General features: G+C 34.8%; 3 protein-coding genes across 4 annotated transcripts; 1 reads left to right on the forward strand and 2 right to left on the reverse strand.

Moving 5' to 3' along the window:
* The first annotated feature begins 4446 nt into the window (after positions 1 to 4446).
* Positions 4447 to 106406, forward strand: LOC128547967 (probable methyltransferase-like protein 24). Of its 2 annotated transcripts, XM_053521997.1 has the most exons (6): positions 4451 to 4718; positions 38473 to 38594; positions 70140 to 70262; positions 101804 to 101878; positions 102677 to 102815; positions 104909 to 106406. In XM_053521997.1, the coding sequence occupies exons 1-6, from the start codon at positions 4626 to 4628 to the stop codon at positions 105245 to 105247; spliced, it is 891 nt and encodes a 296-aa protein (XP_053377972.1). In that variant the 5' UTR covers positions 4451 to 4625; the 3' UTR covers positions 105248 to 106406. The 2 variants fall into 2 exon arrangements, with proteins under 2 accessions (XP_053377976.1, XP_053377972.1); XM_053522001.1 differs by lacking the exon at positions 101804 to 101878 and having other exon boundaries at positions 4447 to 4718.
* Positions 18735 to 21423, reverse strand: LOC123524909 (uncharacterized). Its single transcript, XM_045303525.2, has 3 exons — positions 21269 to 21423; positions 20889 to 21014; positions 18735 to 19683 (listed from the first exon to the last, which is right to left on the reverse strand). Exons 1-3 carry the CDS (start codon positions 21333 to 21335, stop codon positions 19349 to 19351), a joined length of 528 nt encoding a protein of 175 aa, XP_045159460.2. The 5' UTR covers positions 21336 to 21423; the 3' UTR covers positions 18735 to 19348.
* Positions 106407 to 106474: 68 nt separating the features above from the next.
* On the reverse strand, positions 106475 to 107199 carry LOC128551913 (uncharacterized). Its single transcript, XM_053532898.1, has 3 exons — positions 107117 to 107199; positions 106791 to 106861; positions 106475 to 106554 (listed from the first exon to the last, which is right to left on the reverse strand). Exons 1-3 carry the CDS (start codon positions 107197 to 107199, stop codon positions 106475 to 106477), a joined length of 234 nt encoding a protein of 77 aa, XP_053388873.1.
* Positions 107200 to 144179: the final 36980 nt, after the last annotated feature.

Genomic DNA, 144179 nt, shown 5'->3' on the forward strand with positions numbered 1-144179 from the left:
ACTTTTGAAACCTTTTGCGTACAAAATACCATGTTGTGATCACCGAAACTGGTTTCTATGACTCCAGATTGAGAAATATTTTTCGGGTCGGACACTAATATTAATGACTTAGAGACATTATTGCATACTTATAAAATAAAGATAGATCCAAGCCTTAAAGCTACTATTTCTGAATCAAAATCATATAATTATTTTAGACAATATCAACTTTGGCAAATATGTAAAACCCCAATTTAAAAAACAATTTCTTTCAGTACAATATAGATGTTGTGTGCAAATGGGCCAAATTCTGATTACTTTCTTTATGTTGGATCTTCTGACATCTTTTGATTTTCTTAATGCATTATTTGGTCTGCACTTTATAAAATAACATGTTTGTGCAAATGCAGCATAAGTTGCATAAATATTTATAAATTAATCCAAAACCTTTTACAAGTGATGAAAAAATAAGGACTCTGTTGAATGTGTAATATGCGTTATAGGTGATTTGAAGAGATAAACAACGATTGACGTGCGGACCGGTAAGAGAACATTATGACGTCAATTATGACGTCAAATTGCCACATGACGTCCGATGTATTACTCCTTACGTAATGAAGACCAGCATAATATTAAATTAAGAGACGAAACTTTTTTTTTCGGTGTTCATGCGAAATGAACGGCGGAATAGGATCGGCAAATCCATAATCCATGAATTGCGCTAGCGATTCATGTTTAATTTGCCGATCCTATTCTGTCGTTCATTTCGCATGAACACCGAAAAAAATAGTTTCATATCTTATATTTACATCATATTTCCTTTCCATTTGTAAACAAGATAGTATCATAAATGGCACGTATTTTGTGGCACTCAACATTAAAGTCAGCTTCCAGGCCATTCTGTTCACCATATGGAACAACTGCGATGTCATCTAAGGAACGTTCTCCATGACTATGCGCGGACGTCGTCAAAACAGCGGTCAGTTATCACTAAGCAGCAATGACGTAAATTTCGCTTCTTACCGTTTGCTGTTCATACGAAATGAACGTCATGACTTTCAATGGAAAAGAATAGGGCGAATGTAAATATTAAAATATATCAATGAGCATGTTAGAATAAAAACATGGTTTCTTAAATTCAATATCATTATGATCTTCCGCTTAGCTCTGTAGGGAGAGCGCAGAACAACGGATCGCAGGTTCGTGCGTTCGATGCCAAAACAGCTCGTTTAAAAGGGTCAACCGTGTTGTTGCGCTTATAAAATAGACTGGCCCGGTTTATAGGTTGATCAAGGATACGGATACGCATTGTACTTTACCATCGAACTATTTCTATAAAATTGCTTCTTCTGCTTCCGTTTGGATCCGTCCATGTTCACAAATACGTTTGTTTATTTTATTGACTGTACACTCAAGGTTAGATAAAACTTGTTACGGCCTAGAATGTTTCTACATGATGGTATCAACACATAGACATGTAGCGACATAAAATTTAGTCATAAATAAAGACTTATTTAAAGATTAAATGTATACTTCAGAATGAAGGACATGAAAACGGCGTTTAAATTGTCCGAGTGCTCTTTCTATTGTGAAACGTGTTCTTATGTCACTCTGCTGGTAACGTACTTTGCCTTCCGTGTCTGCCACAAGAAATGGGGTCACTAAAAAGGTCTGCTTGCATATCTGTATTCATTGAAAAAAATGCATAACTATAGCATGAAAATTGTGTTGTGTTAGGCATGTGGAGATTCCATTTTTTTCTATTTTAGAACTATCACTTGTGTGATAGCTGGTGACACTGATAAAGAGAAGATCTTAAGAATGCATATTGATACTGCTACATGGCTTAATTCATATTAATGTAAACCTTTGAACAAAAAGTCATATGGTTTACCCAGAAACACAAACGCTTTGAATAGATTTAGTCAAATATAAAGAATTTTAGTGAATTAGAATTGTGCGCTTTCAAACTTTCATATTTCACTTAAAAAAATTAAAACGGAAACTCACATATCACAACTGTCCTGATTAATGTACACACACACACACTGAGTTGGTTTTTCAATGTGCAGAAAAATTCGCCATAATTTGCATGTACCTACAGAAACTATTCCGCAAGACGTAGTACCGTTTCCAGACGTGTTCTGTTTAAAAAGGAGTGCGAAGGCCTACCCTTTGGTGCCATACATGGTCAACAGTTTATCGTTATAACTTCAAAAACAAGAATTAGGTCTCAAGATAATAGTCAATGTCATCCAAAAAGCTAAAAAGGGGTCATAACTAACGTAAAATTGTAGTATCTAGATGGGTGTCAATCAGGTCTTACTAGGACACAAGCGTAAAATTCTGACAAAGTTTTGAGGTGATCCTAAATTTGGTTTCTAATTAGTACCGATAACAATTTTCTTTTCTATTTACTATAAAGTGTAAAAAAACAGCAAAGGACTGTATTTGGTATGTAACATTACCTTTTGGAATTCTACCAAGATTGTTCAAATCATGGTCACAGTAAATAATTCACTCTGCCATGGGGTCATCTAGCTTCACGTAGGTTAATAAAGAGAAATCTAAAAAATGTTCTTGTCTGAAACCACAAAGGCCGGAGCTTTGGATTGTATGTGGAACTGGCTGATGGAGATCTACTTAACACACCAAATAAACGCCCTGTACCTTGTGTTTTCTGCGTTTTTTTATGTTTGTCCTCATGTGGAAACAAGTGACCTCTTGGCTTGTGTTATTTTTGATACCAGGTCAATTTTTGAATAATAGATTAGTAGACCACTAGGCAATATTACCTGCCCAAGATCTAGGCTCTGCGCTATGTGGTTTTAGAGAAGGAGTATTGCTAACTTTTCATACAGAAACCTCAGTGATCACTGGGACATGATCATCTTTGACACTTTTTACCTTTTAAGTGGACAGATCAGTGGACGGACCGAACTACATTTGCAAACCAATATACCTCACCTTCTTCGATTTAGGGTAAAACGTCGTCTCATAGTGGTGAATTAATACTCAAAATACTGTTTCTATTTTCGACCTTTGACCAGGACCAGGTTGTTGCGATCTTCACGAGATTTAATTCAAATATTGATCACTATACGGCGGGTATACATGCGTGTCGTTTATCTAAATCTCTTCAGTAACTGCAGAGTTATTGTCTTTTATATGTTTTAAAATTCATTAATTCCCACTAAACAATGTCATCTAATGATGGATATTCATGAAACGTACATTTCACGACATAGAAGAGTTTTTCTTTGATTCTTGAAAATAATAGTTTTGTGCATAACATGTGTGTATCTGCAAATACAATATCATTCAAAATGCCTCCCTCATTCACAAAACAACGTCTTTGGCGCGGATATAAATTCACTGAATTGCTTGTTAGGCCACCATTTTAAGCGGGGTATAGATTTGCATTTTTGTGTCCGTCCGTCTGTCAGCAAAGAACTTTTTTTATACATATTACCGAAAGTTTGTGGTCTAACATCTTTACACTGTATTACAAATGTTCATCAACATAACAAGTCGTGCATCTGAGACAAGGTAGTCAGGTTGTGCTAGTGTGATAGCTAAGTGTATCGTCCGTGGTCGTCGTCCGACGTAAATAGTTTTCGCTTTGAACACTCCGGAGATAACAATTATGGCCCAATCTTTTGCGACTTGGTTAGAATCATTGTCCTAACAAAATGTTGGACACATTCCTGATAACTTATTTCTACATTTATAAAGAGAAATGTTCTGACTGATATTCATGCATAAAATATGACATCTGGAGTGTTAGGAATGTTCTTTTCTATGATTCATTTACTGTCATAAAGATCACACAGTTTCAAGCTTTGAATTGATTGTGGCAAATATTATGATTGTGCTTCATATAAATCAGATCAACAATTTAGTCTCTATGGTGTTTACAAGGCTTTTCTATTATTTTACTCAAGGAGCTAGAGTTTTACCCTGTTTCAAAGTCAACCTACATTTAATATAGACATTATTCTGAAATATAATACACAACATTATATGTTTCATTACGATAAGACTAGAATTGCAACCACTAGAGAGTTAACAGTAAAATTGAGAACGACGAACGACGACGGACGAAGACGGACAACAAACACAGAGCTACAACAATAGCTCACTTTGTGCTCATATGTGCTAAACTCTTGGGTGTGCAAATCTTAATGTTTAATACTTTCCCAACACAATTTCTTGACGGTCGTTCAATACTTTTAGCGATATGTGTAATACGGACAGACGGACGAAAGAACAAACGACGCCAAATCTACATCCCCACCGGGTAGTGTTGGCATAATAAGCCACGCATATCACCGTTTACACATTTTTCATATCACACATAATATGATAAAGAACTGTTGAGATGGTCCCCGTGAAAATCGATCGTCATAGGTGTTCACACTCCACTTCGTCTTAATTCGGAAATGTCTCAATATGCAGAACTGGCCGATATAAGCCTAGAGGTTTGTATATTGGGTTTAAAATTTACTCCTATCTGCTGACATGATATTAGACTGTGGCTAAGTAATATTTACCTGAAACAGTGAACTACATGACACGTTAAAATGCGCATGTGAAAGCTAATTATCTTTAGTTCAGAATAACAAAAGTTGGATATTTATTAAATCATGCATTTCATACACCGTGTTTTGCTGTATATTGCAATTCTTATAGTAATACATTTTACATATAAGATAAGCTATGAAGTTGGGATTTCTAAGGTAAGAACTGTACACCACTATAAACTTTTAAATTCTTATAATATTTCTATGATTTCTTGCTTGTACCGTTACCGTATTTAGATTAGTGTATATAGTTGTGTGATTATAATTTGGAAGGCCAAGGACAATAATGAATTAGTTATTGCGTGCGAGATGTTTGATTTTAAGATTGATAGTTAGTTATGTAAATACTGTAAAAATGAGGTCAGAATATCTAGTAAATTTTTTGTTATGTTTCCGACAAGCCCGCCAATTTTTTTATGGTCATTCACCCATCCGACAAACATCAATTTCCTTTTTACAGCATCGACAGTATACATTAGACTTATCGCATTTTCCTTCACACAGGGATACCTTTTAGGCCATTCCCGATTATAAATACACTTTCCAGTCCTAATTAATTAATTGCAAATCTTAATCTAATCGTAAAAAAACACAATTTATGCAGAAAAGTCTTCATAAATGTTCACTTCAGCAAGGGCGGTAACGCTTATAATACAGTACGAACTCCGCACTAAGCAATTTTCGCATCGTCGAACTTTCGTACCAAGCGCTTTTTCCATGTATAATTATTTAAAAATCAGACATGTGGTTCATGAGAATAAGACTTCAAAGTTTTCTATATAGACATCTTGGGAAAACTTGCTCCACCCTTGGATGACCATATTGGTATTTTGACTACTTTGATAAATCAGCATCTCTTGGTGTGCAAGATTTAAAACAGCAGAAATTAATGACCACTACCTACCTTTCGTGTTAGACCACTCTGCGCCTTTACAACCATTACGTTTCCTTCTTTTCGGCTTTTTCATTTCAGAATCTGAAGATAAATTTTCAGTTTGTCCATTTATATTATAATCTAGGGCATTCTAGGCTGATGGACAAGTTCTATTTAAAGCTTCTGAACTACAGATTTAATATGATTTGCTTACATGTGAACTTACACGATTGAATCATAAAAATCACGATTAAAAATGGCCATTTTACGAATATCCCGATCGAGATTAAAAAATCATGATTTGGACAATTTCACCCTCCGAGGCGATTATATGACAACAGATATTTTGGATTTCATACAACACGTGATCTGTTTTATAACTCCGCCCCTAACATGCTTTAATCCAATCAAAAACAGATGCAGATCCCGTGATATCTCGCATGACGGTATTTTAACTTGTCAGTGCAAATGGCTGCCAAAACACACATACTGCAGAAGTAAACCTACCAATTGTATAAGTATATCAAGTCCATCCAACAAAAATAGAATTTTAAATCCTGAGTAAAAACACTTTTTTGGGTTATTTTCTCTCTTTAAGGTTCACATGTATGGCTTGCCAAATATACTATAACGTTATATGTTGATCTAATTCTTTTGATTATGGGACATTTGAAAATTTTAAACAAGATTAGGTTTTCTATGATTTACAATGTTAAACAGAAGTCCTTACATTTCCGGCAGTAACATATAGGAACAGGTATAAAATATTCTCATGAATTCCTGCAAAGACAAGGTTGCAGCCAAGGGCTCTCGGTAGGATCTGAAAAACTGGAAACAATTTGTTTCGTAAAAATCAAGGTATCTCATAAGGAAGTGGCCAGGGGACCGGTAACCCGACCTATAGAATCGGAGTCTGGAGATACGGTAACCGGACCTATTTGCAGCCATGTCTGTAGGTCCGGTAATCGATATAACAATATGGTATTTGCGGAAATGATGTTATAAATATTGATCTTGTATATATTGTGAATCAAATATCCAGAAAATTTATAGTTATACATACAAAATTATCGTAAATAAGCTAATGTTAGCTTTGAGGTTTTCTGTACATTGCAGAAGGAAGAAAACAGAAGAAATCCGAAATAATTAAGCAATAACAGATAAAACCCGTTAATTTCTAACATAAAAAATCTAACAATTTTAACGAATTATTCAATTTGAACCAAAAAGCATCGGTGTATATCGATACTGGTTGGCGAGATAACACCGACACACAGATAACCCAGACACTTCGTAATTGAATCAACGGAAGATGCTCTTTTTTTCCAAAATAATTTCACCATCGTTGAGAAGCATTCAAACTCTACCACTACTGAAAATCTGGTAAAAAATTGGTAAATATTTGGTATATTTACGATGACTCTGATGTTTTGTTTACGAAAATCGCTGTCAAAATGCACGGGGGATTCCGCTTCCGGCGCGCATGCGCAGATGCTGTCTTGTGAGGGACCCGACAGGTTTCTAAAAAGGATGCGTTTCCCAGCTGGCAAGCAGGCATCAAGCATTGAGTGATAAGACAAAAGAGCAATTATAATTTAAGTGATACCCATCAAATCTAATTAGCGATTTACTGTTGTTTTCCTATCTAATACAGTTATGCAACCGATTGTTAAGCCTTACAATATCTACGCTGACATAACGAGGTAACAAATGAAATTAAATGGCACAATTTTTCATGAATCCATTTTATACAACAAAATAATAAAATATTACAACTCAAGGTATACTTTATGATTTCAACATTTATGGTGAAAAAAATTAAGTGCCGATCATTTTATCTACTCCCACGATTATAACGATATAAAAAGACAAATTTTAGGCTCCCCTTTCTTGGCCTCTTAGTAGAACGTGTGCTTTTTCTAAATATAACTTAAGATAGGTATTGCAAAGGTTCTGTTGATGCCTGGGGAAATTGCAAGCATTTCAATGTTGCATTTGATGCCTGACCCAATAAGGTCAGAGAGGGTAAGTGTGTACTGAATATGTGTTTATTAGTCACTTCCAACAGCATTTTAAGGTTAGCTCGTTAGTGACACGATTGAGTGTCCGAATGTCACCTGGAAGATCGGGGTTAAGATCCCGTCCGAACACGAAAGATGTTTCCACTTATCATGTCGGATGCTGTTCATACTTATTAATCCTTTTATATTCCTTCTTAAATATATGCGAAACTTCCATATTTGGTTCGAATTTGAAGTGGTACGAATCTTCTTCGGAACGGAACATCCATATACAGTTAATGCAATAATTGTATGCATTCACCTTCAAATTATTTTGCAGTTATTGAAAACTAAAGAATGATTTTTAACTTTAAGCATTACGCGTGAATTGTGCACACAAACACAAGCAAGCGAGGGCGCGCGCACACGAGAACGTAGTCATGAGGACCTGAATTTGCATAAATTACACAAAATCGACACCAAATATGTAGACGAGGACGTAATTTGCATGCACACTTCCAACCCGAGAACGGTATGAGGACGCATGCGTATCAACATTTAAGCACCTCGATAGCCTAGTGGTAGATCGTCCGCTTTGAGTGCGGGAGGTCATGGGTTCGATCCCCGGCCGCGTCATACCAAAGACGTAAAAAATGGTACCAGTACCTCCCTTGATTGGCGCTCAGCAATAAAAGGGAAACTGGCCTCTTCTCTCATACCCTCATGGCGATGGATTCCATCAGGAATGAGGTGTCGAGAGTGATTCATATAAGTTGTAAAACTTCCTTCACAATCGACCTAAAATAAATTCTGTATAAACTAAAATTTAAGCACAACGCATAAATATTTTATAGGATTTGACTTCAATTTCTAAACAAAATTTCAATATATCACAATCTCTACCATAAATTGGTATTAGTAACAGGTGTCAAATGGTCGATTAGATATATGTATATATATATATATATATATATATTTATATATATATATAAGCGTCCAACAACAGTTCACAGTTCCATTAAGTAAACATGGATAAATGGTTTGGCGACTCAGTGAAATTCGCCATTTCTTGTTATATTTAAACAGAAATTCTTTGAAACCCGTTAATAAGATAACAACATGCTCAGCATCTTTAATTTCTAGTGACACTTCCAACCCGAGAATGGTATGAGGACGCATGCGTATCAAAATTTAAGCACAACGCATACATATTTTATAGGATTTGACTTCAATTTCTAAACAAAATTTCAATATATCACAATCTCTACCATAAATTGGTATTTGTAACAGGTGTCAAATGATCGATTAGATAGATAGATATATCCTCGAGATCCAGTTAACTTTCAGAGAGAGAAAATATAGCTTCTCTGGTCCCAATCAGTTAAAAAGACTAAAAAATGTCACTACTGATTTGTGAGACATGAAAACAGAGATTTGAGTATATATATGCAAATGTTGAACAAGTACGAATGTGTAGTACGATTCGGGCTCGTATATAAAGCAGCATCGAAACTAATCTTATTGGGTTAGTGGACTTGCTGTGGCGTGTGCGTGTTCGTTTGTACTGCTAGGCGCTTTGCCGTAATTGGTCTGGTATATTGTGGTGGTGATTTAGTTCGTATAAATTCTCTCTACTATATAATAATTTATAATGAGAACTTGTACCCTAGCAGATCTCACGTATGGGAAAGTCAACTGTTCTGAATATAATTATATCCCTTAATGCAAACTATCTCTATATATTCAATGTATCCTCGAGATCCAGTTAACTTTCAGAGAGAGAAAATATAGCTTCTCTGGTCCCAATCAGTTAAAAAGACTAAAAAGTGTCACTACTGATTTGTGAGACATGACAACAGAGATTTGAGTATATATATGCAAATGTTGAACCAGTACGAATGTGTAGTACAATTCGGGCTCGTATATAAAACAGCATCGAAACTAATCTTATTGGGTTAGTGGACTTGCTGTGGCATGTGCGTGTTCGTTTGTACTGCTAGGCGCTTTGCCGTAATTGGTCTGGTATATTGTGGTGGTGATTTAGTTCGTATAAATTCTCTCTACTATATATATATGTAAAAATGGATAAATGGTTTGGTGACTCTGTGAATTTCGCCATTTCTTGTTATATTTAAACAGAATTCTTTGAAACCAGTTAATAAGATAACATGCTCAGCATCTTTAATTCCTAGTGACTGCGTACAAGTGTATGTCTGTTTTCCCACGACTTCGCCAAGTAAAATACGAACTGTTCTTCAAAATCGACATGACTGTCTACCTTTGCGCAGGTTTGTATATCAACAGTTGTGAGGACTTTGACAGTTGGTACCTTTCTTAGGACTATAAGAAATAAAGGGTATACAGGGTCCACCATTTTAGTAGAAACACGGGACCTTGTAAAAGGAACCAAGGCATACTTGTTTTTTCTTTACACTCTCCTTAATTCACCGTAAAACGCTTCGAGGACATTTAATGTATTTGCATCATTCTGAGAACGTAGTCATGAGGACCTGAATTTGCATAAATTACACAAAGTCAACACCAAATATATAGACGAGGACGTAATTTGCATACACACTTCCAATACGAGAACGGTATGAGGACCGATGCGTATCAAAATTTAATCACAACGCATAAATATTTTGTACAATTTGACTTCAATTTCTAAACAAAATTTCAATATATCACAATCTCTACCATAAATTGGCATTTGTAACAGGTGAAAAATGGTCGATTAGATATATATATATATATATAAGCGTCCAACAACAGTTCACAGTTCCATTAAGTAAAAATGGATAGATGGTTTGGCGACTCAGTGAATTTCGCCATTTCTTGTTATATTTAAACAGAAATTCTCTAAAACCCGTTAATAAGATAACATGCTCAGCATCTTTAATTCCTAGTGACTGCGTTCAAGTGTATGTCTGTTTTCTCACGACTTCGCCAAGTAAAATACGAACTGTTCTTCAAAATCGACATGACTGTCTACCTCTGCGCATTTCTGTCTCTTTAGACGATGAAAATAATGTACCTAAGCCCGATGCTTCTGCTTTTTCAAGTTAATCAGAATAGAAATTCAGCGAGATTGAGCGGCCCGCTGTTAAAAACGAAAATTATTGTAAGATAAAAAAATCTCAACCTTCCTAGTAATCATACAAATCGTCCCGTAACCAAATCAGTTACCTGCATAATATAATGAATTGTTTACTGCCATCCCACATCCATAAACCGGTTTTCAGCGGATCAATTGATCTAAATTGAAGCAGGCACCTACATGTATACGCCATAAAAAGCATTATGTGTAATTTTCATAAAATTTTACGATATTAAACTGCATGCGACAAAAATCTGATGAATTTTACAATTTGTTTTCAAAGAAGAGTACGAGAATTTAACTATGCTATTGTAGTGTTGCCCCATAATATGAATAAAGAAAGATAAAAAAGCCACATGGGTGGACATTTTGTCAAATTCGTGAAAATAGTCTGTAACATTGTTGCCAGTTGCACCTCATTTTTACTGGTTTCACCGTTATATATCATGATGTACCTATAACAACAACCTGTTTACAAATATTGCAAAATTATTTGGTTTGGTTTAGCTGGAGATTAACGCCCCTTTTAACAGTCAGAGTCATATGAGGCGAGCAGTTTACCTAACCATCGTTTCTGGGAAGGACCAGTACTAGACTCCCATCGTCCGTAATTAACTACCAACTTTCTCATATAAAGAGACATGGTTGGTAGCGGGGGCTCGAACCCGCGACCCTCTATCAGTGAGAGGTTACAGTGATTTGAAGTCAGCGACATTAACCACTCGACCACGGAGGCGGGTCATTGCAAAATTAAGTGGCTTAGTAATCGATTCTTAAAAAGCCTCTCCGAGTCTACACAGTTAATGCGATCAACGTTTTAACGTGGACTCGAAAAACAGCTGGGTCCTCACAGCCCTAGTATGTTAAGAAAATTTAGGCCTCACAACGTCACATATACACACTCATTGCACGCTTAGTGCGAATATTCTTGAGAGCGCGCCTTTTTGGGGGTTCCATAAACTACAATTCCTCGGATTGCATATGAGGAGAAATAATTTGAAAACTTGCGAACCGATAGGCCCTGATAATATGTTACACAGTCAAAAGTCCGGAATATGGATTCTTTGCAGTAGCAATCTACCTGGGTCAAACTAAGTGGGATCTGTCTAATTCAAACAGCTTATACTGGAGAAATTATTCCGATTAGAGAGATGGGTTTCTATTGTGCCCTTATTGTATTGTAGGTCCCGACTGAAACGTTCATGTAAACCAGAATTCAAGATTAGAGAAGTTCGGATTACTTGCAACCAGGTTCCGTTAGTAAAGCGACGAGTTTTTTTAAACTGTGTCAATACCTCCCAGCTAGCATTACATATGGGACCCATATTTTTTCTTGGCAATCATTAGGCGTTCGGCTTGACCTAGGTATCACTTATTTGCAGCAAAGGTTTATGTTCAAAGGACAACAGTAAGAACAAACCCAAATGATTTTCAGTTTATGCATGCGAAAAGTTTTGCAACTGGACTGCATGTAAAATTCTAGCAGCATTCGACTTGCATTATCATATTTGATGCAGTCTGCTGGAGTGTCCACAGTCCTCGTAACCATGTGGATTGTCGAGATAATTCTAATTTCATAACTCTTAAATACGGAAGTGAAGTACTAACATGCCAAACACTGAACAAGAAGGTCATGATGGCCCTATATCGCTCACTTGATATCATTGCACTGAAGAGGAAAAATGGACCAAAAGTTCAAAATCAAGGTCAGTCTTAAGAATTTTGGAAATTAGTGGGCTATGAACAAAATGGTCATGATGGCCCTATATCGTTCACCTGGGTTCATCATGGATCTATATTGCAAAAAAATCATATACAAGTCTATCTGAAACTTGCGACTCCCCACCCCCCTCAGTTGGGGCCTCCTTTCATCCCAGGGCATACTTTGAACAATCTTGGTAGAGGACCAGTGGACAGTGCTGCATACCAAATATCAAAGGCCTAGGCTTTGTGGTTTCAGATAAGAAGATTTTATAAAGATTTTTTTCCTATATAAGTCTATGTGAAACTTGTGACTTCAAGGTTGGGGCCTCATTTTAACCCAAAGGCATAATTTGAACACGCTTAGTAGAAGACTACTAGGCAATGCTACATACTAAATATAAAAAGCCTTGGCATAGTGGTTTCGGAGAAGAAGATTTTTACTGTTTTTTCCTATATAAGGCTATGTAAAGCTTGTGACTCCCGGGGCGTGGCCATTTTTGACCCCCAGGGACATAATTTGAACAATCTTGGTAGAGGACATAGAGGCAATGCTGCATACTAAATATCAAAGGCCTAGGCCTTGTGGTTTCAGAGAAGATTTATAAAGATTTTTCCTATATGTCTATGTAAAACTTGTGACCCCCAGGGCGGGGCCAGTTTTGACCACAGGAGCATAATTTGAATAATCTTGGTAGAGAACCACTAGGCAATGCTGCATATCAAATGTCAAAAGCCTAGGCCTTGTGGTTTTAGAGAAGAAGATTTTTAAAGTTTCTTCCTATATAAGTCAATGTAAAATTTGTGACCCCCGGGGCGGGGCCATTTTTGACCCCAAGGACATAATTTGAACAAACTTGGTAGAGGACCACTAGACAATGCTACATACCAAATATCAAAGGCCTAGGCCTTGTGGTTTCAGAGGAGGATTTTTAAAGTTTTTCCTATATAAGTCTATGTAAAATTTGTGACCCCACGGGCGGGGCCATTTTTGATCCCAGGGACATAATTTGAATAATCTTGGTAGAGGACTACTAGGCAATGCTTCATACCAAATATCAAAGGCCTAGGCCGTATGGCTTCAGAGAAGATTTTTTAAGTTTTTCCTCTTGATTGCCATGGCAACCAGAGTTCCTCATGGAATTCCGTTATTTGAACAACTTTGGTAGAGGTCCACCCAAGGATCTTTTCTGTGAAGTTTCTTTAAATTTGGCCCAGTTGTTTAGGAGGAGATGTCGTTTAAAGAACGACGGACATTGACCGATACAACCTTGAGCCTTCGGCTTAAGTGAACTAAAAACTGCACAGTTTCTGTTTTCCCTATATATGCCTATGTATTTTCAAGTAAACCCTGGGGCTGGGTCAGTTTTCACCAGGGAGCCATAATTTCAATAATCTTTGAACTGCTCTATTAGACAATGTTACATGCCAAACATCTAACACTAGGCCTGATCGTTTCTAAGATTTTTTAAAGCTTTTCCTATTGGAACCTATGTAAATTCAAGTAACTCCTGCGGCATGGTCTGTTGGCCCAAGTGGCATGACTTGGGACAATATTGGTAGAGGTTCACTAAGTAACACTACATGCCAAGTATCTAAATTCTAGGCCTTGTGGCTTCTGAGAAGATTTTAATTTTACCCTTTAGAAACCTATGTGAAATAAAGGGACCCCGTGGCAGGGCCAATTTTGGGCCAGGGTCATTTTTTGAACAACCTTGGTACACTTGTCAAATATATAAGCTCTGGGTCTTGTGGTTTTAGAGACTTTTGAAGATATTTCTTTGTTGCCATGAAATGGAACGGAATTGTTTGAACAAACTTGGTAGAGTTCCATGCAAGAAACATCCCTGCCAAGTTTCATAACAACTAGCTAAGGTGGTTTCGAGATGCTGTTTAAACAAGAGCTGTCCTTAAGACAGTGCGCTCGACTTTTCTCAGTGCTTGACTCTGAATTAGAGCTTTGCCAGTAAAAAAAACCAAGTTAAAAAGGGACATAACTCTGTCAAAATTCAAACAAGAGTTATGAGAATTGTGTCTCCTGGTGTAGACTTTGATAGTAAATAACTATTTTGAGTTTCAAGTCAAAAGCTTTAAAAGTAACAGAGATATTTGACTTAACCAAAAATTCTAAGTTAAAAAGGGGCATAATTCTGTCAAAATTCAAATCAGAGTTATGGGAAGTGTGTTTCCTGGTGAGGACTTTGATAGTAAGTAACTATTTTGAGTTTCAAGTCAAAAGCTTTAATGGTAACAGAGATATTTGACTTTATCAAAAATTTTAACAAAAAATTCTAAGTTAAAAAGGGCATAATTCTGTCAAAATTCAAATCAGAGTTATGGGGATTGTTTCTCCTGGTGTAGACTTTGGTGGTAAATTAGTATTTCAAGTTTCAAGTCAATAGCTTTGACAGTAACAGAGATATTTGACTTTATCAAAAACTTTAACCAAAAATTCTATGTTAAAAAGGGGCATAATTCTGTCAAAATTCAAATCAGAGTTATGGAAATTGTTTCTCCTGGTGTAGACTTTGATAGTAAATAAATAATGACTTTATCAAAAACTTTAACCAACGGCGACGCCGACGCCGGGGCGAGCACAATAGCTCTACTTTTTCTTCGAAAAGTCGAGCTAAAAATGTTGATTTTATTTTGCACAATCACTGCAAGTAATTCATACCCTGCAAATGCACCTTGACTCAATGAACGAAATAAGATTATGAAAAAGAACATTGTCAGAAGAGTAATGCCTGTGACTCAATGAATAAAGTCAGATTTAAATTAAAGTGATTTCAACATCAGCATGTTTCTCCCAACAATCAAAGATACAACTACATCGATCTGGTAAGTAATTTAAATGTCTCGAGTAAAGATCAAGGCCATAACATGAAAAGTGTTTCATATTATGTGTATAAACTCCCCCAAACTCATCTGGTGTGGGTATAATTACAAACTACTATATTTTCAGTGTTTCAAGTTTTAATTACAGCAAGATTTACAGATGTGAGCCATGCCACTAGAAAACGTACATTGTGCATTTGCGACCAGCATGAATTCAGATGAGCCTGCGCATCCGCGCAGTCTCATCAGGATCCATACTTTTCTCTGTCAAACCAGAAGCTTGAAGCGAACAGTATGGATCCTGATGAGACCGCGTGTAAGCGCAGACTAATCTTGATTCATGCTGGTCGCAAACGCACAATGTACATGTTCTCGTGGCGCGGCTCATGTTTTTCTTCTGGCCACCATTTGTACCATTGGATAGTGCAGCAGTGGTTCTGTGCTGTAATGTATTGCTTTGTACAGAATTGTCCCTGCCCTAGTACTAAAATAGTGAAGTACTGTATTAACCACTAAGAAACAAGAATGTCACAAAATACGCCCATCAGAGTGCCAATCAAAGACATGTAGACATTGATGGTAAGATAATATTTAAAGTTTAAAGTGAAATAAAAATAATTTAGACACAATGAGGACTAATATGAAAACCTTAATCAAATTTTCTAAGTTAAACTTTGGCAAAATTCTGTCAAAATTCAAATCAGAGTTATGGGAATTGTTTCATCCAACACAGATGTTGATAATAAGTACATTTTGTTTTAAGTTTCACATGAATACCTTTGATAGTTTTCAAAATATATGGGTTAACCAAAATTTAAAAATTAAAAAGGAGCTAATTGAGCATAATTATGTTACAAGAGGGCCATGCTAGCCCTATATCGCTCATCTGAGTATCACTCCAACTTTGCACAATTTACAGAAATAAATCGTACATGGGAACTAGCTCCCTACTTTCCTGTCGCTCAAATAAATTCATGATACAAGATATTCTCTGCATTTCTATTAACAAAAGGGCCAGGATAGCCCTTTATCTCTCACCTGAGACCACATTGCCACAAATGCACATACCCAGTTTTGAGCATGACCTAGATTTAATCATGACAAACATTTTCATAAAGATCAAGTCGAATGTATGACCACCAGAGTGTAAACATGGATTTCCTATGATATACCCTGGTGACATAGTTTTTGACCCAAAATGACCCAGTTTCAAACTTGACCGAAATTTCATAAAGAAAAACATTCCAAGTTTCATAAAGATTGATTCAAAAATTGGACCTCTAGAGTTTGAACAAGGTTTTTCTATGATTTGCCCTGGTGACCTATTTTCAAACTTGACTGAGATTTTATCAATGCAAATATTCTGACCAAGTTTCATAAAGATTAAGTACAAAATGTGACCTCTAGTCGGTTAACAAGGTTTTTCGATGATTTGCCCTGGTGACTTAATTTTTGACCCCACATGACCCATTATCGAACTTGACCTAGATTTTATCAAGGCAAACATTCTGACCAAGTTTCATAAAGACTGAATCAAAAATGTGACCTCTTGATTGTTAACAAGCTAAGTGTGAACAGACGACAGACAAACATACAAAGGACGATCACAACAGCTCACCTTGAGCACTTCATGCCCAGGTGGGCTAAAAACTCAAATCAGAGTTATGGGGATTGTGTCATCTGATGCAGATGTTGATACTAAGTACCTATTTTAAGTTTCAGGTCGATATTTGTGGTAGTTTTCAAAATATGTAGGGTGGTACAAAAACCATAACCAGACGCCGCCCACAGTTGTTCACAGAATATGCCCTGCCCTGTCTTTGAAAAGCATAAAAAACAAGCTGTTTTTAAGACTTTTTAGTTTAATATCATTGTCCATGAATACATTTCTACTTGATTGACAGTCATTGCAAGGTTGCATCAGAGCAAGTTTGGTATAAATCTGCCATTATAGTTTTGAAGAAGAAAATACTTAGAAAGAAAAGAGCCGTGCCACGAGGAAACGTACAAATTGCATTTGCAACCAGCATGGATCCAGACAGTCTCATCAGGATCAATACTGCTCGCTATCAGACACTATGAATATTGCAGAGACTTTAAGCGAACAGTACGGATCATGATGTGACTGCGCTGTTGCGCAGGTTCTTCTGGATCCATGCTGGTCGCAAAAACGCACTATGTACGTTTTCTCGTGGGGCGACTCAAATGATGATTCCCGTCACTCCAGACTCCATTTGTACTAATACCTCTTAAAAATATACAGCTTGGAGGACCTAAAACGCTTCAGTCACAAAAGCTGATGCTAAAACTTGACAACAGTCTGACATGGACAAAATGCTGCAGAAACTACATGTATTTGTAGAGAACCACTTGGCAATGCTACATACCAAATATCAATGGCCTAGGCCTTGTGGTTTCAGACCAGAAGATTTTTAAAGTTTTTTCCTATATAAGTCTAAATAAAACTTTGGACCCCCCGGGCGGGGCCAGTGTTCACCCCAGAGGCATAATTTGAACAAACTCGGTAGAGGACCACTAGGCAATGCTACATACCAAATATCAAAGGCCTAGGTATTGTGGTTTCAGACAAGAAGATTTTTAAAGTTTTTTCCTATATAAGTCTATGTAAAACTTGTGACCCCCTGGGCGGAGCCTCTTTTCACCGCAGGGGCATAATTTGAAAAATCTTGGTAGAGGACCACTAGGCAATGCTACATACTAAATATCAATGGCCTAGGCCTTGTGGTTTCAGACAAGAATATTTAAAAGTTCTGTTAAAAAATCTATTTTTAGCTCCTGTGACCTAGTTGTGCAATGGACCGGAACCATTTGAACAACCTTGAAAGAGGACCACCCAAGGATCATTTCTGTGACGTTTGGTCAAAATCCAATCAGTGGTTTAGGAGGAGATATCGTTTGAATAAATTGTTGACTGACTGACGGACGCACGGACGGACGACGGACATTGACCGATCACAATAGCTCACCATGAGCACTTTGTGCTCAGGTGAGCTAAAAATGAAAAGGCCATAGTGTGACCTTGATTTGTGAATACTAAGTGCATGCAGGATTTCAGGAACAGTGATGCTTTGCAGAAAGTTCTGTAGTCATGCTTAGCAGAAAATTCTGTGTAAGGGGCCCTGTCCTGAAATTCCAAATGCCCTTGATGTTCTAAACAAGCCATCACCCAATTTTTCTCATCAATCACTTAATCACTACTGTAAAGCTTCAGCATGTGCATTTTTGTGTCTACATGCACACGGACAAACATTTGTTTCCTGTCACATTTGGTTAGGATAGAAGCCTACTGTCATGGGCTGCATTCCTGTGAAGTTTTGTTGAAATCTAGTAAGAGGTCTGGAAAATGTAGCAGACAGATAATTTATGAAACGATTAGGGCCTAAACTCTGTAAACTGTTTAAAAAACTGAATGTGTCAACAATATGCACATCTTAGCTTCATATGGATGATTCCTGCAACATTTCTTAGAAATCTGACAAGTGGTTCAGGAGACGTATCTGATATATGAATAACTAACAGACCACCTGATGACAGGCTGATTCAGCAATAAAACAACTAGGGATGGATGTTTATCTGTTTAACCGATGCCAGTCAGTTTCAATCACACACCATTATGAAATTTGACTGTTAACCAGTAGTAATATTGTTAAGTAGTAATTCAACCTTTTTATGCAATTTAATAATGTTCAACAGATTTCACCGACAGCAATTTATCTATATATAAAAAAAAAAAGCAAAATATTGTCACAACAATATACACAGATATATTACGAGACTGTGTCTCCCCACATCTGTGAAAGTAAGTAATATTGTTGTAATGAACGAAATTTGTATATTTTTGGTCTCTAAAAGACCTGATAATCAACACCTGACTGGTTCCAGTTGGTTCTGGTCCATTGTTAAACAGTGTTTTGATAACCATCCCACACTAGAAACAATACAAAGGCTCCTCTATAATCACCAAACATTCTGTGGGTACATAAGGATGACAGGTCATTCTAGTTGATAAATGACAGTCATGTGTGATTTACTTCCTACCAGGAAATTAATATTTGTTATTAAAATCAGCATAAAAAATGAAAAATATTATACATGCATATAATTACTAAAGTTTGACATTAGGTACTCAAATACTGCACTTTTATCCTTACAATAGCAAAATCAGACAAATTCACAATTTTTTCATGGTTCCAACACAAAAAGCACAGTATTGTCTCCATAAAATTATCAAAATGTCTCTTTAAGCCACTGAAATTCACGTGCTAAATATGTTTTTAATGGCATTCCTACTCAACGAAATTTTTGTGTTCTTTATGAAGAATTTAATGTGGTCCCATGGTCTGTTACACAGAACTGGCTCTTTCCTTATGGCAGTTTCAATTTCATGCTTGCCAGGAAGCTTATCTAAAGCGAAATATTTGCCAAGTTGGCGCCTGACAGCTTCTTTCTCTGCACCTGACCAAGGTTTTCTGTTTGCTGACTTCTTGCTTGTACGGCCTACTTTTACTCTGGTCACCTTACTGCCTTGTTTACTTCTTTCTCTTCTCATATTCTGAACTGTGTTGCCGGTTGATGTTTGACCCTCCATACCTGGTGACACAAAGAACATATGTATCTATACAAACCAAGTCTTTGTGAGGACCTGATTGTTTCTTCATCATTTCTTTAAGAAAATTGTCTAACTGTAGTTTAGTTACAAATTTATTTTTGTTCGACCACCAAGGAAGCTTCTATAGTTCTAACTGTAGCATAAACATGTAACAAAGACTAAGTTTGCTCTGTCCTACAGGAAGGTCCAGAATTAAGAAAGTATATTTCTGGTGATACAAAATATCTACACACACAAAGTCTTTGTGAGGACCTGATTATATTTGTTTATTTCTTCTTTAAAACAAAAGCACTGCCAATGGTGCAAATGCTCAGCTGCGAAGGCCTTGAAACATTACTTGCTGTATGCTAATATGAAGCAAATCCATCAGCACATGAAAAACATTCACAAATTAAAGTAATGTTAAAATATGAAATTTTTCAAAGTTTTAAGTGTAAAGGTCAAGGTCATTGGAAGGTCAAGGTAACCTATCTATAAGTGAGTGTGAAGGTCTTGTCACAAGGACTGTTCTGTGTGAGTATGACGTATATCCATCAAGTTACACAAAGTAATGTTAAAATATGACCTTTTTAAAAATTTAAGTCTAAAGGTCAAGGTCATTTGAAAGTCAAGGTCACCTATTAATATCTCAGTGTAAAGATCTTATCACCAGAGTTCTTGTATGTGAATATGAAGCAAATCCATCAAGAAATGAACAAGTTACACAAAGTAATGTTAAAATACGACTTTTTTAAGGTTTTCAGTCTAAAGGTCAAGGTCATTTGAAGGTCAAGGTCACCTATTAATATCTCAATGTGAAGGTCTTGTCACCACAGTTGTTGTGTGTGAATATGCAGTAAATCCATCAAGAAATGAACAAGTTACACAAAGTAATGTTAAAATATGACTTTTTTGAGGTTTTAAGTGTTAAGGTCATTTGAAGGTCAGGGTCATCTATTAATAGGTCAGTATGAAGGTATTCTCATAAGGTTTGTTGTGTGTAATTATGAACCAAATCCATGAAGTAATAATAATTTCGTACTCAAGCAGACGCAGACAACACCTATGACAGTACCTCGACTTTTTCCTTGAAAATGTGAAGTTTTACAAAATATCTAAACACACCAAATATTTGTGAGGACCTGACTTCTTAAGCTCAAAATACATGTATCTATTGTATGTATTTTAACAATTTGTATCTCCTTACCTCCTTTTTTACTTTGTTCTGTTTCTAGTATGTTCTCAGCTGTGGCAACTGCATGGCTTTCACCACCAACATCCGTTTCAGAATCTTTTGTTGCTGTCTCTGTTTCTTCATCCTCCTCTAGAGGTTCTTAAAAAAATGTAACAAATTTAAATATTTCTAGGTGCACATATAACTTTCATAAAAACAGTACTTTTCAAACTCTACAATTTCTGGTTGTTATTGGACTAGCTAGTCCATCAGATCATGATCACATGAATGGGATAGTCTTATTAAGACACACTGTAACTGAACTAAAAATTTATGAGAAATACAAGCACTTTTCTAGTTGTTTTTAAATTCAGGAAGTTATGAAGGATAGACATCATTTTTAAGGACATTACCTTCCTGATCTAACTGTATGTCATCAAGACTTTTCCCTTTGAACAGGTGTATGTTACCCCGCTCCATCTCCAGAAGGATCTTGCTGATTTTAGCAACCTAAAATATATTTTCTAAGTACTGACTTTAAGTAGTAATTTTCCCGACAGTGCTAATATTGTGGTTATCTTTTCTTTTTGAAACAAGAATACTTTACAGTATTTTACAGCATGATGTAAAATGGTACAGCACTGTATAAACGGAATATTATAACAGTGTATGGTGACCATGTGCGGGCTTGAACCTTTTGGAGTTGGCGTTGTAGCACTGGATCACACCAGAGGCATTGTAGCACTTCATGCAGAGTTTTCTTATAGACTATATTACAGTCAATGAATAATGGGGAATAACTCTGCAAAGACTTAAGCATGTTAAGTGAACAGTTAAAAAACAAGATATCTAACATGACTTTTTCATACTGTTGAAAACATAAATCCATATCATCATTAGTTGCCGAGACAACTGAAGACAAATAAATTTTCAAATGAATCCTTTCAGTAGTTACTGAGATATATCCATCTGAAGTAATAATGCACATACATTTGTATTTTGTCTATGTTCAAAGGCAGGTAATTCAGGAAAGCAGTAACTGACCTGGGCAAACTGTATGTCAAAACTTCATAACAGTGGAAGTAGTTTGCGCCACACGATTATTTAATAGTGTAAAAATCAGTAAAGGGCTATAACAGTGCAAAGACTTAAGTGACCGAGAAAAAAATAGGTCACATATATCTACACTTCATAGTGATCATGTGCATGAAGTTTCATTGCAATGCCTTCAAAAGAGTGGAAGAAGTTCGTGCCACAAGAAAATGCAGACAGACCAACCGACCTACCAACCCACTAACCAACCAACTGACTGTGACTCCAACATTGTATATATTCCCCAAACTTCATTTGCATAGGTATAAAAACTGGATTTATTTGTTTGTGTTCGGTTTTCAACCGTCTCACAGCCATATTTCAGTCATAAACAGACAGGCAGTTTACCTTTTTTTGTGGTGTAACATTGTAACTGACAGTCAGAGTCATGTATAGGCTCCTTGGTTTCTTACAAGTACATGCCAACTCCCTGAACAAGAGCTGTCCGTAAGACAGCGCGCACGACTTTTCTCAGTGCTTGACTCTGAATAAGAGCGTTGCCAGTAAAAACATTCTAATTTAAAAAGGGACATAACTCTGTCAAAATTCAAATCAGAGTTATGGGAACTGTGTCTCCTGGTGTAGACTTTGATAGTAAATGATTATTTTGAGTTTCAAGTCAAAAGCTTTAATAGTAACAGAGATATTTGACTTTGAACAAAAAATTCTAAGTTAAAAAGGGGCATATTTCTGTCAAAATTCAAAAAGAGTCATGCATATTGTTTCTCCTGGTGTAGACGTTGATGGTAAGTAAGTATTTTAAGTTTCAAGTCAAAAGCTGTGATAGTAACAGAGATATTTGACTTCATCAAAAACTTTAACCAAAAATTCTAAGTTAAAAAGGGGCGTAATTCTGTCAAAATTCAAACCAGAGTTATGGGAATTGTATCTCTTGGTGCAGACTTTGATTGTCTATAACTATTTTGAGTTTACAGTCAAAAGCTTTAATAGTAACAGAGATATTTGACTTTATCAAAAATTTTAAAAACAATTCTAAGTTAAAAAGGAGCATAATTCTGTCAACATTCAAATCAGAGTTATGGACATTGTTGCTTCTGGTGTAGACTTTAATGGTAAATAAGTATTTTAAGTTTCAAGTCAAAAGCTTTGATAGTAACAGAGATATTTGACTTCATCTAAAACTTTAACCAAATATTCTAAGTTAAAAAGGGGCATAATTCTGTCAAAATTCAATCAGAGATACGGGGATTGTTTCTCCTGGTGTAGACTTTGATAGTAAATAACTATTTTAAGTTTCAAGTCAATAGCTTTGATAGTAACAGAGATATTTGACTTTATCAAAAACTTAAACCAACGCCGACGCCGGGGTGAGTGCAATAGCTCTACTTTTTCTTCGAAATGTCGAGCTAAAAATGGCAGGAAGTTGTCGCTACCAGGACTTAAATCCATGACCCTCCGCACCTGAATCTACCAAGCTAGCCAGGCATCTATGAGCAGTTTACCTTGATTTTCATAAATAATATGCAACAGAAACTATTAAAACCTCCTTCAATTAACAAATATTCGTAATTACCTGAAGATTGTCTTCTGGTAGTCTGTCAAACTCTTTATGAACTTTAATGTTATGTCCGAGAAAGCCCGCTAATGTATCTAATTCATTTTCCTTCAGATTAATCATCTGTGAAATTACTGTAATAATAATATAAAACAAAGACAAATCAGAAGTTTGCTCTGTCCTACAGGAAGGTTCGGAATAAAAAAAAAAGTACATTTTACAGTCTAACATAAAACAAAGACAAATCGGAAGTTTGTTTTGACCTACAGGAAGGTTCTAAATAATGAAAGCATAGTTTCTGGTGATACAAAGTATCTACACACACCAAGTTTTTGTGAGGACCTGGTTACGTATTATAATAAGCACAAAAAATCTAAAATTAATACATGTATTAAATTGTATGTATCTTATTACTGCTTTGTTTACTTTGTTCTGTTTCTTGAAAAGTAAATATCTTTTTTATTTGTACTTTTGGTGGCAACTGATTCAATATATCAATCACGTATGGTTTTTGAAGTTATTTAAATACCATCAGTTGTAGGGTATGCCCCTTTAAGCACAAAAAGCTAATATAAATACATGTATTAAACATTATGTATCTTATTACTGCTTTGTTTGCTTTGTTCTGTTTCTTGAATAGTGTCCTCAGCAGTGTTGTTGACACTGATTTCACCATCAGGATCCATTTCTTCAGTTACTTCTACCTTATCGTCCTCTACAGGTTTTTCCTGACCTGCAAGAAGGTTCGGAATAAAAAAGTATATTTTCTGGTGGTCTTACATATAACAAAGACAAATCAGAAGTTTGTTCTGTCCTACAGGAAGGTTCGGAATAAAAAAAAGTACATTTTCTGGTGATACAAAATATCTACACACACCAAGTCTTTGTTTATTTGTTTGGTGTTTAAAGGCGGCCTGTTACCCAACGCGTCTCCTGGGTTTCTTACCAGTACACGCCAACTCCTTGCTAGTAACACGCAACTATCCCACTTGAAACAGTAGTGGGTTGCAAAAACTCCTTAGGGAGTTTTAACAACCAAGGCTCGAACCTCGGAACCTAAGCCCATGGCTCTACCAATTGATCTACGTCTCATGAAGTCTTTGTGAGGACCTGACTATTTTTTGATTATTTATCTCTTCTTTAAGAAAACAATCTTACTTATAACAAAGACAAATCAGAAGTTTGCTTTGACCTACAGGAAGATTCTGAATAATGAAAGCATAGTTTCTGGTATCTACACACACCAAGTCTTTGTGAGGACCTGGTTACTTAAGCACAAAAAATCTAATATAAATACATGTATTAAATTGTATGTTTCTTATTACTGCTTTGTTTACTTTGTTCTGTTTCTTGAATAGTGTCCTCAGCTGTGTTGTTGACACTGCTTTCACCACCGGCATCTATTTCTGTTGTTTTTCATCCTTCTCCACAGGGTCTTGTAAAGAAATGCAAAGAATTTTAGTGTATATCTCATTTAAGGTGACATCACACAGCTGTAATTTTATGGACAATGAACAACAGACACAATAAGAAAGTCCTTGTTTCTTAAAAAAAAAATTCAGTAGTGATACAAAGGCATTACTCATGATAATATATGGAAAATCCTCAGGTATGTCCATTGACGCTATTGTTCATCAGTGCTCATGAAATTTCAGCTATGTGGCAAAGCCTTAAGAAGGTGGTTTAATTACGCATAATAACACTCTTTACTGCAAGAAACAATCATTGTAGCCACTTGCATTAATCCTTTAGTTACAACCAAAATATATTTTCTGTGGCTGACAATAGTCTCAAATGTAGAATGCAAAATGTTTCTGTGACATCTCCTGCTTCTTTCAGAGTTTTATTTATTTAAGTGTGTCTCACTCAACCAGTTTCAGCGGCTGATTCAGAGAATGTTTAGCCAAACTTGTTAAAAATATACTAACACCACTGGAACATTAACACCTCCAGACACTTTTTTCATTTTTTTGATACAGTACGTTTTCGAGTCAAAAATGGCAAATTTGTAATTCTCCCCATGGATCTTAATGCAAAAGACATTACGTCGCTTTTCCAAACTGCAGTACCCACAATGACGTTCATGGGGGACGGACGTCAATAGCATCACTGTAAACGACAGCGATTTTTCCATAGAGAAATAAAATTGTACCGGTATAAGAAAACTAGCCAAATGTTGAAAAAAGCTTAAAATTCCAGAGGGTCACTTTTTTATAGATTATCAAACCACTTTTATTTTACCAATAAAGCCAATCATTTCGTCAGTTCAGTTAAAGGTTGATGTAAACCTCTTAGATGAGAGAAACTATAGTCTAGTATTAACTTAGTCCTTCACTATGTAACATCCTACATGTATAACACCCATCTACCATTTGCGTAAATGTGACACTTGTAACAAATCTACTTAACATGTTGTACACATGCCAACTAAAACCATAGAATATCTGTTACAGATTACTGATGAAAGGAGAGATGCCATCCCCATTAGCCATGAAATACACAAGGGATATTACCATGACTTCATCATAGTACAAGTCCACAAATTGTTACCAGGTCCTCAATATGTTTTGCATCTTAAAGATATGTTTGATTGAAGATTCAGATATGCTACATATGACCAAAAGTGATTCATCCCTCTGCACTCTCATAATTTCAGCCAAAAATAAGTTCACAACAGACTAAGAGTCAACCTTCAAATACAACTACCACACTCGCGTATTTTGATGTTCTTTATTCATATAATTCAAATCCTTAATTACTTTATTCTGGTAAACTGAAATTCTTTTGTCTTCCAAGTATGTCTGATTAAATATAACCGTGAGTCAATTTCATTCCCTCCATTAAGTTCCTTTACTTAACTGTTCAATGCTAGTAAAAATCTACATTGTGAAAGAATCTGTACAAAAGTAATTGATTTAATTAACATGATCTACTACAGTCAATAAATTAACTAAATTTAAGCTTTTGCTGATGAACATCAGTTATGATTCCAAGACATTTTTCTTGTTTTTTAAAGTGGGATAGTTGGAATTAGGCCATGTCACAGTTTTTGATGAAACTTTGAGAACTTAAAATGTTCATAATTTCAAAGTCCAAGAGCAGTGAAAGCACCAAAAATAAATGTGCAATTCACTCAGCTGGACTAGATCCAAATTCATTTATCATGATTTGAACTGTAACAAGTGAACATATTTATGGTTTATTATTCAATGAAGAAATTATTTATATCTATGTAATTGCAATATATAAATGTAAACTATTGAACTATGTTCAACATATATGTATATTAACAAATGTACTCACTTATATTTTATTTTTTAAAATATAAAATACCTCCCTTTATTAGTGACCAACTTAAAAAGGGAGGTAATTTAGTGATTCAAATAGCTGTAGAAGTAATATTTTCTACTGTAATCTAGCAAACTAAAATAACTTTGTCATTTTTATATTATATTTACTTTAAAAAGGTAACAAATACAGAAAAATGATAATTAAACTGATTCAAAAGTAACTGTCCCCCTATCATATAGGTATTTCATTAACCGGTAAGTTACTATTGCCATAGCAGGCTTCTGAAAATACAGACAAAATAAGTTGTATGTGAAAATAAATCGAATTGCAGGAATACAGAAGTGATTTAAAATTACCTATAGTAAGAGGTCATGTCATCTACTTTTCCGGTCCCTCTTATATATAGCTAAAACAAGGTAATGTCTGAACTACTTTGAAAAAGTTCAAACAAAACAGAAACAGCTTTTGAACTGTAACTAGTGAACAATCTACTTTGCAATTTCTGGCATTTCAAAGTCAGAACTCCAGACTAGGATTAGAACAAGTCACTGAAGTATTGCAAGTATTACAGAAGTACCTGATTTACTGATTTAGGGACAGGAGTGTTTTAACAAATATAATTTTACTATTTTTGTTGCAATAGCACTCAAAATATTTGTCCATTTGAAAAAGACTTATTCCATGATGTAAAAGGTCCTTATTTTCCTCCATTCACAAGCCAAGTTGGAAATTTCTTGAGTGGTACTCCCAGAAATTTGGAAATATATTGTGTTATCACCAGATCCGAATAAGTTTACTATTTCTGTTGCCACTGCAAAGGAGGTTCCACGATGATTTGTCTAATGCTCAAGTGAGCTAACAAACAGAACTTCAACAACATACCTGGACATGTATAAACATGTTTTCTAGGAGCATTTCTCTACAATAAAGCATAGTATACAAACTTGTGAGATAGGGTTTCAAGCAGTAACCGTTGTCCTTCTTTTGTTGTGTAAGCTAAACACAAATGTATACAGCAGAGTATAGTTACTTGCAGGAAGGTCAGTAGAAGTGCTCTGGCATAGCAAAATCACTTGTCAACCCTTCTCTTTTTAAATGTTTCAAGTACACAGGTCTCAACCATAAAACAAATTCTTTCATAATCTTAATGCATTTTAAAATACCACCAAAATATTCTGTAAATGTTTGCATACAGTATTCTCACTGTCTATTATAGTTTGTTCAGAATGACGACCTTGAGGATATTTTTCAAACATGTTTTTATTATCGTCTGAATTAAGACACCAGGTATAGAGCAAACATCGACATCTTAAGCGATCATTCGCGTTCAGATATTGTCTACTATTACAACAAATAACACAACATTTCACTGGTTGCCTCAGTATATGCACAGGTGTCCATGTATAAAGTTTGTCCAATGAACTACGTTGTAACAACCAATGTGATTTTCATTAAGGAAGGACCACAGTCCAGTTATCGACACCCTGTAATACCTATTACCACGAAAATTCAGCAAACTATACCAGTAATTTGCTCCACAGTTACTAGCCACATACCAACTGACAAATTATTGTTGAGGAAAATATCTGCAAACTGCAATGTCACAACTCTCCCATTTCAGCCAAGGCCTGTGTATCTGGCACTTGGCATGTTAACAATTACCATTATTTTTAACTTCTCCTTAGCAGGCATGCTTTCATTTTGTGCATGCGTACCCAAAGTATTGTTCACTGCTGGGCTTTTCCTGTCTTTTTCAGTAACGTAATATTTAGGTAACTTTGAATTAGTTTAATTAGTTTAAACTTATTTATTTAACATCTCTTGTAGAGCCAAGTTCTTGTAACTTATATTAACTACTCTTGATGACCGCTTCCTGGAGTTCTGATCAGTACTTGCACCAAAAGATGGGCTTGTGGAGGTCACAGTCAAATTCCGCTGATTCGAACCCACAAACTCTGGATGATGAGTCCGACCTTGACCTCATCTGAAAGGGCTTGACCCAAGATACCTAAACAGACAGACAGGCAGACAGACAGAGGGGATGCATAAAATCTACATGTGCTAAAATCACAGACATTCAACTCATGTTTTCTAGCACCAAGTTAATTAGCAACTGGTTAATAGTACGTTCAAAAGTAGTTCATTCTGTTTAAAAATGAACTGTTACATACCCTTTGCCAGAAGGCGGTTGCAATCTGACTAAAGTACATATCCTATTATCCTACGCATAGGATCTGACAACGAGCTATTGATAGCCTCGTTCTGACGACCCTTCCGCTAGCTAATCAAAAGCTAACTTACAACATTCTGCAAGCTTTAAAAAGCCTTGGTTTTTGATATCTACAATTTTTATGTCGAAAGATGTCAGATAGCCGGTTAGCTCAGTCGGTAGGGCACTTGCTCTGTAAGCGAGAGGCCCCGGGTTCGAGCCCTGGATTGACTGCAAAGTTTTCTTACTCTGACATTCGAACAAGTTGTCCTATTGGTTCAAATAAAAATAGATTTGCGAAAATAAAAATAGCAATATTGGAAATCCAAAATATACAGAAGACGACTTTGAATGGGTCGTTCTCAGATCTTCGTTTAGAAGATCAAGTACTTTAGTCAGATTGAAGGCTGTTGTGTCTTTATAGTCATACCGAAGTTCATCACCCTTGTACACGTCTTTTAGTGCATAAATTGCTAATTTTGATCCTGTAAGACTGAGTTTGACTTTGCAGTTAGGCCTTCGATGATCGTCATTTATCATCCGGCCATAACCAGATGAGTGTGTTGCATCAATGCTGAAAACACAGGCTTCATATTTAGCAACAAAGAAAATTGCATGACATCATCTGGTATTCATCCCAGAATTTTTCTGTGAAATCTTAGTGTGTGACTGTAGAGACACTGAATAAACACAAAATAACTAGCCAAATTTAAACCTCTGAACTACCCTTATTTTTAAATTGTCTGTTTGGATGGCAGCCTCAACTGCAAGAAACATCAAATGGTAAAGTGTTGGTAAATTTCTCTAGTCTTGTGACACCTGCACTCTAAAATTACAATATGTGCACATCAATTAAGATATGAAATCATGTGCAGTTAAAATGGAGAACTGTACACAGTCTATACAATACACTGTAAAGGGAAGGAAATAAACACAAGAAATATTAAATGGGGCATCAATCTGCCGAGGTTCCAAATGGAGTTGTAGAAGTTGATTTTCCTTATGTAGATGGAGAAGATTTTTCATTGTCACTGCCTTCAATAGTGATTGATATACTGGATTTTAACAAAACCTAAAATAAAAGAAAATTCTGTAACAATCATTTTCATGTTTGTAAACAATGCTAGGATGCTAGCTGTTCTTCAGAAGTTGTTTAACCACTTGCGTTGATGGCCAGACAGCCAGTGGGCAATCACAACACGTCATCCTAGTGCAAAAACATAATAACTGCCTATATAAACAATATACAGTTATCACATTTTGCCACTGAGGTTTTAGTTCATCATTAATGCTGAATAATAGAATATACAAATGATACCTTTGAAACAGATTAGGTTAATGTCAATTTACTTACCAGAACTGTTTTCCTTCATGATGGAAGAAAAAAAGAAAGCTTCCTCTTTTCAATAGTGTCCAAGGCAAACACACCGGAACCTACACAGATGATAGAACTGAATTATATAAATTTAAAGGTGTCCTATCTGACATGTGAAGGACATAATCTGCTGTAACATGGATGGTTTTAGCATAGCGTGGCTCATTTTCCAGGCAAATAATCAACAGACTGAAAGCAACCTTCTGAGCAGGCCGTTATAAAGGTCATACAATAATCAGCTGTAGCACAGTTTTTTTCCACTCAGGTTGTTTGGGGTTTAACGCCGTATTAACAGTCAGAGTCATTTAACGGCAGCCTGATACCTATCGTGTCTCCTGGGTCTTTTTACCAGTACACGCCAACTCCTTGCATGCTAGTAACAGTCAACTACCCCACTTGAAAAAGTGGTGGGTGGCGAAAAACGCCACAGGGAGTTGTCGCCACCCGTGCTCAAACCCGCGACCCTCAAAACGTGGGTCCATGGCTAGTCGGGAAGCTTTTTTCACACAGCATGGCTCAGTTTCTGTACAGATCATCTACAATTTGCAGGATTAAAGATATGTCAACATCTAAACTCCAATATCATTTTGAATCATCATCATCATTTTCAGCCAAATGTGTCAAAAATATGCTTGTCATTGAGTGCAAATCAAAAACAATGAAGACATTGATAGTAAGAAATTTATTTTAAGTTTTAAGTGAATATCTCTAAGTAATAATTATAATAAAATTAAACTCAAGTGTAGACTGGTGCAAAAAAAAAATAACTGGAACTTACTTTGGATAGACTAAAAGACATGTGGACCAGCACAGAACCCTTCACAAAAATATTTAAGTAAAATATATGCATAATTAGAACCGTTAAAATTCAAATCACTTGTTACGGCGATTGTTTTATCTGATGTGAATACTGATGCTAAATAACTACAGTAAGATTATTAGTATTTCCAAATCACTCACCTATGTAACTGTCAATAAACTTCTCTTCTAGAATTCCTTTTTCTTCTGCCGACACACAATCAGCGTTCTCCTTCCCTTTTCTTGCTCTCATCTTCACGTTTAAAATACTGCAAAAATAAAATCATGTTTACATGCAAACACCAATCAGTGATATAAATCAAGTAGATGCATCTGTGAAACACACATGACACAGACAAGATGCTTTCAAGTCTAAGGCCATAAAACTCTGCAATGCCTAGCATTTGGTCATCAGTCCAAATTTCATATCTGCATCTCTGTTTTAAATTTATATTTTTAGAGACAGTGGTTTTGAAATGACCTTGACCAGAAACATCACCTCATTGCACTCAAGCTTTTACGTAGTCAGCTCATTTGTATCTCTTACCATTTTAAAGTGCTTTTTTCAGTGACAGTGACCTTGACCAGAAACTTACTAACTTTATAGTCATCAGCCTTAATTTCAGATCTGTACCTCTTTTTAAAGTTCTAGTTTTAGTAATATTGACCTTGACCAGATACATTGCTCTAAAAACAATATTGGTCATGTACTATTGTAGTCAATTTTTGAAGACCAATTATCCAACAAGTGGGCCATGATGGCCCTATATCGTTCACCTGAGTTCATCCTGGATCTATATTGCAAAATAAATCCTATATAAGTCTATCTGAAAATTGTAACCCCCACCCAGTTGGGGCCTTCTTTCATCCCAGGGGCATAATTAGAACAATCTTGGTAGAGGACCAGTAGGCAGTGCAAATATCAAAGGCCTAGGCCTTGTGGTTACAGATAAGAAGATTTTATACAGTTTTTTTTCTATATAAGTCTATGTGAAACTTGTGATCCCCTGGTTGTGGCCTCTTTTCACCCCAAGGGCATAATATGAACACTCTTAGTAGAAGACTACAAGGCAATGCTACATACCAAATATAAAAGGTCTTGAAATTGTGGTTTCAGAGAAGAAGATTTTGTAAGTTTTTTTCCTATATAAGGCTATGTAAAGCTTGTGTACCCCGGGGCGGGGCCATTTTTTACCCCGAGGGACATAATTTGAACAATCTTGGTAGAGGACCACTAGGCAATGCTGCATACCAAATATTACAGGCCTAGGCCTTGTGGTTTCAGAGAAAACGATTTTAAAGATTTTTTCCTATGCAAGTCTATGAAAACTTGTGAATCCCGGTAACCCAGGGGCAAAATTTGAACATTCTTGGTAGAGGATCACTAGGCAATGCTGCATACCAAATATCAAAGGTCTAGGCCTTGTGGTTTCAGAGAAGAAGATTTTGTATTTTTTTTTCCTATATAAGGCTATGTAAAGCTTGTGTACCCCGGGGCGGGGCCATTTCTTTATCCCGAGAGACATAATTTGAACAATCTTGGTAGAGGACCACTAGGCAATGCTGCATACCAAATATCACAGCCTAGGCCTTGTGGTTTCAGAGAAAACGATTTTAAAGTTTTTTTCCTATGCAAGTCTATGAAAACTTGTGAACCCCGGTAACCCAGGGGCATAATTTGAACACTCTTGGTAGAGGATCACTAGGCAATGCTGCATACCAAATATCAAAGGCCTAGGCCTTGTAGTTTAAGAGAAGAAGATTTTTAAAATTTCTTCCTATATAAGTCTATGTAAAATTTATGACCCCCGGGGCCGTTCCATTTTTTTTACCCCAAGGACATAGTTTCAGAGAAGATTTTTAAAGATTTTTTCCTATATAAGCCTATGTAAAACTTGTGACCCCCGGGGGGTGGCCAGTTTTGACCCCAGGGGCTTCATGTGAACAATTTTGGTAGAGAACCACCAGTCAATGCTGCATACCAAATGTCAAAGGCCTAGACCTTGTAGTTTAAGAGAAGAAGATTTTTAAAATTTCTTCCTATATAAGTCTATGTAAAATTTATGACCCCCGGGGCCGTTCCATTTTTTTTACCCCAAGGACATAGTTTGAGCAAACTTGGTAGAGGCCCACTAGGCAATGCTACATACCAATTATCAATGGCCTAGTCGTTGTGGTTTCAGAGGAGAAGATTTTTAAAGTTTGTTCCTATATAAGTCCATGTAAAAGTTGTGACCCCCCGGGCGGGGCCATTTTTGATCCCAGGGACATAGTTTGAACAATCTTGGTAAATACAACTAGGCAATGCTTCATACCAAATATCAAAGGACTAGGCTTGTGGCTTCAGAGAAGTTTTTTTTTTATTTTTCCTTTTGGTTGCCAGCAGTTGCCATGGCAACCAGAGTTCCGCATGGAATTCCATTATTTGAATAACTTTGGTAGAGGTCCCCCCCAGGATCATTTCTGTGAAGTTTCTTTAAATTTGGCCCAGTGGTTTAGGAGGAGTTGTCGTTTAAAGAAATTGTTGACGAACGGATGCACGGACGGACGACGGACATTGACCGATCACAATAGTTCACCTTGAGCCTTCGGCTCAGGTGAACTAAAAATTAATTAGACTGTTGGTCATACATTGTATGGATCAGCAATTATTGAGCAGAAACATTTTTAGAAGTTTAGGTCACTGTGACCCTGACATTTGACCACTGACCTTTACTTTCGTTTTTTAATCAAGCCTGTTCAATATTTGGCCACCTCCGAAATTTTGTCTATCCGGATATTGGTACAGTTTTTAAGAATCACGGACATCTGTGGTCGAAATTTTGGTTGTATATTTTGTAAAATAATTTAAGAAAATGTCGTAAATTTAATAAATTTCTTATCTTCACATGATTTAAATGTGTAAATTCAGTTTAAATAAGAATCTGTGTTTTTATTTTTAATACCGACCAATAAAAGCCTGTTGAACAAGCAGGAGATTATGGGCATCTACTGAACCTGACACATTCATACCACTAAATCAATCCCGAAAAAAGAGCCGGACAATTTGGGCCGACGTTTCTGAGGTCTCCGTCGGACCTTACGAAAATTCATTGGCAATGTCCGACTGTCTGACATATTTCGCCATACCTGCAACATTGGCTATTATTTTGTCTTGGCCAGTGTGAGCCCTGCATGCCATTGCTCTATGTGTATATACATGTAGATCTGACAGGCAAAGATTCATGATTGGAGACAGGAATATGACACAGGGTAGTCCGGTTCTGATACCCTAGCTCTTGTTGAATAGACACCCTGGTAACAAGCTTAGTGTAAAGCACTGATACACTGTAAGGAAGCCATATTTCTTGGAAAGTAGAGCGATTTCAGGTGTTTTGGCCATCTAAACATGCATATACATCAATGTTTTGCATCATCAAAAATAGAATAAGCACACACAAAATGATGATGCCATGGTCGACCGATGACACTGACTGAAGACACCTGAAACTGGTCTACTAAGCCTTTAGATGGGTGGGAGACACTTAAAGCATCTCAGAAATTTCCAGTTCCCAGACCAAGATTTGTGACGACATATCGTACAAAAGATTTCGTTCAACGTTTACCGTCTGCATGTATACATAATATGGTGGAAATATTTGACATTATCACATATCGTGACTGTAAAACAAATCGGGCCTTAAATATTGCCAAATCATGTGTAGTGTTATAGTCCACTGGATATTTTCTGACAAGCACCCGATTTTTGTTGGGTATATAGAAGTTATACTTACATTTTAAATATTTGCTTGTTCCTCAATACTCTTTCCGCAGCAGTAGGTAAATGACCGGGCTACCAGATTAAAATAATAAATTTGCAGATTTCTGAAACCCTGTAAATGTACTTATGTCCAATGATTGAATATACACATAAATATATAAGTGCACTCTATATCCGCATGTCACACAATGTAAGTTTGTAAATAAAATCCTCATGATTCCATAATCATTTCTAAAACATCCTGAAATTGTTCTGTGGTTGTTTTTAGGCACTCAACACAAACGTATCTCCATGAATATGCGGCATCTGTTCTATCGTCCAAGTACACATGAACATGACGCGTTGTTTTACAACAAAATAAACAAACAATGTTAATTGCGCGTGGATTATTCATTGTTCTGGTGATCCAATTTCATGTATTTCATACCAGTGTAACAGGAGAAAACTCCGAGCTGGAATTGAACTCGGAGCCTTGAGATCTCCAAGTGGACACTCTACCACGTCGCCATAAAAGCTAGCTGATAGGCAAGGGAGTAGAAGTGCCGTGTTATACCTCTACTACACCAGTCAAGTCAGATACGGTAGAAATAACAGTAATCTGCTCCGTGTACAAATATGTCCCTAACGATATGGTACAATGTACCGCACTGGTCACACAAATATGTTCTGTTGGTATTAAATTGATAAAACACGTCAAAGTTTACACAGCCTCTGCATGTATATACCCAACAAAAATCGGGTGCTTACATGTCAGAAAATATCCAATGGACTATAACATGATGTCTAGACATGATTTGGCAATATTTAAGGCCTGATATTTTTTAACAGCCCCCAACCCCCACCACCCCCTCCCACCCACCCTCACCGCCCCCACCGGACCAAGCACCGCGCCAAATACCTGTGGATGAGACCTGACTTTACAGGAGAAACGTCAAAATATAAAATGGGTTAAGTCAGGTCTTATTTATGGGACTACCTCTGATATATCAATCTTTTCAAAGTGAAAGTAATATATATGCCGTAAAAATAACAGATGACGTCATAGCATGCACAGTGGGTAAGAAATAAACACTGACGAAAACAGGACGGTGACGAATTCGGGACGAACAACGATATCATATATGGTGAAGTTTATGTTTACTTACACAAATGTAATAGGCAGGACCACCTGAAAGTCCTTCGGGCCACCATGGAAAGAAAGTTAGTGTCGAGCCCTGGTAATTTGAATGTTCTGCATAAATCTCATACGTTTTTCGTCATTCGACACAGAAAGTTAAAAAAGCTGGGCCAGGCGTCTAAAGTGGGGTCCATACACCCATACACAAAGTGTATGCAAACAGCCACTTACAGTTTTATAGAAGTATTTTTGATGAAAAACTTGTTTATCTTGTAACATTAGAACACAAATGATCCACGACTCCGCCCTTTTGAATGATACAAGATACCCATTGTCATATATATGAATACAGGTCAGGTGTTCTTTTTTTCTTCTGTCCTCATAAAAGAACCTAACATTTCTAAATCTTGTTGAGATAACACAAATATTGACGGACCTTTCGAATAACACTCACTGGACGCCATTGTCTAACGAGATTTTAAGTACATTACGCATACCATTATTCAAACATAATTTAAACTTATAGAGCACGTGTCTGCTGAAATTTGTGAATAACCCAGTTTGTGTACAGTATCTGAGGGTGACAAGTTCGTACCGGTCGGAAAAAAATGCGTTTAGATCTAAGATTAGTAGTCATAAAAAACATGTAACAATAAATGTGCAAACATTCGAGAACTTCAGAAACACAAGCTTATCTTACCAATTTTCAGAGGACATCTACCACCATTTTGGTTCTAAGTTTAGACTCTAGTAAATTACGGTATCCGGTCTAATACCGGAATTGTGTTAAACAGTGTCTCTATGTTTGGTTATGGACTAACTTGAGGTAAAATGATATAATTGGCCAATAAAGTAGTACCTACCTCTAATTTTGAAACTATTTATTTGCATATATCCGGTGCGTCCACAGCTGATAGACTGACCGGCGAAACTGTAGTCCATTTTTTAACACCTTACCATTCGGATTACTCCGGGCATATACACCTGGTAGCTGTCTTGCAACGAAAAAATGCGAGAATTCCGACTGGCTAGAATTTGCATATTCATTAGCTTATGCACACAAGATTTTAGGGGCAAATAATAACCGATAATAAAAATGTGTAACATCTGTGTCTTAACAGACTTGATATTGCCTCTTTATGAGGACTTAAGTTTTTTTGCATTATCAAGAAGAGGTCCTCAAGAAGACTCCATACCGTAAAAAATAACTAGAGGACCCGTGTGTAAGTCCTCGAAGCAGAGGAGGGTTCTCGCACCGTTGGTGTGTGTACAATAATCAAGCCTCACAACGTCTGCTATACAAACGCACGCACACGCACACGCACACCCCCCCCCCCCCCCCCCCCACACACAAAACACAGATCTAACAGACAAAGACAGACATAATGTCAAGAATGTAAACCAACACAGTGGAACATCGCCCTAAATACACACATGTATACACAGACGAAAAAGCAGTATAAAACCATAAAGTTGTGCACCGCTCAGGTACGACCGGAGGCCAAAAAAATATGGCGAGCACAATAACGCACTCAAATAATGTTAATATACATAAGTTAACGTTAGTTGACAAATATTTTCATTGTGTCGAAAGTTTTATCTCATGTTCTTTTTTTCAAGACATAGACCATTTATGACCTTATTTAATAAAAACGAAATCATGTCGAGATCGATATTTTTAAACAATTAAAAATTATCAAGAGATTAACTAATCTGTGCTTACATAGACTGTTTAAATATAACCTCTAAAACATGTTTCAATGGCAATTGATTTAGTCACACTCCAACCGCAATGACAGCACAATTTTGTGAAAATTAGCTCATTCTGAATTACCACCTTGTTTAGAATTAATCACATGGATAATCGAAAGGTGCTTGGGCGAACGAATGTATTTCTAGTTTGTTTACGTGCTTTCCCCGAACTATCGATAATTTGTAATTGTGTTTTCCAAATGATTACTAAAATACTTCTTTGACTAATCTTGTTATTAATTTCGGATAGACATATTTCAAAACCTCACTGGGTGTAATCAAATGTCGTTTTTCAAACATACTGATAGCTATTCATTATTGTAACTCAAAATTTATTTCACACTGTTATCATCCCTCTGATAGGTTGGATAGCCTGCATGTTTAATGTCAATCTCTGACAACTGCGTCACGAAGTAGACTCTTTGGATCTTCGGTTAGAGCATTTGGACTTGCACCTGAACGACCTGGGTTTGAATCCCGCAATATTTTGGATTTTTCGTCATACAGATGCTATGCTCTTTGATTTATTACGGTTAGATACACATTGAATATGTAAGTTCAAAAATGTTATTTGCAGGTAGTATTTCTACAGAATATATTTTTCTGATATTAAACTGATACTGTCACACATTTATTCATAGGTTGATGACATTTTGAAATCTAAGAAGAAAAATCGATATACTAACTTTATTCTAATCTATTTTCAGAGTTGTAACATATCACAAAGGGAATTCAATCTGTATAAAATAAGACAAAACATGTACCTTTTACCTCCAGACTATGAGATTGACAAAATGGACAACAACATGCTGTATGAAATATATTGGAAGTAAGTTTAGAAATAAAGTTTTTAGCTAGTATAACAAAAGCAAGTAAACGGTCAGAATGTCTGCCGGCTATGATTATTACGAGAATAATTCATGTATATATTTCATATTAAATCACAATCAGAAACACGTAAACAATAACAGTTTGTTTATTGGTTGGTTTGTTATTTAAGAAATACAGTTTTGAAAAGGCACACCAAGGCATAACGTGATATAACTCCCGTTTAAAGCTGATTTTAAGTTAAAAGTTATTTAAGGACGTAACAATGTTAGACATTCTTTACTGCGTAAATTTCTATTTAGAGACGTATTTTTACGTTTGCGTATTCGTTTGTAAATGACACAAAATCCGTCAACCTTCAATCATATCAGCAGAATCCCATAGTCAAAGTTGTTTGTAGGTTTTATGTATATTTTCACTGTAAAAATTATATACTGAATCATTGCGACCTTCTATTTTCAACGAAATCAAATATACGCTACACATATTCTTTCCACAAATATACTACTGTTGCACCGACTTTCGGAGATCTTTATCATATGTCGGCAGCGTTTATGATAAACAAAATACCATCATATATCGGCAGCGTTTATTATGAACAAAATACTGAAGTAGTTGATAGCTATACCCGATCAGCATTTTTAAGCTGTGTGGACTGAAGTATATAAGGTTTCTGGTGTATTTGCAAAAGGAAACAACTCAAATGGGCAGAACAAGGACTAGACCCCAATCCTCTTGGTAGCAAAGCAAATGCTGTACATATATAAACAGAGTCTAATGTTTCAACAGTAAAATAGGAAACCAACACTGGAATGTTTTACACTTATACACAGATAAATGCGGTCACCAATTGGCCTACAACTGAGACCATTGTTTAAGGAAACAGAAGCAACTGGGACACTTTCATTCTTTTAAACCAATTGGCTAAGAATAATATGTTTCACCGTATATACTGATTTGTTGTCAACTACCTTTAAACAAAAAATCCATCAAGCGGGGCAATATACGCCCGAAGAGTTACATAAGAAGATGGGAGCAAACTTTAAAGAACTTGACTGCTTAACCCCAAAAGACAAAGGGAAAAAATTCCAAAAAAAATCTAAGTCCACGAAAAAAGTCCTTACCAGGTACACCATGTTGTGCCAAAGAAAAGTGTTCTCGTTTTTCCCCTACAGCCAATAATAAGAAAGTTTCAAAATAAGCTATTTATAGTAAGTAAAAGGGACGTAATTCAAAAAAATATTGTAAGTGAACAAAAAGAGATCTACTAAACACATGCAACTGAGACAATTAATTGTTGATAAAGATATTTTCAAAGTTTATATCAAATCAAATCATAAATGAAGCGGTCATAATTCTGGAACCCATGATGGGATCTGGCCATTTTTTGAAAGGAACCAAGATATTATGCCAATATAAGTTGTGTGCAAGTTTGATTAGCGTTGATTGAAAAATGTGGTTTCTATCGTGATCATTAGCCAAAAATAGCAACTTTTGGCCCTTTTAAGTATTAACTTGCTAGTAACTTGGGGTTAATTTGAACATTATAACATTCAAATCTTGAACTATCATTTTATCAATAAAAACGTGTTTCCTCACTGTGAAATTCTAAAACAAGTATGTTTTCTGATATAAGCAACCGTATCTAAGGCTTCAGACATTGATCCATTAACAACAGAATATGCTGTCATGTAACTTTCTTAGCAAACAGCCAACACACGGTTCCCTATACATATTGGGAAAAGGGACGAAAGTTTTTTTTTACCTCAATCAAACAGTTTCAGAGAAAATGTCATTTGAAGTAAAGTGTGGCAGACAGACGATGAGTGAACACCATAACTCACATGCAAGCATTTTGTGATCGGGTGAGCTACATGTAAAAGTCTTAACTGATGTCCCATGGTATGCATTGCAAATGAATTACAGACCATTTTTTTGGACAAATGATCAACTATATAAATTAGAAATATTTGTTTTCTTTCATTTATCGTAGAAATGATTTGTCATTACCATACAATTCTTATGCTTATAAATTTTCAAAAGTTGTTAATAATCAGATGCTTTCAAAGACATAGCGTTAATGTCAAAATATTTTGTCTTGATCATATAAGTTAGACAGACTGCCTTGTTTATCTCACCTTCAGTAGGTAGCTAACTTTTTATCAACACAAACAATGATGGTTTTGTCTATCTTAACCGAGACCTCAGTTCCTTCAATACTGGTACAAGTAGCTGCCTCATTTCATCTACAAAGAAGACTCAGTCCTTTAATCAAAGTATTGAACGTTCTAGAAAACCTAGTCTGTTAAAAGAACACTTGGAAACAAATATTTATCTAGAGCTTTCACTGAAGCTGATAAATACCCCACTTCACCGTCTTGATAAACTCTGAAATATGATCCTAAAAATAAAGAAAACAAGAGAGTCATAATGGCCCTATATCGCTCACCAGAGCACCATTGCTGATCAAGTTTTGACATAAATAACATAGGCATACACACTAAATGTAATAAGGACAAAAATATTCTCTAGTAACAACATTCAAAACTAATCTCATTAGATGCTGCTGAAGTATATTCATTTACATAAAATAAAGGAAGGTAATTTGTCATATATATAGTCAAAAGTTTTTTACCCTGGTTGTCCAAGGGCATCTTATAGCATAAATGACATTTCAAATCTGTATCTTCATTGGTTACTGAGATACATCTATTCTAATTTGAAACAAGCAACTTCAATGAATTGGTATACCCCGCCGAAAGGGTTTGTGGTGAGGAATGGCAAAAAAATATACCCGGCAAAAAGTTAAGGGTGTTACTAAGAAGCAAATAATATCATTAGTCAAAATCATTTTAACAGAAAATGAATGCTTTTTTGTGGGTGTTGGGGGGGGGGGGGGGGGGGAATGCGGGGGTGACCGGGTGAGAGTACAAAACTTCACATGTTAATTATAAATATTGATGGAAAAATAGAAATGAAAAAAATGTTAGGGAAGGGGGTGAATGATCGGGGTGGTGGGCATGACTGAGTGGAGATAGAGGTGGGGAAAAGATACAACTTTGCATGTTGATTCATAGAAAGTTTGAAAAAAAAGGAATGATTTTTTTAGTTGGGGGGGGGGGGATTGGGAGGGGGAGGGGGTGTGACCAAGGCAAGGTAGTGACCAGGTGCAGGTACACAACTTCACATGTTTATAATAAATGTTCATGGAAAAGAATGAAAGAAGTTGTATGAAATTCTACCTATTGGTTGGTTTGTTATGTACAAATCTGTGGATTTTTAAACAATTGAAGGGCAATAACTCTAAGGGAAATTGAATCCAAAAAAAAAGATGACGGGCATCATCGCAGTATGCTGGTTCATGTTTATTTCAAGTTTTATGAAATTCTACCTGACAGTTACTGAGAAATGGCTGCAGAGGGACTCTTTTGGGCATTTTTCATTAAATCAAGTGCAATAACTCTGAGGGAAACTGACCAATCCAAAAAAAAAACATTCTGACGGGCATCATCGCAGTATGTTGGTTCATCTTTATTTCTAATTTCATAAAATTCTACCTGCTAGTTACTGAGAAATGGCTGCGGACGGACACTTTTGGGCATTTTTTAGTAAATAAAGGGCAATAACTCTAAATGAAACTGAACAATCCAAAAAAAATTTTGTCGGGCATCATCGTAGTATGTTGGTTTATGTTTATTTCAAGTTTCATGAAATTCTACTTGCTAGTTACTGAGAAATGGTTGCGGACGGAAGGACGCACGTCCGCACGGACGGGCTGGGGACGGACATCGCCATTTTAATACCCCGCTCCCGATTTCATCAGCGGGTGATAATAAAGGGAGGTAATTTGACATAAAATTAGTCCGCATTTTCTCAGTGCAACTTATGACCACAATGGAATTTCAAATGAGTCCTCTAAATACTTACTGAGATAAATCCATTTTTATTAAAATCAGGGGAGGTATTCATGCATTGGTATATGCATATATATGAGTACAAGCCTTTACAACAATATTTTAGAAAAGTATTCATATCGATAAACGTTCAATCAAGAGTTATCTAACATTTATAACCTTTGAAGAAAAAAATAACGACTTCAATCCAATCTCGGAAGCTGCTAGGTATATTCATTTACATACGAAATAAAGGGAGGTAATTTGTCATAAATTCAGTAATTTTGTATCTTAATTGATTTTCCAAGTCAATTTGATATCATAAATAAAATTTCAGATCAGTATCTTCATTAGTTACGAAAATATACCCATTTGTCTTTGAAATAAAGCGAGGTAATTTGACATAAAATCAGTCCCTGATTGTCTCAGTCTAACTAATGACAATAATGAAATTGCAAGTTTGTATCAAATAAAACCTTAAATGAAGTCTCTATACGGCTGCAAAAGCCGTAAGGGCCATAACTCTGGAACACATGATAGGATCTGGCCAGTTTTCTAAAGAAAACTAGATATTATGCAAATACAAGTTGTGTGCAAGTTTGATTAAAGTTGATTGCAAAATGTTGTTTCTACCGTGTTCACAAACCAAACATAGCAAAATTTGGCCCTTTAATGACGGGATCTGGCAAGTTTTCGAAAGGAACAGAGATATTTAGCCAATACAAGTTGTGTGCAATTTTGATTAAGGTTGATTGCAAAATGTTGTATCTATCATGTTCACAAACCTCGACTATTTCGATGCTGGATAATAAAACTGGGCTCATTTGATGAAGCTAAAGCTGTCACTGGAGTATTTAATTACTTCAATGTGGATTAAGATATTGGATAATAGCTTGAGTCTGTGTCAAATGTATTAAGTAATATGTGGGAAAAGGTCAAGTGTATCAAAACATTAAATAAGAATAATTCTAAGCAAAAAGAGGACATGATTTAAGAAATATTGATGGAAAAGTGCTGCACCTTGTGCCATGTGATAAGGTTGTTGATGTGGAACAACTACTTCAAGTTTGGATCAAATCCATTTTGTAATAACTGAGATATAGTGAAAATGCATCCAAATTAACTTTTTAATTCTAAGTAAAGTGCCAGAGTTATGGACCTTGTGGCATATAATGTGGGTGATTAAGTGAAACATCTATTTTACATTTGAATCAAATCCATTCAGTAACAACTGGGATAGAGTGAAATTGCATCAAAACTTTAACCTGAAATTATAAGTAATAAGAGCTCGTCGAACATGAAATACCCTTGATGCATTAAGTAATTGCACAAGGAACAAAAATTATATGCTCCTTGAAAACAAAAGTTCTACTGTTCTGGTTCAATGTGACCTTGACCTTTGACCTATTGACGTCAAAATCAACAGGAGTCATCTGCTGGTCGTGACCAACCTCCCTATTAAATTTCGTGATCATAGGCCAAAGCCTAACAGTTCCAGGTCAATGTGACCTTGACCTTTGGTCTACTGACCTTTTAACCTACAAGGGTTATTTACTGGTCATGACCAACCTTCCTATCAAGTTTCATGATTCTAGACCCAAGCGTTCTCAAGTAATTGTCTGGCAACTGTTTAAATGTTCCAGGTCACTGTAACATTGACCTTTGACCTACTGAACTCAAAATCAATAGAGGTCATCTGCTGGTCATGATAAGCCTCTGTATCATCTTTCATGAACTTAGGCCTAGTCGTTCTCAGGTTATCGTCCATAAACCGTTTAAATGTTCCTGGCCAATATGACCTTGAACTTTTACCTAATGGCCTCAAAATCAAAAGGAGTAATTTGCTGATCATGACCAATCAATTGTCCTGATCATAGACCCAAGATTTCTTGAATAATCGTCCGAAAATCGTTTAACGGTTTTTGGTCACTGTTATCTTGTCCTTTGACCTGCTGATTTCAAAATCAAAAGGGATCCTCTGCTGGGAAGACCAATCTCCCCATTAACGTTCACAATCCTAGGCCCAAGCGTTCTTAAGTTATCATCGGGAAACTGGTTAAATGTTCCAGATCACTGTGGCCTTGATCTTTGACATACTGACTTCAAAATTGATAGGGGTAATCTGCTGGTTATGACCAACTTCCCTATCAACTTTCATGATACTAGGTGCAAGCATTCTTTAGATATCATCCGGAAACCGTTTAACTGTTCAGAGTCACTGAGACCTTTGCCTTTGACATACAGTGATACAAATCTCAAAATCAATAATGGCCATATCCTGGTGTTGACAAACCTTCCTCTTAACATTCATGATCCTAGGCCCAGACGTTCTTGAGTTAACGCCCAGAAACCGTTTTAATATTCCTGGTCAATGTGACAATGATCTTTGACATACTGATCTCAAAATCACTAAGGGTCATCTGCTGGTAAAGACCAACATGCCTAATAACTTTCACGACCCTAGGCCCAAGCAACCTATAGTTATCATCGGGAAACTGTTACACTGTTCAGGGTCACTGTGACCTTGATCGTTGACATACTGACTTCGAAAAGAATAGGGTCATCTGCTGATGAACACCAACCTCAATTTCAACTTTCATGATCCTAGGCCCAAGCTTTCTTGCGTTATCATCCGGAAACCGTTTTAATGTTCTGGGTCACTGTGACCTTGACCTTTGACATACAGATCTCAAAATCAATAGGTGTCATCTGCTGATGATGGCCAACCATTCTATTAACTTTCATGATCCTTAGCCTAAGCATTTTTGAGTTATCATCCGGAAACGGATTGGTCTACATACCAACCGACCGACGGACCGAGAAACTGACCGACATCTGCAAAACAATATACCCCTCTTTCTTTTGTCAAAAAAAAAGAAGCGATAATTGATGAAATACTGGTGCAAGAGTTATTGCCCTTGTGTCATATGATGTTAGTGATGATGTTGAACAACTATTTTAAGTTTGAAACAAATCCATTTAGTAACAACTGAGATAGAGTGAAAGAGCATCAAAACTTTACCCTGAAATTATAAGTACCTCCGCCACACATATACACACACACACACACACACATACATGTAAACGCAACCAATCGGGGATTTAAGTTATAAACCTACCAACTGGGAACTTCTTTATTTCTGCAGCTACAGTCATCATATTTCTATCAACTCTTATTCTTATCATTTTTAAATTATCCGAGGCTTTAGATTAAAGCTATCTTCAACTGTTGAGCAATGAGTTTTTTTTTTCACAAACGGGGAATTAGTGTAAAGACTAAATGCGGTACAAGTGTATAACTAAACGGGTGCGTGTGTATAGCTGAAACAAAGAACTAGCTATTAAAATGGTGTATGCGGAAGCACCTGTTACATACCCTATATATGAGAAAAGAAAATCGAGGGATTCAATTTGATTTGATCCCATGCCCCTTAATCAGTGAGATATTACAGTGATTTTAAGTCATTTAAGTCAGCGACTCAAACCACCCGAACACAACGGCGGTCAGTCAATAGAGGAAAATCTATATTCTATTTGTAAGTACATGTAGTACTTCAATCCTTCGACATTCAATCAACAATGTCAGATGTTTACTTAAGAAATAATAAGTTCCCAAACGTGGTTTATCGTAGAATAACCCGAGTTTTGAGTTAGGCTTGTTTAAACCGTATTAACAGATCCTTGTGACCTTTTCTTTGATGTGTGGTAGATAATATCAATCAGATAATGTACTAGTGTTATGATTTATGTAGTCTCTAAATTTGACAAATACTTCATAAATAAAACTGTGTTAAAATATCTCGGCTTTGCAGTATTTATTACTGTTGACATACATAATTGCATTACTAGTATGACAGCTGATAATATAAACATCGTAGAAGGTAATGAACATAAAAAATGCAGCCGTTTTGCAAATGCAGGACAGTAATTTGAGAGGTATTAGTATCTACTTTACTTTTGGGAGACTAAAATCTCTGTATTTTATTGCTAAACTGTTGGAGTGAAATTAGAGGTATGCAATTTATTTCTTTCCCTTAACCAAAAGGAAGCCTTGAGAGACATGCAAACTTTGGCCTTTTAAGTACATATGTCGGCTGAAGATGAATAAACCCGAGACCCTAAATTAAACGTTATTAAAATGCAACATATGCACCGTAAAAATTAACTTTGTACTCGAAGTAACCGCTATTTGGCGGAGACAAATATAAGTTAGTGCGAATATTTACAAAATACATGAATAAAACATAGCTGAAAAAAATATAATTATTGCATTTCAAAACAACTAAGGTACTGGCTTTGTGAATGAACAAGTATTGTTCAATCAGTAGTGTTATATGGCCAAATAAAAAGAACTGATTTGGCCGACAACCTTTTTTCGCTAGAAATTTAGTGTAAAGTTTATTTTATATCGAAAAATCTTAGAATACTGCTGTACCTATACAGGAAATAATTAAGATTATTCAATAGCTTTTATTGATATGATAAATACCACTCAATTGTTTTATATATATAATTGAAGGTTTGAAATGTTGAAGAATTTAAAAAGAATTTGATTAAGTATGAAACATAATCCCCAAACAGTGCACAGGAACCGTGTGAATCCCGCCGAAATACCAGTGACTGTTCGGGTGCCCATACCTGCACCCTATAAATAATACTTAGCAAGTTCATTAAAAATAAGTATTCATGCCGAATCGAAGTTGCAAGTCGTAAATTTCAGTTTACCGGTAATAGGCCTTTTGTATACCGAATGAATTACCATCACTAAATTTAAAATGAAGAAATAAAAAATAATAATTTAGAAGAATTAACGAAATGTAATAAATAAAGATATATATGATATCAAGAATTTAGAAGAGTTAACGAAATGCAAATAAAGTGGAAAAAGTATATTAATTCGAACACAATTTGTTCAATACGTTCATATTGCTTTTCTTTGAGCGGGTACTAACGATCTTTTTAACAACTATAGACTTTGAAATATAGCTGTAGTGGTGTCATCTGTTAACATATTGCATTAACCGTTGTGAATTCTTTATAGATCTAATACTGACAGATATTTCCGGAAAAAGCAATTCATATATAAGCACCGCTTGAACTTGAAAGTTTGTAAAATGAATATATATTGATAGATCATAAATAAACTGTATATTTTGAGTGATACCCCTGAATATTATAATATTTTCAATTCAATATTTCTATTATCAAATATTTTATAAACATGACAATAACAGCAAAATGGTGAAACGATAAGCCGGACAAGATATTCGGAAACAAAGATATATAATATCGTCTTGTGAAGGTGAAAACATATATAATTGGTAATTAAATAATGATCAACATTATTATTTCACCCATGAGCTTAAAATGACGGAAACATGTGTTAAATCAGTGATAATGATTTAAACCTTGGTGTGTATGTACTACGAGTTGTATACAGGTTAACTGGGGAACTGCAGAACATTGCGAAGGATACACACTCTTGTAAAATTCTAATTGTGTGTGAGATATGTGTATGACTAGAACCTGCAAACCGGAGAATAATTTTTTATCGCTCAGAATAGGCTCAAATTTCGAGAGATGACTAATTTCAAGGTAAGGATTAACGTGGCATTGTTAGATTGAACTGGGGAATTCCCCGGTTAGTGGCGTATCCCCGATTTGTTGGTGTGTATTCATACGGAATTACCCAGTTGGCTATTTTCACACACACACACACGCACACACGCACGCACACACACACACACGCACACACACACACACATACTTGTAAATGCTACCAATCGGGGATGTAAGTTATAAACTTACCAACTGGGAACTTCTTTATTACTGTAGCTACAGTTATCATATTTCTATCAACTCTTATACTTATCATCTTAAAATTATCCGAGGCTTTAGATTAAAGCGATGTTCAGTTGTTAAGCAATAAGATTTTTCACATTCAAAACGGGGAATTTTTGTGTTTAAAAAAACTGAGGTGAATGTGTAACAAACCGGGTGTTTGTGTATAGACGAAATGCGGAATTGTGTGCTTCAAGAAAACGGGGAATTAGTGTAAAGACTAAATGAGGTACAAGTGTATAACTAAATGGGTGCGTGTGTATAGTTGAAACGAGGAACTAGCTATTCAAATGGTGAATGCGGAAGCTCCTGTTACATACCCTATATATGAGAAAAGAAAATCGAGGGATTTAATTTGATTTGATGGGTTTTACGCCATTTTTAAACAGTATTTCAGTTATGTCAGGCCGGCAGTTTATCCAAAAGTCGTTCATGGAAAAATAAAATACTAGTACTCAATTTGTCAGTAAACAGGAATCGAACTCCATTAATTAGTGAAAGATTGGACTGATTTTAAGTCAGCAAAACTAACTACCTGAACACAAATGCGGTAAGTCAATAGAGGAAGTTCTATATTCTGTATGAAAGAACATGTAGTACGTTAATATTCGACATTTAATCAATAGTTGTCTATATCAAATGTTAACATTAAAATAACTGTTTATGAAAAGACACAGAACAATCGAATAACAAACCATACACATGATACATAATAAAGCACAAAACAGTATCTGGTTGTATCAATTTTATGTTTAAATCACTTTTCATTGCCTGCAGCAACTGTTGAACTTCGATATTAAGTAATATTGTATATTTTAGTTCCTTCTTTATGTTTTAGCCCGCCCGCTTAGCTCAGCAGTAGGGGAAGCGTTGGTCTACGGATCATCGCGCGGTCGCGAGTTCGATCCCCGGGCGGGGCGTATGTTCTCCGTGACGATTTGATAAATGTGTCTGAAATCATTCTTGGAAGTTGGCAGTCACTTTCGGAGAACAGGTGTGTACTAGTAGAGAATCCAGGAACACTGGTTAGGTTAATTGCCCGCCGTTACATGACTGAAATACTGTTGAAAAACGGCGTTAAACCCAAAACAAACAAACAAATTCTTCATGTTTTAACTAAATATTTTCATTATGCATTAACAAATCTGTGCTAAGCAGACAATTTATTTTTGCTTTAGTTCTACTCGTTCCAAAGACAGAATTAACAGGCAAAACTTATTAGTGGTGCCTATAAAACATTCGGATTAAGGAAATAATGCCAAAAAAAAAAAAAAAAAAAAAAAAAAAAAAGACTAACAAAAAAACAGACAACTTACTGGGATTATCTCCCAATCAGGGCAATACAATGTACTTCAGTTGTTGTGTTCCGACATTTGAAATGTGTATTATTATATTTACATTGTATACATTATCATATTTCAAACTCTAGTACCATTTGCTATTTTATCATGATGAGTTTCAAAAAGATAAGGTACTATAAACTGGTAAAATGACGTTCCCAGAGTAGGATATGAACCCATGACTCTCGCTGATAGTGAAGGCAAATATGTGTTAAAGTTAAGACGAAAACAATAGAAGTAAGTAGGTAATTAATTTGAATAAGATGGAACTGAGACAAACGCATAACCTGGCGTCCCACAAGGCTCTATACTTGGTCCTCTACTCTTCCTTATTTACATAAACGATATCGTTACAGAAATCAAATATAACATTAGACTTTTTTGCAGACGACACTAGTTTATATCTAATAGTGGATACTCCAAATTCTACTGCAGTTACCTTGAACAATGACCTCGAAAAAAATAACACATGGGCAAAAACTTGGCCGGTAGACTTCAACCCAAATAAAACGGAATCCCTTTTAGTTTCAAGAAAGAAAATTAAACCGATCCATCCCCAGTTAAAAATGAACTCAGTCCCTATTCAAAACGTACTTGAACATAAACATCTAGGTGTCATTTTTGATAACGAAGGTAAATGGCATTCTCATGTTTCTTCTATGATATCTAAATCTTGGAAACGTATAGGAATGTTACGGGGTTTGAAATACCTACTTAAAAGATCTTGTCTTGAACGACTATATTTTTCATTCATTCGACCTTTATTGGAATATAGCGATACTGTCTGGGATAATTACACTGCTGAAGAAAAAAGCAAATTGAAGCAATACAAATCGAAGCCGCGAGAATCACTACCGGCGCTACAAAATTATGCAGTATCAATAACCTCTTAAACGAGTTAAAATGGGAACCATTATCTTCTAGAAGGAAAAAACATAAGCTAATTACCTTTTATAAGATGATTAATCATCTTACTCCAAATTATCTGTCAGACTTGATTCCGACGAACTCACAAACTCGTTTCGCTTTAAGGAACGTTCCTTTAATACACACGCGCACGCAACTTTATAGAGAATCATTCCTTCCTAACTGTATGTATGCATGTATATACTCATTGTAATCGAAATAAATACTGTTTAAACCAAAAACATAACCCTTAATCAGGAAGAATGACAGTGACAAAGCATTTATTTTTATTTGCGTTTTTCTCTCCGATAATAGGCTAACGAAAACTTGATTTTCTAAGAAAAAAAACATTCGCGCTTATTTGCAAAGTAAAATTTCAGGTTCAATATGTGGACACAGGAGATAAAAATCGGGGAATCGTTCATTCAGACTCCGCAATGATACGGATTCTCTGCATTTTGCATAAAAAATTGTTATTTCCTGCGAAGCGACGAAAATCATGATCGATCCCTATACGACAACATGCGATATACCGAATGAGATATATACTATCGAATTAAAAAAGATGTACTTCCAGCACGTGCACTGAGCGTTTGACTTCGGATTTTTTGGAAGAATACGCTTTTTCCTTGTGCCTTATAAGCGTCCACATAACTTGTCCGAACCGCAATATCTTGCGCATCGGTACAAGCAAGCAAACTCGATGCATTGGTATCCCCCACAGAAAGGGTCTGTAGTGAGGAATGGCAAAAAAATACATGTGGCAAAAAGTTAAGAATGTTACAAAGAAGCAAATAATTTCATTTGTCAAAATCAAATTAACAGAAAATAAATGCTTTTTTTTTTTGGGGGGGGGGGGGGGGGGATATGAGGGGTAAGTGTACAAAATTTTACATCTTGATTATAAATATTGATAGAAAATTAAAAATTAAAAAAAAAATGTAGGGGGTGGGGAATGCATGATCGGGGTATTGAGCATGACTTGGTGGAGGAGTGAGGTGAGAGAATGGTACAAGTTTGCATGCTGGTTTGCAAGGTGGCGACCAGGTATGGGTACACAACTTCACATGTTTATAATAAATGTTCATGGAAAAGAATGAAAGAAGTTTAATGAAATTCTTCCAATTGGTTGGTTTGTTATGTACATGTCTGTGGATTTTTAAACAATTAAAGGGCAATAGCTCTATGGAAAATTGACCAATAGAAAAAGAAAATGACGGGCATTATCAAAGTATGTTGGTTCATACTTATTTCAAGTTTCATAAAATTCTATAAACTTGTTACTGAGAAATGGCTGCAGACGTGTATTTTTCATTAAATCAAGGGCAATAACTCTAAAGGGAAATTGACCAATCCAAAAAAACAACAAAAAAATCTTGACGGGCATCATTGCAGTATGTTGGCTCATGTTTATTTCAAGTTTGATGAAATTCTACCTGCTAGTTACTGAGAAATGGCTGCGGACGAACATTTTTGGGCATTTTTCATTAAATCAAGGGCAATAACTCTAAGGGAAATTGACCAATCAAAAAAACAACTTGAAGGGCAACATCGCAATATCTTGGTTCATGTCTATTTCAGGTTTGAAGAAATTCTACCTGCTAGTTACTGAGAAATGGCTGCGGGCAGACATTTTTCATTAAATCAAGGGCAATAACTCTAAGGGAAATTGACCAATCAAAAAAAAAACATGACGGGCATCATCGCTGTATGTTGGTTCATGTATATTTTAAGTTTCATGAAATTCTACTAGGTAGTTAGTGAGAAATGGCTGCGGACGGACGGACGGACGGACGTACGCACGGACTGACGGACAGACAACGCCATTTCAATATCCCCCTCCCGATTTCATCGGCGGGGGATAATATGGGCAGTGTTGTTTTTATTCCTAAATCTACCTTTAAATTGATAGGGAATCGATCCTGCGCGAAGCGACGAAAATCGCGATCGATCCCTCTACGGTAACATGCGATAATGTGGCCTTCGGTCCGTGCCGTCATTAGACAGTTCTTTTCAAATGTTTAGTTTAATCAGTTTTTTCATATATTATTGTATACGTATACATATTCTATTCACATACATACAGCAAGCATACATAAATACATCAATGTAAATATACAAAATGGTTAGGCAAAAATTAATAACAACATTATCGGGCACCCTCAAATGTTTTGAAATGTTATTTGATGAGTTGAAGTAGGATCGATTTTCGATTGAGGCAGTGCCTTATTTCATTTTATTATCAAAGACTTAAATAAAGTTAACAGCATGACCAGTCAAATTTATTTTGTTACCAATATATTTTCGTATAAAAATTATTTTTTTTATCTTTTTTAGAAAACCAGGCTTCACTAATACGTTTACTTTACATAGTTAATCTTCCAGAATTTGCGAGGGTCGTCTGTTCGAATCCCGCACTCATAAAGTCTTTTTCCAAATTTTGTGACGACTTTTCCTTTTAAAACTGAACAGTATTTAATTGCAAACAATACTATCTAGAGGTTCGATCACGAAAATGAATATATAGTAAAACATTTCAAAGATAGGAGATTGAAAATTGAAGCAACAGCTGAATTCACCGCAATACAAAGTATATTAGTACTATTTCAAAACAAATAACATGTAGAAACGGAATGTTCGTATAAAAATCATTCTGATCAAGAAACAGTAATTTTAAAAAATTAAATCAGCCACAAGTACTTTAAATTCATGTGATATTGTTGTTTTAATCAAAACTTTTATAGCGTAAGAATTTTTATGATTATGATATATTTGTGTTTTCCTCAATGCCATTAATACCAGAAAAGCATATGTATGCCACTGTCAAAACTAAAGATAAATGTACTTGCACACATAATAAATACTGCGTTAGTGTGTCATCGAATAGGAAAATGTCTTATTTTGTGTTGGTCAGTTAAACAACGAATAATGTCGTTATGTATTTAAAAGCTTTATATTCAATAAAATCCTTCACAAGAACGGCAATAAAATTTCTCTGTTTTCAAGTTTTAATTAACGATTAGTATATGAATAATAAGTTATGAAGTTATCGGAATTAATACAATGCATTACATATTGTATTTTCAGACACCTTGGGAACTCATCTGTAGATAACTGTTATTATTTGTACAAGTTTTAAAATAGTGTGCTTCAGGTTGCAGATACAGGGAACAATTTTTCTACACGATATATCCGCCCGTTATGTGAACATCTGATTTTATTAAGTTCATTGTTTTGCTGTGATTCCCATGTGTTTAGTTGATGTCTCGAGTTTCCAATATTTTGACAAATGTTATTAAACCCGTGCAGCTCAGCATTATCATTTTATCAGAACCATCGTAAACTACAGTTATTTCGGACATGTACAAAACACTCTATAGCCTATGCTTTGTTGAAACAATTTTGTATTATGAATTTCTTTACCTTAACAAAACACTGCGGATAAAGAGCATGAAAATCCCGTGTTAAGATAAGTGCACGATTTAGCTTTGATCTAGGCTTTAGAATTTCCACGTATTTAAACAGTTTTAACAACGTACTGGAGTCAGATCCTTGTGACCTTTTCTTTGATGTGTAGTAGATAAAATCAACTAGATAATGTACTAATGTCGAGATTAATGTGGTCTAGAAATTTGACAAATACTTACAGTAATAAATAAAATTGTTTTAAAATATCTCGGCTTTGTAGTATTTACTACTCTTCACCATACGTAGATAATTGCATTACAAGTAGACAACTGATTATGATTTCTCTGTTTTCAAGTTGCAGATAATGATTAGTACAGGTATGATAAGTTATAAAGATATCGGAATTCATACAATGCATTGAATATTTTATTTTCTGACGAAAATAATAATTCTGACGAAACTAAACACATGGGAATCACAGCATTTTCATCGTAGGAGGTATAATGACATAATAATTGCAGCCGTTTTTCGGCGCGCCGTATTAAGCACGATTGTATGACCTCGTATGACCTTATGCCGCCTGAATAATGTACCAGTCGGATTGCTTGGTAAGGTATTCTAGGTATTTTCAGCCATAACGAGAGATTTTGTAAGAGTGGCGCTGACTGGAGGAAAGTCTGAAAATGCTTCACTCTGAGTCATATGTGTGACTCTGAGTGAAATGACAACGCGTTCGTCATCTATAAACTCTGTAAGTACAGCACCATCTGGTTGTCTGCGTTACACTTGAACAGGTGTGCGTAACCAAATATTCATCCGCTCATCCAGGGAATCATGTCGCTAAATTCCAACCACCTTGTGTTGTCATTGTGGACATTTCTTATTTTCGTCTTGCATAGAAGGAAAATATAATGGTCTACATTATCGTAAAATGGTTAAATAGATAAATCTAGCGAAAATCTCAAAGTCAGCAGTAAATTGTTGGTAATATATCACGGTACTATGTTTTTTTTTCTTGAGACGGATTGAACAGCAGGTGATGGATCCTTTTCTGTAGTTTTGTTTTTACAAAAAGGTTATTTGTTTTATGCAGTCTTTAACTCTTACCCTGCATTACAGCAACAATTTCTAACCAGTGCAAATCATGACTAACCTGCAACAACATGTTAGACTCTAAATTTTAAATTAGTCTTTCCGGTGAAAACAGTACTGTACATATTTTGAATGATAGACAAATTTGATAATAAGTTGAAGTAGGGTAAGGGTTCATGTTGCTTCCAACAATTCCAGAAATAAAGTATAGAACGTATTTCAATATTGTTTGCTTTCTGTTTCCATCTTTTAAGCACCAAAGGCTCAAAGATATATATATCTTGTGATCGTTTGGTGTCCGTCGTGTGTCCCTTCACATTTTCTAAACACAGTCTTCTTCAGAACTGCTGTCCTTATTTATACAAAACTTCACAGAGGCTCCTTTCAACATTGCCAAACGATATAAAATACAAGTTTCAGCCCATATATAACTTGTGCTTCAGTTACATTGCGCCGACCATCTTTTTAAAGATATTTCTTGTTCAAATGCAGCACAGTAATTTGAGAGATATTAGTATCTTCTTGTTTTTTTTTCTTTTGGGAGACCAAAATAATACCCAAACACGTCGTGGACGAATGTAACCCTGAAACTGGCAGTGTTAGGGGGTGAAGTTACTTTCAATTATTTCTGTGTTTCTTAAATGAAATGCCTTTGTATCTGCACGCTTAACAGTATAAAACGCAGACTTTAACGTACATTGCATTTTATAACATAATTGTAATGTAGTGGTGTCATCTATTAACATATCGCACTGACTGTTGTGAACAGCTTGAATAACTTCTTTATAGATCTTATACTGACAGATATTTCCGGCACAATCAATGCATATATATAAGTAGCGTGAAGTTGAAAGTTTGTAAATTATATACATTGATGGACCAAAAATAAACTGTATATTTTAAGTGATGCTCCTGAATATTACAATATTCTCAATTTAGTATTTTATTATCAAATCATTTTATTAAGGTAGTTCTGCACGTTTGGATCGAAATTTTTTCTACAATGTAGAATTTGAATAAACTCTGATTTTTCAAAATTTCAGAATATACCTAAAAAATTCAGCAAATAAAAAAGATAGGGTCGTGTGCTTGATTTTTTGCTACACTGATTTGAAAAATTTGGTCCTCACGCAATATTTCATAATGGGAGTCTATGGGAAAATCATTACTTTCGTAATATTTTCGCGAACAGAATTTTTTCTACAATGTAGATTTTAATGAAACTTCTCACAGCTGTAAATAAACACATGGCCTATAATTTGGTGAAATAAAATGTATAGGTCCGTGCGCTTATTTCTGAGATATTTGACCATGATTAAAGTGAACCGGACATTTCACGCTAATTTTAAGACATTATTTTGATTATTTTAACGCGTCATATGTTTTAATATCATATTTTGACTTTAGAAATATAGCAACAGTGCCATTGTAATAAATTTACTCACAGATTTCAATTAATTCATAAAATGATGGTCATTTCCGTACGCCGAATCCAGGCCTTATTCTACGTTTTCCGGATAAATGACGTTACGCCATCACTTCCGGTTTATCAAACGTGCAGAACTACCTTAACATAGCAATAAAAGCGAAATGTTGAATCAATAAGCAGGACAAGATATCCGGAAACATCGATATATAACATCGTCTCGTGAATGTGAAAACATCTTAAATTAGTAATTAATTAATGATTAAGATTTTAATTTCACCAATGAGCTTAAAATGTCGAAAACATAGTTAGATCAGTGATAATGATTTAAACCTTGGTGTGTATGTACTACGAGTTGTAAAGGTAGCAGGGTACACTTCGAATTTTGGTCCACGTCAATATTTGTTATAATTAGAACTTTGTGATTTTGGATGTCTGTAAATTAAGGTGAGAGATAATGATTGTCAATTCTTTAGAAAATTTATACAGCCGACACACGTAAAATTCTGATGTCAGTTGTAAAACTAACTGCTGGTAGCTTTGTATGAATCAATGAGGCACCTTTTCGCGGAAAATTCAAATCACGGAAGGGTTCTGTGCTTGTTGATTGATACTCAGGAATATTTTCGCTATTTTGTGAAAAAAGGAGCTGGATGGGTCCCCATTCCGTTTATATCCTGAAGTTCAGTAAGGACTATTAAATTGAGAAATGCAATAAAATTGGGCATTGTTCTTGCAGTGGGATCATTGCAGGCTGTTCAGAAAGTGCAAAATTGATGATTTTGGCATGCTATTTTTCATGGATGGTGTAAAACTTTCGTTTTGATAACTTTCTTTATTCTTGTATGAGAATCCTGATCTTGTCATTAATTAAAAGCACAAAACATGCACGCAATTTATAAAATTGCCATCCTGATTCTGCTCATAAGGGAAGTGCAATATTGCGATTCGCTACATATAAGATATAAGACTGTCCGTGCCCAAAATTTTCGAATCTAAGTGTACCCTGCTACCTTAATACAGGTTAATCGGGGAACTGCAGTAAATGGCGAAGGATACGCACTCTGGTAAATTTCTAACTGTGTGTGAGATATGTGTATGACTAAAACCTACCTACCGGGGAATAAATTTCTATCGCTCAGAATGGGCTCAAATTTCGAGAGATGACTAATTTCAAGGTCAGGATTAACGTGGTATTGTTATATTGAACTGGGGAATTCCCCGGGTTATGGCGTATCCCCGGTACGTTGGTGTGTATTCACGTTTACATCTCCCCCCCCCCCTCCTACACACACACACACACACACACACACACACACACTCATAGAAGGTACGAAACGGGGAATCTGGAATAAAACCCACATATGGGCCTACCTTGCCCAATTATTCATAGGCCAGTTCCAAAAGTCTGATCTTAAAACCAAATCGGCGACAGATTAGTATAAAAAACATGTTACAGTAATCTTAATCGCCACAATGACGAGGCTGGCGGCCTGTGAATGTATGTTTCCAAGCAAGCACTTGATACGGTCAATTTGAGGAGTGGTCAAATATAAGAATGTGACATCCCCCCGTTTGGTACATGGGATTCAGAACCTATTTAGGCTGTATTCAGGATGCAATAGCGTCGAACGAGATACACAATAAAAACATTTTTGGTGTTCAGTACGTAAGATTTCCAAAATAAATCGTTTTCTTTAACATCCATTTACGTTTTCTTTAATCAAATTTAACGATTACAATGCCGAGAAACAGGCTTCAAGGGCAATTTTATATGTATCAAGCGTAAATTGTTGATGTACGGACCTATACGAACTTTTGATAGTGTTCAATAGTGTTTTGATGTATATCCATTATGCAATTTTACCTAGTAAACGAAAAGAAGCAATTTTTCATTTGATTTCTTTTTGTGTTACTTAAACGATAAGATTTAGCAAAAGACACCTAAATCATTAGCGTTTATGCGGTTCAACATATGTTCTGTTTAAGCCTGAGCAAAAAGCAGGCTGTGCTTGACCTTTTTGCATAATAGAATATTTAGCTCGCATATAAGAATAACCAACCTCGTAACGTCGGCCGGGCAATACGAAACATATATAGACAATGGGTTTGATGGTAAAGCATGCCATTTTTAGTTTAGTTTAGCTCTATCGTTAGAACGCGAGACTGGTTATCTCTGGTTGTCGGGTCCGTTTCCCGGGCTGGCCATTAAAATTTCTAAAAAACAGTCCTTCGGATGAGATTTAAACTTAGGTCCACGTGTATTGGTGCTTTACACCTGGTACGTAAAAAAGCAATAGAATCTTTTCTTTTCTTGAATTGAGATGCTCTGGTATCATTGCACTATCCCACACAAATAAAACTACTAATCTCTTAGCGTTGGCCATATGGGCAACCGCTACCAACGATAAAAAACAAACAAAACAAAACAAAAATACCATTAAAATATAACATCTGTCTTATGGTATGCTTTGTTGTTACGAATAATCAAACACTTATTGCGTGTTTCTAGCCCAAACATACGGACTATTTGGCAGGCAGTATCTTTGATCTGCATGTCAAGCTCGGACAATTAACGTATTATAGCAACATATAAACTATACGGAAATTCAAGAATTACGGCTGTTTGTTTCACACGGTCTTTTTTTTATTTCTTGAATAACACATACATGGCTAAAATTTATGTAAAAAGAATCATAAAATTGTGCCAAGTTTCATGTTTCTGTCGACTAATACCAATTTTGTAAGGTGTCTAAACAAAAGGCCAGGGACGTGTTGGCGACCCTAATTAGGGTTAACCTGGACGCTTCGAACTTCACACTGGTCGTAGCCTATTGCATTAGAAAGACACGTGAAGTCTCATTGCAATATCATCAGTAGTTGGTAACGTAACCGCAAGTGTGAAGCCAACAACGGACATTGATCACTATGTGCCTGCCATGATACAAAGTCAGCACAAAAACCACCCCTGTGAACTTAATTCCACCATTAAATTAACTTAAGGTAGTTATGTACGTTTGATATACCGGAAGTGCTGGCGTAACGTCATTTATCCGGAAAACATAAAATAAATACTGGATTCGGCGTACGGAAATGAAAATCAGTTTATGGGTTCAAGGCAACATGTAAATAAATTTATTAAATTGTAACAGTCTCTGTCTTTCTAAAGTTAAAATATGATATTTAAACATCTGACACGTTAAATAATTCAAAATAATATCTTTAAATTAGATTCAAATAGGCGGTTCACTTTAATCAACCAAACATCTCAGAAATAAGCACACGGACCTATACATTTTGTTTCACTGTATTATAGGCCATATGCATATCTACGACTGTGTGAAGTTTCACAAAAATCTACATTGCAGAAAAGTTTTTAATCGCAAAATTTTATGAAAATTGCTATTTTCCCATAGACTCCCATCACGAGGTCCATTTTTTTTTCACATCAATCTAGCAAAAAATGAAACACACGACCCTATCCTTTTCCTTTACTGTATTTTCTAGGTATATTCTGAAGTTTTGAAAAATCAAAGTTAATCAAATTCTACATTGTAGAAAAAAATTCGATTCAAACGTGCAGACCTTAAGGGCCTTATTATACATCTACACTATGTCACCGGAATATATTGAGGTATTGATAGCAGAGCATTGACAGTTACCATTTACAATTGGATACAGGAATATCAATGTACTAGCTTCCTGGTAATCATAATATATTCATTTCTCTTCTTTTTTCACTGCTTAGAAAAGCAATAAGGCAAATAAGGTCCCAAATATGTTTGGCTAGGTAGGGTTAGAAAACAGATTTTTTTTTTGCCAAATAATACAAGACGAAAAAAGTGATTCGAAATTTCAAGATTTTATTTACAACATATCAAGGGCATAGCAGAAAACATACGTTTGTATGAACAGATGAAATGTATTTATGAGCCGGGTCAAGGGAAAATGGACTTTCGAAATTCTTCAAGGCTTTATGAACAGTTTGGGCCTAGATCAGTCTGGGCATCCGTGCAATCTGATCAGGGCCCGCACTCTATGTCAAAGAAGTCTTATCCTATCTGAAGATGCAATCTTTTAGGCCTATTCAGATGCATAAATGCACAAGACAGCCTAAACAGACAGTCTAGATATAAACTTTCCGGAAATTTACGAGGATACCAGAAGGCACATTCTGCCATAACGTGGCCCATATATCTGTGGCATAAATTAAAATAACTGTAAACATTTATACATATTATTAATTCAGAACACATAATACTTCCAATGAAACTGTAGAACCCTAAGCTTTGCCCCCCCCCCACCACCCCCATTTTAACCCTTTTCCCGCTAAATGTGAACCAAGAACTGGTCAATATGTGATTTTGGAACGGTCCACTGGACCTTATGGGGAAGGCAAGATGAAAATGTAAAGGACATCGGACATTATGCTATGGATTTTGCCCAAATTTCAATGCCATTTCATGACTTCAATAGCTGATAATTTTATATAATGGCTCCAATTACGCATACATTAGTTATATACCTATCAAACTGTCATTAATAATAATAATAATTCATACTCGTTGTCTTGAAATTTGAGCAGTTTTGTGACCGAGGGTCATATTTTTTGAAAAATGTAAAATGTGTATCTTTGGTGAAATAAGCATATGCATTTAAGGTATGTCTATTATAAAGTGTTTTAGAACAAATATAAATTTTTACTATGCAAATTATCAGTTTTATTAACAGTTTTAAAAATAACTGAAAAGCAAAAAATAAAAGTGGAACAAAATTTTTGGCAACACAACTGTACTTCAGTTCTTTTCACCCGAGTGCTCATGATAACTAATGCATTGATCATAGCCTACTGTTTGTTTTCTATAATCTATTGCTATACTGTATATTGACACATGCAGTACACATGTACAATACTGACCGGGCATTATAGGCAGGGTTATATATTGCATACATGAAGTGTTTTACACACATTGACGTAGCTGGCCTTTTTCAGTTATAGAACTTCACTAACTAGTATCAACATTAATGTCGATATTCCTTTGGGGTCGTTACTAGTATTTCTGTCGGCTTCGGAATAAGTTTCAGTTCAGACGTGTGTGTGAATTGGTGTTAATTCTAGAGGTGTCAGTGTTAGTTCTGGAGGCGTCAGTGTTAGTTCTTGGGGCGTCAGTGTTAGTTCTGAAGGCGTCAGTGTTAGTTAGAGGATGCTGGATACAGTGCTTCTTTGGTTCGAATTAAAGCCAAAGTTCTTAACATGCAGTCTAGGTGTGCCATAATTGTATAGATCTCTTTTCATGCACTTGTACACGTTCAAAAGTGCTTTACAGAATACATTGCAAAACTACAAACAAATACTTATACAAACATAATGCATTCCACATTAACAAAAATCATGAATGAAAACAAGTATAATTTAAAAAACAAGATAAAAAACATAAATGTATCGGTCAGTTAACAAAGTACTGTACAAAGAAGTGGGTTTTGAGCAGGCTTTTGAAAGCAGCTAGCGTGTCAGCTTCCCTGATCTTGACAGGAAGGGAGTTGCAAAGCTTTGGAGCAGTGCACGAAAAGCTGCGATTGCCATACATCATGGTTTTAGATTTTGGCATAACCAGTGACAGCGTGTCTTGTGATCTTAGGGTCCTGACCGGTTTATACACTTCTAGCATATCCCTAATATAGGCAGGGGACTGATTGTGTAAAGCCTTAAAGGTGTGGGTCAGAACCTTGTACTGCAACCTGTATTTCACTGGCAACCAGTGAAGCTCCTTCAGAACCGGTGTTATATGATTGCGACGGGGCGTCTTAGTGATTACGCGAGCTGCAGTGTTCTGGACATGTTGCAACTTGTTACGTGTGCTGTTTGGTATACCACTTAACAAGGCATTACAGTAGTCTAACCGTGAAGTAACCAGGCTGTTTATAAGGGTTTTTATGGCATCACTGGTAAGATACCGTCTGATTTGGCCTATTCTGCGAAGTTGTGCATATCCAGCCCGGCACACCGAGTTGACTTGTTGTTCTATATCCATACCGCTGTCAAATACTGCTCCAAGATTCCTAACACATTTCGTGGATTTTATCACAGAATCACCGACCTTCACAGAAACGTCATCAATATACTTGGAGTTACGCTTTGATGTCAATAGCATTACCTCAGTTTTATCAGCATTGAGCTTCAGCATGTTGGAATCCATCCACGAGACAATTTCAGCCAGACAGCTCTCAATGCGGCACAAAGCTTCATTTCTGGCCACAGCCTCTATCGGCTTAAAAGATAGGTATAATTGAGAGTCATCAGCGTAGAAATGATGAAGAAGTCCATGACGTCTGCATATGGCACCCACGGGTTTAGTGTACATGATATAGTTCTTTGGACCAAGCACTGATCCCTGGGGCACACTGTATTTCATCAACGTAGGCGTCGACAACTCACCATCAACGCATACAGTTTGATAGCGGTCATTAAGATATGATGACATCCATGCAAGTGCTTTGTCTGTGACTCCAAAATGATGTTCGAGCCGGTGTAACATTGTTTGGTGATCAATCGTGTCGAAAGCCGCAGAAAGATCGAGTAGCACGAGGACTGTTACAGAATTTTGATCGAGAGATGTGAGGATGTCATTCTGTACCTTTATCAAAGCCGACTCAGTTGAATGAAACTTTCTGTAAGCAGACTGCAGTCCCTCATGTAGCTCATTTTCACCCAAGTGCCGCTCAAGACGCGCATCTACTACCTTTTCTAAGATTTTTGAAATGAAAGGGAGGTTAGATACAGGCCTGTAGTTTTTGAGAATGTTTGGTTCAAGACCTGGATTCTTAAGCAGGGGTCTTATCCTAGCACTTTCAAACTCTTTTGGTACATACCCTAATTCCATTGATGTATTTATGATGTTTGTTATCAGCGGCAAGAGCTCATCGAGACATTTCTTCAGAAGCCATGTTGGTAAAGGGTCACGTTCGCAGGATTTGTTTGGAGATATTTGTATAATTGTTCTACCTCTTCTATCGTTGTAGGAGCCAAACCAATAAGACAGTTTGCTACTTCTTGGTGTTCTGAACAATGCAAGTCTACTGAATCACGATCGGTTTGGCTATGCGAAATAATATCATTCCGAATGTTCTCAATTTTCTCGATGAAAAAGTCACTAAACTTCTGCGCAAGTTCCTTTGATGATGTGTTAGAGGGACGGGAAGCATCTTGGCTGTCTCCTAGTAGATTTTTGGTTATCTTGGCCAAACCTTTTTGGTCAGTGCCACACGACTTCACCTTATCAGAGAAGTAGTCGGCTCGGGCCTGAATTAGGTGTTTATTCATGGTAGCACATTGGTCCCTATAAAGTTGATGGTCGATTGTTAGTTTGGATTTACGCCACTTCCGCTCAAGCTTGCGTTTTAAGTGTATAGCCTGATGAAGTTCGTCTGTAAACCACGGACAGCTAGGTCGAAGATCGATAGTTTTTGTGCGTAAAGGAGCGTGTTTATCTATCAGTAAGGATAATCCTTTTGAATATGCATTTACTAGCTGATCCACGTCTGCGTCTTCTGGAAACGTATTTAGTGCAAGGGACGCCGAGATGTCTTGTTTGAAAGAACTTACGTCAATAGAGCGTAATTTCCGAAAAGAAACTTGCTTCCGTATCGTAGCTGGTTTTGCGGCACAGGCGTTGAAGTGAATTGCAAGGTGATCCTGTGACATATTACCAGTATTGTCACAATGACCTGGATCGATGACGTTAACACATGATATTATTTTGCTGTCGTTCCTGGTTATTACAACATCTAATGTATGACCGCGGGCACGGGTTGGTCCGTTCACATGTTGATGCATACCACATGACTGAAGAACACTTTTAAATCTGACAGCATCTCGGTCTGATGGAATATCAAGATGGAAATTCATGTCTCCCACAATGATGATGTCTTTATCAGCTGTAGCATACCTGCCTAGGAAAGTAGGCCATTCTTCCTCTAGAAACACACTAGTCTTTAAACCGTTTTGTTTTGTTGGTGGTAATCTATATATCACTGCCACTCGTGCAGAAAATCCATTGAAGCTCAAATTACAATCCATGTATTCAAATTGTTTAAAATCTTTGTCACGACTAGATGCAACAACACGAAGAGTAAATGCAGATTTATGTATGAGAGCCACACCCCTTCCACGGCTGCCGCTGCACCCTGCCACACTTTTAATTGAATATCCATTCGCTACAAGTTCGCCAATACACGTTTTATCCATGGTAGTTCCGAGCCAAGTCTCAGTGAGTGCTACCAAATCAAAATCATTTGAAACTATGTGATCACACAGAGAAACTGTCTTATTTTTGACAGATCTTGGGTTGAAACTGCATACACGAATTTTCTTCTCACTTCTTCCTGTTGTAATGGATTCACATCTAATTTTGGTAACATTTTTGGAATTAATTGATGTTTAGGTTGAAGACACATACATCTTGTTATATATGTCTAAGAAACTTGCTTGGTTCATGTCGCGACTTGTGACAGACGCTGATGCCTCAATCCTCATGACACTGTTGACGGACTTCGACTGTCAAGAGGCCGTAGACCTGATTAACAAAAATCATAAGATAAACATACCAGGATCGGTCTGCTTTCAAGCTTGAAGTTCTTTGTCCCCTTTCTATTTATTATTGTGTTTTCTATGCTTGAAATATTTACAAAAACGAATAAGGCTCTAAATATGTAAGATTTAGGAAACACATGCAATAAGTGTCAAAATATCTTACGTAAAATTCATTTGCTGACACCCTGCATGTATTTTTTTTCAATTTTTAACATTTTCCCCCCTGTGTCCAAGTACCATTTTTGCAACATACGTACATGATGATCATTAACAAAGGCATTCAAACTTTTGTAATACATGTTATAATTGTTTATTTCGTAAAAGTAATTAATTTTATGCAATAGTTAATTTTCGAGGGAAGGGCCGTTTACTAATGTTGGCAGAACTTGTGGTCCGACCCTATTGCTAAAATTCAATCGATTGTTAATATCCATATGTTGATGTAATGATATAAATACATGTATTATAAGCAATAAAATATGTTTAAACTAACTAATTAACAAAGGCATGTGAAATATTTTGTTGCGTCACTGGGGGGAAATATGTTTAAAACATAAAAATGATTATTGTTCATATTTCAATAGAAATGAAAATGAGAAATGTCTACAAAATCATCTTTTTTGTTAACAAACTTGTAAAATTCACTCGAATATATCAAGAAATGGTCTTTAAGTATCTTTATTATGCTATTTCAGAAGTCTAGCCCTAGGTCAGTTTTTACTTAATTTGATAGGCAATCTAAATAGGAAAATATCCGAGGTCCTTTGAACAGCCAACAGTGTAGAGTATGGTCAGTCTGCACAGATGTCACCGTTAGCATGTTTAGAGTTGTGAAAATGTATGGCATAAGTTGAAATATCAACACAGTATGCATTTAATACATTTCATATTTTTCTCATCCCAAAATTTCTAGCAGTAATGCACAGATAAAACGCTATGTTTACCTTTCCCTCAAACGGCATTTTTGAAGCACACGACATTTAGAAATATCTAGATAAATGTCTTTACTACTAATAGAAATGTAAACCCTATAGTTGGAAAGTACTAGTATTGAAAACATGGTGGCAAAGTTAAGAAATTGCTTTATTTGCTACAATGTGTTCAAACGTCGTCTGCTGCAGCAGACATAATGCAGCAGACGTAAAACATGTTTGTATGAAATATGGGTTAAATCTGTTGAATTAACGTTAATGCTGCATTTGGTTAAAAGCTATAATTATTTACACCTTCACTCTTATAGAAATTGAACACATTTCAATGTGTAAAAAAGCTTAACCTTTTGGAGAAGATGACTGAAGAAAACCTGTTGCTAAAGTGATGGTACTTGTCCGACACATGTGCTGTATAGTGACACGTGAGTGTGTGAAGTTTCATTGCAGTAGTTTTTGTAAAAATTGAAAAAAAGAGAAAAATTGCCAATGTGCCGAAAAAGGTTAACCTTTTGTCTAAGTTCATTAAGGGAAGATAACTGACTATTGCATTAGTTATGGTACTTGTCAGGCACATGAGTCTTATACTGATAAGTACCTGTGTGAAGCTTCATTGCAGTAGCTTTAGTAGAAATTGAAAAAAATCTAACTACCCGAAAAAATGTTAACTGGACGGACGGACAGTATGATTACTAGATGCCGGGGCCATAAACATTCGCATATTGTCACTTTTTATTGTAGTGTATGTACTAACAAGGCATCTATGTTATATAACAGGTAAAAATTTTATAACATAATTATCAAGAACTATACATATTTTTAATGGATTTGGTTTGGTTTGTATGAGGTTTAACACCTGTTTTCAACAGTATTACAGTTATGTTCTGGCGGGCAGTTAACCTAAACAGTGTTCCTGGAAACCATACCAGTACTAACCCTGATCTCCGCAAGTAACTGCCAACTTCTCAACATAAATCATACAACACAGCGGTGGAAGACGATTGTTATGAGTTATAGGATAAAATGTCTTAAATCATGATAACAGAAACTAAAATTAGAACACATAATTGATCATGAGGCAGTTACTAACTTTAGAATAATGAGTCACATGAGATGTTCGCTACTTTACAAATTTCACTGGCTACTTTAAATTTCAAATCTTTCAAAATGTGGCATCTAATTGGTTTACTATCTTTTTCTAAGATTTGACAGTGTGACCTGGTTTTTGATCCCAATGACTCAGTTTTGAAGTTGACCTATCATTTGATGATGACAAACATTCTAACTAAGTTTCATGAAGATTGGGCCATATTTGTTTCTTGAGAAACAATGCTTTTCATAGATTTTGTCCGTTTAATCATCAATAACCTATAGTGTCAGCTTTAGTGACAAAAAGTAAAAACAAAACAACAAGAAATATCTCAGTGAAAAAAAAAAAAGAAAAAAAGGTGAATGATTTTTGACATTCAGTCTATATAGAGTGAGGTAATATCATAGGATTTTCTATGTTTCAAACACTAAAATTCATCTGCTTGTTTGCATTTATTCTCATTGATTTTTTTTTCTCTCACATGACGTTTAGATAAACACTTTCATCTGTTCAAATCAAATAAATTGCCATATGACTTTGAAATAATAATTATTGTAGTAAAATGATTCATCAAAAAAGTTACATCAAACGAACAGAGAAGCGCAAACAAACCATAACCATATGCTGCACCATAACCATTTTCGAAATTTATATATTTACGATGGCCTGCCCATGTATGCATCCGAATTAGGATCAGAAAATTGCATCTTTAGGTAGGATAAGCCTGTTTTAATAAAACAACGAACAGTGTTGGTCCTGATCAGACTGCGCGGACGGTGCATGCGGTTTTTGGTCTGCACAGATGGCAAAGCTTTGAAGATTTCTATAGGTTCATTTTACCATGGTGTAGCTCATAAAATAAAGTCCAGTACTTTAGGAATGCACAATAACTGCATTACCTGGGAGTGTGGACTCCGCTACAATATCTTCTGTATCAGTGATTGAGATTGAAGAATTGACTAGCGAGTTGGATACTTCATCCTTATCATCTTCGTCGGTTTCCCCATCAATACTCAGGTCAGAATCTAAAGAATAATAAATAAATGAACAGTTTTTTTTGTCTACTATTCTGAGAATAGAGCTATGCCCTGTAACACCTAACTTTCCTGTTGCTAAGCATAACTTCAAAAATTTGCAAACAGTTCAGGCCTTGTTGTCTCAGAACAAGTGTGCCTGCTGATCATGCCCTAGGCTGTTTACAAATACTTTGAAATTTCACCCTGACATTTCTTTTCTTTTCATAAACAGACTTGTCTATTTTTATGAGTACATTATGTACAAGAGGGCCATAATGGCCCTATATTGCTCAACTATGTAGACTTGTTTGCTTGAACAAATTTCTTAGCTAAAGCTTTAAAAACAAGAAAATTAAAGGAATGAGACAAGGTAAAGGTTATGCAAGATTACTTTTGAAATTTGTCAAAAAAAAAGAAATATTACAGGTGAATCAAATCCTTTTGCTGTAGCTTCAAAAACAAGAAAGTTGGTCAATAGGTCACATTGATGATCACTGAAAGTCTGTTTAAAGATCGGCATGCAAAAATATAAATGTCATCCAAATTCCCAAAGCTGTAGCTTAAAAAACACAAGAAAGTAGGCCAGTAAGTCACAATCAAGGCCACTGAAAATCATTTTCATCATTTTGTAAACGTTTGTTTTTACTTGTGTGTTGTTATTATGCGCGACAATGCTTACTCTGCTATGGTTTGTGGCCTGGTAACATGTGTGTTTTTAGAGTAGTTTCCTTCCTTAAACACCTCCATGGTTCCTTTATCATATCCCCGTTTTTATAATTTTGCATACAACAAATGCGTACTGTCATATACATATCATTTACCCTTCTTAATATTACTCTAAGTACCCATTTGTTACTGTAAAGCCTCACTAGTTTTCGGACATCATTTGTGTCAGTAAGTAATTATTGTGCATGGTATTCTAGACGGTTGTATCAAATTTTGTTTACATTTTTTAAGGTATGGATTATTCCCGATATTTCTTGACTCTTTTTGTTACGTCTTTTTGATACCTGAAAGTGCTGGTGCTTTGCATAATGCTATAAATAGGAAGCTGTCTGAGGACAGGACAAGACCAAAGTTAAGGTCTTATTGAAATACTTTCTTGTACTTATTGATAACAAAAATGCACATTTACACATAATGAAATTGATGGACATACATTTACATTGTGGAAGAAAATAATGTTCCTTAGATATACAGAATTCTGTTTGGACTTTGTTTGAAATGTTTGGAATTAATAGGTACTTGGATTTAGGTTCGACCCGGAATGGATTAAGATTTTTCTTACATAATAGAATCAGAATTAAAAACAAGTTAATTATTTCACGTTTTTTGAATTTTTAATTTTCTAAATAAATGTATCATGTTAATAATTGCTGGTTTGTTTTTCTATTAGTATTTTAAGCAACAATCAATTGTTACTATTACATGTAAACGTAAGTATATGTGTGGTTTGAATTTTGAAGAAATATGATCGTTATATTTTTTTTCACTACAGTTTCTTCATGTGTGAGTCCTATTCCGCTTTGTATAGCCCTGGCTTTGTTTGATGAACTTTGTGCTTCCTGAAGTTTATCTTTGCCTTTCAATGTTTAAACCAGAAAAATAGTGATGAAAATGATCAACTAACTAAACTATTTATTAAACCTGGGGCCGTATTCATAAAGTATCTTAAGTATAAGTTTTGACTTAAGTTTAAGATTTTACTTAAGTTTGTGGTGATTTCAACTTAAGTCTAAGTAAAAACTGAAGTTCTAGTCATAAAACAGCTAAAACTTAAGATACGTAAGAAATGACTTAAGTCAGAAAATAAAATAGCGTGGTGAGTACGATTAAAGTGTTTCGTCCACAATAAAACAACAAGAATTACTTATTAAGTTGTTATATGAATAACAAATATACTTAAGTAAAATAAATTTCTAACCTAAGTAATACTTAAGTAAATAATCAGTTCCTTATACTTATACTTAAGATGCTTTATGAATACGGCCCCTGGCATGTATATATTTTTGCAGGTATATGAACACAATACAAATAGTTTGTAACATGCAACTGAGACTTGGCCCCTTTCAACGCTCAAGTGGATACCAATCATGCATAGATGAGCTCCCGAAACAATGCCTTATTTACTCTTTTGGGTAAGTATGAGTTTATAGTGTCAATATTAGATCTAAAGTAATATTTTTTAAACCTGAATATCTAACCCGCATCATCTATGTTATAAGTCAAAATATAGCATTATAGCAATTAACTTCATCGAATATTGTTTAACACATTATATAATCTGTGACAAAGTGTAATCCTGTGATTTTTTTTTCCTATAATTTGAAAAGTTATGTTTTTATGAAAGCTTATATGATACTGTTTAAGAATTCTATTGGTAACATTTTTTCGGCAATCATTGTGGCAGCCATCTTGAATTTCAAAAAGGCGGCTATATTTTAGTTACACCTATTTTTCTAAGTAATCAATTAAAATTTATATTTCTAAATAGTAAAGGATTGTATTTATAAGGTTTCTTGAAAGTTTTAATCAAGTATTGATTTTATATACATGAAAAACATAATTTTCAAATGGTAAAAGGTGGTCATTCTTTAAAAGAAATAGTATATTTATTCAAATACATACTTAATACATTCATCTTAAACAGAGTATCAATTATTTAAAGAAATTTTATCTATAAATCTTGACTGACAGAATGTAGAAAAAAGTCCCTGCTACAATGAATACCTATTATAGTGTAAGAAAACACAAATATGGATAGTGATGCTGAAATAAGAGTTCTTTACAGATTTTCTTTTCATTTAAACATCATCATTGTAACTAGAACACTCTTTACATGTAAGAGTACAGCTTTTCCAAAATCTAATGCAGAAAGCCTGCTACAAATAAAACATGACAGTGTAATAAACTCGGATACTCTTGTAGATGGCAACATGAATTAGCAATAGCTGTTTTGATTTATTTTTTAAGTATAATAGTAAGATATGACGTTGATAAACTTTCTGCAGCTTTACACAAACAAGCATTGTTAATCAATAGACACATTTCAGCTTATGAATTTATTGGTGTAAATTGTGTGCATCTAAATTTGGATATATATAAGCAAATCTGTATGAAATATGACGAATTCCATCCCAACCCTTTCCCTCACACACTCGCTGTATTTGATAACTTTTTCATTCTAACTGTAACTATTATAGTCCCAGACAACTTTATTGTTTGTTGTGCTATGAAAAGTATCACTGACAGGCAAACTGTGAATGAATACATGCAGTATAACTACAAAATGAAATATTTTTCACACACAGAAACATTTGATAGGTGTTCTTTCGGGATCTGATGAGTTCAGTCTTATTTAATTCAATATCTTCAGCCAACTGAGTATTAACAGTTGCAAAAAGGGAGCTTTAGTATTACAATAACCCAATGAATTAGTGCTTAACAAGGCCTAATTGTAACATTTTTTAAGAAAAAATGCATAATTAAATACAGGTAAACATTTGTTCAACAAAGCAAGCTTAATGGCTTGCCAACCGTAGATACCGCAATAACATTGTTAGACCTTAGTAAGCTTTTTGTGGAATTAATCTTCAAATCTGCTTACTATATTGTTTTTATCAGTTTGGTTTAACTATTTCTTGAAATGTTGACTAAATGTTGACTATCTGATGAGACTAGAGTTGAATATACAAAAGAAAATGCCACATAGCAAAACTGAAGTGCCTATACTTCCTTGACCTCTTGTGGTATCAAGAAATGGTAAGCAACCACATGTCAAAGGTGTCTTTAGTATTGTATGAAATTCCTGTGATAAGGAAACAAATTACTAGACATGCTGATATGTATAAATATTGTCTTTTCTAGTTAAAAATGACTCTGGCTGAGCATCACCGAGTTTTATATTGGTACTTTACTTTATTCTCCCAAATTCAACGCCTTTGGTCCTCTTTTGTGATCATATTTCATTCATCTTGGTCCAGTTAATGTTGAACTTTTTCTACATTTTAAAAGGATGTTATTGACATACAAATTGAAAAACCCAGTTATATGTAAATAATTTACTACATGTATTAAAAACTGGAAAACATTAATGCAAGAAAAGCAAGGGAAATACCTTTCTACTTAATATGTGGACCTTATTTTTAAAAAAATCATAATTCACTCATTAAAAAACACATCGAATTGCACTGACATTTAAATGTTCTATTCATTAAGGTTTTATTTTTGACAATCTAACTGGTCAACTAGTACAGTTAGTAAGGTACCTCTGTAGCCAAGTGGTGAAGGATGTCGGTATCAAATCACTAGATCATAGTCTCTGAGGCTTCGGCTGTTTTGTATATCATGTGAGTCATCCAGCCTGCTTGCGGAAGGACAGCGGTTTAACCAGGTGCCCACATATGCCCGAAATAATGCACAGAAATGCACATGAGCCTTCCTCAACAATTACAAATAGAAAGTTGCCATTTATTCTGCACGGTGTCAATGTGATGTTGTACTTTAAACATATATAATTATGTACAACATAGGAGTGTCTTCAAGAAATGGACCATGGAGTTTTGTTTTATTTTAAGGTTTATGTCCCACCAAACAATTTAGGAATATGGCAATTTTTCAGCTCTCAATCGTATAGGAAGGCACAGACGCACGCTATTATAGACATGAGCAGATGCCCGGGTAGAACCAATAATCTTTGGTAAATAGCTGCATTGCTAACTTAATTGAAATAATTTTACGTCACTTGAAGGATTTCAACCCCACATAAGTACTGGAAAAGTGATTTGAAAGTCAATGTCCAGCTTTGAATGGCAAAGGAAGACCTTTTAACCACTCAGTTATGCATTGCTCTGAGACAGTCGCCATTTAGTAAAAGTATAACACCACAAAATGAATATTTGATAATAATAACAACAATTTATTTTAAAATTACTTCCCAGTATTTCCTTTTTATTTCATTCAAGCTAAAAGTTTTATAAAAAGCATTATATGTCATAACTGCAGCTCCAAAATGGATAAAAACTGGTAAGTGTGAATGTTCATTCTAATATATCTGGATATAGTTCTCATATTGTGTGATTCTCCCTTTTTATTAAAGCTAAAAGATGAATAATGATAATAACCACAAAGTTTACATTTGCTTATTTAATGTAATAAATGCAATCGTTTTGCCGATAATTGAAAAATTTCAATAATATAGGATGCCAAGAAGCAAATACACAATTTTGCTTTTTACCTCCCTTTAATTTGTCTTTATCATGTTATCGCTATGCTTTAAATTGTAAAGATTGGTTGATTCAGACATTTTATATAAAGAAATGTATTTTTGTGCATGTCATATCTGTATTTTGAACTCCACTTTAAAAACTCAAGACAGAAATAAATGTTCCGTTTAAACTTGTTTAATACACTCTAGCATTTATTTAACATACAAAGTACATAAGTACATTTAAGAGAAATTAAATTGGTATGAAAATGAAAAATAGCGTAATCTTGATTTCAAAATGACCGCCAAAATAATGATGATAAAACATGTTACCAATGGATTTTGAGAGGTTGGGTGCTTCAACTTTCAAAAAAACACATCTTCGTAAAATATAGCAAAAAAAAAATCACAAACTCTTATTTTCGAACAATTCGGCACAGACTAATAGACCAGGTTCATTGAGAAATCTTCATTAAATAGATACAAATATCATTTTCTATTGACCTAAAGGTGTTTATCAAGAATGCGTAACTACACATTTAAATATTCTTTATCAACTGGTATATTATTAAAACAAAATTGTGAAGTAAAATAAAAAAAAATGACTTAAACTAACTGCCGAAAAAAGTGAATTTGCCGAGAGGCGCTAAGAAGTCATAAACCCTTTACAAAAAGAAAATGTAAACAATTCAAACACAGCTGAATTTTATCAACAAACCTGATAAGCAGAAGGTTTCATGTATCAAAGGAATTTACACCTAGAGTATATTGTAAAGTTTTGCCAGAAACGTAATTTTGAATTTTTAAACTTAATAGAATATCATAATCATTTTTGAAGTTAATTTCTTATGTTATATAAAAAATCAAATTTTAAATCAAGATGTAAAGAATTAAACTGCAGACATACAGTGATAGATTATCTCATTTTCAATACACTTGCTGACTTCTGTGTATTGTTGTACCTCCAAGACAGAAAACTGTGAGCAATAACTGTGTGCAAAGGAATTTAGAGAACGGCTAACCGTGGGGATACCAGAATTTAGAAAACACAAAACTTCAAAGTAAAATGCCGCAGTCATGCAATAAGATTGGATTATCGTATCTTTAAAACTTCATGTTGATGTGCCGCACATGTATGTTAATCGAGGGTCCGTGCTTCAATTTAGCAATTATAATGAGAGCTTAGTCTATTGTCTTCGGTCAAATCAATTCAAATCAAGTTATTTGTTGTCGGAGAAATTCAACAAGTTAACATAAGCTATGTATAGCTTTTTACGACATAGAATAGATTCGGTGACGGTAATCAATACGAAATATCTCCTTACATATTTGGAAATGTGCAATTAATATGTTGTTTTTATGGTTACTTGAATATGATTTTAGTTGAGATGATTTAGAAAATTTAATTGAGTTTCGGTCATGTGATATATAGTGCATTGCAAGATGTATTTTCGCACTTGATTTGTTGTACGATTTTGACGCTATATTTGATACATATTTCATCATTTTAAAGTAAAATCATTATATATAGGATATATGCCAGCAGGATCTTTAAATTTGCGATAAAAAATACAAAGAATAACTTTATTTATTTTTAGTTTCAATGCCGTTTTGAGCAGTATTTTAGTTATATAACGGCAGTTAACCTAACTAGTGTTCCTGTATTGTTTACATGAACAAACCAGTTTTCAGTATGTAAATGACAACTTTCACACATGAAAGGTGGAGGGCACCTATTTTAGACACAACGTTAAATGGTCAGGGATAACATACACATCGCACAAGGATCAAACATGACCCTCAGACCCGTAGATCGTCGCTATTTCTATTGAGCTAAGTAGATGGCCCAAGATTAATAAATAATAAAAAATAACACATCAATCAGTGCTCTGGTGGGAAGTTTAATAAATTATCTCGATAAAAGAACATGACCATCAGTTATATAGAATATTCTTTTATTCATATACATTAATCCTTAAAATCGGGTCTTACAGCTTGTTATTGACATTGCTTCTATATATTCCCACTTCACACGCTCAACGGTTTTGTATTATGTATTGATATTAAATTTCCCCTCGGAATCTCAGAATCTAGTATCGATTTTTATTTTATTACTTCATGTGAATCAAATATCAAAATCTTAATCCTGAACTAATGTCTTCCTTCAGCACAAATGAGCAAAATTAATTAGTATTCTCTCTTAAATGCTACGGTATATATTTTCTGCCTGCAGAAATTTTGTGTATGTGCATAGTTTTACGTAATTTACATGAGCATTCATGTGAAATTTGCCGCAACGTTAATTTAATTTAATTTATCTTATTGTTATGATGTTAAGTCATTGCATTTTTTCAAAAGTAACTACCTGAAGACATGTTGAAAATGGAAAACGCTTGCAGTGAAAAATTAAAATCAGAAAAAGAAATCAGAAATATGCTGTTAGTTCCTGGCAGTTGATCTATGGAACTATACAAATATTGCTTATATATATATACATATACAAAACTACGAAGGAGTGTTCTTTATACGAATTTTCTTTTTCTCTGTTTTTCATGTCTTTCATTTTGAGTTTTTTCTTTAGTGTAATATATATAGTATTTATTCGTTATTTCTGTATATTTGTTTCTTCGTGCCTGTCTGTCCCAATTATTTCTAACTGTATACAGTATAGCTGTTTCAAAGCAGATAGATGAATCGGATGTTAAAATGCGACCCACCTCCATCTGCTTACATTTGTTGCAACTAAGGCGGACGCCGACGCCGACACCATGGCGAGTGCAATAGCTCTACATTTTTATTGAAAAGTCGAGCTAAAAACTGTTGTAGCAGCACTGAGTAAGCATATCAGCATTCAATATGACTGAAAACTTTGAAGGTTTTACTTTTCGTGGTTTTGCTACGCTGCTTTACTTTTCCAGTTGTAACAAACTTTCCTACACCATTTATAACGTAACATGAATTTCCTAATACATACATCAAAAATATTTTCTTCTTGGAAAAAGTTGAAATCATATTCATATTGTGTTTCCCTTAAGCAACCTAATTGATTAAACAGGTTTAATTTTAACTATGATTGAAAAGTTTCTCTACATGACATATTAAGTTTCAGTTTGATATGATTTTCTAAAGTGGCCAAATTCAATTATATTGGTCAGTTTTCAAGCCATTTGTTTTCGTATTACTTGGCAGTAATAATACATTTTACCATGCCATTCACAGGGACCACCGCAGTCTAATTGACATGACTCTGCATAGGAACTGTAGACAGGAAAACAATTTTGTGATTTGTTGCAGAGATTAATCTGCCCTTTGACATAAGTAAAGAAGTGGAGGTATTATGAATGAAAATGTATTTAATTCATTCACATATATTATTTGAAGGTATCTTGGGTATCTTGAGAATTTTTTTTTTTCAATTTACAATCTCTTTCCTTTTTTTTTTTTCTTATCAAGGATTCAATTCCTTCAAAAATAAAAATTGAATTGCCAGTTAAATTGCAATTTATTTATACTTACTAGGATATGTAACATTTAGTGGAAATTGATTTCTCTCTCTATTTTACTCACCAAAACATAAAAGCAAAGCACTGCTTATTGAACAATTCGGGCAGTCGGCAAAAAGTTACATTACATCATGAACACGTTTGCAATGATCGTAATGAGGTGGTGATTACTAGCGGGTATGAAATCTATCCGGTTCCGAATCGCATTTGTCCAGTCATTAGAGACAGAGGCAATAGATATTGTTTTTTCTCTCAGAAAGTTGTATCAGAAAAGATTGATTTTATGACCAGGTGCTTTACATTTAACGACTGATGCCAGTCTAGTGTCAACCATATGATATTTCCTACGGCCAGCTTCTCCCAAGAAAAGTATCATTATCAATATCTTACTTGCTCAACTCATTATGCATTGAATCATTTTATTGCATTTAGAAACAACATGTATACATGTTACATCAACATGTGGAATTTTCCTTGCCGCTACTCTGAAAAGAGAAACTCATTTTTTTTCATGTTCTTTTCCAAAGATTTCCAGAACATCTATAAATACTTCTAAAATGGACTTCCCCTTGTTTAAAAGAAAGGAACCAGTTAACTTATCTAACAGTCTTCACGTGCACTAAATCAATACAATTAAGTGTCGCATTTCTCCATTTCACTAATATTTTCAAGTACTTCTCCATATTCATTTAAAATCGTTTCTTGATTTGAAAGTGACAGACTTGTTAAAAGTTTTGTTTTCTTTGGAATGCGATTCGTTTAAATTATTGTGATAGTGAACAAATTATTACTTCTTAAGTGACAGTAATATAGGAGAAGTATTTGTACTTGTTAAAAATTGACTTCTTGGGATAATTGTGTTCATTTTAATCAATCCATTCGGAGAAAAAGGCTTGGCAAGATAGTTTTCTTTTCACAACTGTTAAGAGTTTCGCTTGAGACTTCCCAACTAATAAACAGTGCCTGCATGGTACTTATGTAAATTATATAAAAGTTTCATAATGTGATTATATAATTATATATCATCTTATCATCGATCACAAACAAGCTTCTCTTCATTAAAAAACATTATGACATTAAATTCAAAAAGTTAAATGACAATCCCTGTAATAATACTTCGCCTGTAATAAATAAAACTACTTCCTTGTAGTCAGAGACGTTCTAACGCTAACCATCCACCACTACTGCCTAGCGCTATCACTGATGCGAAAGCGTTACCACTTTTAAAAATGCCGGTTTATTTCTCTGACGGAAGATTTTATTAATACTAATGTATGCCCGTGTGAGTATCATAAATATTTAGTCCACTTACTTGCGCGATAATATTCATATAGTGTGTCTATACATCGAAATTTAGTTAGAATACATACAGATGTCAACATTTACAAACTTCGGAATCAGGAATCAGGAGAAAAGCTCTTGACACTACAGTTTACATAATATCTTAACGAAATTTCAGTCAACATATAGCAAAATTGTTTAACGCGGAACTACATTCGGTGATTTTTGAAATAAGTTATAAAATATAAATTTTACTCACTTGTTTATATTCCGAAACCGGCGATAGCTGCGCCACAAAAATGTCGATAGATCTTTTCTTTATCACCACCTTTTGGTGGTGGCGTAAAAGGTGGTGGCGTTAGAGTTTAATAGACGCGTGCTTGTACATTATATAACTTTGAGACAAACATGTCTGACACATATATTATTTTGACTAAGACTGACTACACAGAAACCTCGCATCTGTAGCAACGTTTGCAGTGAGATAAGAGATCAGTGATCAAAACAAAAACACAGTTTATCAAGAGAAATTGATATTTTACGACGAATGATTTGAATAATGTAATGTCAGAAGCGAAAATGAATAATAAGCAAAAAACAAAAATAGAAGTCCTTAAGATTCATGTCATAAATCAGGGAAAACTCCAATATCGCATGTAAAAATAATTATTGTCTACATTTGTCTACTGTGGTTCTCCGATAAACGTCACTAAAGGCATTACGCTACAGTATCTATACGTGATACTCTGTTGAAATGTAACGACTTTTTATTGTTTGCAGTATCATAAATTTTGTTGGTTCTTTGAGCGTATGTAAAAGGTTGGCTTAGACAGCTACGCCAAACAAGCGTCTTGATACGGTGTTTGTCACTTCAAGGGTCCTCATATACACAATATTTATTCACAACCGCTTACAATATGTGTTGCAATTATAGGATAGGTCTATAGGGTAGTAAGCATTTTTTTTTAAAAAAGATTGCCAGCCTCAATGTTCTTAATTGACATATACGATAAAAACTAAACTGAGAAAAGGTCATTTATCTTCTAAGACAGACATTTTGTCTATGGAATGTCTTACAAACCGACTGCTAAAATATGGGTATGAACAAATGTCTTAATAAAGTTTGTTTACATTTCTATAAATGCTACCAAAACAGAACCTAGCTTTCATGATATACGAAAATACCACTTTAGCTCATTTTTTTTCTTTCCGTCGATAGCATGAACTATCTATTTAGTACTATTGTACCTTACTTCATATACACTCGTCGAAATCATGAAAGAGGCCAAACCCTACACAGACTCAAGACTTGGGACGTTTATCACACGAGCAAATATGGCACATTTGAAGCAAACTGACATACGGGTCTCAATGTATCTGTAGTGTAAATGCAGGTATTGCATCATCTTTTTGTAAATTTTTGAGAGTAATTTATGTTTTTATCCCCAAAAGCACTATAACGGGCCTTACATTGTCAAATTTCAATATAGTCATAGTACACGCATATGCCGTGAGGCCCATGAAATTAAATATTTGGCGTGACATAACCCTACAAATAGATTGGACTAGATATGCCTAGTGCACACCACTTTCGACATTAGACGAATGTACGTCAAATTGATTTTGCTTGGTGGAAAATTTATGCTCGATCGAGGTAAAAAGTTTATTTGTTAGATTGTTGTATAATTTTTGAATTACTATTTTTATTTAGTAAATTTTTGTTCATTCTACAGAATTTTGTAGCAGATTTACTTGAAGATAAGTTAGTTTCGGTATATCAGGCTAATTTATTAAATTTTGCAGACTTTTGTAAATTACATGTATTTCGAAAGAGGAATCTAAAATGTTTTGTTTATATAAGCTGTAAGATTTGTACTGAAATTTGTGTAACATGTGCCAGTCTATAGCACATCTAAACAGTGTCCGTTTTGTTGAATGGAAATTGGTATTGTATTCATGCTAGCTTTTTAACAATGTTTATTTAGCATTGCATTGTGTTAATTTGTAATTGTTAATAATAACTGCAGTTCATCATTTCCCTGTCTATAATTTTTCATCATCAACTTTTCATATCTTTTTCATCCTTAAAGTTTAGGCTTTTAAGTACTTACTTTTAGAAATAGTGGAAGTAATAAGTGAAATATTTTAATCACGTGACGTATGAACTTAGTAGCACATATATTTTGTATAAGTAGCACGTATTATTTATGGGAGCCTATGGAGGTATGGTGTACACAAAGGAGCAGTTTTATGCCCTGACTTGTGTTTTGCTATGGTGCTTACCATATGTATTATATTTTAGCTCCTTCCACCAGACGACTTTTACCTGGTGATGATGTCACGACCCGGAAGTACAATACCCGAGGTTTATTTGTCTTCACTCGCCTGGGTGTGATTTTCCCAGCGCAGAGCTTTCGTCCCATGGTTGTGCCGTAAACCACAAAAGACGATGACTTTTGTGATCCACTGAAGTCAGCTCAGGGATGCAATCACCTACCATCATAGGCAGCCAAGACGGAGTCAACGTAGTCACGGTTTAGAGGGACTTGACTTGAAGATATGTTGTTTATTGTTAACGAAAACATCTGTGGTAGGACTTTATATTTGTTAGAAAGAGATACTGAGCTCAGGTTTTTTTCTTTCTTTCTTACAATACGATTTATTTTCACTTTTTATTTATCCATTGAAAATCATCATTTTCTGTAAATAAATTTGTAAATATTGTAATGAGTGTTGATTTGTTCTGATAGTTATTGTCCCCGGTACGTCCATCCTGTCACAGTGAGACCTTTTTCTGCAACACAAGGCAACAGGCAGTACAAAAAAAGACATTTCGGAGTCATCAAATATTGTTATTGATCATAAAATAGATTGACCAATATAACAATACTGTTATCAGATTTGCAACGTATCACTGGGCATTGACGATCTACTGTTTACACGAAATGTCACGAAAATGTTTATCAAGAAAAATCCCAAGTGCCTGTAGTGGGATTCAAACCAGATTCGTTCCGGTGCTAGTCCAATGCTCTTACCACAGAGCCGAATGGTCGACACACCTACGCTGTAAAATATAATTCTTAAAAGGTCTTAAGATTTCTCTGAAAGTCTAAACGGGCATACTTTTCTGTCTAAGTGTAGAATACTTCATAAAACGGGATATTTTATCAGAATAATGATAATGATAATGATATTATTACAAAAAAAGTACAAATACCACATATTCCTCCAAATAAAAAACAAGCAAAATAAACTATCGTACAAATTTATTTTACTGTAAATTCCGACTTCGTTTACACTGCATTGTCTTAAATTTCCCCTAACCTCCTCTTCAAGTGAAGATTATGTGCATTAAAATTTTACAAAGAGCCGTTTGTATTTAAGAGAAAAATAAGTTATTCACAGGAAAGGTTGCAACAACACGATTTTCATTGAAGCGTACTCTAATTTTGTAAGCCATTTTCCAATTTCTTAACGATTATTTTTCGGTCACACTTGTAACAACATACAGAAAATCGTCTTCGATATGAGATTAAAGAATCTCTAAACAGGTTCGATAGGTAGTAAAGGACAGCGGAGAGTCAGTATAAAAGGTCATTGGCAATTGACGTAGACAGGTCGTGACCTGAAATTTCAAAGGTGTTCTCGGATCATGCAAAAAATCTAGGACCAAAACGTAAACACTATTCCTCTGGAGGTATACGATGATGATGGTAACATTATTTCGAATGAACATTTGATATTTGAGAAATGGGCGGACGGATTTAAAACCTTGTACAGTGTAGCAGGAAGCGAAAGGAATTTTGATTTAAATGATCTTGTTGAAAAATTTAAGTCTCTTAACAAGGGGATACATATAAATGACACTCAGACATGTTGCTTGTTATATGCTGACGACATTTTATTATTGTCGGAAAATGAAAATGATATGCAAATTATACTTGTTTTTCTGTATGACTGGTGTTGTAAATGGCGTCTTAAAGTTAATTATGCTAAATCAATTGTGATGCATTTTAGAAAAAAAGGTAAGCCACGCAGTGCGTACGAATTCCATATGTGTAATCTAACTAAAGAATATACGGATGTTTATAGATATATTGGGGGTACATTTACATGAATACTTGGATTTTTCGCATACTGCTGATACTTTAGCTCAAGCTGGCAGTAGACCTTTGGGTGGAGTTATTTCAAATATCCAGATTCATAAAGACGTAGGTTACAAAACTTTCAGTAGCGATCACAGTGGTATTCGTCGGAAGAGTATTCCTATTCTGCACAATGCACACTTCCGCTTAGTTTTAACGGGTATTTTTCAAGAGAAAACTCATTACAAAGGTAAGATTTTACATTCTCCTGGTAGATAAATATGTTTTCTGCATGAATGAATAAAAAATAACAATTCGAAAATGCTTTCTGTTTGTGAAATATGCGTTAGTTTCATCAAAGTATTTTCAACTTCTGGTATCGAGAAGCCATTTTGATCTATTACGTCATCTCCCAAAATCGCGTCTCACTAGGAGGCATCTCATAAGGGTCAAAGTGCAATACTGGTTAAACTGTCTTAAGGCTGTGTGTTTTTCCCAACTTGGTTTTCAGTCCATGTTATCGAGTGTTTCCCCGTCGTATTCGCTTGAAATCATTTGTTTTGACATTTAGGACTAATTTACATCACGTTCCCTTCATATGTCGTCCAGTTTACAATAATTTTCATTTGGTCTTTTCTGAAGCCAGACGACATATTGATTTTCCGACGCAGTTGATCGCATACATTCGCATCACCCAATAGAAAAGTCACTGTGGCCTTTTTCCGATAACGGAAGTTTAAGAGCGGAACCGGAAGTTACGGACATACTCAGAATGAATTATCAGTAAACCTTGTTGTAAATTGTTGTCAGACATAAAATAACTGTCAATGCTCATACTTTAGCACACAAGTAGGTAAACAATAATTGAATGAATGACATAAATATTAACTATGTCAATGGTTTAGCGTATGATTATTTTATATGAATGTAGTATCCTATTATGATGGTGTTGGATATCACATGACTTTTTAATATTCTACTTTCGGTTTGCAAATTTATTGTTGACCTAGACACAAAGTAAACGAATTAAGAGATAAACTATATAATCCAGTAGATATGAGGGTGTTTCCTTAATTAAATTAGAACTAATATAATATTTTATTCTTTCAATATTGCATGAAAATGAAATAGATAGATCTACCAGATTTTTTCTAAGGTGTGAGCAGAAGGTAAATTTTTATTTACCATTGCTTTGTGACACAATAAACATTAGCTCTGTAGAGTCTTTGATCGACCATATTCACAGAACAGTAAAAACCAGTTATACCTTAGTTACCCCCAGCAATTTGATGGAACCCAATTTACAGCTTGGTTGACTGATGCAATCATGATCAAGTGCCTTGCCCAAAGGGAAAAGCGAAGAATCCAACCTGGGGTATTCCCCTCCAAAGAAAAGCATCTTAGCCCTTTCGACCAATGCTTTCACACAAGGATATGTGCTATGAATTTTTAAATATGTGACTGCAACAATTTGCTATGATAATCTGGTTGTATTTTCCCAACAACTGAAATATTATTTTGCATATAATTTGTTCAATGAATTGAGCTTGCTGAATTATTAGGATCTAATTTTTTCACTTCTAATCACTTATGAATAAAAAGCTAAAATATGTGTAAAGTTACTCTACATGTAGCCGGTATATTTGTCTGATTACTAGATTGTACAATTTTAAGTAAACATAATAAAATAAAAAAAAATACAATGCAATTAAACCCTTAGCCCGTGTAGTCTGGTCATGTTAATGCTACTGTCCAAATTGAAAGATGGACAAGTTCATTATAGCAATTTAACAGGGTAGGGTATACTCTATAGTCCTCTGATGCACAGTTTGGGAATTTTTCGGAATGTTTCAGATGTTTAACAGACAAAATAAGTACTATCATTTACGGCTTTACAATATGATTGTTTGATTACATAGAAATGATATTCAAATATTAAAACGTTGACTATTATTTTTGTATTAGGTTAAATCCTTGAACTTAGTTGTTCTGATGCTTTCACTACTACCTCCATGGATCATTTATTTAATCAACATATATACTTATTTCACATATTATTTACAATTCTTGAAATTTATATTTATTTCAATTTTGCTTTTTATTTGACTGTCATTTATTTATCATTAATGTTTATTTTCTTTTTTTTTAAATAACATTTCAGTTACCAATTTCAGTTATCAGTGGATTTGATTGTGCCTTGATTTTAAAATTGATCAAAGTAAATTTATTTTGATTTTTGGAATTTTCAGATCATGGCCTGTTTAACAAATGAAGACATTTGCAAAAAGGTTCTCGAAATTGGTGTGTCTAAGACTGTGCAGTATTTAAAAAATCATACCAGAGCAAAGTAACTGAAAGTACACTTAGGCAAAACATTGACAGGTTATTTAAGAAAAACAATAACCTTAAAAAATCAAGACACAGAGTGAAAGGAGAGCAGAATCTGGAGCTTTTCTTGAAGAAACCGTATGAGTTTCCTGTTCAAGAATCTACATGTGAGCCTCAATCTGTGGAACAAAGGAATGGAAAGCTAACATCCAGGCTTGATCCATTTGACATCAACAATGATAATTCAAAGCTGATAGCTATGTCTTATAAAGAAGTTGCAGACAAGTATGTTCTCGGTTGTGGAATATAATTAGAGTACCGTACACTTTTGTGTATAATCTTTTAGCTGGACTTTTCAAAGAAAAGTCTAGCTTTTTTACTGACCCTGGCGTCTGTGTAGACGTCACTCTTTGGACCAAGGCTTGATTAAACTTTTGCATGCAAGTACATAATGGCTATCATTTAAAGGCATATAGCTTTGAAACTTTTTTTTCTATGTTAATAACCAACCACAATGGGTCAAGTCCCATAACTCTGACATGTATTTATCCAAATTATTTCCCCCTTTGGACTTAGAGTATCCTGGTTAAAGTTTTACATGCAAGTTACTATACTCAAGACATGCAGATATTGAATTGAAACTTTACATTGTGTCTTTGGGTTCATTAAAGTAGAGCCCTAACTCTGGCATGTATTTTTGCCAAATTATGCTCCCTTTTGGACTTGGGAAATCCTGATTAAATCTAAGTTTTGCATTCAAGTACATATAGCTGTTTCTTAAAGGCATATAGCTTTGCAACTTATTATTCGCTCACCTGAGCCAAAGGCTCAAGGTGAGCTTTTGTGACTGCTCGATGTCCGTCGTGCGTTGTGCATCGTGTGTTGTATATCAACAATTCTAAAAAAGCTTCAATACCAATAGACAGATTTACACAAAACTTCACAGGAAAGATCCATGGGTAGCCCCCTTTCAAAATTGTCCGAATAATTGAAATCCATGCAGAACACTGGTTGCCATGGCAAGCGAAATGAAAAACTTTTAAAAATGATTTTGTCCAAAACCACAGGTTCTAGTGCTTTGCTATTTGGTATGGTTTATGTAGACTTACATAGGGAAAACTTTCAATATCTTCATGTACAAAACCACAGGACCTAGGACTTTGATATTTGGCATGTAGCACTGTCTTGTGTTCCTCTACCAAGATTCTCTACTAACATTATCACCCTAGGGTCAAATATGGACTGCCCTGATGGTCACATGATTTATATAGACTTATTTAGGAAAAACTTTGAAAATCTTCTTCTCTTAAACCACAGGTCCTAGAACTTTTATATTTTGTGTGTGGTCCTTTACCAACGTTATTCAGATTATGTCCCTGAGTTGAAAGGAGGCCTCACCCAGGGGGGTCCAAACTTTTAAATAGACTTATGTAGAAATAAACTTTAAAAATCCTCTTGCCTGAATCTGCAAGGCTAGGCTTTTGATATTTGGTATGTTGCATTGCCTAATGGTCAAGTACTACAGTTGTTCAAATTATGCACCTGGGGTTAAAAGAGGCCCTGCCCTGGAGGTCCTAAGTTTTACATAGACTTATTATTATCTAGGAAATATCTTCTTGTCTATGTCTAGGTATTTAATATTTTGTAGGTATCATTGCCTAGTTGAATTCTAACAAGATTGTTTGAATAATGCCTCAGGGGTAAGGAGGCCCCACCCCAGGGTGTCACTTGTTATATGAGTTATATAGAAAAAAAAATACTTGGCACAATTGTTCACCATCATAAAACGAAGTGATATGCGCAAGAACTAGGTCCCTAGGTCTAAGGTCAAGGTCACACTTAGTGGTCAAATGATACAAGTGTTAAATATTTGTCCGTAGCATTTCTTCTTCATGCATGGAGGGATTTTGACTTGACACAAATGTTTACCACCATGAGACATAGTGTCATGCACAAGAATCAGATCCCTAGGTCTAAGGTCAAGGTCACACTTATAGGCCAAATGTCAGGTACAAGAATGACTTTGTCTGGAACATATCTTCTTCACGCATGGAGGACCATCATGAGACGGATTGTCATGCGCAAGAAACAGGTCCCTAGATCTAAGGTCAAGGTCACACTTAGAGGTCAAAAGTCAGATACAAGAATGACTTTGTCTGGAGCATTTCTTCTTCATGCATGGAGCGTTTTGATGTAACTTGGTACAATTGTTCACCACCATGAGACAGAGTGTCATGCGCAGGTCCCTTCTTTAGAATTACTTCCCTTTGTTGTAACTTTTTCATTACTAGTCGTAGGGAAAGGCCACTTTTTTGTAGTACAACATGCATGTTACATCCAATTTTGAGGAGTGTTTTGACCTATCTCCACTTGGTAACGTTTTTTTTGTGCGGACGTAGATTTTTTTAGATTTTTTTTTGTGGGGTGGGGGATTTTATTTAAGGTTAACTTCCCTTAGTTGTTACTATATATAACTTATATTATAACTTTTATATAGTTGACCATAGGGAAATACCAATACCACTATTCTGTGGTACAACATAGATGTTACTTTCAAATTTTAGGTGTATTTTAAGGTATTTCTGCCTTGTAAGGAGTATTTTATTGACTTTGTCCACAAAAAAAAAATCCCAAAAGATTACAATAATTACTACACAACCACAAAATTAAAATTCCACTGCAAAATACAGGTGCTAGTGTAGAGAAATTTGCTAGAACGGGTGTATATTGTGACATTCTGACACTCATGTTTAAAATACAGCCTTGAAATTTGGATGACATGTACAATTTTGCACTCCAGTCTTAAAACTGACTTTCAGTGACCATGAATGTGACCTATATACCTACTTACTTATATTTAAGCATCAATTTGACATTTGAAACGTGTAGCTCATATAACCCAGGTGAGCGATTCAGGGTCATCATGTCCCTCTTTTTTTTTTCTACGTCAAATACCAACCTAATCGGGTTAAGTCCCAATCTGACATGTAGGCAAGTTGGTCAAATTATGTCCCCTTTCAAACTTAAAACATCTAGTGTTTTATACAATTTACCTGGTAAAAATGCACAGCATGATTTGGTAAAGACAGGTAATTTGACTGCAGGTATGTTACCTTTGAATAGATGTTCGTGACACTTAACACAAATTTAGATAAAATTCTGCTTAATCTGGGTTTTACATAAATTTAGTGTATCTTTAATTTTAGATAATTTCTTACACAGTAGATTTCAGTGAAGTCCTCAGTATTTGATTTTAAGCTTGACTGTACAAAGTAAATTGGGAGCTATCCTACTCAACCCCGCGTCGGCGTCCTTCCGCGTTCCCGCCTTGCTTACTTTTTTTACACATTCTCTTTTTTTTTCGCCTGATCTCTTACTTGATGGATTTGTTTCAAACTTAAAATAATTATTCCACATCATCACCCACATCATATGGAACAAGGGCCATAACTACCAGACCAATATTTCATAAATTATCCCCCTTTTTACTTAGAACGTCAGGTTAAAGTTTTGATGCACTTTCACTCTATCTTAATTATTACTACATTTGATTAAACCTGAAAGTAATTGTTCCACTACATCTCCCACATCATATGACACAAGGTCCATAACTCTGGTACCAATATTTTATGAATTATCCCCTCCCCCTTTAACTTAGAATTTCAGGTTAAAGTTTTGATGCACTTTCACACTATCTCAGTTATTACTAAATGGATTTGATTCAAACTTATAATAGTTGTACACATTATCACACACAGCCATAACTCTTGCAATATTTGATGAATTTTGTCCCCTATTTACTTAGAATTTAAGGTTAAAGTTTTGGTGCACTTTATATTTTCACCCTATCTCTGCTATCACTAAATGGATTTGATTCAAACTTAAAATTGTTGTTCCAACTTATCACCAACATCATATGACACAAGGTCCATAACTTTGGCACCATTTTGTCATGAATTATGCCCCCGTTTAATTAGAATTGAAGGTTACTTTTGATGCATTTTCACTATATCTTAGTAAATACTAAATGGATATGATTCAAACTAGAGTAGTTGTTCCACATCATCACCCACATCATATGACACAAGATATATAACTCTTGCACCAATATTTTATGAAATAAGCCCCCTTTTGCTTAGAATTATACTTATTTAGTGGTTTGATACATTTGATTTCTCTTATAACTTAATATTTTTGACATTGACTCAAGCTGTTGTGCAATATCTTCATCCATCATTGGAGCCATTAAACACTCCATTGACAGCTGCACCTTCCTCAGATGTGCCATGTTTCACTATCGAGCATCGAAATAGTCGAACGCTCTGTCTCCTGTGGCAGCCCTTGTTTTAATACTTGTAGCCTAATGGAAGAATTGAATGTAAGGGAGGAAAATGAAACGAAAAGATTACAGTTAAATGACGCTATACAGGAAAAAATGTACTGAACACAAGCCTTAACAAAAACTAGTAAAAATTTGAAATTTCAAAAAAAAGAACTCAAAAGAACCTCTAGTCGTGAGAGTTACCGGCGCGAGAAGTGCCGTAAAATTGAAGAAAATGAAAATGAATTAAAATATACTGAAGATGACATTGATAGATTGCTTGGGGAAATTGCAGAACTAAAAACTCCAAACAATGCAAATAAGGACATGGTTAACTCTTTAAAAGCACAAATTGAATCTTTAAAACTTAAAAATGAAAGTCTTTCAACAGTTCAGCAAGGTATTTTTATAACGATGTTACTAGATGTTATTTACCAGAAATACATCTGTGCGTTTACAGTCTATTAAACAGTCACGTCTCGACTGAAATGTTAGCAAAGTCAGTGATAGTGTTCTTAAACTTGTAAATATAACACCTAATAAACTTCCTAGTCCTAGCACAATAAATAATTGGAATATTGAAAGGAGAATACTGGTCAAGAAACACTTATCAAGTGAATATGTGTCTGAACAAGAGAACATAACGTTACATACAGATGACGCATCTAAATATGGCAACAAGTGGGATGCTTTTGCATTTAGAGATAATGAAGGAAACTATCGGGTATTGGATCTACATGACATGGCTACAATATCAAGTTTGGATACTTTAGATACATTTAAGGTAATATTAAGTGATTTAGACTTAGCCAGTGAGAGTGAAAGTAAGGGTGGAAAATAATCCTAAGTAATATAAAAAAAAAACACCATGAGTGATCATGCTGCTACAGAGACTAAATTCAATGAGCTGTTAGAAGTATACAGGAAAGAAGTTCTTTCAAATGTTTTAGAAAATTATAATACACTAAATGAGGAATCTAGGGAGGCTGTAGACAGAATTAACAACTTCTTTTGCGGTCTCCACTCTATTGTTATTATGGCTGAAAATGGTCAGAAAACTTTGAATGAAGCTGAAATTGCAAATTTTGATAATAAAGTACCTATAGAAAACAAGCATTTTGTTAAAGCTGGCCAATCTGGAACTCTACGATTAATTTTGAGCTCATGCAAGTGTTTTGCTAGAAGAGGAGATGAAATGAATGGTTGCCATGGAAATTTTAAAACATATGTAAAATCATTTCTGCAAGAAAATACCATGCACTGTTTACCCCACCAACCACTTAGAGGAAACCGTTTCAATATTCTTTTTACTAATGCAGGACATGTTTATTTCCTCAAAGACCAAATGAAAAGTACTTTAGAGAAGACACACACAAAAAAAAACGAATGCTCTTCTATCTTCTGTTTTATTTGATTCTTTTTAACCGGCTGCAAAGCACTTGGACGTGTGTCAAAGATTATCACTACACCATTGTGGCATATAATTGAGTCGAAAAATATAACTATTTCAGACATGAATAAGAGATACTTTACATTAAAATCATTTTTAGAAGATTCAAGGCTGAACCTTGATGACTTCATTAAAGGTAAACTAAAACTTTTAAAGGATGTAGATGTCAAATAGGATAAGATCTATGAGTGTCTGGTGGAGGATAGCGATATTGATGGCTATGTCCAAACTATTCTGTTAGTAGTTCTACCAGCATTAACCAAACTTGTATTGGAACAGTTCAAATATCATTTGCCTGGAGGAAACCATGAATTTATGAATGGAAATGAAACACTCAGTGTTGACACACATAATACATTTCCAGATAGAATTTTCTCATATTTAGATCATATTTTAGCATCAAAGCCCTTATATCAAAACTCTGGCTATTGAATCTCATATTACATTTTCATGAAATAAAACAGAGGCATGGTTGAATGAACAGGATGATATAAAGGACCTAATCATAGAAAGTAGGAAAGAGGTAAAAAAAGAAAGAAAAAGATTTAAGGAAAGAGAAATGATATTAGAAGACAAAAGAATTGAAAAACAGATGGAAGATTTTAGAAAGAAAGAGGAACTAGAAAGGAAAAGGATAGAGAAATTGGAGAAAGCAACATCAGACATGACATTATATGGGCTATGGCAGTGTGAAGATACAGTTAATAGAGAAATTGATAAGATTAAAAGTAAAAAGATAAGGAGGAGGCCCTTAAAGTGCAATTAAGATTCCGGAAAGAAGTTTTTAAACAAATGACAGATTCAAATGCATATGCTTTTAGTAAGGTTGTAAATGGTAGAAGAGTACAACTTACAGTATCAGAACTGAAAGCAATTTTTTTGACATTAGGCAATAAAGCACATGACATCCCGTCCCTGGATAAAAACACCTTTTAGTTGGGAAAAACATTATGCATACGATTTTAGTTGAGCAAAACCAAGCAGCAGAAGAGAAATGGTTTAAAGGATATGTTATTTCACAGGTAGAAAATAAAATATTAGAAAATAAAATGGTTAAATGTTTTTATTTCATTCTTCTATGTTCTCCTTAAACAAAAAAATAAACCTTTGGTTTCTATCCTTTGACTTTATCAGGTGCCAGGCTTCTCTACGTGGTTTAACGTCAAATATGAGGATGAAGAAGGCATATATACGTGCAAACTTGCAGAAGAATATATGGATGGAGATGTGCAAATAATACAAGAAAATAAGTAAGTAATTTTGCAGTAGCATATAACCTGTATCATTGTAAGTGTTTTAGCTCACCTGAGCACAAAGTACTCATTGTGAGCTGTTTTGATTTCACTGCTTCCAGTTTGTGTGCATGCGAATGTAAATGCACCAGAATGTTAATCTTGATGATCGTTAGGTCAATAGGTCAGGTGAGCGATACAGGGCCTTCATGGCCCTTTTGTTAATATTTGGCTTTGACTATGTACTGTAATGATTCAAATTAGTGCTCTTGGTTTAAAACTGACCATGCCCCTATGTGTTACATGTACTTACTATAGGTTATTTAATTATGAGAAATATCTCACTTAACAGTTAACACTTTTTTACACTATATAAGGGAGGCGTGGTCTAGTGTTAAAGATGTTGACCGCTAAATCAGGGGGTCATAGGTTTGAATCTCACTGGGGTCATGACCACGCATTCTCATATGACACTGGAAATGGTTTTCCAGTAAGCGTACTCGAGAGTTGTTCAAATAAGCATGGAGCTTCAGTACAATCAGGCAGAAATGAATTAGCATAAACCAATTGACATTACAGAATTGAATGTCGCATGTGTCTTGTTAATTTTTCCTTGCACTTTTTTATCATTTCAACCTGTGTTAAGCAGCCAGAGCCAGACAAAGGAGCAGCATAATCTGGCTGCTTAAGAGAGGTTGAAATTAAAACAGAAACTCAGTTATGGAAGTTAGCTGACTGGCTGCTTAAGGCAAGTGGCTATTTAATAGAAGTGACCGTTGATGCAGGTTCAACTGTACGTCTTTTATCACTGTGAAATAATTCCTGCTTAATTTGATCTTTCTTTACATATTTCAGGCAGTGATGTTTGCTACCTGTTTAGATGACAAGGGAAATAGATATGACCAGTTAAGTCCAAGGTTTTCTTATGTCCAAGATGTCAAAGACAGGAGAGACGCACTACGATTGAACTGTTCATCTGTTATTCTATCTTGGGTACATGTATATGAACTCGTCATAGTTTTCAACCAAATCAAATGAAATTCGGTAAAAATCACCAACACTTAAAGGGAATGTACATACTTTCTTGACTTACATGTCCAATGCACTTTTTAGTGATATTATATGGATAATGTGTGTTGTTTTTCTTTTAGCTCGACTATACGAAGTATGAAGAGCTGTCCTACTCGACACGGCGTCAGTGTCCTTTTGCATCCTCACTTTGGTTAAAGTCTTGATACACTTTAACTTTATTGTTGTAATTACTTGATAGATTTCTTTCCGGCTCAAGGTCAAGGTCACAACTGAGGGTCAAAGGTTTGAGCATTCAATTGTTTGTCTGCTTAATATCTCGTAATCCTCTTGAAGGATTCATATGAAACTCTGGTCAAATGATCACCTCATCAAGGCGATGTGCAGAACTCATAAGTCTGCCATGCCGGCTCAAGGTCAAGGACACAACGCAAGGTCAAATGTTTTAGCCATCCATTCCGTGTCCGCACTATACCTCCTAAACCCCTTGAAGGATTTTCATCAAACTTGGGTCAAATTATCACCTCATCCAAACGATGTTCAGAACTTATAAGTCAGCCATGCTGGCTCAAGGTCAAGGTCACAACTTAGGATCAAATGTTTGAGCCTTCCATTTTGTGTCCACTCTGTATCTTCTAAACCCCTTGAAGGATTTTCATCAAACTTTGGTCAATTGATCACCTCATCAAGAACTCATGAGTTAGCTGTATCACCTCAATGTCAAGGTCACAGCTCAAGGTCAAAGGTTTGAGCTCTGTATCTCCTAAACCCCTTGAAGGATATCCATGAAACTGCGGTCAAATGATCACCTCATCAATACCTTGTTCAGAATTTATAATTCAGCCATGTCAGTTCAAGGTCAAGGTCACAGCTAAAGGTCAAAGGCTTACCCTTTCACTATCCATAACATAACAGTGGCGAGGGATTTACCTGTCTTTCAGATTGCCTTGTTTTATGAATTATGCCCCCTTCTTACTTACATTTAAGCTTATTTATTTTTGCATTTCCACTGTATCTCTGTTATAACTGAGAGGATTTAATTCAAACTTTAAACAGTTATACATTTTCATCACTCACATCATATTACACAAGGGCTACATACTGGACCCCATTGGTTATAAGCTTTCAGGGTTAATAGGTTATCCATGCAAACATAGATCACATTTATTGTCGAGCCTGCTAACGGTGTGCTTGACTTAGTCGTCACTTTTGATGGGTTGGTGTATGTGCGCACGTCTGTCCGTCCAGCCTTGCGTGTGTCCGTTCCATTTTGTCCAGACCTTAACTTTGGACAAACATGGACCAGTCTATATATGGAATGAATGTATACCTCAATGAGGAGTGTCATGCGCAAACCTCGTGTTCCTATCTCAAAGGTCAAGGTAACAGTTGGATGTCAAAGGTCAAATAGAAGTTTGTCTGGACTATGACTTTGACATGCGTGGACCAATCTTGTTTATATTTTGCATGAATATTTACTTGCCATGAGGAGTGTCATGTGCAAACCCCATGTTCCTATCTCAAAGGTCAAGGTCACAGTTAGAGGTTAAAGGTCAAATTGAAGATTGTTCGGAGGATTTCTTCTACATGCATGGTGGGATTTTGATGTAACTTAACATGAATGTTTACAGTTGTGTGACAGAGTGTTATGCACAAGAACCAGGTCACTAGATCTATGGTTAAGGTCACACTTAACAGGCCAAAGGTCAGATACTCTACCTGGTAAGGAGTTTTGTGTAGATTTTTATAGATTTGTTTTTAAATTGGTAAAAAAAATTCACATGAAAATTCAGGTGCTAGTGTAAAATAGTTCTGACACCATCAAATAGTAAAATAAATGTTAACGTTACATTTTAGGTAGCTGGCGGGCTCGACATTCTGACCATTGGCATGCAGAATATTTATGAATATATTTCTAGTATTACTAAGATTTTTTAACTCAATACAAAAATATGTTCTTAAACTATTTATTGTAGTTATATAGTCAATATTTTAATCCTAAATGATCTCAATTATTGAAGATACTTTCAACTTTGGTCAATAAACTATCTTATTAGTAATAAATACGTGATGTTTTGACAAGACAGTAAAACATTCTTAACATTTTACAGAACAAACGATATTCTTTCCGAGATATGCAAAAAAACAACAGCATTTCATGTATGATTCGAAAAGTATATTGCACACCATTGGATAGTTATACATGCATTATTTTACAACAGAATTGTTCACTATGAGTATTTCTTCTACTTTTTCAATGTAAATGATACTGAAAATTCTGCCTTTAACCAAACTGCCAGCAGTTAGTAACATAGATTAAAATGTCAGAAAAAAAATCAAATTATTCAAGGGGAGATAACTCATGTTTTTGTAGATGTATTTAAAAGGAGTAACATCATTGTGTTTGTATTCAAAATATCTTTCCAATGATATATAACACAATGTTTGGAAATATTTTAATTTTTGGCCTGTGATTGCTACTTACAGCATACTATTTTACACAGGTGCTATGCCTGAATTAGACTACTGTTCTTCAGTTTGGGGGTTTAAGAGTTTTTAGACATGGTTCAGAATAGAGCGGTTCGTTATTTAATGGGCGTTCAGAAATTCACACCAATTTTAGCCATGACTGGTAGTATGGGACGGATTATCTAAAGACACAGACGTTGGGTCAATATGGTCCAATTTTGGAATAGACTGATAAACATGGAAAGTACTAGGCTTACTCGTAATGTTCTTGAACATGATTGTCAGTCTAGAGGAAATACTTGGTGTTCAGAAATCAAACATGTCTTAGATGTGGCAAATTGTTTAGACCATTATATAAATCAAACCACAGTGGATCGATCTTAAAGAATTAGAAGACTGTCTTTTGGAAAGTTTTAAGTCTGAATGGTCTGAAAAGATACGAACTGTTTCAAAACTGAGAACTTGTGTACAGTTTCAATCTGAGGAGGTTACTGAAAAGTATCTTCAGAGTAACATATCGAAAGTTGAAAGGTCACATTTAGCTCAATTTCGTTGTGGAATTTTACACTTGAAAGTTGAAACTGGTAGATATATTGGTCGTTATCCTTACGATAGAATGTTTTACTGAGCTGTCCTACTTATACAGATATCAGAGTAAATATGATGAACAGAGCATTAGAAAGTTATAACATGTTCCTAACACTATCTTGTGAATACAGGTTGAAATATTTGATAAATACTCATTGTGTTCTTTTTGCTAAATTTATTGTAAATGGAATGTGTAGACGAAAATCTCTCTTGTTTAACTAATATTGCAAACTTGAATGCTCGCAAGTGATATTTCGCGTTACACTAGTTATGGAATTTACATAGAGTAAACTTTCAATCACAGTTAATCACGCTTAAGTATACTTTGTCGAGCATTCATTAGTCGGCAGCATTATTAGTTTTATGTGAAAAAAACATCTACATGTATTTGCTACATTTTTTGCAAAAAAATGTGTTCAGAATATATTTTTTGTCACGCATAAGTTTAATTGTATGAATATTACGATGATCAGTTGTATAATAAGTAAAATATTTAAAGTGACTTATAGGGCCAACGTGGCCGGGTGTAGTAAAATGTTTTTTATTGATTTTGTACTTTGTACATATGTTATACACAATGTCATTATAATAAAATTTACTTACTTACTTGTATACTCGAATGCATGTTCCACACCAAAAAAAGCGTAATGAACAAATGCTACTTTTTATAAAACATTTTACATCTTCATTCTCTTCTCCATAGATTTTTTTTTTTATTTTCGGAAAATGTTTCTGAAATATTTTTTAATAAAATAAGATAACAAAATTCCTTGAATACCGAGTTCATATTTACGCTACGGTGCTATGAATATATGGAAAGTTAAACACAGTTAAAACGTTACGTCTTTTCCTCCGTTTTTCAAGCTGAATCTGAAGTATCACTTTTAAACGCCTCGATAACCTAGTGGTAGAGCGTCCGCTTCGAGTGCGGGAGGTCGTGAGTTCGATCCCGGCCTCGATATACCAAATGATGAAAAAATGGAATCAGTAGCTCCATTGCTTGACGCCCAGCATTAAAAGACAAACTGGATTCTCTACCCAATTCCATCAGAAATGAGGTGCGAAAGTGATGAATTTAAATTGTAGAACTTGGTCCACAATTGACCTAAACCAAATAATGTATAAGCTATAAATTAGATTCACTTTAAAGTTTAATTGCAACCTTTATAAATAATTATTTAATGACTTATTATTGAATATTTCGTATTTAATATTTGGTTTAAGCCTATTTAAACTGTTTCATAAATAGTTGAATACAATTTTCCACGGAATCAGGAGATTTTATTTCGAGTCCGACTTGCTAGCGCGCTCCGTGAAGTGTGAAAACAATCTATCTCTTAAGGAGAGCACCAGCTGGTTAGAAGTTATAAAGACAGACAGCCGTAAGATAGTTGGAAAATTGTTGAGAAACGGTGTTATAAATGCAATAATTTATTTACATCATATCCGTAAACTTGAAACATTTTGTGTTAATTCCATGTAGATTTTAAGCAACTTGAAAGTACAAAAAAGGTTGGAATAAATATTTTGTTTTGGTCTTTAAGCCCGTTTCTGTCAAAATTTTATTTTCTCACGAACATTTAACTTTTTTTCCGCAGAACTTTACAACCCCCCATGAGAATAATTAACAACGGATAGAATGATCGTACTGGACATCAAACATATCGCTTAGTTGACGGGCGAACGCTCAAATCAGTGTGTCTTTCGGTTCGACATGACTGGTGGGGGATTTTTTTCACTGGATGAATTAGACTAGAGACTATTTTTTAAGGGTCCGTTGTATTAGAAGATTAAAAACTGAAATCGTTTTTAAATCCTGACTGCACATATTTGTTAACAGTGCTTTAAAATATTCATTTAAAAGTTGAAAGTTAACATTGTGGGAATTGCTGGATATTCCGATGTTAAACTAACTTGTAGCCCGACCCAATCGTTTTTAATGTGTTGCAAGTTACAAAGATATGCTTGTGTTATTACATATTTGAAACAAATAGCAATCAAATACAATTAGAAAAATAATGAATATAGCAGTTAATTGTTGAAACGCGAAAGTTAATTGCCATCACAACCTTTCCGTTAATTCATATAAGATATACCTTTTGCCCTTTTTTTGTTCTTGACAGTGCTGATTAAAAAAACAACAACAAAAGTTTTTAGTCATGCTTTGGGGTACCCGGGCTCTGAATATTTGCTTAAAAATCTGAGGTCGGCACCAATTTTTCAAGCCAGGTTGAAAGTGGCAGCGGCTGTATCCAGGCAAATTTTCAAAATACACATGATAAAAACAGTGAAATGTTTTATCTGAATGTAAGATATAAATACGGTCAAATGCCGACAAACTCTTAGCCATATTTTTACTCTACCCTTAAAAAATATTGTGTTTTGGTGCTTCAAGGCCCCCATTTCTAACTTTAATGAAAAGCAATATATCAGGAAATACATTTAAAGCAGGCAGTAGTTATATCATTTGCTTTTATGACACAGAGCGATCTGACTAGAGCGGCAGAGCTGAGCAAGTCCCAGTAATAGAAAGAGAGAAATTGTTTAGAAACAGATATTTCTGGCTTACTGAACTTAGCTTTTTTAATCATTAATGTGCTTAGTGTACAACATCAATACACACGTAGCACTATTTCATTAGACGAATCAATGCACATCTCATATCTAGGTGGTCTACTCTAAAGAGCATCTCATAAATGTCCAGTACTTGACTGGTATTTGAACCCCTGAATTCTGAATTGAAAGTCAAGCGTGTCACAAATATACCAACTTTCGTTGCATTTATTTCACCAACATATTCATTACAAAACAGGAGTATAATATGATTAACGGACATTTCATGTAAGTTTCAAAATGACAAACCAATTTCATTAAATGTTTCCATTTTAATTCTCAATCCATGAATGTGTTTTTAATCAAATATATTTCCTTTTGTTTTTAGAAGTATTTTGTTTGAGTAATTAAGAAATCAAATATGAGTCCAATGCAGGATGTACAATTTTGACATTTAGAGATTTAGAGATCGTGCATTGTACCTTAGTCCTCAAAGTACTCTACAAGTTTATCTAGGTTCTTTCTATCATTTGTATTTAACAGACTCGTGAACATCATGAACATGAACTTTGACCTTAACCTTGAAACCAGCTATCTAAAACTTGCACTCTGCACTTGTCTCAATGTGGTGAAAATTCTTTTTTAGTTTCAAGGTAAAACCGTACAAAATCCTTCCAAAGTGATGCTTAGTCGAAATGTCAAATTTGAAAGCTACATCAATTACTCTTGGTTACTCACAGACAATGTTGAAGGGCGAACAGATGGACGGATAATAACATTCGAGTATAGGTTCCGTTTCTTTTTCAAAACTGGCGTATAAATATAAACAGATCAATATAAGGATGTACGAGCGAATTTTTTCTAACGTTAAGAATTTTTTCATACCTTGTGAGCTTGAAGAACATTAGTTTCTATGACAAACAAGAGCAGAAAAAAACATAGGTCACCGAACTTGTTTTAATTTTATAGGGTATTTTCTTCACCCTCTGTTTACGCATTTCTGAAATTTTGTAAAATTGAAAAAAATATTGGTACTTTTTAAAACATATAATATCCTACTTAGTCTTATGGGGATATCAGGTCTTACAGGTTAATATGAATATATGGTGATGTCAGTATTATATAAGCATAAATGTCACTAACAAATCTCTTTAATTTTCACATGTTGACATAATTACCCCACCCACTTTATTTTCAATGGAAAAAAACGTATTTAGATCTACAAAAAAAATTCTGACATTAAGATTTTTAAAATATTTTGCAGCATTAATGACACACAAAAATGCTTCAAAATAGAAAGAAAAAAAGTTGGGGGTCACCGTGCATCTAAGAGATTTATGAAGAAAAATCTGTTAAAAGGTGGTGAATTTTGATATTTTTTGTTCTTTTTGTTTAAATTTATATTTTCTAGATAATATAAAGTGTTACCTTGAAAACTTTTATTTTATTTATAGCTCTTAACATTATATGTATCAGTCAGAAAAATATCGAAACCAAACCTGATCTACTTTAATAGGTATTTGAAATTACCTACCCCTACCCCATTGTAAATCTTACGTCAATTTTAGGCAAATGCCGGCTAAAAATAAGAGTAAAAAAATTTTTTTGCAAAAGCATAATATATTTGGTTAAATGGTACATTATTAGCCATATTTTAATTATCTAGCATTAATTTTTGGCAAAACGTTTGTTAGAAAGCAATATTTGAAGAAACATTTTTCAAAATGGCGGATATCCTGAAAAAAACGCTCGTACATCCTTAAGGTATAAATAAATTATATATAGTATGTATATTTAATGACTTTTGCCCTATATAAAAGAAATTAATATAGGGAGATATTGTTAAAATGTGTGGTAAAAGTTATGTCCTTGTACGCTGCACTTCATCTCAATGTCCTCTGTCATTGTATACTATCGACGTGATTCCCTACCTAGATTGTAGTGTAATGCCTCTGACAGTAAAATTTACCAAAGGGACATAACTCAAAAAGTACAGTAGAGTTATGGTTCGTTCGCTTCGCACATCAGTATTACGTGAAACTTATCATAAGTGCCATTTTGGTTTTAAATTTCAAGCATGAGCTCGAATCGACACGAATATGGACAGATATCAGATAAAGGAAGATGAATAAAAAAATAAGTAGGATAGACTTATGTCATGTTGTTGAGCTGTCCGTAAGACAGCACGCTCGACTTTTCTCAGTATTTGATTCTGAATTCGATATTTGCATGTATAAACGTTATAAGACATTAACAAAACATATTAAAAGGGGCATAACTGTATCAAAATTCAAATCGGAGTCATTGGAACTGTTTCTCCTGGTGTAGTATAAAGTACTATTTAAAGTTTCAAATTTAAAATGTTCATAGTATAAGAGAAAAGAAAATTAACTTTATCAAAAAATTTAACAAAAAAATGTCGAAGTTAAAATGGAAATAACTTTATCCAAAAAAAAAAAAAGAAAAAATGAAAAGTCGAAGTTAAAAATGGGAATAACTGAGTCAAATTTCAAATAAGAGTTATGGAGATTGTTTCTCTTTGTATAAACTTTGACAGTGAATAACTATTTTAGGTTTCAAGTGAAAATCTATCACAGTGAAAAGCTAACACAGTAACAGAGATATGTAACTTTAAATAAATATATAAACAGAAAAGTCGGAGTTAAAAAGGGGCACAGACAAAATAAATGTTCCTTATTTAAATCAAACTTTTTTATGGAAATAAGGAATACGTTATCGTCTTTTTAATTTTTAAATATGATACCTAGAAAAATGACATACAACAGCTGCAGACTGGTGTCATCAAAACTTTTTACATGTCTGCTTTCCGAGGCGACAGTTGTTTACTGATCTTCAATATGAGGAATTAAAACTGTACGAAAAGTCTAGAGAAATGAATATAATATTTGTGTTGCTTTCACTAGTATCAGTGAGAATCACATTACATTTAGTATAATATATATATCCTTTTTAAATATTTCTAATTGCCAATCTTTATATTTGATTGAAAAACTTACAGGAGACCTCTAGGTAGAACAACCAAACAACAAAAGTGTAGTGTATACAACATCAAACAAGAAAATGCGGCTTGTACCAAAATATTTTGGCAATGGGAGGTTTAGAAGTAGCAGATAAAATCCTAAATTACAGTATAAAGTTATGTATGTGTACAAATCAATAAACATCCCGTAAAGTGCTCGTTTCGTACAGAAATAACATTTTCATGCTCGATATTTTCGTCACCATAAACTGACACTGTACCTTCAATAACTTTTTAACAAACACAGATAGACATGTAAGACAAAAACCGAGTAAAGATAAATTATATGGCCAATGACTGGGCGATATCGTTTGAAAATTTGTATTTAATAAACACACTCATTACTGCAAAATGTGTCCTCCGTTAGGTCAAAAAGTTAACAAATAACGCCATTTTGAACTGCAAACAGCATTTTTCTCGCTTAAAAAGCAGCAAAATGCAAAATAAGTCCCCCCGCCGATAACTTTGATGGCCTCGTCAAACATAATGTTTGGCGTTCCGCTAGATTGCGCTATATTACGCCTTCTTGAACTAAAATAGGTATTTACGCCTAAAATTTAATGCCTGGTGTTTAACACTTGTTTATATTTACAGGTCATCCTTTAATTTTGATTTTGAAAGCAGTGCATGGAAATACTTAGGCTGTGAAATACACACATTTGATCCAAGGTAATTGTATGTAATGTACATGTATCCCCAATAGCAAAATATAAACTTAACATTTCTGTATGCAGTAAACTAATCATGAATATGGTGTTTAATGTATTAGACACCAAAGGAATTACCTACAGTTTAAAACGAATAACTCTTCATTCAGTTTATAAGCTAATAGAAAAGATACATATTTTCGTAGTTGCGCAGTCCATAAATTACCGTAACGAGATAATCGTCTATAAACGATTTTGTATGAAAGTTTAAAAAAATATAGTTTAAAGTTATACGGATATTATTGCAATTGAAGTTCAAATAACGTATATATGCTGTCAATGTTGGCTTGTTGTACGATAATGATTTGAAATTTCAGCTAATATATTAGAATTACAATTTTTACATGTGTCAGGCAACTATCATTGGATTTCTTTGATATTTTGATTATATGTATTGCATGATGGTAATGCATTTTACATTTTAGTGCTGTCACACGAACATTTTTTTTTGAAATCGATACGTAAATAAAACATACTCGTTCCAATACCAGGTACATAATAATTTCTTACTCAACAATAATTACGAAATGGAGGTAACAGAAATGGCACTGATTACAAGATTAATAATTAATTGTTTGGATGGGTTTTCAGGAAATATTCGAAATTGTGCTTTAAGCGACAATTTCCAATTGTAAAATGATGTTTCATCTTTTTTAACCAACCAGACATAGAAGACGTGTTTTACATGACATATTCAGTTTCTGAATGAAGAAAGAGAATGAAGATCAAGTAAACAATATTAGTATTTCCATATTTTCAGTAAGCCCATTCAAAACAGATGGATTCCAAAGTACACAGCATTTCATCTTATCGGACTTTCAAACAGAAATGAAATAAACAACAATGGCTGGACAATGAAAACACTAACTGCAATTAAAGATCAGTTATCGCAAGAAAATGTAAGATTATGTTGCCACATACTTTCCATTGAAAGTATACAAGTTGAGAAAATAAACTGGTATCATTATTTAATGTTTCTTTTCACAAATTTATCAGATTAAATCAAACTATATCGACCAAGGGCTAATTATTCACAGGGCCTTAAAACGATTATCTTTACAGGTAAATGCCAAAGTCGCCTATATATATAAAGGGCGAACAATTTCCTGAGGACAGAATTTCTTTAAACTTTGTGTACTGACTGAGAATCAAGTTTAAGTAGGAAAATTGTATTAAAAATCATAGGTACCCAGGCTTGATCTTGAAATATCTGCCCTTTAAAATCAGAAAATGCTAAAAAATCTAATTTTCAAGGGCGAATAATTCAAGATCAAGGAAAGAGATTTGTGCATTTTAATTTTTATTTCTGTTTCAGATTTGATTTGCAGTAAGGAATACAAAGTTAAAAGAAATTAGGTCCATGAGAAAAATCAGGCCTTTGCGGTATCATTTTTTCATGTTCATAGTTAAGGACATTTGCAACAAGCACATTCTTTCCTACTGATATATTTTTTCTTTATACTGACAGAAAATCAAATAAAAAACAGAAATATGAAATCTAACAAACCATTGGAACCCAGCCTTGGTCGTGAATTATCTGCCCGCGAAAGTCAGAAAATACTAAAAAAAAAATCAATATTCAAGGGCAGATAATACAAGGTCAAGCCTGGGTGCCTCTGATTTTGAACACATAATTCCGTTTTAAACTTGGTTTTCAGTCGGTACACAAAGTTTGAGAAAACTCTACCAGTAGTGAAAATTTTGTCCTATATACATAGAGGCAACTTTGGCATTTACCCTTAAAACTTTAAAACATCCTATGGTATATTTGAATTATATAGATCATTGTGCTTTGATTTAATGTAGATGCCAGATCTGGAAGTGGTCAACATTTTAGAGGTGCAATACTCATTCTTCAAATTTTAAATATTTATTGAAGAATAGTATAGGGAAAAATATCTTGTAAAATGCTGATCTTCAATATACATTAATATCGATCTGATATTAACAAACATGTTGATTAGCCACTCAATTATTCCCTTCCCCTCCCCTCATCTAATTAGAACTGTAAAGTATTGGCAATCTATGTGTATCAATTTTCTTATTATCTTACACTTTCAGCAATACTGAAATTGTGTTGCTTAATCATTATCATTTTTTTATTATATTTTTATTATTATCAAGATCGTCATCCGGATGTCTCTATTTCTAACGAATACTTTCTTCTTGAATTTCAAGACACATACACTCTATCCTGTTTTCAAATATTTATATGTCACATATACAAAAGCATCCATACACAGTAAGTCTTGTTTTTCAGCACGACTTTTCGAAAGAAAATAGAGCTATTGCACTTGCCCTGGTGTCGGCGTCAGCGTCAGCGTCGCTTGTGGTTAAAGATTTTGATAAAGTCAAATAGCTCTGTTACTATAAAAGCTAATGACTTAAAACTTAAAATAGTTATCTAATATCAAAGTCTACACCTGGGGAAACAATCCCCCTAATTTTGATTTGAAATATTGATAGAGTCATGCCCCTTTATAACTCAGATTTTTTTGGCTTAAGTTTTAGATAAAAGTCAAATACCTCTGTTCCTGTCAAAGCTTTTGACTTGATACTTAAAGAAGACATTAACTATCAAAATCTACAACAGGAGAAACAATTCCAATAACTCTGATTTGAATTTAACAGAGTTATTTCCCTTTTAAACTTTGAGCTGTTTGTTAAAGTTGTTGATAAAGTTTTTACAGGCACGGTCCTTATTCTGAGTCAAGCACTGAGAAAAGTCGAGAGCGCTGTCTTACGGACAGGTCTTGTTACACTTGCATCGCCTCGTCGGAAGTCAGATTTACAAGAACAATTTAGCGCTTCAGGTGCAGGCAGCTGCGTCATTGTAATTTAACCATATGCCCTTCTTCGTCATAGGTCTGGTGATGGCAGGTTTGAAAATGGATTTATTTTCCCCCAATATTAATTGTAGTGCTTTTAATAGTAATTTTGGATGATTCCATCAAAATTTGAGGCTTCTGTATCTGAATTACTTTTCTTTCAGAAAACTGTAGATATCTTAAAACTTGATATAGAAGGTTATGAATGGAAAGTTCTTCCGGAATTGTTCCTGTCAAAACAGCTGAAATACGTGAGACAAATTTTGATCGAGATTCATTTTGGTTATATATTTTATCAGAAAGGAAAAAACAGAACTTTTTCAGAAACAGAACTATTTGGAGATGTATCAATGCAATACCAATTAAAAGTCCTTCGGCAATTATTTCGGGAAGGTTTTCGTATATTCTCTCATGAGCCACATGTGCCTTCATATATAAATATTAAAAATCAAAATATATGGAGTTTAAATGTCATATCTTTTTTAAATATTAACTTAATTTGAATGTAATAGTATTCAAATTAGTTCTATGATTAGTTATATAAAAATCTACTAATGACATGAATAATGCTTACTTTATTAAGCATGTCGCAGTATGTAACAAAATAGTTTCAGAAAAGGCTTACAATAATATGTTGTAGAGTAAAATAACCGTATAGATAAATATCTTTAATATATTGGTTGTTTTATGTCATTTTCCTCTTTTATGTTCAGTCTTGTGTTCCGAACTTTTGTTAAATTATATATATTATATATATATATATACCATATTGGACGAGCAGTTAGTCGAGTATATTCTCTCATGAGCCACATGTGTATATATATATATATATATATATATATCCGCCTCTTACTAATATTTATGCAAGAGTCTTATTTTAATCAAACCACAAAATAATTATTCAGAAATCAATGTCTTCAAAAAAACTCATTTTTGATATTAAGCAAAATAATGTCACATATATTATTTTTAACATGACTTTTTTTTATTATTTTATATCTATCTTATTTTAGATTAAAAATAATTCACTGCATATTGTACTTCCGACTTTTCTGTATTTTCCCAGCTTGGTATGAGTGCAAATATATATTGTACAGTTAGTTAGTTCTAGAATAACGTTTTTATTCTTTATTTATTTTAATTCATTAAGAAAATACGTGATTCATTAAATGTTGTATTTTCTGTTTTCGCCAGGAACATTCCTGCATCTGATGATTTTTTATCGTATTTTTTAGGCTTTTGATCATTTATAAATGTGTTTATATCCAAATGGGACATCATTGCCATGATTTGTACTTTTGTTTTCATGTTTACAAACAAACTACAAAAAAATCCTGATTTCAAGACGCATAATCAAACTCTGTAAATAAAGCGCCTACTTTATCTGATTCGGAATATTTTCTCGCGTTTTGTGCTTTATCGTATATTTAACACGGGACTGTTTAACCGTCAAAGTACGGAAAAAAATCAATCTATATTGTAAACACGTTCGTCCTATACTTTTAAATATTTTACGGTCACCTGTTGCAAATACATGTTCACAATTGGATAAATAAAATAGTTATAGAATAACTGAATATATTACATATACATTCAGGTGTTTATAATATCGAATGCAAGGAGCGTATGCTTATTTTTGAAAAAATAAAAAATGTTGGCCATTTCTGGGACATCCTCCGTAGGATATATAAATATATATATATATCATGAAAAAACTTCGTCATTTTCTATTACAATCCTCGTACGATATATGTCTGCATACATATTTCAACGCCATGTATTCTCCAAACAGAAGAAGGCTGTATTATATGTACCAAGGTTACTCTCCAAACAGAAGAATGTTGTATAATGAGTACCATATAAACTAAAAAAAGAAGAATGCTGCATTGTGTGTACAATGTACTTTTCAAACAGAAAAATACGGTATTATGTGTATCATGTAATCTCCAAACAGAAGAATGTTGTATTATGTGCACCAAGAGCTCTCCAAACAGAAGAATGCTGTATTATCTGTACCATATACCAAACAGAAAAATAAATTATTATGTGTACCATGTCCTCTCCAAAGAGAGGAATGCTGTATTATGTGTACCATGTACCCTCCAAACAGAGAAATACTGTATTATGTGCACCATGTACTCTCCAAACAGAAGAATGATGTATTATGTGTACCATGTACCCTCCAAACAGAGAAATACTGAATTATGAGTACCATGTACCCTCCAAACAGAAGAATGCTGTATTATGTGTACCATGTACTCTCCAAACGGAGAAATACTGTATTATGTGTACCATGCACCCTCCAAACAGAGAAATACTGAATTATGTGTACCATGTACACTATAAACAGAAGAATGCTGTATTATGTGAACCATGTACTCTCCAAACAGAGAAATACTGTATTATGTGTACCATGTACTCTCCAAACAGAGAAATACTGTATTATGTGTAACATGTACCCTCCAAACAGAGAAATATTTAATTATGTGTACCATGTACCCTCCAAACAGAAGAATGCTGTATTATGTGTACCATGTACTCTCCAAACGGAGAAAAACTGTATTATGTGTACCATGTACCCTCCAAACAGAGAAATACTGTATTATGTGTACCATGTACCCTCCAAACAGAGAAATATTTAATTATGTGTACCATGTACCCTCCAAACAGAAGAATGCTGTATTATGTGTACCATGTACTCTCCAAACAGAGAAATACTGTATTATGTGTACCATGTACCCTCCAAACAGAGAAATATTTAATTATGTGTACCATGTACCCTCCAAACAGAAGAATGCTGTATTATGTGTACCATGTACTCTCCAAACGGAGAAAAACTGTATTATGTGTACCATGTACCCTCCAAACAGAGAAATACTGAATAAAATGTACCATGTACCCTCCAAACAGACGAATGATGTATTATGTGTACCATGTACACTCCAAACAGAGAAATACTGTATTATGTGTACCATGTACCCTCCAAACAGAGAAATACTGAAATATGTGAGCCATTTACCCTCCAAATAGAAGAATGCTGTATTATGTGTACAATGTACTCTCCAAACAGAGAAATACTGTATTATGTGTACCATGTACCCTCCAAACAGAGAAATACTAAATTATGTGTACCATGTACCTTCCAAACAGAAGAATGCTGTATTATGTGTACCATGTACCGTCCAAAGTGAAAAATGTTGTATTATGTGTACCATGTATCCTCCAAACAGAAGAATGCTGCATTATGTGTACCATGTATCCTCCAAACAGAAGAATGCTGCATTATGTGTACCATGTATCCTCCAAACAGAAGAATGTTGTATTATGTGTACCATGTACCGTCCAAAGTGAAAAATGTTGTATTATGTGTACCATGTATCCTCCAAACAGAAGAATGCTGCATTATGTGTACCGTGTACCCTCAAAACAGAACAATGCTGCATTACGCGAACCGTGTACCCTCCAAAAAGAGAAATACTGTATTATGTGTACCATGTACTCTCCAACAGAAGAATGCTGTATTATGTGTACCATGTACCCTCCAAACAGAGAAATACTGTATTATGTGTACCATGTACTTTCCAACAGAAGAATGCTGTATTATGTGTACCATGTACCCTCCAAACAGAGAAATACTGAATTATGTGTACCATGTACCCTCCAAACAGAGAAATACTTAATTATGTGTACCATGAACCCTCCAAACAGAGAAATACTTAATTATGTGTACCATGTACCCTCCAAACAGAGAAATACTGTATTATGTGTACCATGTACTTTCCAACAGAAGAATGCTGTATTATGTGTACCATGTACCCTCCAAACAGAGAAATACTGAATTATGTGTACCATGTACCCTCCAAACAGAAGAATGCAGTATTATGTGTACCATGTACTCTCCAAACAGAGAAAAACTGTATTATGTGTACCATGTACCCTCCAAACAGAGAAATACTAAATTATGTGTACCATGTACCCTCCAAACAGAAGAATGCTGTATTAAGTGTACCATGTACCCTCCAAACAGAGAAATACTGAATTATGTGTACCATGTACCCTCCAAACAGAGAAATTCTGTATTATGTGTACCATGTACTCTCCAAACAGAAGAATGCTGTATTATGTGTACCATGTACCCTCCAAACAGAGGAATGCTGTATTATGTGTACCATGTACCCTCCAAACAGAGAAATACTTTATTATGTGTACCATGTACCCTCCAAACAGAAGAATGCTGTATTATTTGTACCATGTACTCTCCAAACGGAGAAATACTGTATTATGTGTACCATGTACCCTCAAAACAGAGAAATACTGAATTATGTGTACCATGTAACCTCCAAACAGAAGAATGCAGTATTATCTGTACCATGTACTCTCCAAACGGTGAAATACTTTATTATGTGTACCATGTGCTCTCTAAACAGAAGTATGCTGTATTATGTGTACCATGTGCTCTCCAAACAGAAGAATGCTGTATTATGTGTACCATGTGCCCTCCAAACAGAAGGTACTCTCCAAACGGAGAAATACTGTATTATGTGTACCATGTACTCTCCAAACAGAGAAATACTGTATTATGTGTACCATGTGTTCTCCAATGCGAAGAATGCTGTATTATGTGTTCCATGTACCCTCCAAACAGAAGAATGCTGTATTATGTGTACCATGCACTCTCCAAACAGAGAAATACTGTATTATGTGTACCATGTACCCTCCAAACAGAAGAATGCTGTATTATGTGTACCATTTACTCTCCAAACGGAGAAATACTGTCTTATGTGCACCATGTACTCTCCAAACAGAGAAATACTGTATTATGTGTACCATGTACCCTCCAAACAGAGAAAAAATGAATTATGTGTACCATCTACCCTCGAAACAGAAGAATGCTGTATTATGAGTATCATGTACTCTCCAAACAGAGAAATAATGTATTTTGTGTACCATGTGCCCTCCAAACAGAACAATGCTGTATTATGTGTACCATGTATCGGGTGGACGGATAGCTCAGTGGTTGCACACTGGCCTTCCAATCCTGAGGTCGGGGTTCGATCCCCGGCAGCTACTCGGGAATTTTCAGAAACGCTTTTCAGTGTTTCCCACCCAGCTAAAGGTGTACTGGTCAGCAACCCAGGCAATCCTTGCGTGTATCAGTGCTATACACTGGGCACGTTAAAGAACCAGGCTGTCTATTCGCAACGAGCTAGGCTAAGTTAGCCGGACAAGCCTGTATCTGATTTCTAATCTCTCTTTGGGGGCTTTGTCTCACTCTGTCCCTCTGGTCAGATCGCTCTGTGTCTGTACTAGTAGAGGACGATTTCGCGCCCTGTGTGGCTGCAGTTGCTGTAAAGCGCCTTTGAACGTGTTTATCATGAAAAGGGCGCTATATAAATCTGTATAATAATAATAATAATAATAATAATAATGTATCATCCAAACAGAAGAATGTCGTATTATTTGTATCATGTACTCTACAAACATAAGAATGCTGTATTATGTATACCATGTACTCTCCAAACAGAAGAATGCTGCACTACGTGTACCATGTACCCACCAAACAGAAGAATGCTGTATTATGTGTACCATGTGCCCTCCAAACAGAAGAATGCTGTATTATTTGTACCATGTACTCTCCAAACAGAAGAATGCTGTATTATTTGTACCATGTACTCTCCAAACAGAAGAATGCTGTATTATGTGTAACATGTACCCTCCAAACAGAACAATACTGTATTATGTGTACCATGTACTCTCCAAACAGAACAATCCTGTATTATGTGTACCATGTTCCCTCCAAACAGAAGAATGCTGTATTATTTGTACCATGTACTCTCCAAACAGAAGAATGCTGTATTATTTGTACCATGTACTCTCCAAACAGAAGAATGCTGTATTATGTGTACCATGTACCCTCCAAACAGAAGAATGATGTATTATGTGTACCATGTACCCTCCACACATAGAATGCTGTATTATGTGTACCATGTACCCTCCAAAGAGAAGAATGCTGCATTATGTGTACCATGTACCCTCCAAACAGAAGAATGCTGCATTACGTGCACCATGTACCATCCAAACAGAAGAATGCTGCATTACGTGTACCATGTACCCTCCAAACAGAAGAATGCTGTATTATGTGTACCATGGCTACCCTCCAAACAGAAGAATGCTTCATTATGTCTACCATGTACTCTCCAAACAGAAGAATGCTGTATTATGTGTACCATGGCTACCCTCCAAACAGAAGAATGCTTCATTATGTCTACCATGGCTACTCTTCAAACAGAAGAATGCTGCATTATGTGTACCATGGCTACTCTCCAAACAGAATAATGCTGCATTATGTGCACCATGGCTACTCTCCAAACAGAAGAATGCTGCATTATGTGTACCATGTACCCTCCAAGCAGAAGAATGCCTTGTTATGTCAACCATGGCTACTCTACAAACAGAAGAATGGTGCATTATGTGTACCATGGCTACTCTAAAACAGAAGAATGCTGCAATATGTGTACCATGTACCCTCCAAACAGTAGAATGCTGCATTATGTGTACCATGGCAACTCTCCAAAAAGAAGAATGGTGCATTATGAGTACCATGGATACTCTCCAAACAGAAGAATGCTGCATTATGTGTACCATGGCTACTCTCCAAACAGAAGAATGCTGTATTATGTGTATCATGGTTACTCTCCAAATAGAAGAATGCTGTATTATGTGTACCATGGTTACTCTCCAAACAGAATAATGCTGCATTATGTGCACCATATACACCACAAACAAAAGAATGCTGGATTATGTGTATCATGTACACTCCAAAGAGTAGAATGTTGCATTATGTGTACCATGTACACTCCAAACAGAAGAAAGCTGCACTATGTGTTCTATGTACGCTCCAAACAGAAGAATGCTGCATTACGTGTACCAAGTACCCTCCAAGTAGAAGAATGCAGCATTTCGTGTACCATGTACTCACCAAACAGAAGAATGCTGTATTATTTGTACCATGTACCTTCCAAACAGAAAAATGTTGTATTACGTGTACCATGTACCCTCCAAAGAGAAGAATGCTGCATTACGTGTACCATGTACTCTCCAAACAGAGGAATTCTCCATTACGTGTACCATGTACCCTCCAAACAGAAGAATGCTGCATTACGTGTACCATGTACTCTCCAAACAGAGGAATTCTCCATTACGTGTACCATGTACCCTCCAAACAGAAGAATGTTGTATTACGTGTACCATGTACCCTCCAAACAGAAGAATGCTGCATTACGTGTACCATGTACACTCCAAACAGAAGAATGCTGTATTACGTGTAACATGTACCTTCCGAACAGAAGAATGTTGTATAATCTGTACCATGTACCCTCCAAACAGAAGAATGCTGCATTACGTGTACCATGTACTCTCCAAAACAGAGGAATGCTGCTTTACGTGTACCATGTACCCTCCAAACAGAAGAATGCTGCATTATGTGTACCATGGTTAATCTCCAAACAGAAGAATGCAGCATTATGTGTACCATGGCTACTCTCCAAACAGAAGAATGCTATATTATGTGTACCATGTTTACTCTCCATACAAAAGAATGCTGTATTATGTGTACCATGGTTTCTCTCCAAACAGAAGAATGGCGCTTTATGTGTACCATGGTTAATCTCCAATCAGAAGAATGCTGTATTATGAGTACCATGTACTCTCCAAACAGAAGAATGGTGCATTATGTGTACCATGGTTACTCTCCAAATAGAAGAATGCTGTATTATGTATACCATGTTATCTCCAAACAGATGAATGGTGCTTTATGTGTACCATATACCCGCCAAACAGAAGAATGCCGCATTATGTGTACCATGTACCTTCCAAACAGAAGAAATGTTGTATTGTGTGTACCATGGTTACTCTCCAAACAGAAGAATGTTGTATTATGTGTACCATTTTCTCTCCAAACAGATGAATCCTGCATTATAAGTACCATGTGGCCTCCGAACAGGAAAATGTTGTATTATGTGTACCATGTATACTCCAAAAAGAAGAATGTTGCATTATGTATACCGTGTACCCTCCAAACAGAAGAATGCTGCATTATGTGTACAATGTACCATCCAAACAGAAGAATGCTGCAATACGTGTACCATGTACCCTGCAAACTAAAGAATGTTGCATTACGTGCAACATTTACCCTCCAAACAGAAGAATGCTTCTTTACGTGTACCATGTACCCTTCAAACAGAAGAATGCTGTATTACGTGTACCATGTACCTTCCTTACAGAAGAAAGTTGTGTTATGTATACCGTGTAACTTCCAAAAAGAAGAAAGCTGTATTATGTGTACCATGTACCCTCCAAACAGAAGAATGCTGAATTATGTGTACCATGGCTACTCTCCAAACAGAAGAATGGTGCATTATGTGTACCATATACCCTCCAAACAGAAGAATGCTGCATTATATGTACCATGTACCTCCAAACAGAAGAATGCTGAATTATGTGTACCATGTACCCTCCAAACAGAAGAATGCTGCATTATGTGTACCATATATCCTCCGAACAGGAAAATGTTGTATTATGTGTACCATGTATCCTCGAAACATAGAATGCTGTATTATGAGTACCATGCACCCTCAAACCAGAAGAATGCTGCATTATGTGTACCATGTACCCTCCAAACTGAAGAATACTGTATAATGTGTACAATGAACCCTCCAAACAAAAGAATGCTGCATTATGTGTACCATGTACTCTCCAAACAGATGAACGCTGTATTATGTGTACCATGTACCCTCCAAACTGAAGAATGCTGCCTTATGTGTAGCTTGTACCCTCCAAACAGAAGAATGCTGCATTACTTGTACCATGTACCCTCCAAACCGAAGAAAGCTGTATTATATGTACTATGTATTCTCCAAACAGACGAATTCTGTATTATTTGTACCATGTACCCCCCAAACAGAAGAATGCTGCATTATGTGTACCATGTACTCTCCAAACAGATGAATGCTGTATTATGTGTACCATGTACTCTCCAAATAGAAAAATGCTGTATTATGTTTACCATGTGCTTTCCAATCAGAAGAATATTTTATTATATATATCATGCACTCTCCAAACAGAAGAATGTGGCATTATGTGCAACATGTATTCTCTAAGCAGAAAAATGCTGTATAACGTGTTCCATTTACTCCGTAAACGGAATGATGCTGTTTTATGTGTACCAAGTTCTCCCCAAACAGAAGAATGCTGAATAATGTGAAACGTGTGCGCCCCAAAGAAAGGAATGCTGTATTATGTGTACAATGTGCTTTCCATACAGAAGAATGTTGTATTATGTGTACTATGTACTCACCAAAGAGAAGAATGCTGTGTTATGTGAACCATGTACTCTCTAAACAGAAGAATGCTGCATTATGTGTACCAAGTTCTCCCCAAACAGAAGAATGCTAAATGTTGTGAACCGTCCCAAAGAGAGGAATGCTATATTATGTGTACAATGTGCTTTCCATACAGAAGAATATTGTATTATGTGTATCATGTACTCTCCAAACAGAAGAATGCTCTATATGTGTACAATGTACCTTCCAAACAGTAGAATGCTGTTTAATGTGTACCAAGTGTTCTCCAAACTGAAAAATGCTGTATTATGTGTATCATGTCTTCTCTAAACAGGAAATCCTGAATTATATTTACCAAGTGCTCTATAAACGGAAGAAAGCTGCATTAACTGTACCATGTACCCTCCAAACAGAAGAAGTCTGTATTATGTGTACCAAGGGCTCCCCAAACAGAAGAATGCTGTATTATGTGCACCGAAAGCTCCACAAATACAATAATGATATATTTTGTTTACCAAATCTTCTCCAAATAGAAGAATGCTGCATTATGTGTATCATGTACTCTCCAAATAGAAGGATGCTAAATCATGTGTACCAAGTGCTCTCCAAATAGAAAACTACGGCATTATTTAAAACATATACTCTCCAAGCAGAATAATGCTGCATTATGTGTACCAAGCGCTCTCCAAACAGAAGTTTTCTGTATTATGTGTACCATATACTCTCCAAACAGTAGTATGCTGCTTTATGTGTACCATGTGCTCTCCAAACAGAAGTATGCTGCTGCACCATATACTCTTCAAACAGAAGTATGCTGCTTTATGTGTACCATGTCCTCTCCAAACAGAAGTATGCTGCTTTATGTGTACCATGTTCTCTCCAAACAGAAGTATGCTGCTTTATGTGTACCATATACTCTCCAAAAAGAAGTTTGCTGTATTATGTGTACCATATACTCTCGAAACAGAAGTATGCTGCTTTATGTGTACCATGTGCTCTCGAAACAGAAGTATGCTGCTTTATGTGTACCATGTGCTCTCGAAACAGAAGTATGCTGCTTTATGTGTACCATGTACCCTCCAAACAGAAGTATGCTGTATTATGTGTACCATATACTCTCCAAACAGAAGTATGCTGCTTTATATGTACCATGTGCTTTCCAAACATAAGTATGCTGCTTTATGTGTACCAAGTGCTCTCCAAACAGAAGTATGCTGCTTTATGTGTACCATGTCCTCTCCAAACAGAAGTATGCTGCTTTATGTGTACCTTTCGCTCTCCAAACAGAAGTATGCTGCTTTATGTGTACCATGTGCTCTCCAAACAGAAGTATGCTACTTTATGTGTACCATATACTCTCCAAACAGAAGTATGCTGTATTGTGTGTACCATATACTCTCCAAACAGAAGTATGCTGCTTTATGTGTACCATATACTCTCCAAACAGAAGTTTGCTGTATTATGTGTACCATGTCCTCTCGAAACAGAAGTATGCTGCTTTATGTGTACCATGTCCTCTCGAAACAGAAGTATGCTGCTTTATGTGTACCATGTACCCTCCAAACAGAAGTATGCTGTATTATGTGTACCATATACTCTCCAAACAGAAGTATGCTGCTTTATATGTACCATGTGCTCTCCAAACATAAGTATGCTGCTTTATGTGTACCATGTACTCTCCAAACAGAAGCATGCTGCTTTATGTGTACCATGTGCTCTCCAAACAGAAGTATGCTGCTTTATGTGTACCTTGTGCTCTCCAAACAGAAGTATGCTGCTTTATGTGTACCATGTGCTCTCCAAACAGAAGTATGCTACTTTATGTGTACCATGTACTCCCCAAACATAAGTATGCTGTATTGTGTGTACCATATACTCTCCAAACAGAAGTATGCTGCTTTATGTGTACCATGTGCTCTCCAAACAGAAGTATGCTGCTTTATGTGTACCATGCGCACTCCAAACAGAAGTATGCTGCTTTATGTGTACCATGCGCTCTCCAAACAGAAGTATGCTGCTTTATGTGTACCATGTGCTCTCCAAACAGAAGTATGCTGCTTTATGTGTACCATGTGCTCTCCAAACAGAAGTATGCTGCTTTATGTGTACCATGTACTCTCAAAACAGAATGATGCTGTATTATGTCTTACGAACGTATGTCCGCAACAGAGTGCAGTGTATGCACATTCTTTAGAAATATCTATTTAGACTGTGAAATTTGCATGCTGCCTCTGTGAACACTGCGCCCTAGTGTAGTCATGTTCGGATATAATCCGCCAAGAAAGGATACATTATAGAAATGGACTGTATGTCATGATATAGAAATTTAGAAGTAAAAATGTTCTTGGAAACTGTTCAGAGGTATGTGGCATTTCATTTATTAGCTATTTTATTAGGACTTGGATGAAATGTTAATGTAAATATTGTGAAAATCAAGAATAATCAACAGGCTACAAGGTTACATTCGTTTCTGGGATATGTGTTCTAATACAGCAGACTGGTATTTAAGTGTTCATAGTGTCTGTACACATGGCTAAAATATTTTTATAAGATGGATGGACTATCATTTGTTTATTGTGCTATACGATACGCTTTAATCAACAACACTCCCCCCACCCTGTTTTATTTTCAATAGAAACTAAAAAATATAGATAGTAATTTCAACTGTTATTACCCATAAAACTGGAAACTAAAATTAAAAAATAGCACAGTCTGCACTAAGATAAACTAAATTTTATAAAACAATACTCCCCCTGTTTTATTTTCACGAGAAGCTATAAAATATATATGTATATGAAGTAATTTCAACTGTTACTAACCATTCATGTAGAAACTAAAATTAAAGAACTGCACAGTCTGCACTTAAAAGAAACTAAATTTTATAGACCAACACTCCCCCCTGTTTTATTTTTATGAGAAACTAAATGATATAGATAGTAATTTCAACTTTTATTGCCCATACAACTGGGAACTTAAATTAAAGAGAAGCACAGTCTTCACTAAAAGAAACTAAACAATATAGATAGAATCTTAACTTTATTAAAATATTTAATTATCCTTTGTTTGTGTCTTCTCCTTAGTCAGTGATGTCTGTTGTGCTGATTGCATTTTGAATGTATGACATTAGAGTGCCGAGTGTTTCAGCTGGGTGGAACATGTTTAAGTCACCACTACATTTTCACAAGAAATGTATAATGTCATATATTCTTGGGTTTTTTCCAGGACAGGCTGAACCGAACTGTAGTGCTGGCTAAGGATGCATGATACCTTATTTTACTTTATTTTCGTTTCCTATTAAATTAATACCTTAAAATATATAAAACTCACTACCTTAGGACTGCTACTTTAAATATTACTATCAATACCTTAAAATGTATGCAGATCGCTGTCTGTAAATTGCCACCTTTAAAATTCTTGAATATTATAGTGAATACTGAATTGATAGAACTGTTAATTCTGAATTAATTTTGTATTATATTATTATCGGATTGTGGTGGTGCTTGATGCATTAGAGTGGTAGTGCTCAACTATTATACTTACTTCATTTGGACATTCGGATGCGGTGACTTTGTGTTTGCATTTAAATTTGGAATATTTGAATGGCACTTTTCTGCGTGCCAGTTCATTCATTTCATTATTACAGCTTGATGTTGCAAGATTCATGAATACAGGGTGAGGGTCCCGGTATATAAGGGCCACGCGAACCTAAACAAATACATACAGTGTATGCACCTTTCATAACCCTGAGAATACGGCACCTTCGCCTAAGTCAGCCATGCCGGTAACCTACACAATACGATGCATCCACATCCTCATAAAGGATGTTTCAACACCGCATATATTGGAGACCTGCACATGGCTGACATTTCAACGGGTTCGAAATCTGCATACACTACACTATTAAGTGGCTATCAATGTTGAGAACCTGTGTTTCAATTACTTGTTTCATTTCCACCATGTAGTAGCCACAGAAGACCGTAGGTATTTTGCAACATTTTTTTTCTAAATAATCCCTTAAAGGGAGGTAATTCATATGAAGTACAGAAGACGGCCGTAACACACCCCCACTTGGAGGAAGTCATCTTATACTATATGATGACGTAAAGTTCATTACGAACTGATAATTCCCACATTCATATGTGGTACTTAAAATCCCACACTCGTTTGTGGTACATCCCGGAGGAGCCCCTATCTTACGAACATATGTCCGCAACAAAGTGGTGTGTATGCACATTCCTTAACCCTGAGAATACGGCACCTTCGCCTAAGCCAGCTATGCCGGTAACCTACACAATACGATGCATCCACATCCTCATAAAGGATGTTTCAACACAAAGGAGACCTGCACATGGCTGACATTTCAACGGGTTCGAATTTGCATACACTACACTATTAAGTGGCTATCAATGTTGAGAACCTGTGTCTCAATTACTTGTGTACCATATACTCTCAAAACAGAATAATGCTGTATTATGTGTACCATATACTCTCCAAACAGAAGTATGCTGCTTAATGTGTACCAAGGGCTCCCCAAACAGAAAAATGCTTTCTTACGTGTACCATGAGGTATCAAAACAGAAGAATGCTGCATTATGTATACCATGTACTCTCCAAACACAAAAATGCTGCATTATGTGTACAGTGTACACTCCAAACAGAAGAAAGCTTTATCATAAGAACCATGTACACTTTAAACAGAATAACGCTGTATTATGTGCACCAAGTGCTCCCCAAACAGAAAAATGCTGAAACATGAGTACTAAGCGCTCTCCAAACAGTAGAATGCTGCATTATGTGTACCATGTACCTTCCAAACAGAAAAATGCCGTATTATGTGTACCATGTATCCTACAAACAGAAGAATGCTGTATTATGTGTACCAAGTACTCTCTAACAGAAGAATGCTGTATTATGGTACCAAATACTCCTAAACAGAAGAATGCTGTATATGTGTACATGTGCCTCCAAACAGAGAATGCTGTATTATTGTACCATGGCTCTTAAACAGAAAATGCGTATTAGTGTACCAAGTACTCTCTAAACAGAGAATGCTGTATAATGTGTACCATGTACCCTCCAAAGAAAAAAATGCCGTATTATGTGTACCATGTATCCTACAAACAGAAGAATGCTGTATTATGTGTACCAAGTACTCTCTAAACAGAAGAATGCTGTATTATGTGTACCAAGTACTCTCTAAACAGAAGAATGCTGTATTATGTGTACCAAGTACTCTCCAAACAGAAGAATGCTGTATTATGTGTACCATGTGCTCTCCAAACAGAAGAATGCTGTATTATGTGTACCATGTGCCCTCCAAACAGAAGAATGCTGTATTATGTGTACCATGTGCTCTCTAAACAGAATAATGCTGTATTATGTGTACCAAGTACCCTGCAAACAGAAGAATGCTGTATTATGTGTACCAAGTACTCTCTAAACAGAGAAATGCTGTATTATGTGTACCAAGTACTCTCTAAACAGAAGAATGCTGTATTTTGTGTACCAAGTACTCTCTAAACAGAAGAATGCTGTATTATGTGTACCATGTGCCCTCCAAACAGAAGAATGCTGTATTATGTGTACCATGTGCTCTCGAAACAGGAGAATGCCGTATTATGTGTACCAAGTACCCTCCAAACAGAAGAATGCTGTATTATGTGTACCAAGTACTCTCTAAACAGAGAAATGCTGTATTATGTGTACCAAGTACTCTTTAAACAGAAGAATGCTGTATTATGTGTACCAAGTACTCTCTAAACAGAAGAATGCTGTATTATGTGCACCAAGTACTCTCTAAACAGAAGTATGCTGCTTTATGTGTACCAAGTACTCTCCAAACAGTTGAATGTTCTATTATGTGTACCATGTACTCCCAAAACAGAAGAATGCTGTATTACGTGTACCATGTACCCTACAAACAGAAGAATGCTGCATTATGTGTACCATGTACCCTCCAAACAGAAGAATGCTGTATTACGTGTACCATGTACCCTCCAAACAGAAGAGTGCTGCATTATGTGTACCATGCACACTCCAAACTGAAGAATGCTGCATTATGTGTACCATGTACTCTCTAAACAGAAGAATGCTGTATTATGTGTACCATGTACTCTCCAAACAGAGCAATGCTGTATTACGTGTACCATGTACCCTTCAAACAGAAGAATGCTGTATTACGTGTACCATGTACCCTCCAAACAGAAGAATGCTGCATTATGTGTACCATGTACTCTCTAAACAGAAGAATGCTGTTTTATGTGTACCAAGTACTCCCTAAACAGAATAATGCTGTATTACGTGTACCATGTACTCTCCAAACAGAGGAATGCTGTATTATGTGCACCATGTGCTCCCAAAACAGAAGAATGCTTTATTACGTGCACCATGAGCTTTCAAACAGAAGAATGTTGTATTATGTATACCATGTGCTTTCCAAACAGAAAAATGCGCATTATATGTACCATTTACTCTCCGAACAGAAGAATTATGTATTATGTGTACAATTTGCTGTCCAGACAGAAGAATGCTGTGTTATCTATACCATGTACTCTCTAAAACAGAAGAATGCATTATTATTTTCACCATGTACTCTCCAAAAGAAGAATGCTCTCTTATGTGTACCATGTCCTCTGCAAGCAGCGGAATGCAGTATTATGTGTACCATGTACTCTCCAAAAAGAAGAATTATGTATTATATGTGTCATGTGCCCCCTCAAACAGAAGAATGATGTATTATGTATACCATGCACTTTCCAAACGGAATAATGTTGTATTATGTGCTTTATGTGCTGTCCAAATAGAAGATTGCTGTATTATGTTTATCGTGTGGTCTCCAAAGAAAATAATGTTATATTGTGTGTATTATGTGCTATCGGACCCATGATAATGGAGATGCCAATGTAAAATCGAATCACATTACTAAAATTTGACCTTTGACTGTTTGAATCTATTGCGGTATATATGTTGATTTTAGGCTTATTTTGATGGAGTTTGCCGTTTCTTCGATCTAATCGTAGAAAACCCATATATATATCTCTCTCTTTAAATACATTCATAGTATCTGGAAGAAAGTAAAATTTATTTACTGTAGCGTAGGGAACGCGGGCTATGATTTATATACAGTTCTGTATAAGTTTAAATCTAAGTGTATTTCTCAAGGTGGTCAAAATGAGAGAAATTTGAAACTAAACCAAAACTAAATCAAAATGATAAAACCGCAGTAAATAAACTATTTTTACAATAAGTAGTACCGCAGTGAAACAAACTCACCAAATGTCATCCTTAAGACGACATACACGGACATTGCTGGATTTTCAAAACAGTACTGAAGTGATGTATAAGCTATGATATTGCAAGGAACTAGCACTGAAATAAAAGCCTGTTGCAGTATATTTTATACATAACAATTTTGTTTTTGTTTCGATGAACAGTGAGTGCGTATATATTTTCATTAGTTTCTTGTACCAACTGTTTTTTCTTGAATTTTGTTTTTCTTTAAATTAATGAAAAAGGATGACAAAAGAGAAAAGGATAACTATGATTAACCGGTACTGCCATTATGACCTGGAATTTTCTCTAAAATACGTTTTCTTTCCCGTCAATACTTAAGATTATTCTCACTTTAATTGTAAGATGTTTTAATCAAGAAGCTATATCACTTCTAACTGATTACAAACACTGCCAAAACAAACCTACATAATTCATAATTTTGAGCAAATAATTTGTCTTGCATCCACATTTTATTTGAATAGCCATAACTACGTTTGGTGAGATACAGGTTTCCCACCAGTAACTGCTATTAACGTTACTCAAGGTAAAACTTTCACATTCAAAATTCACTACCCTGAATGATTTTTTTTTTAAAATGGTCTAGTAAATGTTCATATATTCGGGACGATTTGCAGAATTAACAATCCAATAATTTCGGGATAATGACCATATTCTAAAGATAGACTGTATTTCTTTTTATTTTGTGTCCAGTATCTCATCTGATGGCAAATCTTAAGAAACTTGAAAACAAACATAAATAAGAATATGGTGATAAATATACACCAGCCGAACATTTTTTTCATGTTTTGGTAAGTCTAGTATTAATTTATGTTGATTTTCTTTCTATCTACCGGAGTAAATGTATGGGACACTTGTTTATTGATACTTCTAAATATGAATTTATGCACTAGCAGATTTAAGGTCGGGATGCAACCGGTGGCATCTCACGAATTTTTCCGACCGTACCCATATATGTAAGTACCTTAAATACTCGTTGACCTAAATATCCAATCGAAAAAGTGTCTTCTGGCTTCCTTCTTAGAATACATATCATCAAATGGTCGTATTTGCTTTAGTTCTATTCGCTCACATTCGCCTTTTAAAAAATTACCCTTCAAACAGTTTCTTTTAAGCGGTCAAGTTTATCTGTATTTACCTGGCTTTGGATACATTCCATTGAGTCTTCCCTGTTAAAAAAAGTCTATGAATTCCAATTCGTAGTTTTCTGACTATTTTCTCACTCGATTTATAATACAATGATTTCACAGGTGGAAGGCACCACAGTTCAAGGTAGAAAACAGCAATATTCTGTCTTGAGCAGATATAATGTTATGAAAAAATGGTAAGTACAAACAACAATGCAAAATGATTTAGTCGGACATTGAACACCTTATCGTTGTTAATTCATCGCTTGCACAACGGACTGAAATTTCTGTCGATTTCACCCATGCCGGTGCACGGCTACTAAACACTAGCACCAGTGGTGATAAGAAAATAAGCTATCGACATTTCCCTGGTGCAGCTATCACCAGTTTCAAACTGTAAATGTTTACATTCTGTCTTAAATTCTTATTGATGAAATCTATTTTAAAAATCAGAGAATGTAGTGTAGTAAGAACACTTTTGCTACAGGCTGACTGTAAGTTCAAAAAAAAAATATTATAAGAATTCTAATGTCAAGAGCTTTTCTCCCGATTCGCACAATTGTACATTTTTATATCTGTTTGGATTCGAGCTGTAATTTGACGCATAGACACTCTATAAGAACATTATCGCGCATGCAAATGGTCTAGATATATATGATACTTACTCAGGCAAACATGATCAGTAATGAAATATCCCTTAAACGAAATATGCCAGTATTTTTTTCAAAGTGGTGGCGCTATCGCATCAGTGATGGCGCCATACAGTAGTGGTTGCGCTGTGGCTATTGTATTATTGTATGCATTTTCTGTCCAATTGCGGTTGCCAATTTACACGTCTACCTTGTTAATGATCTGAACAAATTGCATACTTTTATTTCTCATATAACCTACAAATTTGCAATCAATGAAAAGAAAGAAAGAAAAAAAAGACAACATTTCGTATATAAGCATTTCCGAGATAAAAATGTCCGCCACATAATATTCCAGAACATTTATTTATAATTCTGAAATGGTTTTCTCTTTGTTGAAAAAATGGAATAAATCGACTTATCTATTAAATTAATGACAGTCTTCACGTGCACCAGACTAATATAAGTGTCACATTCCTCCATTTCGCTAATATTTTCAAGCAATTCTCCTTATTCATTGTCATTCTTAGAATCGTCTCGTATCTTCAAGCGTTTCTTGATTTGAATGTGACCGACTTGTCAAAAGTTTTGTTTTATTTGGAATGTGATTTTAGTTTTATAACCTATATTTTGATAGGTTGAAAAAATATACCCTTTTTGAGTGACTAAGTATTATTTTGGAAGAGTATGTGTTCTTGTTGTAGAACTGGACTTTAGTGGGATAATTGTGGTCATTTGAATCAATTCCTTCGGAGAAAAAGGCTTGGCAAGATATTGTTCTTTTTTAAGTTGTTAAGAGAGGTCTACTTTTCGCTTTTCGCTTGAGACACCCTACATCTACAACTTATAACGAGTGTCTGCATGATGCTTGAATATATAAAAGATTTATAATAGTACATGAGCCATAGGGTTGATTGGTACCATCTGGGGGGATTAATTCTTATAGTGATTTTTGGAAAGGCATACAACCCTGGAGTAAGACAATATGTGATAGCAATGTATCCATGGTATGCTTACACTTAGATACAAGTTCAGATGAGCTAAAATATATCCAATGTAGACATACGAATTATGGAACATATGCTTTTCAGTTTGAATAATTGATGTATTTGTAACAAGTATTTAAGAACAAACAAAATATTTCCTTAATTTTCGACATTTTTGTGTTTGCTTCTTTGAATAAATGTTAATTAAAATAATGATTATAAAGAACATCTTAATAGCATGGACAACTATTAAGCATAATTACAGCTCATAATTAGATTTTCTTCAGATAGATGTTAGACCTTGAGGTACCATTTCCCCCTGCCTTCCCTAAGGGATCAAGGTATATTCAACATTATGACTTTCGGAAAGTACATACCGAATGATTTTTATTCCTTCATGAATGCCGTTTAAACGTTAGGGCTTTTGTAATTTACGTGACATTTAATATGTTTCCTAAAAACATTTAAGACGATGAAATAGTGCTACACAATGATTAAGAAAAAGTGCATTCTGTAGTTTATTAACAACCTTATATAACAATGAATTGAATGTGCTTTAAAACAAGATTTCTTTCACGTACCCGTTAACATCTAAATTAGTGTAATTTACGTAACAGTGATTTTATTACCAACATTATAGATATTTTACTTGTACTAATAACCCAATGACCAAGATGTTTATGATTCTTCAATATAATTGAAAGTACAGGCTGAATAGTGTTTCTGATAACTATTTTTCTGCAGTGGTAGGAACTTTTCCATGATGTAATCTCCGTATAAGTTTTATGTTACCAAAATGTACAAAACTGAAATTTCTGAAGTGAAGAAAATGCCCTGCACAGATCGGGAAAAAAATTATAACATTTTATAATAACTATACATAATTTGTGTTGATGAACTAGATATGTACTATAATGCAGTGAATCACCATCTCATTTCAATAGTTGTTCGAATTTTACGTGACAATAAAATGTGTTACCAAAATCAGTACAAATCAATTATAAATGTTCAAGAACAAAATTATACATGTATATATACTGAAATACATTTTAGAAATAGGTTTTAAACAAGTAGAAAACAAATATATACTCATTGGAACACCATGGCTTCATAGGGACAGAACCATTCTTAGTTTAAATGTTAGAAATCTCCTGACACTTACTTATTAACAGATGACACATATATTCAACCTTAATTATTTGACCTTCAACCGATGTTTATGTAAACAAGTAAAGGAACTTGCTGACAATTCAAGCCTTGAAAATCTGTTGAAAGTCAAAGAGCGTTCAAAGAGTACTTTCAAAAGTACCAACAGAAGTGTCAGAGAGAGACAACACGGAAAAGGGCACACGTCTGTATATGCTTTATTGATATAATTCTTGATATACTGGCATAAATACAGGCCACAAATGTCAACGACCTGGATGTGAAATAGGAGTCTGGCACAAGTTGTGCCCACTATTATTTGCATCCAATCATATAAACGATGCAATGTTTCTACCTGCTTATCCGTTAGTTTTTACTAATTTGTTTTAGCTCGATTGTGATGAAAGCTTCAAGCTTATTGGTATCACTCTCGAGTCCGCTTCCTGGAAAACCAGTACTGGTGTCATTAGAAAAGACATGGTTGTGACCCCACTCACCCCAGTGGGGCTCTCGAACCTACGACTCCTGGATTGAGCCGACACCTTATCCACTAGACCACCGCTCCCCTATCTGCTCCTAATGATGAATCTTAAAGTAACCCACCCTTGTGCAGAAAAGCTTTTGAGGTTTGTTGCTTCAGTGTGTCTAGATCAGCCGCACCAGCATCACAGAATTTGTAAATTACTATAGAACAGACTACCAACTTTCATGCCAAGAAAAAGGGAAGCATCATAAGTTTCAGCAGACAATATTCTTCATACTACAGGTGTTGTTTGACACAGCACATGCGAGCTAAATATGTTGAAGCTACACAACCGAAAACAGACATGACTTCAGAAAACAAATCCACACACAAAGAAGTGGAACCTGCGCAGATCAAAGCCGATTATGCGGATGTAAATAAATGATGACAGATGTAGAAAAATGCATGTATCCATTCAAAGCAGAAATTGGCAATAGCGGCCTTTACTTTAAAAAAATCAAAGAAAGTGACCAGCTCGCAAAATAGAATGGCTAAGATAAGGGCTGAACGAAATGCGTTTTGGACTATTCCTGATATTAGTTGTTGAACATGCATGATGTAGTCATAGAATTTCCTGTGTCATTTGCAACATCCTACGGAATGCCAACAAAGACAGACAAAGCCAAACTATTATACTACGTTGAAGGAAGTATCGAGCTGCAATAAGCCATTCTATGGTAGCATATTTCTGCATACGAGAATCATAAAGTTTTCATGAACATTTTATGAACTTTCCCGAAAAAAAAACAATACTTTTGCGAAAAATGGAATAAACTTTCGTGAAAGTAGGAGAAAGTTTTCGTGAAAATATTATCTTGTTAACGAGACAATGTGTCAAAATAGTGCCCTGAACTGCATAAAGATAACCCAATAGTCCCCTCTACGGAATGAAGCGTGTTATATCAACCTCAATCCCCCAACCACCACCCCTAAGAGTGTCTAAAACTATTAGATATTTTATTATAACATTCATATGGGTTACAAAATTAACGTATTTTTTTAACTCCCTTTATTATTTCTATTAATTCGGTATCTGTTATCGTATGCAGTAGTTGGCACTATGGTGAATTTTTTCCACTTAGAACAAGAGATTCTTTTCGTGAAAAGTTTTTAAATTTTCACGTAAACTGTTCGCGAAAATTATCTGCTTAAGTGAATGCAGAAATATGCAACCATACCATTCTATTGAAAATGTATTTTACATCATTGATGGCGATGCTTTGATAGTAGATTTCATTGCAGATACATACTTTTTCAAAAGAATCTAGTTTGTCGAAAGGAAACGACGTGGAACTGCACCAACACTTCTGTGTTCTGGTCAAAAATACCAAAACATCCGCTGAATTGGAAATATTTCATGAGCAATGATGTCAACAAAACTCAGTTATGTTCAGACAGCTTAATGTTGGGACGTCAACATGTGTGCTCCGACGACGTTTTGGAGACGGAGAGTCATTTATATTTGCAGTATAATGGTCGCCCAAAATATCGGAACATCAACAAGGTTAGATACGAAATGTTTGTCAAGAGGAATGGCAACCAAGACGGCGTCCTTAATAGTTCTGACGGCATAGACATGACCCTGATGCCACCATATCAGTCCAGTCATCTGTCAGTTACTTATTCATTTATTTATATTAATCTACCAAATTTTTGATATACATATCTGCGTAGCTATTGTAAAAATAATAGGAAAACTTTATTATAATAGACACAAATTTGATACAAGCTCTTAATGTTTTTCTACATTAAATTAATACTTTTGTAGTTTTACTGTTATTCATATCAAAATTAAACAACCTTGATCTTTTCTTAAAGGTGTATATTTGACTACATGCCCATGAGAATAGCCTTTATCTTCCTGGTGTTGTTAAAATTGCTGGGACTTTGATGACGAACAACAGTTAGTGTACAACTTGAGTGACAAAAAGATAGTTCCTGATGAACTTGTTGACATATTATGCTACACTGACATAAACGAAACAAGTGAAACTGATGAAGATTATGCGCTTACCAATATTGACGATATCTTATAAAATTCAGACAGTGATGAAGAGTCATAACTAAGAATGTTCTAGTATGTTGAATACATAGAAAATGTGGTTTATTGAAAACAAGTAATAACCCTGACATGATATAGAAAGATAATGACTGAAAATAATAACGGCAGCATATTACCGAGGTAACATATTGTAACGTAAATTACACTTTTTACATTCAACTAATTAACATGGCATTTGATATCTAACCGAAGAATGATTTTATTGATTAAGGTAGTTCTGCACGTTAGGATCGGAATTTTTTCTACAATGTAAAATTTGATTAAACTCTGATCTTTCAAAACTTCCGAATATACTGAGAAAATTCAGCAAATAAAAAAGATAGGGTCGTGTGCTTGATTTTTTGCTAGACTGATCTGAAAAAGTTCGACCTCACGCAATTTTTCATAATGGGACTCTATGGGAAAACGCAATTTTCATAACATTTTCGCGAATAGAAATTTTTCTACAATGTAGATTTTAATGAAACTTCTCCCAGTCGTACATAAACATATGGCCAATAATATGGTGAAATAAAATGTATAGGGCCGTGTGCTTATTTTTGAGATATCTGGCTATGATTAAAGTGAACCGCCTATTTTAAGCTAATTTTAAGACATTATTTTGAATTATTTAACGTGTAAGACGTTTAATATCATATTTTAACTTTAGAAAGATAGTAACAGTGCCATTTCAGTATACTTACTCACGGGTTGCCCTTAACTCATAAACTGATTTTCGTTTCCGTACGCCGAATCCAGGCATTATTCTACGTTTTCCGGATAAATGACGTTACGCCATCACTTCCGGTTTATCAAACGTGCAGAACTACCTTAATTAAAATATTTCTTTTCTAAACATAATCCTAAATAACAACGACTTTAACATGTTTATATGAAATATTATGAAAATCTTGATTTAATGGTAACGTATTTTACTGTATAAAAGTACCATTTGGTATTATTCAGCATAACAATGTTTACTGTTTAAGCATAAGAACATTGCTACAGAAGTAGGCATAAGTATGCACCTTTAAGACAGATCAGATAGTAATACATCATGTTTAAACAATATATTTTGTGTTTTTCGTCTACACGTGTATTGTCACGTAAATTACAATAACAACAAGGTGACTTTGATATTAAAAACTATTGGCCTGCGAATAACTGTCTAATTGTTGACTTAACATATCAAAACTAGTTCAGAAGTTGCTTTGATTTAACGATATTCATACTTTTCTATTCCATATCATTTATAGAAGTATTAATTAATTTCAAACAAATAGGTAACGCACATTAATATGTCGTAAATTACAAGCGCTCAAACAGCCAATGCCAGACAACTTGGTTTTGTGATATGTAGAATTCTACTACCTTATACTCTATGTATTTAAACATGTCATATTAGTTCAGGAATGAGCAAAATACCTTTCTAACTGCATATTATGAAACAATAGTTGTTTTCTTTAATTATGTTTAAGCACTGGTCTATGTTTGTCTGTAATTGCAATCACTAAACGCTAAAGAGGCAATATTTCAATATCAGTTCTATTAAATACATAAAATACATAAACTGAGCTGTTTGTTAATCAATTTCCAAGTAAATATATTCCAAAATAAAAGAGATTCATTCGTTTGAAATAGAAAGTCTACTTATGTATAACGGAAGTTTGATGAAAGTCTATTTTGGGGTGGTGTTACTACATGGCTAATAACGCACAAAAAGCTACCACCACTGCAATGCTATCACATAGTTTCTGAATTGTCAAATGTTTACCTATCCAAAAATAGCATGGTACCGCTAGCCAAAATTTCTGGATCTGGCTCATCGACTATAATGTGAATAAAAGATTAGTCGTTCAATCATTATTCACGCATATGCTTCTCTTAATTCTAAAATAACTTTAAGACATAAAATTCAAAAAGGTAAATGACAATCCCTGTAATCATACCTTATTTTTCATGAATGAAACTACTTAGTTGTAGTCAGAGACGTTCTCACGCTATACGTCCAAAAAAGCGCAACCACTACTGTGTAGCGCCATCACTTATGCGAAAGCACCACCACTTTTAAAAATGCTAGCATGTTTCTTTTAAGGAAGATTCTATTAATACTTATGAATGACTGTGTGAGTATCATACACATATAGACCATTTACATGCGCGATAATGTTCATATAGTGTGCTTATGCATCGAAACTTAATTGGAATGCGTACGGATGTCAAAATTTACTTACGTCAGAATCAGGAGAAAAGCTCTTGACACCACAATATACATAATATCGTAACGAAATTACAGTCAACCTATAGTAAAAATATTCTCACAAAGAACTACATTAGCCGATTTTTGAAATAAGTCATGTCAACGAAAATGTAACGTAAAATAGAAAGTTTACCCACCTGTTTACATTTTGAAACCTGTGATAGCTGCACCATAGTGCATAGAAATGTCGATAGCTCTGTTCCTTATCACGACATTTTGGTGGTGGCGCTAGTGTTTTGTAGCCGTGCGGTGTAACATTAAAGTTTGACCCCGTTGAAAATTGACCCCATTGGTCGTTTTTCATCGTTGAGAATTGACACTGTCAGCATTTCAACATTAAATTTTGATCAGAAAGTCGTTGAAACTTGATCAGTCGTTAAATTTTGATCAGTAATGGGGGTCATATTTTAACGGTTAGATAAATGTAAGTTAAAAGTCGGAGATCGTCTGCATGTAGAGAGAAACACACTGGAAATTACCAAAAACTGTAGCAGACTTGCTGGATAGCTTCTTTAAAATAATTTAAAATAGCCGAGCCCGGGCTAAAACTGACAACTTTGCCGAGGTATTCGAGATCATATATATGTTGGACAGGTATATGTTAACGAAAGTTTAACACAATGATTTTTGACAGGTGGTTGGTGGTGGGGACATCGAGACTTTATCCCCCGGAGGAACTTTTCCGATCATAACAAGATATTTATAAGGGATGTGTCTGTGAATTATATTGATATCTCTGTAAAAAATAGAGATATATTATTTACGTTGTAAATATGTCTTTATGCATCCAAATGCCAGTTTCGAATGATTTTTATCTCATTATTAGGATGCCATTTTACGAATTTGTATAATCTACTGTTTTACTTCATTTATAAAATGTATAGAAATAGCTTTTAGATATAGAAGATCTTTCCCGTTTGATACAATTTGAACAACTTCGTACAAAAATACACTGATTGATTTTTAAAAGGAGTACTTTTATTTATTTAATTTTTACTTTATTTATTTATTTTTTTACATGAATGATGTCCAATCTTAAGGTGTATCTAGTATGCATGACTAAAGGTAAATAAAATTACTAATTACAATCACTTAAACATCAAATAGAATACCTATAGCTACAGATTTAGGTATAAGATGTACAATGGGAATATTTCACCACTCATTTTAAAATGAATACCATTTCAATTATTCCTTTTTTTCTATTTTCAAAAAGAATACTTGCTTACACTGTTTCCATTTAAAGATATATACCATATCAATTAAAAGTCATTTCCATTTCTAAATGTAACGAGAGCTGTTCACGAAACAGCAAGCTCGACTTTTCAGTGATTGACTATGAATTGAAGTTTAGCTAGTAAAAGGGGCATAAACCTGTCAAAATTCTAATCAGAGTTATGGAGATTTGTTTGGTGTAGCCTTTAATAGTAAATAACTAATTCAATAGCTTTAATTGTAACATTATCATAAAAAGCTAGGTTAAAACTAAAGGCCATAACTCAGTCAAAATTCAAATCAGAGGTATGGCAATTGATTCTCCTGTACTAGACTGTGATAATAAATAAGTGTTTTAAGTTATGCCTTCTTTGACTTTATCAAAAACTTTTTACCATCGGATATGCCTATGTCGACACTGGCAGGGCCGTAGTAACACGGGGTGGGGGATTGGGGTGTGCTAGGGGGCCAGACATCCCCTCCCCCCAATAATTTGACCGATTATGGTAATTATCTTAGCAATTATTTGACAGCGAGTCAATTTTTGCTGATTTTCATAATGTGTGCCGCCCCCACCCCCATTTGAAAACTCTTCATATGGTCTTGACTGAGGCGAGTGCAATAGCTCCACATTTTCTTCCAAAAGCCGAGCTTTAACTAGTTATAAAATAATATTTTTACTATACAGTGTGTTATTATAATGTCTACTTTTTGTTTTTGTAACGACTTTTCTTGCAGCTGCCATTGTTTTGCTGATTTCCTGGGAGAGGGTTTTAATTATGTTGATATAACTTGTGACCAATCCCATTGCATATACTAAATGCAATTAAACATTATTAAATTGAATTAAAAACCACCGGTAGTTTGATATTGCCGCAATATAAACGTCACAATTACTGTTGTAGGCCAATATAAATTTAGTTGTATGTTTTCATTTACGTGTTTATTTCTAATCCTATTCAACATTTCCATCTATTACATTTTCTTTAACTGAATTTATCTATTTCATATAAAAAATAGCACATGCCGATTCTAAGAAAATAAAGCCCGCCCGGTTAGGTCTGTTGATCATTGGTGTTGAGTCTGAAATCATTTGTCTTCCATCGCTGATACAATGATTAATATGGAGAATTTGATAATTACATGCTGAGAACAAGTTAGTACTGGTGTTGAATCCAGAAGTACTGGTCAAAACGGCACAAAATAGAAAACAAGAAAAATAAGTATAAGAAAATAAAAGCAATATGTATTATACAAATGCTGCATAAATATAACGAAAGCTGTGTGTTAGACAACCAATGCTCGAAAATTCGAATTATAGTCAAAAAGCAGGAACATAATTGGACCAAAATGCATGTCAGAGTTATCGGACTTGATGTAGTCACTAGTTTTTTAACCCCAAAGACACATGGGAAGTTTCAATTTCATATTTGAATTTGTTCTGAAGTCCAAAGAGCTTTTGAATTTAACATTGAAATATGACCCGTCTTTAGTTTATCAGTTCGTTAATAAGCATCCAAAGATGGGTAGCTGGGTCTTAGCTTCTATTTTTGACCAGTATGCGTTGCGTGCTCGAATTTATAACTAAACGTTTATCACTTAAAAATCTGAAACAAATACAGGTATATTAATCTTTCATCTGCATGGTAGTCGGCATATTGCGTAAGATTATTGCGATCAGTTTTCAACGTTGAAATATGACCTGCCTGTAGTTGATCAGGGTCAACGAGGGACAATTTTTTACGCGTGAGTGGGTCATTAAATAAGGGAGGGTCAATTTTCAACGTTGAAAATTAATCATAAATCCATTGAAAAAAGACCCATGGGGTCAATTTTCAACGGGTTTAGAATTCAATGTTACACCGGCAAAACACATCTGGCACATTCCATGCCAGATGACTCTCGTGCTGTTAATAAAAACTTACGATTGCTGCATTGTTTTCGTGTGAAATGCGATAACAAATCAAAATCTTCATTCCTTATGGTATATGTATTGAATCTAAATAACTTATTTTCCGGAAACTACATAACGTTACGCTACAAATGACAAAACTGAACGGGGAATTTGTTTTTTTGCGTCAATCAGTGACAGTTTATCATATTCTTGCACACCGGACTTACCTTTCCGTTGACTTTACCCATGCCGGCAAAATCCATCTTTCACAACCCTTGCCGGATGAATTTTGCTGTTAATCTAACACGTTCAAACGTCGCTAGAAATGATAAAATCAAACTTGAACTCTGTTGCTGTGCTTTGTTGGAACGTCATAAGGTCATTACTGTTTACTCACGTTCATTTCCCTCGCCTTGTTTCGATACGATACGATATATAAGAGTGCTACAAAGAAAGTATTTCGTTTCGTTTCGTTTCGTGTGTGCTTTTTTTTTTGTTTTTTATTTTTGCTTTGTGTAACTTCTCAACGAAACAATTATAGGTCATATGGCGACTTTCCAGCTTTAATGATGGATGGAGACCACAGGTGCCCCAGGCATTTTTGTTTTAGTTCGATGGATTTTTCACATGGTGAATTCAACACCCGAGTGAGGCGCGAACCCATATCGGTGAAAGGCAAGTGATTTGAAGTCAAGGACCTTAACGACTCAGCCGCGGAGGCCTACCCCATTTATTTTATCATTCGTATAATACGTAAAGCAAGAAAGAACTCGCAGATAGTAGATGCAGATATCCATCAAAGCCTCAAAAATCAATTACCCTCAAATCGGATGTTCCTATCCGCATTAACAACCTTTGACAGGTTATTATAACCTGACCTTCATAATTCTGGTGCAGCTTAAATATTTGCTAAGCTGTTAAGGTTCATAATGAAGCAAAATACAGTTAATAATGTCTGATCATATGAGATACCCTAGGAATCAGTAAATCATTTACACAAATATACATACAGCGGTCGGGAGGCAATTCCGGTAGCTGCTGACCTCGGAAGGGAGGTGTCCGCTAAATAAATTGATGAAATATTGGAAATTCCGTCGGGTGGCATCATTAAATGACCCTTTATCATTTAGCAGCATTCTCGTGACTTTGGCGTCTAACCTTTTGCTGTTCTTTAAAAAATGAACGTCAGAATACTCCATTGAAAAAGATGCGACGAATGTAAATATTTAAGAAATGAAATACTTTTGTTGTTTCTGCGAAATAAACGACAGAATAGGAACGATTCATATTTAATATGATTAACCCTGTTCTGTCGTTTATTTCGTATAAATACCAAAATAGTTTCTTTTATTATGTTAACATTATATATATTATAGTTTCGTTTTATTTGTAAACAAGAATGAATTATACATTGTACACATTTTGTTGCACATAACATTAAAATCACGTTCCCGGGATTTCAGTTCACCAGACGGAACAACCGCGACGTCCTCTAAGGAACGTTCTCCCTGACTACGCGGACGTCGTCAAAACAGCGGCCCGTTATCACTAAGCAAAGGTGACGAAACGTTGGCCCATTTTCTTTTCCTGTTCATACGAATTGAGCGTCATAATTTTCAATGGAAAAGAATATGGCGAATGTAAATATTTCTCATTATATTTTACTTCACGCGTGCTAAGGGCTGAGCTTATATACAGACATTAAGGTATTAGACCCGTAATAGAGTACCTTCTTTTTTAAGAGTACAAATGTATTCAATTCCTACAATGAACCTATTTTGACTGAATTGTTTCAGGTGTGTGTATGTGGGGGGGGGGGGGGGGGGGGGGGGGGGCGTAGGCTCAAGCCCTACTGGCACCATTTCCCCCCTTACCTTCCCTTTTCCTTAGTTATTTTTTAAAGACTTGATTGAGTGGTTTATTGTTCAAAAGTGGACTTTATTCATTTGATAAGCAGTTTTGCTGAATTTACCTATGAAACAGAAAGGGGCAGCGTAAGACATAAATACCGAGTTACATGCGGTAAAAGTTATCTATGTTCCTTTTACTCTTTAGAGTACATATTGTGGAAGAAATGTAGGTAGGTTATACTTCTGCCTCAAATTTGTGTTGAATGAAGTGAGCACAATTTAAAACAGTCCCACTGGACTCGACCATAATTTGTCAATGTTGGAGTTAGAGTTCTCATTAGATTTTTTTCCTTTTTTTTGTTCTAATATTTTGGCTTTTCTTTCGTTAAAATTGATGGTATAATGGATTTTCTTCAAACGTTTTGGACAGTGGTCATTATTTTGCTGTTTGACTCTACTTGAGTTTGAGACAATACCATAAATTATACAAAATGTATAAAAACAGCACGGTAAAAGTTGTTTGAAATTTACAACACAATGCAAAGCACAGTCAGCTTCAAGAATATACCTAGCAAATACCATTTTTAAACATTATTAGGGGTCCAATACCTTAATTTGACAATGTAAATAACGTGAAAAGAAAACATGGATTACCTTTACATTACTATGTTTCTAACTACCAAATGACTATTCTGCAACTAAGGTTGCCTTTTCTACGTTACAAAAGACATTATGAAAGAAATACTTTACAGAAATAAGAAAAAAATATCATAAACTGTTATCTGTATAGAAGCTTCTATTGGGCACCACGTATATAACGTACTGCGACATATCGAAGTATTAGAGCCAGAAAGCCCTATGCATGCAAATTTAAGGTAAGATTATAATATACAAAGTTCCAGTTATTAATACATAAAATTTCTTTTAGATATGTATACACTATTTCATTTTAATTTATAAAATAAATGTCGTTTTATTCAATATGAAGAAAGCATGCTTTGCTTTTATTGAAATTAATAAGACTCAAAAATAGATATACTTTTGCATAGATGAAGTTTATATTATCTAAATTACATCTTACCTACTGGAATCTACTTTTGCGTTCATATGTATGTAAATAGTAACTGAAAGACACACTATGCATGGCAAAGTTATATTGAAAACCATTTTTAAAAATATGTTCATGTACATTTGTCAGAACAAGATTTTTTAAATCTTAGCTCAATTCAATATCCAAAAAATATCATAATTATACCAGTCGAATGTTAAATTAAACATGATAAAACAGGTTTTGTTTGTCATGACATTTTGGGTCCAAATTCGGCGTTACGTTATTCGAGAAAACCTCGATTAAAGTAACGTCATAAAAATGGTGGACTTTACCACGTGTTCGCGGCAATTAATGCATTTTTCTTTTTGATAATACTCTACCTTACCACAAGAAATAAATGAAGTGACTAGCGGTATTTATCAAACTTTTATACATTTTAGCATTTCCGTGTTTTGCAATTTCGTTTCTTTAATTTAATGATTGATAATTTATCGCCCTTTGATTCGACACGCCATTTGTACTGTAAACATCGGAGGTCGTTGAGAAAATGAAACAACCAAAAAATAGATATTTGAAGATTTATTTCAATGGTATAAAGAATGACAGCTAGCGAACTTACAGGTAAGTAAGTATTTAAGCAATACGCAAGGTTTAAAAATATTATTTGCTTTATATCTACTGTTTTGCCCGATATATTTTAAAAAATAGTCCGGCTATTGAACGTTTATAACACTAATTACAGTTTCCAATTCATATTTGTATCACTATGTAAAAATGTTTTAGACTATATTATTAACTTAATCTGTCAAAGAAGTAAACTTTTATTTAAAACAAAAGTTTACTCTTGTTAGTAGAATCAGTATGCAAGAGTTAGTTGGGTTTTACGGCGAATCGTCACAAAATGGTCATATATCGCCGAGAAGAAGTCATATTGCAAACGCCAACTGTAAATCATAAACATTGATGTAAAAATGTAAAGCATACCCAGAAACATCCATGTAAAAATGTAAAGAACACTATGTGTAATGTAAAACATATCTAAAAACATCCATGTAAAAATGTAAAGCATATCTAAAATCAGTTATGTAAAAATGTATATACGTGTGTGTTAAAATATCAGCTAGAAACATAATAATATTGCAAGATGTAAACAAAAAATATGAAATGTTAGATTTTTTGATATATCCCTATCTGCTTTAAAAACGATAAGATATTTCCGACTGAAACGTTTTCAAATAACTCTTTCAAAGATTGAACGTCATAATATGTACTGCGTTGTGTAGCAAAGTCCACACAGTCGATTAGAATATATTTAATAGTTAGCGGTGTTTGACATGGTACACATTCGGGTTGATCTTCTTTATTCAAAAGATAAGAATGAGTCAAACGGGTATGACCTATTCGACAGCGAGAAAGAACAATTTCCTCACTGCGAACAGATCTGTTCCCTTGGTGCCATTCCCCTAGAGTAGGTTTGATATCATGAAGTTTATTAAATGAAGCACTGTTCCATGACGATTGCCATTTAGATAAAATGTATTTCTTTATATTGGGCCTAAAATCGGTATATGGTAATTTCAAATTAGAATTTGATAATAAAAGGGATTTCTTTGCTGCAATATCAGCATCCTCGTTTCCATGAATACCAACATGACTATGAATCCAACAGAATATAATAAACTTTTGTAAAGGTAGTTCATGAAACCTGACAAGAATATTTTGAATGAATGGATTTTCCATATTTCGGTTATGAATTGACTGTAAAACAGAAAGGCATGTCGGAAAAGATAATAAATTTTTCTTCACTATTTTTTTATATACAATTTAGAGCTAAAGCAATAGCTTTGGCCTCGGCTGAAAATATTGTTGCATTATTTGGCAAACGTAATTTTGATTGATGAAGGAGGCTGACAGCAGCACAGCCAACCTTTGATTCATCTTTTAAACCATTTGTGTAAATTGCAAAATATTTCTTGTAAGTTGATTTGATTTCACAAGTAGATTCTGTGCAGTGGTGTCAGACAAAAACACAACAGTCAGTCGCAGCTTTTAGTTACATTATTTAAAACCCTAGTCATTTTATATAGCTATGTCATTTAAGTGATTGATCAGGAACAGTTGATTCACATCTATTGTCAGCTTCAATCACTTATTTCTTACTTATAATTTGTCAAATCATCCATACATAAAAACTTCTACAATTCATAAATACTGTTTTTACTTGGTGTGAGTTTTTCCAAAGCTTTTCATGCTACATTTGCATACAGTTCACTTGGCCATTATTCTGGATTCTTCACCATTTTGTACTGTTCTTGGCAAGGTATTGACAACCGCCTTGTAAAATGAATAAACTTCAGATATATTTTGTTTTGAAAGTCTTGCCAGGGATTCAAACCTAGTATTACTCTTTTGATGGATGTATTTGTGCTCTATGTACTGAGCTAACTGCCCAAGCCATTTTTATCTTACATTTCAGCCAATTCAGTATATTCTTTTTTCATTTTACAGATCAACCACTGAGAAATTTTTGGCCTGATGTAATGACATTAAACAGATAAGGGATTTTCCAGGAGAGGTTTGTAATTTTCTTACACATTTTTACAGTTACTTTCTTGCTATTCTAAAAAAGGATAAAGACATATTAAAATAACATAAACATAAATGATCTAATTTTTTTTCATACCTTTTTAATAGAAATGATCCAGTTATCACAACTTTATTTATCATTTATGCATATTTACATTTTGGACTTTCAACAAAATGTAATGATTTCATGGTCATGTTATAAATGTTACTTAATGTATTGTTTGTATTCTAGAAGTCAGACGACTGGAACGATTGGTCAGAGGTTGAAACAGACGGTATACCTCAATATTCTATGGAGCAAAATTCAGATGTGACTGATCAATTAAATTTGAAGGTGGCCAAAACAAACTGTTTGTTCACAAATTGAAGAAACACCCGCTAGAACTTACCTCGACAAGGAGGGAAATATTAAGAGAAAAAAAACGAAAGCAAGTAGACAGACAGTATTCATTGGTACTAGGAAACGAGAAAAAATCAGTCTGTAAACCATTTTTCTCAAATATTTTGTGCGTCAGGACATCATACATTGATCATGAATTGAACAAAAAGAAAGAAAGACACTTTGTTGGACAAGACCAGATAGGAAAGTACAAACCGCAAAACAAGATACTCAAAAACACATTGGATCATGTAAAAAGACACATTAAATTGTTTCCAAAAGTCATTGGACATTATGTTAAGAAAGAGGCAAACAGACAGTGTTTAGGACCAGAACTTACACTTGTATGAAGAAGAAAGCAAGACCAAGGACATTGACCAGTTTCTTTGGGAAAATATAGAGACATTTTCTCAAAGAATTACAACCTTTCGTTCCATGTACCAAACACAACCAATGTCTGACCTGCAATGCTTACCATAATGCTATCCAAAAGGGTATAATAAAGACTGTGGAACAAGAGAAATAAGATAATCACCTGACAAGAAAGCAGAGAGCCCGTCTGGAAAAGGAAACTGACAGCTAAAGACTAAAGCTCGTTCTGAACCAAATGATCATACCGCATACTTTGAGCGTGGGCATCAGAAGTAGGAACATGTAATAGACTACATCTTATGCCACTTCCAGCAGGCAAATGTTACGTTATTCTTTATTCTGATGCTTTCGGGGGTTAAAATTGAAACAAAATCATTGCGTCATTTTTACTGCACTGCGTAAGAACAACAAGACATGATATCAAATAAGTTTATAATAAAATCTGTAAAAAGAATAAACCTTATTGTGCTATCTTGATGTATAGTTTGGTTGGTATTTATAAGAAAGCAGAAAATTATGAAAATGTTGAAAAATCGTTGGCAGTTTCAGCAACAGTGGGTGTGTTCAGAACATTTTTTTCACAAAAACAAGCCTGGCGACCCATTGTTTTTATTTTGTTCATTGTTTTCAGCAAACATTTTCCTGTCATATATGTGAATTTGAAAAGGAAAAAAAAACTGTAGGAATTATCTTTAAAAACCCTTATGTTGCCTTAGTTCTTTGATAATGCCAGAAAGTGACATTTTTTATAGCAGGTTTTTTACAATAATTTCATTAACGTTATGATAGCAGTGTACCAGCTATCAAATAATAGTGTGTTGTAGCATTACCAGAAATGCATTTTATATGTCTAATTCGCAGTGCCAAAACCTCTAAGTGCAAACAGATGATGTTATTCATCTTGCTGTGGCTGCATTGAACTAGAATTTACATCAGAAACAGAATACAGGGAATCATAAGAAGAAATATAGGTACAGTATTTCAGAATATGGCATTTATGTTTTAAATTTTCCCTTGAGTGGGTCAATAGACAATAGGTATTCACAGATATTATTTAAATGATTAAACCCGAATATAATCTTAGCTTTTCATACCTAACCCCGAATATAAACTTAGCTATTCATAGCTAATATTTAAATGTTAACACCCAACTATATATAAAGAGCAGTGTTCGAGCCATCCGATATCAAATTCGTTGATGACTTTTATGTTATTCTGATAAAATATTTTACTATGATTAAAATCAATTTAGATAATGACGTGATACGTTCATCTAACCCATATTTGTGTAAAGGCGGTGCTGATCATAAATTTCTGATTGATTAAAAGCGTTCCATTTGTGCTGTTTTTGTTATAATGTTATGTCCAGAAAATTTGAAAAATACATGGTTTAAATAATTTAAAAGTTTTTGCCAATCCCGGGGGTCACAAATTTTACAGAGTTATATAGGGAAAAACAACTTTAAAAATCTTCTTGTCTGAAACCAGGCCATATATATTTGGCATGTAGCTTTGCCGTGTGGTCCTCTACCACGATTGTTCAAATTATTACCCTGTGGTGAAAAGAGGCCCTGCCCTGGGGGTCCCATGTTTTATATAGACTTGAATAGGAAGAAACTTTAAAAATCTTCATGTCTGAAATTATAAGTTTTTGATATGTTGCATTGCATAGTGCTCCTCTAAAAAGATTATTAAAATTATGACCCTGGGGTGAAAAAAGGCCCCACCAAGGGGGTCCGAAGTTTAACCTAGACTTATGTAGGAAAAAAAACTAAAAAATCTTCCTGTCTGAAACCAAAAGACCTAGGCCTTTGATAAACGGTATGTAGCATTGTCTGGTAGACCTCTACCAAGATTGTACAAATTAAATCCTTAGAATGAAAAGAGGCCTAGTCCCGGGGGTCCCAAGTTTAACATAGACGTATATATGAAAAAAATATTCTTGTTTGGAAGTGCAGCATTACCTAGTGGTTCTAGTGGTTCTCTAACAAGAGTGTCCAAAATATGCCCCTTGGGTAGAAAGACGCCATGGGGTCGCTTGTATGAGTAATATAGGAAAAATCTTTAAAAAATACCTCATCATATTTCCTAGACTGTTAAATCATAATTACTTGATTAGGTCACTAAACTGTGATCTTGACCCAACGACCTACTTTTTTGTGATTAAGCCTTGAAATTTTGATGACAAATATAGTTTTGCACACCGATCTTAACAACATAGAAATTTGGACCAAGTCAATAACCTTCGATTTCAATACTTATCTTTAATTTTCCTAGCTCTGACCTACTGACCTACTGACCTACTTTCTTGTTTTTGAAGCTACAGCAAAAATATTAGGACCACATGTATAATGATTGATACATATTTCAATACTCGTTTTGAATAGTCTTAATCGTGACCTACTGACCTACTTTTTCGTTTTTGTATTTACAGTATAGAAATTTGGACCACCTGTTTATTTTTATACAGATTTCAATACTTATTTTGAATAGTCTTAATCGTGACCTTCTGACCTAATTTTCTTGCTTTTTTTAAGATACTGCATGGACATTTTGACCACATGTAGAGCTTTTGATACAGATTTTAATGCTCATGTTAAAAATGATCAACCCTGACCAACTGACCTACTTTCTTGTTTTTGTAAGCTACAGCGAAGAGATTTGGACCACCTGTATAATTTTTAACAAATTTCAGTACATATCTTGAAAAACATCTACGATGACATTCTAACATGTTTTTTTGGTTTTGTGTTGTTTTTTAAGCATTAGCAACTACTGGTTGATAATGGTTCATCCGCTACGCTACTTTCAAATCGTGTATACATGTCAATAGAGTCTGAAAAGAGGCCAGAGCTTAGTCAGATAAACAGCACTATGCAAGGCGTAAATGGTCATGTAGAGAATGCCAGTAAGTTAGCTGATCTAGCGATTATGTGTACATCCAAGTCTCTTGTAAACGGGAAGTCAACCATAGTTGTTGAAGGCGTTCCACAGCCCCATACAGAAAATTCAAGTGTTTTCCTGGTGAATACGAGTGGCACAGAAATTAGAATACCAAAGAATGTAGCTGTTGGCATCTGTGAATAATACTATGAGACAAAAGAGTTACCTAGATATAACAACAAAAACATAAATCCGGTTGACAAAGAAAAAACATGACCAGACAAAACGCCTGAACACCTTTAAGATCTTTTCGAAAGAAGTTAAACAGAACTGACAGAAGAACAGGCTGAAAAACCTGTTAGTTTACTGAAAAGTACCAACATATTTTTGGAAAATCATCTGTTGACTTAGAAATGAACACATCAGTACAGCATAGAATTAACACAAGCTTGACTGCGCCTATACGCCAACCTCCAAGACGTCAACCACTAGGCAAAAGAGAAATAGAAAAGCAAAGAGTAAATAAATCTAAGAGGCGTTATCGAGCCTTCAAGAAGTAGCTGGTTTTAGGAACAAAGAAAGATGGTTCAACAATGGTTTTGTGTCGATTTTGTGCCGTAACTGTTAAAGATGCGTTCACTATACCCCGTGTTGATGAATGTTTAGATGTTCTTTCAGGTTCCAAGTGGTACAGTTGCATGGATTTGAATAGTAATTTTTAGCAGGTTGCATTAAACTCTGATGATATGCACTAAACAGCATTTTCTGCATTCTTTGGATTGTACCAGTTTTCAGTTATGCCATTCGGATTAGTCAACTCGCCATCTTTATTTGAGCGTCTGATGGAGAACGTTCTGATAGTTTATGACTGTATGCAATGTATTTAAAGCAATTCAACATCTCTGGATGGAACTATCACGATCATTGCTTTCTATGAAAACGAATAAATGCTGAAAAGCTTTTGGAAATTATTTTCCGTTACAGGCGAACTACTTTAAACAAGCTATAAGGTGTTTTATTTATTGTAGGAAACAAAGTGAGCAGGTAAGTTCAACATTAATTTACAGCTTTAACTGTGTACACAACTTGAAAAAAGATGTTTGTTGGGGCCTCTCATTGAAAATTATATCAACAATTATCACTTGAATTTTATGCATTCATGAGTTGAAAATACTGATGGTAAAATGGTGTCGATGTTGGTTTACATTATAATTAAATCTTTAATAACTTCTTTCAGGTAAAGTTTTGGTATGTATTGGTAACCTTATAATGAAGAGGGTGTCATCTTCTTGCATTCTGTCTTCTTTTTTTTTCTTTCATGAGTTTTAAGACTCTTGGATTATCTTGGAATTTGACTTTATTAAAAGGCAAAAGGAAGTTCAGTATATCAAAGTGTTGAAAATAGACTAAACTTATGCTATATTCCATTGAATTCATTTAGCTGTGAACACTTTTGATATAGACCATAATTTGGGAAATCCTAAAATCACTGAAAAATCGTTAATAAAAGAGTTATCCATTCAACATCTCTGGATGGAACTATCACGATCAATGTCATTTTCTAAAATATCAAATATTTCTGTTTTTACATGGAGAAGAGGAAAACCATCAATTTGTTTAGTAGATTGGTGCACTTAGCTATCATTTCACTCTGAAAAAAAATATGTAAAAAGAATAATTTGAATTTTAATGTACCATCTGTCTTGGTACTTGCTTAGTACTTGCAAGTTATCATTAAGTGCTCTATTAAATGACATCTTAAATAAACCTTCTTACTTTTTTTCCTTCAAGATTTTACCTAGCAAAATTTAGTGTTAAATTATAGATCGGTCAATTACAAACTTTTACCGGCGATTTATATT

Source organism: Mercenaria mercenaria, chromosome 1, assembly GCF_021730395.1.
Source record: "Mercenaria mercenaria strain notata chromosome 1, MADL_Memer_1, whole genome shotgun sequence".
Classification (NCBI taxonomy): Eukaryota; Metazoa; Mollusca; class Bivalvia; order Venerida; family Veneridae; genus Mercenaria; species Mercenaria mercenaria.

Coding starts and splice junctions, on each gene's coding strand:
- LOC128551913 (XM_053532898.1), bottom strand. CDS start 107,199: ATGTTACACATAATACAGTATTTCTCTGTTTGGAGAGTACATGGTACA. Junction 106,862..107,116: donor CTCTGTTTGGAGAGTACATG/GTTCACATAATA, acceptor CACATAATACAG/TATTTCTCTGTTTGGAGGGT. Junction 106,555..106,790: donor TTGGAGAGGACATGGTACAC/ATAATAATTTAT, acceptor TAACCTTGGTAC/ATATAATACAGCCTTCTTCT.
- LOC123524909 (XM_045303525.2), bottom strand. CDS start 21,335: ATGGAGCGGGGTAACATACACCTGTTCAAAGGGAAAAGTCTTGATGAC. Junction 21,015..21,268: donor CATACAGTTAGATCAGGAAG/GTAATGTCCTTA, acceptor CATTTTTTTAAG/AACCTCTAGAGGAGGATGAA. Junction 19,684..20,888: donor AGAACAAAGTAAAAAAGGAG/GTAAGGAGATAC, acceptor TTGTGTCACCAG/GTATGGAGGGTCAAACATCA.
- LOC128547967 (XM_053521997.1), top strand. CDS start 4,626: ATGCATTTCATACACCGTGTTTTGCTGTATATTGCAATTCTTATAGTA. Junction 4,719..38,472: donor ATGAAGTTGGGATTTCTAAG/GTAAGAACTGTA, acceptor ATCTATTTTCAG/AGTTGTAACATATCACAAAG. Junction 70,263..101,803: donor TGCCTTATTTACTCTTTTGG/GTAAGTATGAGT, acceptor TTATATTTACAG/GTCATCCTTTAATTTTGATT.